The 144,179-nt window shown below is 49.5% G+C and overlaps 1 pseudogene; it reads left to right on the forward strand.

The window, feature by feature from the left end:
* The first annotated feature begins 4,569 nt into the window (after nt 1-4,569).
* On the forward strand, nt 4,570-75,908 carry LOC106586799 (conserved oligomeric Golgi complex subunit 3-like; annotated as a pseudogene).
* Nucleotides 75,909-144,179: the final 68,271 nt, after the last annotated feature.

The following is a 144,179-nucleotide window of genomic DNA, read 5'->3' on the forward strand; positions in this document are numbered from 1 at the left end:
GTGTCAGATCTAACATGTAGGCTATGTGACTGTCAGATCTAACATGTAGGCTATGTGACTGTCAGATCTAACATGTAGGCTATGTGACTGTGTCAGAACCAACATGTAGGCTATGTGACTGTCAGAACTAACATGTAGGCTATGTGACTGTGTCAGATCTAACATGTAGGCTATGTGACTGTGTCAGAACCAACATGTAGGCTATGTGACTGTCAGAACCAACATGTAGGCTATGTGACTGTCAGAACTAACATGTAGGCTATGTGACTGTCAGAACTAACATGTAGGCTATGTGACTGTGTCAGAACCAACATGTAGGCTATGTGACTGTGTCAGAACCAACATGTAGGCTATGTGACTGTGTCAGATCTAACATGTAGGCTATGTGACTGTCAGATCTAACATGTAGGCTATGTGACTGTGTCAGAGAACCAACATGTAGGCTATGTGACTGTCAGATCTAACATGTAGGCTATGTGACTGTGTCAGAACCAACACGTAGGCTATGTGACTGTGTCAGAACCAACATGTAGGCTATGTGACTGTCAGAACCAACATGTAGGCTATGTGACTGTCAGATCTAACATGTAGGCTATGTGACTGTCAGATCTAACATGTAGGCTATGTGACTGTCAGAACCAACATGTAGGCTATGTGACTGTCAGAACCAACATGTAGGCTATGTGACTGTCAGAACCAACATGTAGGCTATGTGACTGTGTCAGAACCAACATGTAGGCTATGTGACTGTCAGATCTAACATGTAGGCTATGTGACTGTCAGATCTAACATGTAGGCTATGTGACTGTGTCAGAGAACCAACATGTAGGCTATGTGACTGTGTCAGATCTAACATGTAGGCTATGTGACTGTCAGATCTAACATGTAGGCTATGTGACTGTCAGATCTAACATGTAGGCTATGTGACTGTGTCAGATCTAACATGTAGGCTATGTGACTGTCAGATCTAACATGTAGGCTATGTGACTGTCAGATCTAACATGTAGGCTATGTGACTGTGTCAGATCTAACATGTAGGCTATGTGACTGTCAGATCTAACATGTAGTCTATGTGACTGTCAGATCTAACATGTAGGCTATGTGACTGTGTCAGATCTAACATGTAGGCTATGTGACTGTCAGATCTAACATGTAGGCTATGTGACTGTCAGATCTAACATGTAGGCTATGTGACTGTCAGAACCAACATGTAGGCTATGTGACTGTCAGAACTAACATGTAGGCTATGTGACTGTGTCAGAACCAACATGTAGGCTATGTGACTGTCAGATCTAACATGTAGGCTATGTGACTGTCAGAACTAACATGTAGGCTATGTGACTGTCAGAACCAACATGTAGGCTATGTGACTGTCAGAACCAACATGTAGGCTATGTGACTGTGTCAGAACCAACATGTAGGCTATGTGACTGTCAGAACCAACATGTAGGCTATGTGACTGTGTCAGATCTAACATGTAGGCTATGTGACTGTGTCAGAACCAACATGTAGGCTATGTGACTGTCAGATCTAACATGTAGGCTATGTGACTGTGTCAGATCTAACATGTAGGCTATGTGACTGTCAGATCTAACATGTAGGCTATGTGACTGTGTCAGATCTAACATGTAGGCTATGTGACTGTCAGATCTAACATGTAGGCTATGTGACTGTCAGAACTAACATGTAGGCTATGTGACTGTCAGATCTAACATGTAGGCTATGTGACTGTGTCAGAGAACCAACATGTAGGCTATGTGACTGTCAGATCTAACATGTAGGCTATGTGACTGTGTCAGATCTAACATGTAGGCTATGTGACTGTCAGATCTAACATGTAGGCTATGTGACTGTCAGATCTAACATGTAGGCTATGTGACTGTCAGATCTAACATGTAGGCTATGTGACTGTCAGATCTAACATGTAGGCTATGTGACTGTCAGATCTAACATGTAGGCTATGTGACTGTGTCAGATCTAACATGTAGGCTATGTGACTGTGTCAGATCTAACATGTAGGCTATGTGACTGTGTCAGATCTAACATGTAGGCTGTGTCAGTACCAACACGTACTGACACTTTATTTAAGAGTCAACCACTGGGAACATTAATGCTGGTTAGTGCTAGTTTGACCACCAGAGGGCATCTTTGAGAAGCGTTTGATAGTCGGCCTGGGTGATATGGCCTAAAAGCAATATCGGTTTGGACGATTCACAATATATGTCTCGATTTCTTGTTTTTCTCTAAACAAATTAAAAAAGGCCAAGACATAATTCTTAACTTAATTTTCTTTATTAAAATAAAAAAAATATACAAGACCTCAAGGCCTACAGTGAGGGAAAAAAGTATTTGATCCCCTGCTGATTTTGTACGTTTGCCCACTGACAAAGAAATGATCAGTCTATAATTTTAATGGTAGGTTTATTTGAACAGTGAGAGACAGAATAACAACAAAAAAATCCAGAGAAACGCATGTAAAAAATGTTATAAAATGATTTGCATTTTAATGAGGGAAATAAGTATTTGACCCCTCTGCAAAACATGACTTAGTACTTGGTGGCAAAACTCTTTTTGGCAATCACAGAGGTTGGACGTTTCTTGTAGTTGGCCACCAGGTTTGCACACATCTCAGGAGGGATTTTGTCCCACTCCTCTTTGCAGATCTTCTCCAAGTCATTAAGGTTTCGAGGCTGACGTTTGGAAACTCGAACCTTCAGCTCCCTCCACAGATTTTCTATGGGATTAAGGTCTGGATACTGGCTAGGCCACTCCAGGACCTTAATGTGCTTCTTCTTGAGCCACTCCTTTGTTGCCTTGGCCGTGTGTTTTGGGTCATTGTCATGCTTGAATACCCATCCACGACCCATTTTCAATGCCCTGGCTGAGGGAAGGAGCTGCTTGGCGATGGTTTTGTAGCCCATTCCAGCCTTGAGTAGGTCTACAATCTGTCCCTGACATCCTTGGAGAGCTCTTTGGTCTTGGCCATGGTGGAGAGTTTGGAATCTGATTGATTGATTGCTTCTGTGGACAGGTGTCTTTTATACAGGTAACAAACTGAGATTAGGAGCACTCCCTTTAAGAGTGTGCTCCTAATCTCAGCTCGTTACCTGTATAAAAGACACCTGGGAGCCAGAAATCTTTCTGATTGAGAGGGGGTCAAATACTTATTTCCCTCATTAAAATGCAAATCAATTTATAATTTTTTTTACATGTGTTTTTCTGGATTTTTTGGTTGTTATTCTGTCTCTCACTGTTCAAATAAACCTACTATTAAAATTGTAGACTCATAATTTCTTTGTCAGTGGGCAAACGTACAAAATCAGCAGGGGATCAAATACTTTTTTCCCTCACTGTATTTGTGCAAAACAAATGAACAACACACACCCACACGTCTATTCTATTGTTGAGGAATGTTTGACCACAAGCTGTTTGAATATGTAATTTATATAATAATTTTGATTGAAAATGTATTAATTTAGTTAATTTGTTATAATTAGAACAGCCTGTGGTTATTTGTTATTGGATTGGCAGAATGACACAGCTACTAACACATTAGCCTACAGCTGGCCTGAAAATCACTTTTTTGAATCCATTTTAATTATCCAATGTCACGCTTCCTGCTGGCGAGGTGAAGCCTGAGCCCAAAGCACTGCTGGCGGGTCCAGTTATTCAAGCGCAATGCTTTTATCATGTTGCTCCCCATGTTGCTCCTGCTGTCAGTTGTCATGCACACCTGTCGGTCGTTACTCATCTTCCACCATGCCAGAGAGTCTCTGAGACCCTGGGCTATTACTTCACCCGTATGATCATCTTCCACCATGCCAGAGAGTCTTTGAGACCCTGGGCTATTACTTCACCAGTATGATCATCTTCCACCATGCCAGAGAGTCTCTGAGACCCTGGGCTATTACTTCACCTGTATGATCATCTTCCACCATGCCAGAGAGTCTTTGAGACCCTGGGCTATTACTTCACCTGTATGATCATCTTCTACCATGCCAGAGAGTCTTTGAGACCCTGGGCTATTACTTCACCAGTATGATCATCTTCCACCATGCCAGAGAGTCTCTGAGACCCTGGGCTATTACTTCACCCGTATGATCATCTTCCACGATGCCAGAGAGTCTCTGAGACCCTGGGCTATTACTTCACCAGTATGATCATCTTCCATGATGCCAGAGAGTCTTTGAGACCCTGGGCTATTACTTCACCAGTATGATCATCTTCCACCATGCCAGAGAGTCTTTGAGACCCTGGGCTATTACTTCACCAGTATGATCATCTTCCACCATGCCAGAGAGTCTTTGAGACCCTGGGCTATTACTTCACCAGTATGATCATCTTCCACCATGCCAGAGAGTCTCTGAGACCCTGGGCTATTACTTCACCCGTATGATCATCTTCCACCATGCCAGAGAGTCTCTGAGACCCTGGGCTATTACTTCACCCGTATGATCATCTTCCACCATGCCAGAGAGTCTCTGAGACCCTGGGCTATTACTTCACCCGTATGATCATCTTCCACCATGCCAGAGAGTCTTTGAGACCCTGGGCTATTACTTCACCAGTATGATCATCGGGGAAGTACGATGTCTGGAGGCAGACATTTAGCAATTTCCAATCTTCATTTATGTAGTGGGCTGTCAAACTTAGGTATGGCTCTAATGTTCTGCTCGACCATAGATCGGCTGTGGTGGAAAAATAAGAAACACTAGCCAGCTTCTCTGCCACTCTTTCGCGGGTAGCAGTGTATAATCACGGCAGGGCTTCTTCCATGAAATACTTGCAGCTTGGCAGCTGATATTTGTGGTCAACTGTACCTAGCAGCTTTTTAAAGCCTGGCGTTTCTACTGCAAAGATTGAAACCATATCTTTCGCTATGTAATAGGTGACTGCATCTGTTATCTCCTTCCACGTCAAACTGTTCTTGTCATAAGGGATTACGTTTGAAAAGGATGCGGCTATGGTAGTTTGTCTTTTAGCAGACGTTTTGGGAATCTGGCGACTGGAATCGGCATTGCATAGTCTCACGCATTACTCCGATTCCACCGCGTGTTTCAGTTGCAGGTGATGGAAGGGGTTGGTTGTACTGCTGCTTTTCGTAGCAATTGTCTTTCCACACATTTTGCACAGGACATTAGTTTGCTGAACATCAGACCTCTTAAACCCGAACCACTTCCATATTACTGAAAAAACATGATTCGACATTGGGCTGACAGAGAAGACCGTGAGATGCTGCCTTTTTAAAACGTTACAACATTATAACAGAACCTCGATTCTTGCGATACAGGCATTTTCCATACCGCACTAAAACATAAACTCGAATATATAAAAAAAAAAATTTATATCGCCCAGCCCTATTTGATAGCCTTCAATAGTGGCTGTACTAGAGAATTTAAAACCTTTTTTTGTAAGAACATAGTATATGGGACTGATTTTAAGAAATTTTGCTGAATTAATTTGATTAATATTAGGGTGTTTCTATTCCAAGAAAAACGAAAAACCCTCTGGGTTTCTGCTAGGATGGAACGGAAAATATGGTACTGTACAACGTGACGGTCGGGAGTAGAGTACTGGGCTATATAGCTAAAGATTCCCCGTGGCGTGCGGGAAACCGGGGTTCAATTCCCCGACGGGAAGGAAGGAGTAGGCTGTCCTTGTAAATAAGAATTTCTTCGTAACTGACATGCCTAGTTAAATAAAGGTTACACTAAAAGCATAACATTTCTACACCATAATTGTAGTCTAACCAATATTCAAACGGAGATTCAGTGAAAATAAAAATCTCATTGATTAATCAAGACCAGTCCCCATGCTTGTCTCAGAGCAGAGCGAAACGGTGCTAAAATAGTTGTAGGCTATTGCTTCAAATCCTATTGCTTCTAACTTCAATATGCTCTTTAAATAAATAAGACCTACACCACTTTTAACAGAACATTACTCAACACTAGTGAGACTCATGTCCCCTACGGTAGGCCTACTGTATATCGAAAAATATGACGTGACCCTCCGACAATAATTATATATAGAGGATTGGAGGATATTTCTGTAATTCAGTGATATTTATTCCCGTTGTAATTCGTTATGGATCCATAACTAAATAAACATCGACATTTTGAAAGAGTATTTTTATCATTATTTTATTAACGAAAGCATAAAGATGCCATTATTAGTTACATTATTTTAGTTTGAACGTGCAAACTAGCACTAAGAACAGAACAGCGGGAACGTTTCCATAGTCAGTGCCATTATTAGTGCAATGCCCCTTAAAGTGTTGCTCTGTGCTACCCAGTGTGGCGGGGTGGGGGTCCACCCTCCCTCCCTTCTCCTCCCTTCCCCAAGGGGTAGATCGGTCTTCTGTGCGCGGCTCTGCGGCCCATCCCGTGCACCCTGCCCTCGTGCCTTGAACCTTGCGCGGTTTCAGTGGATACAGCTGAATCCCCATTGTGCGCCACTCGGGAGCCATGACCAATATGACCAATATATACTGCTCAAAAAAATAAAGGGTACACTAAAATAACACATCCTAGATCTGAATGAATGAAATAATCTTATTAAATACTTTTTTCTTTACATAGTTGAATGTGCTGACAACAAAATCACACAAAAATAATCAATGGAAATCCAATTTATCAACCCATGGAGGTCTGGATTTGGAGTCACACTCAAAATTAAAGTGGAAAACCACACTACAGGCTGATCCAACTTTGATGTAATGTCCTTAAAACAAGTCAAAATGAGGCTCAGTAGTGTGTGTGGCCTCCACGTGCCTGTATGACATCCCTACAACGCCTGGGCATGCTCCTGATGAGGTGGCGGATGGTCTCCTGAGGGATCTCCTCCCAGACCTGGACTAAAGCATCCGCCAACTCCTGGACAGTCTGTGGTGCAACGTGGCGTTGGTGGATGGAGCGAGACATGATGTCCCAGATGTGCTCAATTGGATTCAGGTCTGGGGAACGGGCGGGCCAGTCCATAGCATCAATGCCTTCCTCTTCCAGGAACTGCTGACACACTCCAGCCACATGAGGTCTAGCATTGTCTTGCATTAGGAGGAACCCAGGGCCAACCGCACCAGCATATGGTCTCACAAGGGGTCTGAGGATCTCATCTCGGTACCTAATGGCAGTCAGGCTACCTCTGGCGAGCACATGGAGGGCTGTGCGGCCCCCCAAAGAAATGCCACCCCACACCATGACTGACCCACCGCCAAACCGGTCATGCTGGAGGATGTTGCAGGCAGCAGAACGTTCTCCATGGCGTCTCCAGACTGTCACGTCTGTCACATGTGCTCAGTGTGAACCTGCTTCATCTGTGAAGAGCACAGGGCGCCAGTGGCGAATTTGCCAATCTTGGTGTTCTCTGGCAAATGCCAAACATCCTGCACGGTGTTGGGATGTAAGCACAACCCCCACCTGTGGACGTCGGGCCCTCATACCACCCTCATGGAGTCTGTTTCTGACCATTTGAGCAGACACATGCACATTTGTGGCCTGCTGGAGGTCATTTTGCAGGGCTCTGTCAGTGCTCCTCCTGCTCCTCCTTGCACAAAGGCGGAGGTAGCGGTCCTGCTGCTGGGTTGTTGCCCTCCTACGGCCTCCTCCACGTCTCCTGATGTACTGGCCTGTCTCCTGGTAGCGCCTCCATGCTCTGGACACTACGCTGACAGACACAGCAAACCTTCTTGCCACAGCTCGCATTGATGTGCCATCCTGGATGAGCTGCACTACCTGAGCCACTTGTGTGGGTTGTAGACTCCGTCTCATGCTACCACTAGAGTGAAAGCACCGCCAGCATTCAAAAGTGACCAAAACATCAGCCAGGAAGCATAGGAACTGAGAAGTGGTCTGTGGTCCCCACCTGCAGAACCACTCCTTTATTGGGGGTGTCTTGCTAATTGCCTATAATTTCCACCTGTTGTCTATTCCATTTGCACAACAGCATGTGAAATGTATTGTCAATCAGTGTTGCTTCCTAAGTGGACAGTTTGATTTCACAGAAGTGTGATTGACTTGGAGTTACATTGTGTTGTTTAAGTGTTCCCTTTATTTTTTTGAGCAGTGTATATATTGTCCTGCTAATACCAGGGTTAATAATATATCTGTGAGAATATCCAATGGGCTTTTATATCATTACAAAAAAAATGAACTTGTGCACAATTATCAGTTTCTATTTAGGTTTATGTCACCCATTCATTGTCAGTTAGAGACACAGTAGGACCCAAAAGTATAATCAGTGCTCTAACTCCCCTTGCGCTGGTCTGGAGCAATGAAGTGGTGACGCAGGGTACCGTACTAAACTACAAATTACCTCTAAATCCCACAGCATAATCCCAAAACATTTAGTGGAGAAACCACTGTAGATGTAGGTTCTCTGACACAGTCACATGTTGGTTATGTGACTGTGTCAGAGGCACAAAAAGTACCAACAGAACAAAGTAGCATGGACCTGTTTCCATTTGTAATGGAATAAAACGTCAGACATGAAATGTCAGCCTGTTATCAAAATCCTCGTTCCCTGCCAACAGATAGTTTTCTCTTAAACAGTCAGAACTGGTGGCTCTGACTGAGAACATACAGCAGAAGCTTTCTTACTTCAACGAGTTGGAGAACATCAACACGGTCTTTTAAAAAATGTATTAAACCCTGTACCCATCCTCCTTGCTGTGGCATTTTAAATCCTTTAGCAAATGTCATTGGTTAATCTTTTTCCTGACTCGAGCCTTGCAAGAGTTCATTCTCGCCCTGTCTCTGCAGAAATTAAACCCGCCCACACTGTCTGTAAACAGTGAAGGATTAATACCAAAGCTTTCGAAATTGGATGACTGTATAGAGTATGTTTCTTCCCATGTAAGTTTATTTTCACCCCACAATGGAAAGTATGTATTCTACTGTAGAGCTGTGTCTTCATATTGGCTGATTTACAAACTTTTTTTTTCAGCCCAAACTTTTATGATTACCCAGTGTATCTGGCTAAGTTCCAACAATGTCTGTCTAAAACCATGCACTTCATGAAGACACTGTGAACGCTATGCAGAATCTCACCAGCCAGTTAACAAAAAGGGTAGGAAGAAGTCCTCGGACGCTTTTTTATTATCGATTTTGACTTGGTACTTGTACACAAGTCTTCTGTCTTGAGTTGTCTGTCTGATTTAAAATGTATTTTTCTTTCAGGATCCATTGGGTCTAACGAACGCAGACAATGTCTTCACACTGTGCTATGTCAAGTTCAGAGTGAGTATAATTATTTATTTATTCTGTTGGAAATAAACATCAAATTGCTAAGCCATCCTTTTGGTTGAAAAACTCTGTGTTGTGTTTGTAGAGATGAATAATAGTGATTGTTCTTTCAGATGCTGATTTAACAAATGGAGCAGAGGTCAGAGAGAATGAGTGAGTATTGGGTTCATGTACTGTATGATCATGGCTTATCAGGATCGCCTCACCTACTGTGGTGTGTTCTGTTATCTTTGTGTAATTCCTACACATGTTCTGTCATCTTTGTGTAATTCAAATCAACTTTTATTTGTAACGTGCGCCAAATACAACAGGTGTAGACATTCACAGTGAAATTCTTACTTACAAGCCCTTAACCAACAATGCAGTTTATAGAAAAATACCTTAAGAAATAAAGTAACAAATAATTAAAGTGCAGCAGTAAAATAACAATAGCTAGGCTATATACAGGGCTACTGGTACAGAGTCAATGTGCGGGGGCACCGGTTAGTTGAGGTAATTGAGGTAATATGTACATGAAGGTAGAGTTATTAAAGTGACTATGCATAGATAATAAACAGAGTAGCAGCAGCGTAAGGGGGGGGCAATGCAAATATTCTGGGTAGCCATTGCTTTGATGTTCAGGACTCTTATGGCTTGGGGTAGAAGCTGTTTAGAAGCCTTTTGGACTTAGACTTGGCGCTCTGGTACCGCTTCCCGTGCGGTAGCAGAGAGAACAGTCTATGACTAGGGTGGCTGGAGTCTTTGACAATTTTTAGGGCCTTCCTCTGACACCGCCTGGTATAGAGGTCCTATATGGCAGGAAGCTTGGCCCCGGTGATTTACTGGGCCGTACACACTACCCTCTGTAGTGCCTTGCGGTCGGAGGCCGAGCAGTTGCCATACCTAGCAGTGATGGAACCAGTCAGGATGCTCTCGATGGTGCAGCTGTAGAGCCATTTGAGGATTTGAGGACACATGCCAAATATTTTCAGTCTCCTGAGGGGGAATAGGCGTTGTCGTGACCTCTTCACGACTGTCTTGGTGTATTTGGACCATGATAGTTTGCTGGGGATGTGGACACCAAGGAACTTGAAGCTCTCAACCTGCTCCACTACAGCCCTGTCGATGAGAATGGGGGTGCGCTCTGCCCACCTTTTCCTGTAGTCCACAATCATTTCCTTTGTCTTGATCACATTGAGGGAGAAGTTGTTGTCTTGGCACCACACTTCCAGGTTCCTGACCTCCTCCCTATAGACTGTCTCATCGTTGTCTGTGACCAGGCCTACCACAATGTCATCAATGCACGTATTGATGAAGCCGGTGACTGATGTGGTATACTCCTCAATGACATTGGATGAGTCCTAGAACATATTCCAGTCTGTGCTAGCGGAAAAGTCCTGTAGCTTAGCAGCTGCATCATCTGACCACTTCCATATTGAGCGAGTCACTGGTACTTCCTGCTTTAGTTTTTGCTTGTAAGCAGGAGGAGAGCATTATGGTCAGATTTGCCAAATAGAGGGCGAGGGAGAGCTTTGTAAGCGTTTCTTTTTTTTCTCCTCTTGTTGCACATGTAACATGCTGGTAGAAATTAGGTAAAACAGATTTAAATTTCCCTGCATTAACGTCCCCGCCCACTAGGAGCGTCGCCTCTGGATGAGTATTTTCTTGTTTGCTTATGGCCTTATACAGCTTGTTGAGTACGGTCTTAGTGCCAGCATCGGTTTGTGGTGGTAAATAGACAGCTACGAAAAATATAGATAAACTCTTTTGGTAAATAGTGTGGTCTACAGCTTATCATGAGATACTCTACCTCAGGCGAACAAAACCTCGAGACTTGCTTAATATTTGATTTCACGCACCAGCTGTTATTAACAAATAGACACAGACCGCCACCCCTTGTTATCCATGTCGTCGTTCAGTCAGGACACGGAGAAACATAAGATATCACAGTTTAATGTCCCGTTGGTAGGATAGTCTTGACAGGAGTTCATCCAGTTTATTCTCCAATGATTGCACATTGGCCAATAGGACGGATGGTAGAGGCGGGTTACCCACTCGCCGACAAATTCTCACAAGGCACCCGGACCAGCGTCCCCTGTATCTGTGTCTTCTCTTCACGCGAATATCTGAGATTTGGGCCTGGTCGGGTATCTGGAGTAAATCCTTTGCGTCCGACTCGTTAAAGAAAAAAAATCTTTGTCCAGTTCAAGGTGAGTAACCGCTGTTCACATAGATGACAGAACATGTGTAGGTTCTACACATAGATACTGTAACAGAACATGTGTAGGAATGAGGAAATAATAGTAAATAATAATGGCGCCGGAGGGGATGGCTGCCTTTTTATGGGCTCTTAACCAACCGTGCGGAAGGAGATCGGGGTGCCTTGTAAGGATCCGGCGATGAGTGGCTAATCTGGATGTGGCAGGGCTTGCAAACTATTACAGACTACAAAGGGAAGCACAGCTGCGAGCTGCCCAGTGAGACAAGCCTACCAGATGAGCTAAATTACTTCTATGCTTGCTTCGAGGCAAGTAACACTGAAACATGCATGAGAGCACCAGCTGTTCCGGACGATTGTGTGATCACACTCTCTGTAGCTGATGTGAGTAAGACCTTTAAACAGGTCAACATTCACAAGGCCGCTGGGCCAGATGGATTACCAGGACATGTACTCCAAGATTGCACTGACCAACTGGCAAGTGTCTTCACTGGCATTTTCAACCTCCCCCTGTCTGAGTTTGTATTACCAACATCTTTCAAGCAGACCACCATAGGCCCTGTGCCCAAGAACACTAGGGTAACCTGCCTAAATGACTACCGACCGACCCGTAGCACTCACGTCTGTAGCCATGAAGTGCTTTGAAAGGCTGATCATGGCTCACAACACCATTATCCCAGAAACCCTAAACCCACTCCAATTCGCATAGCGCCCCAACAGATCCACAGATGATACAATCTCTATTGCACTCCACACTGCCCTTTCACGCCTGGACAAAAGGAACCCCTATGTGAGAATGCTACTCACTGACTACAGCTCAGTGTTCCAACACCATAGTGTCCTCAAAGCTCATCACTAAGCTGAGGACCCTGGGACTAAACACTGCCCTCTGCAACTGGATCCTGGACTTCCTGATGGGCCACCCCCAGGTGGTAAGGGTAGGTAACAGCACATCCGCCACACTGATCCACAAGACAGGGGGCCCTCAGGGATGCGTGCTCAGTCCCCTCCTGTACTCCCTGTTCACTCATGACTGCATGGCCAGGCACGACTCCAACACCATCATTAAGTTTGCCGACAACACAACAGTGGTAGGCCTGATCACCAACAACAACGAGACAGCCTACACGGAGGAAGTCAGAGACCTGGCCGTGTGGTGCCTGGACAGCAACCTCTCCCTCAACATGACCAAGGAGATGATTGTGGACTACAGGAAAAGGAGGACCAAGCACCCCCCCCCATTCTCAACGACGGGGCTGCAGTGGAGCTGGTTGAGAGTTTCAAGTTCCTTGGTGTCCACATCACCAACAAACTAACATGGTCCAAGCACACCAAGACAGTCGTGAAGAGGGCATGACAAAACCTATTCCCCCTCAGGAGACTGAAAAGATGTGTCACGGGTCTTCAGGTCCTCAAAAAGTTATACAGCTACACCATTGAGAGCATCCTGACTGGTTGCATCACCGCCTGGTATGGCAACTGCTCAGCCTCCAACCGCAAGGCGCTACAAGCTTCCTGCCATCTAGGACCTCAACCAGGCGGTGTCAGAGGAAGGCCCTAAAAATTGTCAAAGACTCCAGCCACCCTAGTCATAGACTGTTCTCTCTGCTACAGCACGGCAAGCGGTACCAGAGTGTCAAGTCTAGGTCCAAAAGGCTTCTGAACAGCTTTTTCCCCCAAGCCATAAGACTGCTGAACAGCTAATTAAATGGCTATTTGCATTTATGCTGCTGCTACTCAATGTCTGTCATCTATGCATAGTCACTTAACCCCTACCTACATGTACATATTACCTCAACTAACCTGTACCCCCGCACATTGACTCGGTACCGGTACCCCCTGTATATAGTCTCGTTGTTATTTTATTGTTGCTCTTATTTTTTATTGTAGTCTTATTTATTTTTTTTATTTTTTTCTTAACTGCATTGTTGGTTAAGGGCTCATAAGTAATCATTTCACTGTAAGGTCTACACCGTTTTAAACAACAAGGACCGCTGTGATCCTGCTAAGATCACAGTATTTTACTAAGATCCATTCACTTGTGATTGGTTTTATTTTATTTGTCAGATACAATTGCATAGATACTGTACAAAACACATTACTGAAATTATATTATCTGAGAAGCCTTCAACATGTTTTGCCAGCGCTGATGTTGTCTGTCTGTTTGTCCTGTGTTCTCTTCCCAGGTGCGTAGTGGCTGTGCCTTCATGTTTCACGTCTGTCAGGATGAGCACCAGCTCTACAACTGACTTCTTCTCCAAACCCACACCTATACTAGAGGAAGTACTGTCTCCATACCCACACCTATACTAGAGGAAGTACTGTCTCCATACCCACACCTATACTAGAAGAAGTACTGTCTCCATACCCACACCCATACTAGAGGAAGTACTGTCTCCAAACCCACACCTAGACTAGAGGAAATACTGTCTCCAAACCCACACCTATACTAGAGGAAGTACTGTCTCCAAACCCACACCTAGACTAGAGGATGTACTGTCTCCAAACCCACACCTATACTAGAGGATGTACTGTCTCCAAACCCACACCTAGACTAGAGGATGTACTGTCTCCAAACCCACACCTAGACTAGAGGATGTACTGTCTCCAAACCCACACCTATACTAGAGGAAGTACTGTCTCCAAACCCACACCTAGACTAGAGGAAGTACTGTCTCCAAACCCACACCTAGACTAGAGGAAGTACTGTCTCCAAACCCACACCTAGGCTAGAGGAAGTACTGTCTCCAAACCCACACCTAGACTAGAGGAAGTACTGTCTCCAAACCCACACCTATACTAGAGGAAGTACTGTCTCCAAACCCACACCTATACTAGAGGATGTACTGTCTCCAAACCCACACCTAGACTAGAGGAATTACTGTCTCCAAACCCACACCTAGACTAGAGGATTACTGTCTCCAAACCCACACCTAGACTAGATGAAGTACTGTCTCCATACCCACACCTATACTAGAGGATGTACTGTCTCCAAACCCACACCTATACTAGAGGAAGTACTGTCTCCAAACCCACACCTAGATTAGAGGAAGTACTGTCTCCAAACCCACACCTAGACTACAGGATATACTGTCTCCAAACCCACACCTATACTAGAGGAAGTACTGTCTCCAAACCCACACCTATACTAGAGGAAGTACTGTCTCCAAACCCACACCTAGACTAGAGGAAGTACTGTCTCCAAACCCACACCTATACTAGAGGAAGTACTGTCTCCATACCCACACCTATACTAGAGGATGTACTGTCTCCAAACCCACACCTATACTAGAGGAAGTACTGTCTCCAAACCCACACCTAGACTAGAGGAAGTACTCTCTCCAAACCCACACCTAGACTAGAAGAAGTACTGTCTCCAAACCCACACCTAGACTAGAGGAAGTACTGTCTCCAAACCCACACCTATACTAGAGGAAGTACTGTCTCCATACCCACACCTATACTAGAGGATGTACTGTCTCCAAACCCACACCTATACTAGAGGAAGTACTGTCTCCAAACCCACACCTATACTAGAGGATGTACTGTCTCCAAACCCACACCTAGACTAGAGGAATTACTGTCTCCAAACCCACACCTATACTAGAGGATGTACTGTCTCCAAACCCACACCTATACTAGAGGAAGTACTGTCTCCATACCCACACCTATACTAGAGGAAGTACTGTCTCCATACCCACACCTATACTAGAAGAAGTACTGTCTCCATACCCACACCCATACTGGAGGAAGTACTGTCTCCAAACCCACACCTAGACTAGAGGAAGTACTGTCTCCAAACCCACACCTATACTAGAGGATGTACTGTCTCCAAACCCACACCTATACTAGAGGAAGTACTGTCTCCATACCCACACCTATACTAGAGGAAGTACTGTCTCCATACCCACACCTATACTAGAAGAAGTACTGTCTCCATACCCACACCCATACTAGAGGAAGTACTGTCTCCAAACCCACACCTAGACTAGAGGAAGTACTGTCTCCAAACCCACACCTATACTAGAGGAAGTACTGTCTCCAAACCCACACCTAGACTAGAGGATGTACTGTCTCCAAACCCACACCTATACTAGAGGATGTACTGTCTCCAAACCCACACCTAGACTAGAGGAAGTACTGTCTCCAAACCCACACCTAGACTAGAGGAAGTACTGTCTCCAAACCCACACCTAGGCTAGAGGAAGTACTGTCTCCAAACCCACACCTAGACTAGATGAAGTACTGTCTCCATACCCACACCTATACTAGAGGATGTACTGTCTTCAAACCCACACCTATACTAGAGGAAGTACTGTCTCCAAACCCACACCTAGATTAGAGGAAGTACTGTCTCCAAACCCACACCTAGACTACAGGATATACTGTCTCCAAACCCACACCTATACTAGAGGAAGTACTGTCTCCAAACCCACAGCTATACTAGAGGAAGTACTGTCTCCAAACCCACACCTAGACTAGAGGAAGTACTGTCTCCAAACCCACACCTATACTAGAGGAAGTACTGTCTCCATACCCACACCTATACTAGAGGATGTACTTTCTCCAAACCCACACCTATACTAGAGGAAGTACTGTCTCCAAACCCACACCTAGACTAGAGGAAGTACTCTCTCCAAACCCACACCTAGACTAGAAGAAGTACTGTCTCCAAACCCACAACCTAGACTAGAGGAAGTACTGTCTCCAAACCCACACCTATACTAGAGGAAGTACTGTCTCCAAACCCACACCTATACTAGAGGATGTACTGTCTCCAAACCCACACCTATACTAGAGGAAGTACTGTCTCCAAACCCACACCTAGACTAGAGGAAGTACTGTCTCCAAACCCACACCTAGACTAGAGGAAGTACTGTCTCCAAACCCACACCTATACTAGAGGAAGTACTGTCTCCAAACCCACACCTAGACTAGAGGAAGTACTGTCTCCAAACCCACACCTAGACTAGAGGAAGTACTGTCTCCAAACCCACACCTAGACTAGAGGAAGTACTGTCTCCAAACCCACACCTATACTAGAGGAAGTACTGTCTCCAAACCCACACCTATACTAGAGGATGTACTGTCTCCAAACCCACACCTAGACTAGAGGAATTACTGTCTCCAAACCCACACCTATACTAGAGGATGTACTGTCTCCAAACCCACACCTATACTAGAGGAAGTACTGTCTCCATACCCACACCTATACTAGAAGAAGTACTGTCTCCATACCCACACCCATACTGGAGGAAGTACTGTCTCCAAACCCACACCTAGACTAGAGGAAGTACTGTCTCCAAACCCACACCTATACTAGAGGATGTACTGTCTCCAAACCCACACCTATACTAGAGGAAGTACTGTCTCCATACCCACACCTATACTAGAGGAAGTACTGTCTCCATACCCACACCTATACTAGAAGAAGTACTGTCTCCATACCCACACCCATACTAGAGGAAGTACTGTCTCCAAACCCACACCTAGACTAGAGGAAGTACTGTCTCCAAACCCACACCTATACTAGAGGAAGTACTGTCTCCAAACCCACACCTAGACTAGAGGATGTACAATCTCCAAACCCACACCTATACTAGAGGATGTACTGTCTCCAAACCCACACCTAGACTAGAGGAAGTACTGTCTCCAAACCCACACCTAGACTAGAGGAAGTACTGTCTCCAAACCCACACCTAGGCTAGAGGAAGTACTGTCTCCAAACCCACACCTAGACTAGAGGAAGTACTGTCTCCAAACCCACACCTATACTAGAGGAAGTACTGTCTCCAAACCCACACCTATACTAGAGGATGTACTGTCTCCAAACCCACACCTAGACTAGAGGAATTACTGTCTCCAAACCCACACCTAGACTAGAGGATTACTGTCTCCAAACCCACACCTAGACTAGAGGAAGTACTGTCTCCATACCCACACCTATACTAGAGGATGTACTGTCTCCAAACCCACACCTATACTAGAGGAAGTACTGTCTCCAAACCCACACCTAGATTAGAGGAAGTACTGTCTCCAAACCCACACCTAGACTACAGGATATACTGTCTCCAAACCCACACCTATACTAGAGGAAGTACTGTCTCCAAACCCACACCTATACTAGAGGAAGTACTGTCTCCAAACCCACACCTAGACTAGAGGAAGTACTGTCTCCAAACCCACACCTATACTAGAGGAAGTACTGTCTCCATACCCACACCTATACTAGAGGATGTACTGTCTCCAAACCCACACCTATACTAGAGGAAGTACTGTCTCCAAACCCACACCTAGACTAGAGGAAGTACTCTCTCCAAACCCACACCTAGACTAGAAGAAGTACTGTCTCCAAACCCACACCTAGACTAGAGGAAGTACTGTCTCCAAACCCACACCTATACTAGAGGAAGTACTGTCTCCATACCCACACCTATACTAGAGGATGTACTGTCTCCAAACCCACACCTATACTAGAGGATGTACTGTCTCCAAACCCACACCTATACTAGAGGAAGTACTGTCTCCAAACCCACACCTAGACTAGAGGAAGTACTGTCTCCAAACCCACACCTAGACTAGAGGAAGTACTGTCTCCAAACCCACACCTATACTAGAGGAAGTACTGTCTCCAAACCCACACCTAGACTAGAGGAAGTACTGTCTCCAAACCCACACCTAGACTAGAGGAAGTACTGTCTCCAAACCCACACCTAGACTAGAGGAAGTACTGTCTCCAAACCCACACCTATACTAGAGGAAGTACTGTCTCCAAACCCACACCTATACTAGAGGATGTACTGTCTCCAAACCCACACCTAGACTAGAGGAATTACTGTCTCCAAACCCACACCTATACTAGAGGATGTACTGTCTCCAAACCCACACCTATACTAGAGGAAGTACTGTCTCCATACCCACACCTATACTAGAGGAAGTACTGTCTCCATACCCACACCTATACTAGAAGAAGTACTGTCTCCATACCCACACCCATACTAGAGGAAGTACTGTCTCCAAACCCACACCTAGACTAGAGGAAGTACTGTCTCCAAACCCACACCTATACTAGAGGAAGTACTGTCTCCAAACCCACACCTAGACTAGAGGATGTACTGTCTCCAAACCCACACCTATACTAGAGGATGTACTGTCTCCAAACCCACACCTAGACTAGAGGATGTACTGTCTCCAAACCCACACCTAGACTAGAGGAAGTACTGTCTCCAAACCCACACCTATACTAGAGGAAGTACTGTCTCCATACCCACACCTATACTAGAGGAAGTACTGTCTCCATACCCACACCTATACTAGAAGAAGTACTGTCTCCATACCCACACCCATACTGGAGGAAGTACTGTCTCCATACCCACACCTATACTAGAAGAAGTACTGTCTCCATACCCACACCCATACTAGAGGAAGTACTGTCTCCAAACCCACACCTAGACTAGAGGAAGTACTGTCTCCAAACCCACACCTATACTAGAGGAAGTACTGTCTCCAAACCCACACCTAGACTAGAGGATGTACTGTCTCCAAACCCACACCTATACTAGAGGATGTACTGTCTCCAAACCCACACCTAGACTAGAGGAAGTACTGTCTCCAAACCCACACCTAGACTAGAGGAAGTACTGTCTCCAAACCCACACCTAGGCTAGAGGAAGTACTGTCTCCAAACCCACACCTAGACTAGATGAAGTACTGTCTCCATACCCACACCTATACTAGAGGATGTACTGTCTTCAAACCCACACCTATACTAGAGGAAGTACTGTCTCCAAACCCACACCTAGATTAGAGGAAGTACTGTCTCCAAACCCACACCTAGACTACAGGATATACTGTCTCCAAACCCACACCTATACTAGAGGAAGTACTGTCTCCAAACCCACACCTATACTAGAGGAAGTACTGTCTCCAAACCCACACCTATACTAGAGGAAGTACTGTCTCCATACCCACACCTATACTAGAGGATGTACTTTCTCCAAACCCACACCTATACTAGAGGAAGTACTGTCTCCAAACCCACACCTAGACTAGAGGAAGTACTCTCTCCAAACCCACACCTAGACTAGAAGAAGTACTGTCTCCAAACCCACACCTAGACTAGAGGAAGTACTGTCTCCAAACCCACACCTATACTAGAGGAAGTACTGTCTCCAAACCCACACCTATACTAGAGGGATGTACTGTCTCCAAACCCACACCTATACTAGAGGAAGTACTGTCTCCAAACCCACACCTAGACTAGAGGAAGTACTGTCTCCAAACCCACACCTAGACTAGAGGAAGTACTGTCTCCAAACCCACACCTATACTAGAGGAAGTACTGTCTCCAAACCCACACCTAGACTAGAGGAAGTACTGTCTCCAAACCCACACCTAGACTAGAGGAAGTACTGTCTCCAAACCCACACCTAGACTAGAGGAAGTACTGTCTCCAAACCCACACCTATACTAGAGGAAGTACTGTCTCCAAACCCACACCTATACTAGAGGATGTACTGTCTCCAAACCCACACCTAGACTAGAGGAATTACTGTCTCCAAACCCACACCTATACTAGAGGATGTACTGTCTCCAAACCCACACCTATACTAGAGGAAGTACTGTCTCCATACCCACACCTATACTAGAGGAAGTACTGTCTCCATACCCACACCTATACTAGAAGAAGTACTGTCTCCATACCCACACCCATACTGGAGGAAGTACTGTCTCCAAACCCACACCTAGACTAGAGGAAGTACTGTCTCCAAACCCACACCTATACTAGAGGATGTACTGTCTCCAAACCCACACCTATACTAGAGGAAGTACTGTCTCCATACCCACACCTATACTAGAGGAAGTACTGTCTCCATACCCACACCTATACTAGAAGAAGTACTGTCTCCATACCCACACCCATACTAGAGGAAGTACTGTCTCCAAACCCACACCTAGACTAGAGGAAGTACTGTCTCCAAACCCACACCTATACTAGAGGAAGTACTGTCTCCAAACCCACACCTAGACTAGAGGATGTACAATCTCCAAACCCACACCTATACTAGAGGATGTACTGTCTCCAAACCCACACCTAGACTAGAGGAAGTACTGTCTCCAAACCCACACCTAGACTAGAGGAAGTACTGTCTCCAAACCCACACCTAGGCTAGAGGAAGTACTGTCTCCAAACCCACACCTAGACTAGAGGAAGTACTGTCTCCAAACCCACACCTATACTAGAGGAAGTACTGTCTCCAAACCCACACCTATACTAGAGGATGTACTGTCTCCAAACCCACACCTAGACTAGAGGAATTACTGTCTCCAAACCCACACCTAGACTAGAGGATTACTGTCTCCAAACCCACACCTAGACTAGAGGAAGTACTGTCTCCATACCCACACCTATACTAGAGGATGTACTGTCTCCAAACCCACACCTATACTAGAGGAAGTACTGTCTCCAAACCCACACCTAGATTAGAGGAAGTACTGTCTCCAAACCCACACCTAGACTACAGGATATACTGTCTCCAAACCCACACCTATACTAGAGGAAGTACTGTCTCCAAACCCACACCTATACTAGAGGAAGTACTGTCTCCAAACCCACACCTAGACTAGAGGAAGTACTGTCTCCAAACCCACACCTATACTAGAGGAAGTACTGTCTCCAAACCCACACCTATACTAGAGGAAGTACTGTCTCCAAACCCACACCTAGACTAGAGGAAGTACTCTCTCCAAACCCACACCTAGACTAGAAGAAGTACTGTCTCCAAACCCACACCTAGACTAGAGGAAGTACTGTCTCCAAACCCACACCTATACTAGAGGAAGTACTGTCTCCATACCCACACCTATACTAGAGGATGTACTGTCTCCAAACCCACACCTATACTAGAGGAAGTACTGTCTCCAAACCCACACCTAGACTAGAGGAAGTACTGTCTCCAAACCCACACCTATACTAGAGGAAGTACTGTCTCCAAACCCACACCTAGACTAGAGGATGTACAATCTCCAAACCCACACCTATACTAGAGGATGTACTGTCTCCAAACCCACACCTAGACTAGAGGAAGTACTGTCTCCAAACCCACACCTAGACTAGAGGAAGTACTGTCTCCAAACCCACACCTAGGCTAGAGGAAGTACTGTCTCCAAACCCACACCTAGACTAGAGGAAGTACTGTCTCCAAACCCACACCTATACTAGAGGAAGTACTGTCTCCAAACCCACACCTATACTAGAGGATGTACTGTCTCCAAACCCACACCTAGACTAGAGGAATTACTGTCTCCAAACCCACACCTAGACTAGAGGATTACTGTCTCCAAACCCACACCTAGACTAGAGGAAGTACTGTCTCCATACCCACACCTATACTAGAGGATGTACTGTCTCCAAACCCACACCTATACTAGAGGAAGTACTGTCTCCAAACCCACACCTAGATTAGAGGAAGTACTGTCTCCAAACCCACACCTAGACTACAGGATATACTGTCTCCAAACCCACACCTATACTAGAGGAAGTACTGTCTCCAAACCCACACCTATACTAGAGGAAGTACTGTCTCCAAACCCACACCTAGACTAGAGGAAGTACTGTCTCCAAACCCACACCTATACTAGAGGAAGTACTGTCTCCATACCCACACCTATACTAGAGGATGTACTGTCTCCAAACCCACACCTATACTAGAGGAAGTACTGTCTCCAAACCCACACCTAGACTAGAGGAAGTACTCTCTCCAAACCCACACCTAGACTAGAAGAAGTACTGTCTCCAAACCCACACCTAGACTAGAGGAAGTACTGTCTCCAAACCCACACCTATACTAGAGGAAGTACTGTCTCCATACCCACACCTATACTAGAGGATGTACTGTCTCCAAACCCACACCTATACTAGAGGATGTACTGTCTCCAAACCCACACCTATACTAGAGGAAGTACTGTCTCCAAACCCACACCTAGACTAGAGGAAGTACTGTCTCCAAACCCACACCTAGACTAGAGGAAGTACTGTCTCCAAACCCACACCTATACTAGAGGAAGTACTGTCTCCAAACCCACACCTAGACTAGAGGAAGTACTGTCTCCAAACCCACACCTAGACTAGAGGAAGTACTGTCTCCAAACCCACACCTAGACTAGAGGAAGTACTGTCTCCAAACCCACACCTATACTAGAGGAAGTACTGTCTCCAAACCCACACCTATACTAGAGGATGTACTGTCTCCAAACCCACACCTATACTAGAGGAATTACTGTCTCCAAACCCACACCTATACTAGAGGATGTACTGTCTCCAAACCCACACCTATACTAGAGGAAGTACTGTCTCCATACCCACACCTATACTAGAGGAAGTACTGTCTCCATACCCACACCTATACTAGAAGAAGTACTGTCTCCATACCCACACCCATACTAGAGGAAGTACTGTCTCCAAACCCACACCTAGACTAGAGGAAGTACTGTCTCCAAACCCACACCTATACTAGAGGAAGTACTGTCTCCAAACCCACACCTAGACTAGAGGATGTACTGTCTCCAAACCCACACCTATACTAGAGGATGTACTGTCTCCAAACCCACACCTAGACTAGAGGATGTACTGTCTCCAAACCCACACCTAGACTAGAGGAAGTACTGTCTCCAAACCCACACCTATACTAGAGGAAGTACTGTCTCCAAACCCACACCTATACTAGAGGATGTACTGTCTCCAAACCCACACCTATACTAGAGGAAGTACTGTCTCCAAACCCACACCTAGACTAGAGGAAGTACTGTCTCCAAACCCACACCTATACTAGAGGAAGTACTGTCTCCAAACCCACACCTAGACTAGAGGATGTACAATCTCCAAACCCACACCTATACTAGAGGATGTACTGTCTCCAAACCCACACCTAGACTAGAGGAAGTACTGTCTCCAAACCCACACCTAGACTAGAGGAAGTACTGTCTCCAAACCCACACCTAGGCTAGAGGAAGTACTGTCTCCAAACCCACACCTAGACTAGAGGAAGTACTGTCTCCAAACCCACACCTATACTAGAGGAAGTACTGTCTCCAAACCCACACCTAGACTAGAGGAAGTACTGTCTCCAAACCCACACCTAGACTAGAGGAAGTACTGTCTCCAAACCCACACCTAGGCTAGAGGAAGTACTGTCTCCAAACCCACACCTAGACTAGAGGAAGTACTGTCTCCAAACCCACACCTATACTAGAGGAAGTACTGTCTCCAAACCCACACCTATACTAGAGGATGTACTGTCTCCAAACCCACACCTAGACTAGAGGAATTACTGTCTCCAAACCCACACCTAGACTAGAGGATTACTGTCTCCAAACCCACACCTAGACTAGAGGAAGTACTGTCTCCATACCCACACCTATACTAGAGGATGTACTGTCTCCAAACCCACACCTATACTAGAGGAAGTACTGTCTCCAAACCCACACCTAGATTAGAGGAAGTACTGTCTCCAAACCCACACCTAGACTACAGGATATACTGTCTCCAAACCCACACCTATACTAGAGGAAGTACTGTCTCCAAACCCACACCTATACTAGAGGAAGTACTGTCTCCAAACCCACACCTAGACTAGAGGAAGTACTGTCTCCAAACCCACACCTATACTAGAGGAAGTACTGTCTCCATACCCACACCTATACTAGAGGATGTACTGTCTCCAAACCCACACCTATACTAGAGGAAGTACTGTCTCCAAACCCACACCTAGACTAGAGGAAGTACTCTCTCCAAACCCACACCTAGACTAGAAGAAGTACTGTCTCCAAACCCACACCTAGACTAGAGGAAGTACTGTCTCCAAACCCACACCTATACTAGAGGAAGTACTGTCTCCATACCCACACCTATACTAGAGGATGTACTGTCTCCAAACCCACACCTATACTAGAGGAAGTACTGTCTCCAAACCCACACCTAGACTAGAGGAAGTACTGTCTCCAAACCCACACCTAGGCTAGAGGAAGTACTGTCTCCAAACCCACACCTAGACTAGATGAAGTACTGTCTCCATACCCACACCTATACTAGAGGATGTACTGTCTTCAAACCCACACCTATACTAGAGGAAGTACTGTCTCCAAACCCACACCTAGATTAGAGGAAGTACTGTCTCCAAACCCACACCTAGACTACAGGATATACTGTCTCCAAACCCACACCTATACTAGAGGAAGTACTGTCTCCAAACCCACACCTATACTAGAGGAAGTACTGTCTCCAAACCCACACCTATACTAGAGGAAGTACTGTCTCCATACCCACACCTATACTAGAGGATGTACTTTCTCCAAACCCACACCTATACTAGAGGAAGTACTGTCTCCAAACCCACACCTAGACTAGAGGAAGTACTCTCTCCAAACCCACACCTAGACTAGAAGAAGTACTGTCTCCAAACCCACACCTAGACTAGAGGAAGTACTGTCTCCAAACCCACACCTATACTAGAGGAAGTACTGTCTCCAAACCCACACCTATACTAGAGGATGTACTGTCTCCAAACCCACACCTATACTAGAGGAAGTACTGTCTCCAAACCCACACCTAGACTAGAGGAAGTACTGTCTCCAAACCCACACCTAGACTAGAGGAAGTACTGTCTCCAAACCCACACCTATACTAGAGGAAGTACTGTCTCCAAACCCACACCTAGACTAGAGGAAGTACTGTCTCCAAACCCACACCTAGACTAGAGGAAGTACTGTCTCCAAACCCACACCTAGACTAGAGGAAGTACTGTCTCCAAACCCACACCTATACTAGAGGAAGTACTGTCTCCAAACCCACACCTATACTAGAGGATGTACTGTCTCCAAACCCACACCTAGACTAGAGGAATTACTGTCTCCAAACCCACACCTATACTAGAGGATGTACTGTCTCCAAACCCACACCTATACTAGAGGAAGTACTGTCTCCATACCCACACCTATACTAGAGGAAGTACTGTCTCCATACCCACACCTATACTAGAGGAAGTACTGTCTCCATACCCACACCCATACTGGAGGAAGTACTGTCTCCAAACCCACACCTAGACTAGAGGAAGTACTGTCTCCAAACCCACACCTATACTAGAGGATGTACTGTCTCCAAACCCACACCTATACTAGAGGAAGTACTGTCTCCAAACCCACACCTATACTAGAGGAAGTACTGTCTCCATACCCACACCTATACTAGAGGAAGTACTGTCTCCATACCCACACCCATACTAGAGGAAGTACTGTCTCCAAACCCACACCTAGACTAGAGGAAGTACTGTCTCCAAACCCACACCTATACTAGAGGAAGTACTGTCTCCAAACCCACACCTAGACTAGAGGATGTACAATCTCCAAACCCACACCTATACTAGAGGATGTACTGTCTCCAAACCCACACCTAGACTAGAGGAAGTACTGTCTCCAAACCCACACCTAGACTAGAGGAAGTACTGTCTCCAAACCCACACCTAGGCTAGAGGAAGTACTGTCTCCAAACCCACACCTAGACTAGAGGAAGTACTGTCTCCAAACCCACACCTATACTAGAGGAAGTACTGTCTCCAAACCCACACCTATACTAGAGGATGTACTGTCTCCAAACCCACACCTAGACTAGAGGAATTACTGTCTCCAAACCCACACCTAGACTAGAGGATTACTGTCTCCAAACCCACACCTAGACTAGAGGAAGTACTGTCTCCATACCCACACCTATACTAGAGGATGTACTGTCTCCAAACCCACACCTATACTAGAGGAAGTACTGTCTCCAAACCCACACCTAGACTAGAGGAAGTACTGTCTCCAAACCCACACCTAGACTACAGGATATACTGTCTCCAAACCCACACCTATACTAGAGGAAGTACTGTCTCCAAACCCACACCTATACTAGAGGAAGTACTGTCTCCAAACCCACACCTAGACTAGAGGAAGTACTGTCTCCAAACCCACACCTATACTAGAGGAAGTACTGTCTCCAAACCCACACCTATACTAGAGGAAGTACTGTCTCCAAACCCACACCTAGACTAGAGGAAGTACTCTCTCCAAACCCACACCTAGACTAGAGGAAGTACTGTCTCCAAACCCACACCTAGACTAGAGGAAGTACTGTCTCCAAACCCACACCTATACTAGAGGAAGTACTGTCTCCATACCCACACCTATACTAGAGGATGTACTGTCTCCAAACCCACACCTATACTAGAGGAAGTACTGTCTCCAAACCCACACCTAGACTAGAGGAAGTACTGTCTCCAAACCCACACCTATACTAGAGGAAGTACTGTCTCCAAACCCACACCTAGACTAGAGGATGTACAATCTCCAAACCCACACCTATACTAGAGGATGTACTGTCTCCAAACCCACACCTAGACTAGAGGAAGTACTGTCTCCAAACCCACACCTAGACTAGAGGAAGTACTGTCTCCAAACCCACACCTAGGCTAGAGGAAGTACTGTCTCCAAACCCACACCTAGACTAGAGGAAGTACTGTCTCCAAACCCACACCTATACTAGAGGAAGTACTGTCTCCAAACCCACACCTATACTAGAGGATGTACTGTCTCCAAACCCACACCTAGACTAGAGGAATTACTGTCTCCAAACCCACACCTAGACTAGAGGATTACTGTCTCCAAACCCACACCTAGACTAGAGGAAGTACTGTCTCCATACCCACACCTATACTAGAGGATGTACTGTCTCCAAACCCACACCTATACTAGAGGAAGTACTGTCTCCAAACCCACACCTAGATTAGAGGAAGTACTGTCTCCAAACCCACACCTAGACTACAGGATATACTGTCTCCAAACCCACACCTATACTAGAGGAAGTACTGTCTCCAAACCCACACCTATACTAGAGGAAGTACTGTCTCCAAACCCACACCTAGACTAGAGGAAGTACTGTCTCCAAACCCACACCTATACTAGAGGAAGTACTGTCTCCATACCCACACCTATACTAGAGGATGTACTGTCTCCAAACCCACACCTATACTAGAGGAAGTACTGTCTCCAAACCCACACCTAGACTAGAGGAAGTACTCTCTCCAAACCCACACCTAGACTAGAAGAAGTACTGTCTCCAAACCCACACCTAGACTAGAGGAAGTACTGTCTCCAAACCCACACCTATACTAGAGGAAGTACTGTCTCCATACCCACACCTATACTAGAGGATGTACTGTCTCCAAACCCACACCTATACTAGAGGATGTACTGTCTCCAAACCCACACCTATACTAGAGGAAGTACTGTCTCCAAACCCACACCTAGACTAGAGGAAGTACTGTCTCCAAACCCACACCTAGACTAGAGGAAGTACTGTCTCCAAACCCACACCTATACTAGAGGAAGTACTGTCTCCAAACCCACACCTAGACTAGAGGAAGTACTGTCTCCAAACCCACACCTAGACTAGAGGAAGTACTGTCTCCAAACCCACACCTAGACTAGAGGAAGTACTGTCTCCAAACCCACACCTATACTAGAGGAAGTACTGTCTCCAAACCCACACCTATACTAGAGGATGTACTGTCTCCAAACCCACACCTATACTAGAGGAATTACTGTCTCCAAACCCACACCTATACTAGAGGATGTACTGTCTCCAAACCCACACCTATACTAGAGGAAGTACTGTCTCCATACCCACACCTATACTAGAGGAAGTACTGTCTCCATACCCACACCTATACTAGAAGAAGTACTGTCTCCATACCCACACCCATACTAGAGGAAGTACTGTCTCCAAACCCACACCTAGACTAGAGGAAGTACTGTCTCCAAACCCACACCTATACTAGAGGAAGTACTGTCTCCAAACCCACACCTAGACTAGAGGATGTACTGTCTCCAAACCCACACCTATACTAGAGGATGTACTGTCTCCAAACCCACACCTAGACTAGAGGATGTACTGTCTCCAAACCCACACCTAGACTAGAGGAAGTACTGTCTCCAAACCCACACCTATACTAGAGGAAGTACTGTCTCCAAACCCACACCTATACTAGAGGATGTACTGTCTCCAAACCCACACCTATACTAGAGGAAGTACTGTCTCCAAACCCACACCTAGACTAGAGGAAGTACTGTCTCCAAACCCACACCTATACTAGAGGAAGTACTGTCTCCAAACCCACACCTAGACTAGAGGATGTACAATCTCCAAACCCACACCTATACTAGAGGATGTACTGTCTCCAAACCCACACCTAGACTAGAGGAAGTACTGTCTCCAAACCCACACCTAGACTAGAGGAAGTACTGTCTCCAAACCCACACCTAGACTAGAGGAAGTACTGTCTCCAAACCCACACCTAGACTAGAGGAAGTACTGTCTCCAAACCCACACCTATACTAGAGGAAGTACTGTCTCCAAACCCACACCTAGACTAGAGGAAGTACTGTCTCCAAACCCACACCTAGACTAGAGGAAGTACTGTCTCCAAACCCACACCTAGGCTAGAGGAAGTACTGTCTCCAAACCCACACCTAGACTAGAGGAAGTACTGTCTCCAAACCCACACCTATACTAGAGGAAGTACTGTCTCCAAACCCACACCTATACTAGAGGATGTACTGTCTCCAAACCCACACCTAGACTAGAGGAATTACTGTCTCCAAACCCACACCTAGACTAGAGGATTACTGTCTCCAAACCCACACCTAGACTAGAGGAAGTACTGTCTCCATACCCACACCTATACTAGAGGATGTACTGTCTCCAAACCCACACCTATACTAGAGGAAGTACTGTCTCCAAACCCACACCTAGACTAGAGGAAGTACTGTCTCCAAACCCACACCTAGACTACAGGATATACTGTCTCCAAACCCACACCTATACTAGAGGAAGTACTGTCTCCAAACCCACACCTATACTAGAGGAAGTACTGTCTCCAAACCCACACCTAGACTAGAGGAAGTACTGTCTCCAAACCCACACCTATACTAGAGGAAGTACTGTCTCCATACCCACACCTATACTAGAGGATGTACTGTCTCCAAACCCACACCTATACTAGAGGAAGTACTGTCTCCAAACCCACACCTAGACTAGAGGAAGTACTCTCTCCAAACCCACACCTAGACTAGAAGAAGTACTGTCTCCAAACCCACACCTAGACTAGAGGAAGTACTGTCTCCAAACCCACACCTATACTAGAGGAAGTACTGTCTCCATACCCACACCTATACTAGAGGATGTACTGTCTCCAAACCCACACCTATACTAGAGGAAGTACTGTCTCCAAACCCACACCTAGACTAGAGGAAGTACTGTCTCCAAACCCACACCTATACTAGAGGAAGTACTGTCTCCAAACCCACACCTAGACTAGAGGATGTACAATCTCCAAACCCACACCTATACTAGAGGATGTACTGTCTCCAAACCCACACCTAGACTAGAGGAAGTACTGTCTCCAAACCCACACCTAGACTAGAGGAAGTACTGTCTCCAAACCCACACCTAGGCTAGAGGAAGTACTGTCTCCAAACCCACACCTAGACTAGAGGAAGTACTGTCTCCAAACCCACACCTATACTAGAGGAAGTACTGTCTCCAAACCCACACCTATACTAGAGGATGTACTGTCTCCAAACCCACACCTAGACTAGAGGAATTACTGTCTCCAAACCCACACCTAGACTAGAGGATTACTGTCTCCAAACCCACACCTAGACTAGAGGAAGTACTGTCTCCATACCCACACCTATACTAGAGGATGTACTGTCTCCAAACCCACACCTATACTAGAGGAAGTACTGTCTCCAAACCCACACCTAGAATAGAGGAAGTACTGTCTCCAAACCCACACCTAGACTACAGGATATACTGTCTCCAAACCCACACCTATACTAGAGGAAGTACTGTCTCCAAACCCACACCTAGACTAGAGGAAGTACTGTCTCCAAACCCACACCTAGACTAGAGGAAGTACTGTCTCCAAACCCACACCTATACTAGAGGAAGTACTGTCTCCATACCCACACCTATACTAGAGGATGTACTGTCTCCAAACCCACACCTATACTAGAGGAAGTACTGTCTCCAAACCCACACCTAGACTAGAGGAAGTACTCTCTCCAAACCCACACCTAGACTAGAAGAAGTACTGTCTCCAAACCCACACCTAGACTAGAGGAAGTACTGTCTCCAAACCCACACCTATACTAGAGGAAGTACTGTCTCCATACCCACACCTATACTAGAGGATGTACTGTCTCCAAACCCACACCTATACTAGAGGATGTACTGTCTCCAAACCCACACCTATACTAGAGGAAGTACTGTCTCCAAACCCACACCTAGACTAGAGGAAGTACTGTCTCCAAACCCACACCTAGACTAGAGGAAGTACTGTCTCCAAACCCACACCTATACTAGAGGAAGTACTGTCTCCAAACCCACACCTAGACTAGAGGAAGTACTGTCTCCAAACCCACACCTAGACTAGAGGAAGTACTGTCTCCAAACCCACACCTAGACTAGAGGAAGTACTGTCTCCAAACCCACACCTATACTAGAGGAAGTACTGTCTCCAAACCCACACCTATACTAGAGGATGTACTGTCTCCAAACCCACACCTATACTAGAGGAATTACTGTCTCCAAACCCACACCTATACTAGAGGATGTACTGTCTCCAAACCCACACCTATACTAGAGGAAGTACTGTCTCCATACCCACACCTATACTAGAGGAAGTACTGTCTCCATACCCACACCTATACTAGAAGAAGTACTGTCTCCATACCCACACCCATACTAGAGGAAGTACTGTCTCCAAACCCACACCTAGACTAGAGGAAGTACTGTCTCCAAACCCACACCTATACTAGAGGAAGTACTGTCTCCAAACCCACACCTAGACTAGAGGATGTACTGTCTCCAAACCCACACCTAGACTAGAGGATGTACTGTCTCCAAACCCACACCTAGACTAGAGGAAGTACTGTCTCCAAACCCACACCTAGACTAGAGGAAGTACTGTCTCCAAACCCACACCTATACTAGAGGAAGTACTGTCTCCAAACCCACACCTATACTAGAGGATGTACTGTCTCCAAACCCACACCTATACTAGAGGAAGTACTGTCTCCAAACCCACACCTAGACTAGAGGAAGTACTGTCTCCAAACCCACACCTATACTAGAGGAAGTACTGTCTCCAAACCCACACCTAGACTAGAGGATGTACAATCTCCAAACCCACACCTATACTAGAGGATGTACTGTCTCCAAACCCACACCTAGACTAGAGGAAGTACTGTCTCCAAACCCACACCTAGACTAGAGGAAGTACTGTCTCCAAACCCACACCTAGACTAGAGGAAGTACTGTCTCCAAACCCACACCTAGACTAGAGGAAGTACTGTCTCCAAACCCACACCTATACTAGAGGAAGTACTGTCTCCAAACCCACACCTATACTAGAGGAAGTACTGTCTCCAAACCCACACCTAGACTAGAGGAATTACTGTCTCCAAACCCACACCTAGACTAGAGGATTACTGTCTCCAAACCCACACCTAGACTAGAGGAAGTACTGTCTCCATACCCACACCTATACTAGAGGATGTACTGTCTCCAAACCCACACCTATACTAGAGGAAGTACTGTCTCCAAACCCACACCTAGACTAGAGGAAGTACTGTCTCCAAACCCACACCTAGACTACAGGATATACTGTCTCCAAACCCACACCTATACTAGAGGAAGTACTGTCTCCAAACCCACACCTATACTAGAGGAAGTACTGTCTCCAAACCCACACCTAGACTAGAGGAAGTACTGTCTCCAAACCCACACCTATACTAGAGGAAGTACTGTCTCCATACCCACACCTATACTAGAGGATGTACTGTCTCCAAACCCACACCTATACTAGAGGAAGTACTGTCTCCAAACCCACACCTAGACTAGAGGAAGTACTGTCTCCAAACCCACACCTAGACTAGAGGAAGTACTGTCTCCAAACCCACACCTAGACTAGAGGAAGTACTGTCTCCAAACCCACACCTATACTAGAGGAAGTACTGTCTCCATACCCACACCTATACTAGAGGATGTACTGTCTCCAAACCCACACCTATACTAGAGGATGTACTGTCTCCAAACCCACACCTATACTAGAGGAAGTACTGTCTCCAAACCCACACCTAGACTAGAGGAAGTACTGTCTCCAAACCCACACCTAGACTAGAGGAAGTACTGTCTCCAAACCCACACCTATACTAGAGGAAGTACTGTCTCCAAACCCACACCTAGACTAGAGGAAGTACTGTCTCCAAACCCACACCTAGACTAGAGGAAGTACTGTCTCCAAACCCACACCTAGACTAGAGGAAGTACTGTCTCCAAACCCACACCTATACTAGAGGAAGTACTGTCTCCAAACCCACACCTATACTAGAGGATGTACTGTCTCCAAACCCACACCTATACTAGAGGAATTACTGTCTCCAAACCCACACCTATACTAGAGGATGTACTGTCTCCAAACCCACACCTATACTAGAGGAAGTACTGTCTCCATACCCACACCTATACTAGAGGAAGTACTGTCTCCATACCCACACCTATACTAGAGGAAGTACTGTCTCCATACCCACACCCATACTAGAGGAAGTACTGTCTCCAAACCCACACCTAGACTAGAGGAAGTACTGTCTCCAAACCCACACCTATACTAGAGGAAGTACTGTCTCCAAACCCACACCTAGACTAGAGGATGTACTGTCTCCAAACCCACACCTATACTAGAGGATGTACTGTCTCCAAACCCACACCTAGACTAGAGGATGTACTGTCTCCAAACCCACACCTAGACTAGAGGAAGTACTGTCTCCAAACCCACACCTATACTAGAGGAAGTACTGTCTCCAAACCCACACCTATACTAGAGGATGTACTGTCTCCAAACCCACACCTAGACTAGAGGAATTACTGTCTCCAAACCCACACCTAGACTAGAGGATTACTGTCTCCAAACCCACACCTAGACTAGAGGAAGTACTGTCTCCAAACCCACACCTATACTAGAGGAAGTACTGTCTCCATACCCACACCTATACTATAGGATGTACTGTCTCCAAACCCACACCTATACTAGAGGAAGTACTGTCTCCAAACCCACACCTAGACTAGAGGAAGTACTGTCTCCAAACCCACACCTAGACTACAGGATATACTGTCTCCAAACCCACGCCTATACTAGAGGAAGTACTGTCTCCAAACCCACACCTATACTAGAGGAAGTACTGTCTCCAAACCCACACCTAGACTAGAAGAAGTACTGTCTCCAAACCCACACCTATACTAGAGGATGTACTGTCTCCATACCCACACCTATACTAGAGGATGTACTGTCTCCAAACCCACACCTATACTAGAGGAAGTACTGTCTCCAAACCCACACCTAGACTAGAGGAAGTACTCTCTCCAAACCCACACCTAGACTAGAGGATTACTGTCTCCAAACCCACACCTAGACTAGAGGAAGTACTGTCTCCAAACCCACACCTATACTAGAGGAAGTACTGTCTCCATACCCACACCTATACTATAGGATGTACTGTCTCCAAACCCACACCTATACTAGAGGAAGTACTGTCTCCAAACCCACACCTAGACTAGAGGAAGTACTGTCTCCAAACCCACACCTAGACTACAGGATATACTGTCTCCAAACCCACGCCTATACTATAGGAAGTACTGTCTCCAAACCCACACCTATACTAGAGGAAGTACTGTCTCCAAACCCACACCTAGACTAGAGGAAGTACTGTCTCCAAACCCACACCTATACTAGAGGATGTACTGTCTCCATACCCACACCTATACTAGAGACTGTACTGTCTCCAAACCCACACCTATACTAGAGGAAGTACTGTCTCCAAACCCACACCTAGACTAGAGGAAGTACTCTCTCCAAACCCACACCTAGACTAGAAGAAGTACTGTCTCCAAACCCACACCTAGACTAGAGGAAGTACTGTCTCCAAACCCACACCTATACTAGAGGAAGTACTGTCTCCATACCCACACCTATACTAGAGGATGTACTGTCTCCAATCCCACACCTATACTAGAGGATGTACTGTCTCCAAACCCACACCTATACTATAGGAAGTACTGTCTCCAAACCCACACCTAGACTAGAGGAAGTACTGTCTCCAAACCCACACCTAGACTAGAGGAAGTACTGTCTCCAAACCCACACCTATACTAGAGGAAGTACTGTCTCCAAACCCACACCTAGACTAGAGGAAGTACTGTCTCCAAACCCACACCTAGACTAGAGGAAGTACTGTCTCCAAACCCACACCTAGACTAGAGGAAGTACTGTCTCCAAACCCACACCTATACTAGAGGAAGTACTGTCTCCAAACCCACACCTATACTAGAGGATGTACTGTCTCCAAACCCACACCTAGACTAGAGGAATTACTGTCTCCAAACCCACACCTATACTAGAGGATGTACTGTCTCCAAACCCACACCTATACTAGAGGAAGTACTGTCTCCAAACCCACACCTAGACTAGAGGATGTACTGTCTCCATACCCACACCTAGACTAGAGGAAGTACTGTCTCCAAACCCACACCTATACTAGAGGAAGTACTGTCTCCAAACCCACACCTATACTAGAGGAAGTACTGTCTCCTAACCCACACCTAGACTAGAGGAAGTACTGTCTCCAAACCCACACCTATACTAGAGGAAGTACTGTCTCCAAACCCACACCTAGACTAGAGGATGTACTGTCTCCAAACCCACACCTATACTAGAGGATGTACTGTCTCCAAACCCACACCTAGACTAGAGGATGTACTATCTCCAAACCCACACCTATACTAGAGGATGTACTGTCTCCAAACCCACACCTAGACTAGAGGATGTACTGTCTCCAAACCCACACTTATACTAGACGAAGTACTGTCTCCAAACCCACACCTAGACTAGAGGAAGTACTGTCTCCAAACCCACACCTAGACTAGAGGCAGTACTGTCTCCAAACCCACACCTAGGTTAGAGGAAGTACTGTCTCCAAACCCACACCTAGACTAGAGGAAGTACTGTCTCCAAACCCACACCTATACTAGAGGAAGTACTGTCTCCAAACCCACACCTATACTAGAGGATGTACTGTCTCCAAACCCACACCTAGACTAGAGGAAGTACTGTCTCCAAACCCACACCTAGACTAGAGGATGTACTGTCTCCAAACCCACACCTAAACTAGAGGAAGTACTGTCTCCAAACCCACACCTATACTAGAGGAAGTACTGTCTCCATACCCACACCTATACTAGAGGATGTACTGTCTCCAAACCCACACCTATACTAGAGGAAGTACTGTCTCCAAACCCACACCTAGACTAGAGGAAGTACTGTCTCCAAACCCACACCTAGACTAGAGGATATACTGTCTCCAAACCCACACCTATACTAGACGAAGTACTGTCTCCAAACCCACACCTATACTAGAGGAAGTACTGTCTCCAAACCCACACCTAGACTAGAGGAAGTACTGTCTCCAAACCCACACCTATACTAGAGGAAGTACTGTCTCCATACCCACACCTATACTAGAGGATGTACTGTCTCCAAACCCACACCTATACTAGAGGAAGTACTGTCTCCAAACCCACACCTAGACTAGAGGAAGTACTGTCTCCAAACCCACACCTAGACTAGAAGAAGTACTGTCTCCAAACCCACACCTAGACTAGAGGAAGTACTGTCTCCAAACCCACACCTATACTAGAGGAAGTACTGTCTCCATACCCACACCTATACTAGAGGATGTACTGTCTCCAAACCCACACCTATACTAGAGGAAGTACTGTCTCCAAACCCACACCTAGACTAGAGGAAGTACTGTCTCCAAACCCACACCTATACTAGAGGATGTACTGTCTCCAAACCCACACCTAGACTAGAGGAAGTACTGTCTCCAAACCCACACCTATACTAGAGGAAGTACTGTCTCCAAACCCACACCTATACTAGAGGATGTACTGTCTCCAAACCCACACCTAGACTAGAGGAATTACTGTCTCCAAACCCACACCTAGACTAGAGGATGTACTGTCTCCAAACCCACACCTAAACTAGAGGAAGTACTGTCTCCAAACCCACACCTATACTAGAGGAAGTACTGTCTCCATACCCACACCTATACTAGAGGATGTACTGTCTCCAAACCCACACCTATACTAGAGGAAGTACTGTCTCCAAACCCACACCTAGACTAGAGGAAGTACTGTCTCCAAACCCACACCTAGACTAGAGGATGTACTGTCTCCAAACCCACACCTATACTAGACGAAGTACTGTCTCCAAACCCACACCTAGACTAGAGGAAGTACTGTCTCCAAACCCACACCTAGACTAGAGGAAGTACTGTCTCCAAACCCACACCTATACTAGAGGAAGTACTGTCTCCATACCCACACCTATACTAGAGGATGTACTGTCTCCAAACCCACACCTAGACTAGAGGAAGTACTGTCTCCAAACCCACACCTAGACTAGAGGAAGTACTGTCTCCAAACCCACACCTAGACTAGAAGAAGTACTGTCTCCAAACCCACACCTAGACTAGAGGAAGTACTGTCTCCAAACCCACACCTATACTAGAGGAAGTACTGTCTCCATACCCACACCTATACTAGAGGATGTACTGTCTCCAAACCCACACCTATACTAGAGGAAGTACTGTCTCCAAACCCACACCTAGACTAGAGGAAGTACTGTCTCCAAACCCACACCTATACTAGAGGATGTACTGTCTCCAAACCCACACCTAGACTAGAGGAAGTACTGTCTCCAAACCCACACCTAGACTAGAGGATATACTGTCTCCAAACCCACACCTATACTAGAGGAAGTACTGTCTCCAACCCCACACCTAGACTAGAGGATGTACTGTCTCCATACCCACACCTATACTAGAGGATGTACTGTCTCCAAACCCACACCTAGACTAGAGGATGTACTGTCTCCAAACCCACACCTAAACTAGAGGAAGTACTGTCTCCAAACCCACACCTATACTAGAGGAAGTACTGTCTCCATACCCACACCTATACTAGAGGATGTACTGTCTCCAAACCCACACCTATACTAGAGGAAGTACTGTCTCCAAACCCACACCTAGACTAGAGGAAGTACTGTCTCCAAACCCACACCTAGACTAGAGGATATACTGTCTCCAAACCCACACCTATACTAGACGAAGTACTGTCTCCAAACCCACACCTATACTAGAGGAAGTACTGTCTCCAAACCCACACCTAGACTAGAGGAAGTACTGTCTCCAAACCCACACCTATACTAGAGGAAGTACTGTCTCCATACCCACACCTATACTAGAGGATGTACTGTCTCCAAACCCACACCTATACTAGAGGAAGTACTGTCTCCAAACCCACACCTAGACTAGAGGAAGTACTGTCTCCAAACCCACACCTAGACTAGAGGAAGTACTGTCTCCAAACCCACACCTAGACTAGAGGAAGTACTTTCTCCAAACCCACACCTATACTAGAGGAAGTACTGTCTCCATACCCACACCTATACTAGAGGATGTACTGTCTCCAAACCCACACCTATACTAGAGGAAGTACTGTCTCCAAACCCACACCTAGACTAGAGGAAGTACTGTCTCCAAACCCACACCTATACTAGAGGATGTACTGTCTCCAAACCCACACCTAGACTAGAGGAAGTACTGTCTCCAAACCCACACCTAGACTAGAGGATATACTGTCTCCAAACCCACACCTATACTAGAGGAAGTACTGTCTCCAACCCCACACCTAGACTAGAGGATGTACTGTCTCCATACCCACACCTATACTAGAGGATGTACTGTCTCCAAACCCACACCTAGACTAGAGGAAGTACTGTCTCCAACCCCACACCTAGACTAGAGGATGTACTTTCTCCAAACCCACACCTATACTAGAGGAAGTACTGTCTCCAAACCCACACCTATACTAGAGGAAGTACTGTCTCCAAACCCACACCTAGACTAGAGGAAGTACTGTCTCCAAACCCACACCTAGACTAGAGGAAGTACTGTCTCCAAACCCACACCTAGACTAGAGTAAGTACTGTCTCCAAACCCACACCTAGACTAGAGTATGTACTGTCTCCATACCCACACCTATACTAGAGGAAGTACTGTCTCCAAACCCACACCTAGACTCGAGGATGTACTGTCTCCAAACCCACACCTAGACTAGAGGATGTACTGTCTCCAAACCCACACCTATACTAGAGGAAGTACTGTCTCCAAACCCACACCTAGACTAGAGGAAGTACTGTCTCCAAACCCACACCTAGACTAGAGGAAGTACTGTCTCCAAACCCACACCTAGACTAGAGGATGTACTGTCTCCAAACCCACACCTATACTAGAGGAAGTACTGTCTCCAAACCCACACCTAGACTAGAGGAAGTACTGTCTCCAAACCCACACCTAGACTAGAGGAAGTACTGTCTCCAAACCCACACCTAGACTAGAGGAAGTACTGTCTCCAAACCCACACCTATACTAGAGGAAGTACTGTCTCCAAACCCACACCTATACTAGAGGATGTACTGTCTCCAAACCCACACCTAGACTAGAGGAATTACTGTCTCCAAACTCACACCTATACTAGAGGATGTACTGTCTCCAAACCCACACCTATACTAGAGGAAGTACTGTCTCCAAACCCACACCTAGACTAGAGGATGTACTGTCTCCAAACCCACACCTATACTAGAGGAAGTACTGTCTCCATACCCACACCTATACTAGAGGATGTACTGTCTCCAAACCCACACCTATACTAGAGGAAGTACTGTCTCCAAACCCACACCTAGACTAGAGGAAGTACTGTCTCCAAACCCACACCTAGACTAGAGGATATACTCTCTCCAAACCCACACCTATACTAGAGGAAGTACTGTCTCCAAACCCACACCTAGACTAGAGGAAGTACTGTCTCCAAACCCACACCTAGACTAGAGGAAGTACTGTCTCCAAACCCACACCTAGACTAGAGGAAGTACTGTCTCCAAACCCACACCTATACTAGAGGAAGTACTGTCTCCATACCCACACCTATACTAGAGGATGTACTGTCTCCAAACCCACACCTATACTAGAGGAAGTACTGTCTCCAAACCCACACCAAGACTAGAGGAAGTACTGTCTCCAAACCCACACCTATACTAGAGGAAGTACTGTCTCCATACCCACACCTATACTAGAGGATGTACTGTCTCCAAACCCACACCTAGACTAGAGGAAGTACTGTCTCCAAACCCACACCTAGACTAGAGGATATACTGTCTCCAAACCCACACCTATACTAGAGGAAGTACTGTCTCCAAACCCACACCTAGACTAGAGGATGTACTGTCTCCATACCCACACCTAGACTAGAGGAAGTACTGTCTCCAAACCCACACCTATACTAGAGGAAATACTGTCTCCAAACCCACACCTATACTAGAGGAAGTACTGTCTCCTAACCCACACCTAGACTAGAGGAAGTACTGTCTCCATACACACACCTAGACTAGAGGAAGTACTGTCTCCAAACCCACACCTAGACTAGAGGATGTACTGTCTCCATACCCACACCTATACTAGAGGAAGTACTGTCTCCAAACCCACACCTATACTAGAGGAAGTACTGTCTCCAAACCCACACCTAGACTAGAGGAAGTACTGTCTCCAAACCCACACCTAGACTAGAGGAAGTACTGTCTCCAAACCCACACCTAGACTAGAGGAAGTACTGTCTCCAAACCCACACCTATACTAGAGGAAGTACTGTCTCCATACCCACACCTATACTAGAGGATGTACTGTCTCCAAACCCACACCTATACTAGAGAAAGAACTGTCTCCAAACCCACACCTAGACTAGAGGATATACTGTCTCCAAACCCACACCTATACTAGAGGAAGTACTGTCTCCAAACCCACACCTAGACTAGAGGAAGTACTGTCTCCAAGCCCACACCTAGACAAGAGGAAGTACTGTCTCCAAACCCACACCTAGACTAGAGGAAGTACTGTCTCCAAACCCACACCTAGACTAGAGGAAGTACTGTCTCCAAACCCACACCTAGACTAGAGGATGTACTGTCTCCAAACCCACACCTAGACTAGAGGAAGTACTGTCTCCAAACCCACACCTAGACTAGAGGAAGTACTGTCTCCAAACCCACACCTAGACTAGAGGATGTACTGTCTCCAAACCCACACCTATACTAGAGGAAGTACTGTCTCCAAACCCACACCTAGACTAGAGGAAGTACTGTCTCCAAACCCACACCTAGACTAGAGGAAGTACTGTCTCCAAACCCACACCTAGACTAGAGGAAGTACTGTCTCCAAACCCACACCTATACTAGAGGAAGTACTGTCTCCAAACCCACACCTATACTAGAGGATGTACTGTCTCCAAACCCACACCTAGACTAGAGGAATTACTGTCTCCAATCTCACACCTATACTAGAGGATGTACTGTCTCCAAACCCACACCTATACTAGAGGAAGTACTGTCTCCAAACCCACACCTAGACTAGAGGATGTACTGTCTCCAAACCCACACCTATACTAGAGGAAGTACTGTCTCCATACCCACACCTATACTAGAGGATGTACTGTCTCCAAACCCACACCTATACTAGAGGAAGTACTGTCTCCAAACCCACAGCTAGACTAGAGGAAGTACTGTCTCCAAACCCACACCTAGACTAGAGGATATACTCTCTCCAAACCCACACCTATACTAGAGGAAGTACTGTCTCCAAACCCACACCTAGACTAGAGGAAGTACTGTCTCCAAACCCACACCTAGACTAGAGGAAGTACTGTCTCCAAACCCACACCTAGACTAGAGGAAGTACTGTCTCCAAACCCACACCTATACTAGAGGAAGTACTGTCTCCATACCCACACCTATACTAGAGGATGTACTGTCTCCAAACCCACACCTATACTAGAGGAAGTACTGTCTCCAAACCCACACCTAGACTAGAGGAAGTACTGTCTCCAAACCCACACCTATACTAGAGGAAATACTGTCTCCAAACCCACACCTATACTAGAGGAAGTACTGTCTCCTAACCCACACCTAGACTAGAGGAAGTACTGTCTCCATACACACACCTAGACTAGAGGAAGTACTGTCTCCAAACCCACACCTAGACTAGAGGATGTACTGTCTCCATACCCACACCTATACTAGAGGAAGTACTGTCTCCAAACCCACACCTATACTAGAGGAAGTACTGTCTCCAAACCCACACCTAGACTAGAGGAAGTACTGTCTCCAAACCCACACCTAGACTAGAGGAAGTACTGTCTCCAAACCCACACCTAGACTAGAGGAAGTACTGTCTCCAAACCCACACCTATACTAGAGGAAGTACTGTCTCCATACCCACACCTATACTAGAGGATGTACTGTCTCCAAACCCACACCTATACTAGAGGAAGTACTGTCTCCAAACCCACACCTAGACTAGAGGATGTACTGTCTCCAAACCCACACCTATACTAGAGGAAGTACTGTCTCCATACCCACACCTATACTAGAGGATGTACTGTCTCCAAACCCACACCTATACTAGAGGAAGTACTGTCTCCAAACCCACACCTAGACTAGAGGAAGTACTGTCTCCAAACCCACACCTAGACTAGAGGATATACTCTCTCCAAACCCACACCTATACTAGAGGAAGTACTGTCTCCAAACCCACACCTAGACTAGAGGAAGTACTGTCTCCAAACCCACACCTAGACTAGAGGAAGTACTGTCTCCAAACCCACACCTAGACTAGAGGAAGTACTGTCTCCAAACCCACACCTATACTAGAGGAAGTACTGTCTCCATACCCACACCTATACTAGAGGATGTACTGTCTCCAAACCCACACCTATACTAGAGGAAGTACTGTCTCCAAACCCACACCTAGACTAGAGGAAGTACTGTCTCCAAACCACACCTATACTAGAGGAAGTACTGTCTCCATACCCACACCTATACTAGAGGATGTACTGTCTCCAAACCCACACCTAGACTAGAGGAAGTACTGTCTCCAAACCCACACCTAGACTAGAGGATATACTGTCTCCAAACCCACACCTATACTAGAGGAAGTACTGTCTCCAAACCCACACCTAGACTAGAGGATGTACTGTCTCCATACCCACACCTAGACTAGAGGAAGTACTGTCTCCAAACCCACACCTATACTAGAGGAAATACTGTCTCCAAACCCACACCTATACTAGAGGAAGTACTGTCTCCTAACCCACACCTAGACTAGAGGAAGTACTGTCTCCATACACACACCTAGACTAGAGGAAGTACTGTCTCCAAACCCACACCTAGACTAGAGGATGTACTGTCTCCATACCCACACCTATACTAGAGGAAGTACTGTCTCCAAACCCACACCTATACTAGAGGAAGTACTGTCTCCAAACCCACACCTAGACTAGAGGAAGTACTGTCTCCAAACCCACACCTAGACTAGAGGAAGTACTGTCTCCAAACCCACACCTAGACTAGAGGAAGTACTGTCTCCAAACCCACACCTATACTAGAGGAAGTACTGTCTCCATACCCACACCTATACTAGAGGATGTACTGTCTCCAAACCCACACCTATACTAGAGAAAGAACTGTCTCCAAACCCACACCTAGACTAGAGGATATACTGTCTCCAAACCCACACCTATACTAGAGGAAGTACTGTCTCCAAACCCACACCTAGACTAGAGGAAGTACTGTCTCCAAGCCCACACCTAGACAAGAGGAAGTACTGTCTCCAAACCCACACCTAGACTAGAGGAAGTACTGTCTCCAAACCCACACCCAGACTAGAGGAAGTACTGTCTCCAAACCCACACCTAGACTAGAGGATGTACTGTCTCCAAACCCACACCTAGACTAGAGGAAGTACTGTCTCCAAACCCACACCTAGACTGGAGGAAGTACTGTCTCCAAACCCACACCTAGACTAGAGAATGTACTGTCTCCATACCCACACCTATACTAGAGGAAGTACTGTCTCCAAACCCACACCTAGACAAGAGGATGTACTGTCTCCAAACCTACACCTAGACTAGAGGATGTACTGTCTCCAAACCCACACCTAGACTAGAGGATGTACTGTCTCCAAACCCACACCTAGACTAGAGGAAGTACTGTCTCCAAACTCACACCTAGACTAGAGGAAGTACTGTCTCCAAACCCACACCTAGACTAGAGGATGTACTGTCTCCAAACCCACACCTATACTAGAGGAAGTACTGTCTCCAAACCCACACCTAGACTAGAGGAAGTACTGTCTCCAAACCCACACCTAGACTAGAGGAAGTACTGTCTCCAAACCCACACCTAGACTAGAGGAAGTACTGTCTCCAAACCCACACCTATACTAGAGGAAGTACTGTCTCCAAACCCACACCTATACTAGAGGATGTACTGTCTCCAAACCCACACCTAGACTAGAGGAATTACTGTCTCCAAACTCACACCTATACTAGAGGATGTACTGTCTCCAAACCCACACCTATACTAGAGGAAGTACTGTCTCCAAACCCACACCTAGACTAGAGGATGTACTGTCTCCAAACCCACACCTATACTAGAGGAAGTACTGTCTCCATACCCACACCTATACTAGAGGATGTACTGTCTCCAAACCCACACCTATACTAGAGGAAGTACTGTCTCCAAACCCACACCTAGACTAGAGGAAGTACTGTCTCCAAACCCACACCTAGACTAGAGGATATACTCTCTCCAAACCCACACCATTACTAGAGGAAGTACTGTCTCCAAACCCACACCTAGACTAGAGGAAGTACTGTCTCCAAACCCACACCTAGACTAGAGGAAGTACTGTCTCCAAACCCATACCTAGACTAGAGGAAGTACTGTCTCCAAACCCACACCTATACTAGAGGAAGTACTGTCTCCATACCCACACCTATACTAGAGGATGTACTGTCTCCAAACCCACACCTATACTAGAGGAAGTACTGTCTCCAAACCCACACCTAGACTAGAGGAAGTACTGTCTCCAAACCCACACCTATACTAGAGGAAGTACTGTCTCCATACCCACACCTATACTAGAGGATGTACTGTCTCCAAACCCACACCTAGACTAGAGGAAGTACTGTCTCCAAACCCACACCTAGACTAGAGGATATACTGTCTCCAAACCCACACCTATACTAGAGGAAGTACTGTCTCCAAACCCACACCTAGACTAGAGGATGTACTGTCTCCATACCCACACCTAGACTAGAGGAAGTACTGTCTCCAAACCCACACCTATACTAGAGGAAATACTGTCTCCAAACCCACACCTATACTAGAGGAATTACTGTCTCCTAACCCACACCTAGACTAGAGGAAGTACTGTCTCCATACACACACCTAGACTAGAGGAAGTACTGTCTCCAAACCCACACCTAGACTAGAGGATGTACTGTCTCCATACCCACACCTATACTAGAGGAAGTACTGTCTCCAAACCCACACCTATACTAGAGGAAGTACTGTCTCCAAACCCACACCTAGACTAGAGGAAGTACTGTCTCCAAACCCACACCTAGACTAGAGGAAGTACTGTCTCCAAACCCACACCTAGACTAGAGGAAGTACTGTCTCCAAACCCACACCTATACTAGAGGAAGTACTGTCTCCATACCCACACCTATACTAGAGGATGTACTGTCTCCAAACCCACACCTATACTAGAGAAAGAACTGTCTCCAAACCCACACCTAGACTAGAGGATATACTGTCTCCAAACCCACACCTATACTAGAGGAAGTACTGTCTCCAAACCCACACCTAGACTAGAGGAAGTACTGTCTCCAAGCCCACACCTAGACAAGAGGAAGTACTGTCTCCAAACCCACACCTAGACTAGAGGAAGTACTGTCTCCAAACCCACACCTAGACTAGAGGAAGTACTGTCTCCAAACCCACACCTAGACTAGAGGATGTACTGTCTCCAAACCCACACCTAGACTAGAGGAAGTACTGTCTCCAAACCCACACCTAGACTAGAGGAAGTACTGTCTCCAAACCCACACCTAGACTAGAGGATGTACTGTCTCCATACCCACACCTATACTAGAGGAAGTACTGTCTCCAAACCCACACCTAGACAAGAGGATGTACTGTCTCCAAACCTACACCTAGACTAGAGGATGTACTGTCTCCAAACCCACACCTAGACTAGAGGATGTACTGTCTCCAAACCCACACCTAGACTAGAGGAAGTACTGTCTCCAAACTCACACCTAGACTAGAGGAAGTACTGTCTCCAAACCCACACCTAGACTAGAGGATGTACTGTCTCCAAACCCACACCTATACTAGAGGAAGTACTGTCTCCATACCCACACCTATACTAGAGGATGTACTGTCTCCAAACCCACACCTATACTAGAGGAAGTACTGTCTCCAAACCCACACCTAGACTAGAGGAAGTACTGTCTCCAAACCCACACCTAGACTAGAGGAAGTACTGTCTCCAAACCCACACCTATACTAGAGGAAGTACTGTCTCCATACCCACACCTATACTAGAGGATGTACTGTCTCCAAACCCACACCTATACTAGAGGAAGTACTGTCTCCAAACCCACACCTAGACTAGAGGAAGTACTGTCTCCAAACCCACACCTATACTAGAGGAAGTACTGTCTCCATACCCACACCTATACTAGAGGATGTACTGTCTCCAAACCCACACCTAGACTAGAGGAAGTACTGTCTCCAAACCCACACCTAGACTAGAGGATATACTGTCTCCAAACCCACACCTATACTAGAGGAAGTACTGTCTCCAAACCCACACCTAGACTAGAGGATGTACTGTCTCCATACCCACACCTAGACTAGAGGAAGTACTGTCTCCAAACCCACACCTATACTAGAGGAAATACTGTCTCCAAACCCACACCTATACTAGAGGAATTACTGTCTCCTAACCCACACCTACACTAGAGGAAGTACTGTCTCCATACACACACCTAGACTAGAGGAAGTACTGTCTCCAAACCCACACCTAGACTAGAGGATGTACTGTCTCCATACCCACACCTATACTAGAGGAAGTACTGTCTCCAAACCCACACCTATACTAGAGGAAGTACTGTCTCCAAACCCACACCTAGACTAGAGGAAGTACTGTCTCCAAACCCACACCTAGACTAGAGGAAGTACTGTCTCCAAACCCACACCTAGACTAGAGGAAGTACTGTCTCCAAACCCACACCTATACTAGAGGAAGTACTGTCTCCATACCCACACCTATACTAGAGGATGTACTGTCTCCAAACCCACACCTATACTAGAGAAAGAACTGTCTCCAAACCCACACCTAGACTAGAGGATATACTGTCTCCAAACCCACACCTATACTAGAGGAAGTACTGTCTCCAAACCCACACCTAGACTAGAGGAAGTACTGTCTCCAAGCCCACACCTAGACAAGAGGAAGTACTGTCTCCAAACCCACACCTAGACTAGAGGAAGTGCTGTCTCCAAACCCACACCTAGACTAGAGGAAGTACTGTCTCCAAACCCACACCTAGACTAGAGGATGTACTGTCTCCAAACCCACACCTAGACTAGAGGAAGTACTGTCTCCAAACCCACACCTAGACTAGAGGAAGTACTGTCTCCAAACCCACACCTAGACTAGAGGATGTACTGTCTCCATACCCACACCTATACTAGAGGAAGTACTGTCTCCAAACCCACACCTAGACAAGAGGATGTACTGTCTCCAAACCTACACCTAGACTAGAGGATGTACTGTCTCCAAACCCACACCTAGACTAGAGGATGTACTGTCTCCAAACCCACACCTAGACTAGAGGAAGTACTGTCTCCAAACTCACACCTAGACTAGAGGAAGTACTGTCTCCAAACCCACACCTATACTAGAGGAAGTACTGTCTCCATACCCACACCTATACTAGAGGATGTACTGTCTCCAAACCCACACCTATACTAGAGGAAGTACTGTCTCCAAACCCACACCTAGACTAGAGGAAGTACTGTCTCCAAACCCACACCTATACTAGAGGAAGTACTGTCTCCATACCCACACCTATACTAGAGGATGTACTGTCTCCAAACCCACACCTATACTAGAGGAAGTACTGTCTCCAAACCCACACCTAGACTAGAGGATATACTGTCTCCAAACCCACACCTATACTAGAGGAAGTACTGTCTCCAAACCCACACCTAGACTAGAGGATGTACTGTCTCCATACCCACACCTAGACTAGAGGAAGTACTGTCTCCAAACCCACACCTATACTAGAGGAAATACTGTCTCCAAACCCACACCTATACTAGAGGAAGTACTGTCTCCTAACCCACACCTAGACTAGAGGAAGTACTGTCTCCATACACACACCTAGACTAGAGGAAGTACTGTCTCCAAACCCACACCTAGACTAGAGGATGTACTGTCTCCATACCCACACCTATACTAGAGGAAGTACTGTCTCCAAACCTACACCTATACTAGAGGAAGTACTGTCTCCAAACCCACACCTAGACTAGAGGAAGTACTGTCTCCAAACCCACACCTAGACTAGAGGAAGTACTGTCTCCAAACCCACACCTAGACTAGAGGAAGTACTGTCTCCAAACCCACACCTATACTAGAGGAAGTACTGTCTCCATACCCACACCTATACTAGAGGATGTACTGTCTCCAAACCCACACCTATACTAGAGAAAGAACTGTCTCCAAACCCACACCTAGACTAGAGGATATACTGTCTCCAAACCCACACCTATACTAGAGGAAGTACTGTCTCCAAACCCACACCTAGACTAGAGGAAGTACTGTCTCCAAGCCCACACCTAGACAAGAGGAAGTACTGTCTCCAAACCCACACCTAGACTAGAGGAAGTACTGTCTCCAAACCCACACCTAGACTAGAGGAAGTACTGTCTCCAAACCCACACCTAGACTAGAGGATGTACTGTCTCCAAACCCACACCTAGACTAGAGGAAGTACTGTCTCCAAACCCACACCTAGACTAGAGGAAGTACTGTCTCCAAACCCACACCTAGACTAGAGGATGTACTGTCTCCATACCCACACCTATACTAGAGGAAGTACTGTCTCCAAACCCACACCTAGACAAGAGGATGTACTGTCTCCAAACCTACACCTAGACTAGAGGATGTACTGTCTCCAAACCCACACCTAGACTAGAGGATGTACTGTCTCCAAACCCACACCTAGACTAGAGGAAGTACTGTCTCCAAACTCACACCTAGACTAGAGGAAGTACTGTCTCCAAACCCACACCTAGACTAGAGGAAGTACTGTCTCCAAACCCACACCTATACTAGAGGAAGTACTGTCTCCAAACCCACACCTATACTAGAGGATGTACTGTCTCCAAACCCACACCTAGACTAGAGGAATTACTGTCTCCAAACTCACACCTATACTAGAGGATGTACTGTCTCCAAACCCACACCTATACTAGAGGAAGTACTGTCTCCAAACCCACACCTAGACTAGAGGATGTACTGTCTCCAAACCCACACCTATACTAGAGGAAGTACTGTCTCCATACCCACACCTATACTAGAGGATGTACTGTCTCCAAACCCACACCTATACTAGAGGAAGTACTGTCTCCAAACCCACACCTAGACTAGAGGAAGTACTGTCTCCAAACCCACACCTAGACTAGAGGATATACTCTCTCCAAACCCACACCTAGACTAGAGGAAGTACTGTCTCCAAACCCACACCTAGACTAGAGGATATACTGTCTCCAAACCCACACCTATACTAGAGGAAGTACTGTCTCCAAACCCACACCTAGACTAGAGGATGTACTGTCTCCATACCCACACCTAGACTAGAGGAAGTACTGTCTCCAAACCCACACCTATACTAGAGGAAATACTGTCTCCAAACCCACACCTATACTAGAGGAAGTACTGTCTCCTAACCCACACCTAGACTAGAGGAAGTACTGTCTCCATACACACACCTAGACTAGAGGAAGTACTGTCTCCAAACCCACACCTATACTAGAGGATGTACTGTCTCCATACCCACACCTATACTAGAGGAAGTACTGTCTCCAAACCCACACCTATACTAGAGGAAGTACTGTCTCCAAACCCACACCTAGACTAGAGGAAGTACTGTCTCCAAACCCACACCTAGACTAGAGGAAGTACTGTCTCCAAACCCACACCTAGACTAGAGGAAGTACTGTCTCCAAACCCACACCTATACTAGAGGAAGTACTGTCTCCATACCCACACCTATACTAGAGGATGTACTGTCTCCAAACCCACAGCTATACTAGAGAAAGAACTGTCTCCAAACCCACACCTAGACTAGAGGATATACTGTCTCCAAATCCACACCTATACTAGAGGAAGTACTGTCTCCAAACCCACACCTAGACTAGAGGAAGTACTGTCTCCAAGCCCACACCTAGACAAGAGGAAGTACTGTCTCCAAACCCACACCTAGACTAGAGGAAGTACTTTTTCCAAACCCACACCTAGACTAGAGGAAGTACTGTCTCCAAACCCACACCTAGACTAGAGGATGTACTGTCTCCTCACCCACACCTAGACTAGAGGAAGTACTGTCTCCAAACCCACACCTAGACTAGAGGAAGTACTGTCTCCAAACCCACACCTAGACTAGAGGATGTACTGTCTCCATACCCACACCTATACTAGAGGAAGTACTGTCTCCAAACCCACACCTATACTAGAGGAAGTACTGTCTCCAAACCCACACCTAGACTAGAGGAAGTACTGTCTCCAAACCCACACCTAGACTAGAGGAAGTACTGTCTCCATACCCACACCTATACTAGAGGATGTACTGTCTCCAAACCCACACCTATACTAGAGAAAGAACTGTCTCCAAACCCACACCTAGACTAGAGGATATACTGTCTCCAAACCCACACCTATACTAGAGGAAGTACTGTCTCCAAACCCACACCTAGACTAGAGGAAGTACTGTCTCCAAGCCCACACCTAGACAAGAGGAAGTACTGTCTCCAAACCCACACCTAGACTAGAGGAAGTACTGTCTCCAAACCCACACCTAGACTAGAGGAAGTACTGTCTCCAAACCCACACCTAGACTAGAGGATGTACTGTCTCCATACCCACACCTATACTAGAGGAAGTACTGTCTCCAAACCCACACCTATACTAGAGGAAGTACTGTCTCCAAACCCACACCTATACTAGAGGATGTACTGTCTCCAAACCCACACCTAGACTAGAGGAATTACTGTCTCCAAACCCACACCTAGACAAGAGGATGTACTGTCTCCAAACCTACACCTAGACTAGAGGATGTACTGTCTCCAAACCCACACCTAGACTAGAGGAAGTACTGTCTCCAAACTCACACCTAGACTAGAGGAAGTACTGTCTCCAAACCCACACCTAGACTAGAGGAAGTACTGTCTCCAAACCCACACCTAGACAAGAGGATGTACTGTCTCCAAACCCACACCTTGACCTTTTTTTTTTGTAGCACCATCCCTTAATGCTAATGCTCACTGAAGCTCAGAGCTCTGTACAGTTTATGTTTGTCTTGACGTAAAGGCTCACGTGAATGGATATTTCCTTGTTAGTATTCTCCTTCTTTTTCTTTAATTTATTTTCTTTCTTTTCTGTCTGTCTTGTCTTTTTACACCTGATGGCTTTACTGTTGAATGAACTGGCAGCTGTAACATTCTACACAGTGAGATAAAACATGTATCTAAACTGATCAGATTCCTGCTAATGTTTCTCTCTTGTAGAAGAAATGGATTTTCAACATACTGTCATTTCCCAGAGGACAACTCAAATGTGACCTTTTAAATTGCAGTGAGTGAACTCACTACGGAGCCTTTTGCTCACTGGTGGGAAAGTGAAGGAGTTTACCCCTCCCCCTTCCCTCCAGTGAACTGCTGTGTCTGTCGCTGTATGACTTCCTGCGACCGCTCATCATCCGCGGTATCCACCTGGAGACCCTGTCAGAACTCTGTGGCATCCTAAATAATGAGATGCTACAAGACCACGTCCACAAAAACGGTACTGTCACTCGCAATACAAAGGACCTCTGGTTACTCTTACCATCAAGCTATAGTATGTTACATATTTACCACAAGGTATTTTCAGAGAGCAGTGTAATTAGGCCTACACGTCAACAGATAAAACATTCCTAGGACATGATGTTTATTTCTAAAAGCGAGGGTGTGTAACCAGGCTGAGGAGAAGTGTATAACATCATGGTGTGTGTGTAGCTGGTCAGCTGGGGGTGTTTGAGGCTGTGGTGAAACATGCTGGAGGATGTCCAGGAGAGGCTGATCTACAGGACGCACATCTACATCCAGACTGACGCCCCGGGGACCTGGCCTATCCTGAGATGATGGAGGTGGGTTTGACTGACTGCTGTCTTCAGTCAGTAGGAGTGTAGTTGCCCCTATATACTAATCTAAGGTCTGTTTCCCCTTGTAATGGGAATATTTAACATTTAATTCATTATATATATTTTTTACCTTAACTTAACTAGGCAAGTCAGTTAAGAACCAATTCTTATTTACAATGACGGCCTACACCGGCCAAACCCGGACGACACTGGGCCAATTGTGCGCCGCCCTATGGGACTCCCAATCATGGCCGTTTGTGATACAGCCTGGAATCGAACCACGGTGTCTGTAGTGACGCCTCAAGCCCTGAGATGCAGTTCCTTAGACCGCTGTGCCACTCGGGAGCCCAGTTAAGAGTGATTAACACAGTGTTCCCTTTCTGTAATATTTCCAGTGTTCTGGTGATTGTGATTGACACTGATTTATTATTGATTCTGTGAAACACTGATTTTGTAGCAGCTGACAGTCACTGCCCTTTGTTTTGACTTCTACAAGGTCTTGGCCTGGAGTTTTACAGTACAGCTGTTTACAGTACACTTGGTGCTGTCTGAGTAGAATAGAAAGAGCCTGTCTCCAAGAGGCCTGTTAGATATTGTCCGGACCTCTGGCAATCTCTATGGGCCAACTCTTTTCTCTATATACATCAATGATGTCGCTCTTGCTGCTGGTGAGTCTCTGATCCACCTCTACGCAGATGACACCATTCTGTATACCTCTGGACCTTCTTTGGACACTGTTAACTAACCTCCAGATGAGCTTCAATGCCATACAACTCTCCTTCCGTGGCCTCCAACTGCTCCTAAATACAAGTAAAACTAAATGCATGCTCTTCAACCAATCGCTGCCTGCACCTGCCCACCTGTCCAGCATCACTACTCTGGACGGTTCTGACTTAGAATATGTGGACAACTACAAATACCTAGGTGTCTGGTTAGACTGTAAACTCTCCTTCCAGACTCACATCAAACATCTCCAATCCAAAGTTAAATATAGAATTGGCTTCCTATTTCGCAAAACAAAGCATCCTTCACTCATGCTGCCAAACATACCCTCGTAAAACTGACCATCCTACCGATCCTCGACTTCGGCGATGTCATTTACAAAATAGCCTCCAATACCCTACTCAACAAACTGGATGCAGTCTATCACAGTGCCATCCGTTTTGTCACCAAAGCCCCATATACTACCCACCACTGCGACCTGTATGCTCTTGTTGGCTGGCCTTCGCTTCATAATCGTCGCCAAACCCACTGGCTCCAGGTCATCTACAAGACCCTGCTAGGTAAAGTCCCCCCTTATCTCCGCTCACTGGTCACCATAGCAGCACCCACCTGTAGCACACGCTCCAGCAGGTATATCTCTCTGGTCACCCCCAAAGCCAATTCCTCCTTTGGCCGTCTCTCCTTCCAGTTCTCTGCTGCCAATGACTGGAACGAACTCCAAAAATCTCTGAAACTGGAAACACTTATCTCCCTCACTAGCTTTAAGCACCAGCTGTCAGAGCAGCTCTCAGATCACTGCACCTGTACATAGCCCATCTATAATTTAGTCCAAACAACTACCCCTTCCCCTGCTGTATTTATTTATTTATTTTGCTCCTTTGCACCCCATTATTTATTTCTACTTTGCACTTTCTTCTACTACAAATCTACCATTCCAGTGTTTTACTTGCTATATTGTATTTACTTTGCCACCATGGCCTTTTTTGCCTTTACCTCCCTTATCTCACCTCATTTGCTCACATTGTATATAGACTTATTTTTCTACTGTATTATTGACTGTATATTTGTTTTACTCCATGTGTAACTCTGTGTTGTTGTATGTGTCGAACTGCTTTGCTTTATCTTGGCCAGGTCGCAATTGTAAATGAGAACTTGTTCTCAACTAGCCTACCTGGTTAAATAAAGGTGAAATAAAAAAAAATGTTTTCTGTGCTGGAGGCGTCTCCCTGTTCAACTTGTAATAAACTATGGCCGGGCATGAGTAATCAAACAGACGTCAAAGCTCGATCTTTAACCAGAGATTAAAAAAATTAATTGAATACTGTAAAACTATTTGGTGTCTGCCCGAACGGGCAAGTGACATTTTGTCTTAAAGACGTTTCAAGATACGCATAATTTGATAATAATTAATTAAATATTTTATCATTTCGCACTGGCAATTGGAAAAATATTCTGTTCTATTGTTATTCTGTTTTTATAATACATGTTTTGTTTACTTAAAAAAAAAAGTGTACCTTGACTGTGATAAGGGCTTGTGAAATAAGAGCGTCTTGTCTGTTAAATGACCAAAAACGAGGCTATTTCATTGCACAGCCATAGGCTTCCACAAGCAATCACCACTGCTGAGGTTACTTTTTCAAGGTTGTGTTCCACCATATAATATAACTAGTTGATATTACTGTTTCAATAAATAAATCATAAATTGCACTTGCTATTTTATTGACAAATTATTTATATACTGTGTATACATGCATACATATAGTACCAGTTAAAAGTTTGGACACAGCTACTCATTCCAGGGTTTTTCTTTATTTTTACTATTTTCTACATTGTAGAATAATCGTGAAGACGTCAAAACTATGAAATAACACACATGGAATCATGTAGTAACCAAAAAAGTGTTAAACAAATTTGCCTTGATGACAGCTAAAGAAAAACCCTAGAGTAGGTGGGTGTACAAACTTTTGACTGGTACTGTGTGTGTGTGTGTGTGTGTGTGTGTGTGTGTGTGTGTGTGTGTGTGTGTGTGTGTGTGTGTGTGTGCGTACATATATACATTACATATATACATACACATATACATCCCGGAGTCGCCTCTTCACTGTTGACGTTGAGACTGGTGTTTTGCGGGTAATATTTAATGAAGCTGCCAGGACTTGTGAGGAGTCTGTTTCTTAAACTAGCCTGTTGGGGATAGGGGGCAGTATTTGCACGGCCGGATAAAAACGTACCCGATTTAATCTGGTTACTACTCCTGCCCAGTAACTAGAATATGCATATAATTATTGGCTTTGGATAGAAAACACCCTAAAGTTTCTAAAACTGTTTGAATGATGTCTGTGAGTATAACAGAACTCATATGGAAGGCAAAAACCTGAGAAGATTCCTTACAGGAAGTGGCCTGTCTGACAAGTTCTTGTTCTTCTTGGCTCTGTTTATTGACAACTGAGGATCTTTGCTGTAACGTGACACTTCCTACGGCTCCCATAGGCTCTCAGAACCCGGGAAAAAGCTGAATGATGTAATTCCAGCCTCTGGCTGAAAAACATTAGCACGTTTGGATAGTGGCCAGTCAGAGTACCATCAGACTGAGGCTCGTGCACGAGGGGATCCCATGTTTTTATTTTCTCTCTCTTTGTACGTAAACACGCTTTCCCGGTCGGAATATTATCGCTTTTTTACGAGAAAAATGGCATAAACATTTATTTTAAACAGCGGTTGACATGCTTCGAAGTACGGTAATGGAATATTTTTAATTTTTTTGTCACGAAATGCGTCGTGCGTGTCACCCTTCTTTACCATTCGGATAGTGTCTTGAACGCACGAACAAAACAGAGGATATTTGAACATAACTGTGGATTATTTTGAACCAAACCAACATTTGTTATTGAAGTAGAAGTCCTGGGAGTGCATTCTGACGAAGAACAGCAAAGGTAATAACATTTTTCTTATAGTAAATCTGACTTTGGTCAGGGCTAAACTTGGTGGGTGTCTAAATAGCTAGCCCTGTGATGCCGGGCTATCTACTCAGAATATTGCAAAATGTGCTTTCACCGAAAAGCTATTTTAAAATCGGACATAGCGAGTGCATAGTGGAGTTCTGTATCTATAATTCTTAAAATAATTGTTATGTTTTTTGTGAACGTTTATCGTGAGTAATTTTGTAAATTCAGTAAATTTAGTAAATTTGCGGGGGGTATGCTAGTTCTGAACGTCACATGCTAATGTAAAAAGCTGGTTTTTGATAGAAATATGAACTTGATTGAACAAAACATGCATGTATTGTATAACATAATGTCCTAGGGTTGTCATCTGATGAAGATCATCAAAGGTTAGTGCTGCATTTAGCTGTGGTTTGGGTTTATGTGACATTATATGCTAGCTTGAAAAATGGGTGTCTGATTATTTCTGGCTGGGTACTCTGCTGACATAATCTAATGTTTTGCTTTCGTTGTAAAGCCTTTTTGAAATCGGACAGTGTGGTTAGATTAACGAGTCTTGTCTTTAAAATGGTGTAAAATAGTCATATGTTTGAGAAATTGAAGTAATAGCATTTCTAAGGTATTTGAATAACGCGCCACGGGATTCAACTGGCTGTTGAGTAGGTGGGACGATTTCGTCCCGCCGACCCTAGAGAGGCTAGACACTAATGTACTTGTCCTCTTGCTCAGTTGTGCACCGGGGCCTCCCACTCCTCTTTCTGTTCTAGTTAGAGTCAGTTTGCACTGTTCTGTGAAGGGAGTAGTACACAGCGTTGTATGAGATCTTCAGTTTCTTGGCAATTTCTTGCATAGAATAGCCTTCATTTCTCAGAACAAGAATAGACTGACGAGTTTCAGAAGAAAGTTATTTGTTTCTGGACATTTTGAGCCTGTAATCGAACCCACAAATGCTGATGCTCCAGATACTCAACTAGTCTAAAGAAGGACTTTTTTATTGATTCTTTATTCTGCACAACAGTTTTCAGCTGTGCTAACATAATTGCAAAAGGGTTTTCTGATGATCAATTAGCCTTTTAAAATGATCAACTTGGATTAGCTAACACAAAATGGCACTGGAACACAGGAGTGATGGTTGCTGATAATGGGCCTCTGTACGCCTATGTAGATATTACATAAAAAAATCAGCTGTTTCCAGCTACAATAGTCATTTACAACATTTAACAATGTCCACACTGTATTTCTGATTAATCAGTTATTTTAATGGACAAAAATGTGATTTTCTTTCAAAAACAAGGACATTTCTAAGTAACCCCAAACTTTTGAACGGTAGTGTATATGGCAATTAGGATTTGTTATCTGTAATGGTTATGATAAATTAAGCATCTTTTGCAATCTTTTGGCATATAGATAAATACGCACACACTCAAAAAAAAAGTATAATTAGAGGTCTCGAACAGTCAAAATGTCAAATGCCATCGCTATAATAACCATATGACAAATGCCCCTCCCTATAATAAACCATATGACAAATGCCCCTCCCTATAATAAACCATATGACAAATGCCCCTCCCTATAATAAACCATATTACAAATGCCCCTCCCTATAATAAACCATATGACAAATGCCCCTCCCTATAATAAACCATATGACAAATGCCCCTCCCTATAATAAACCATATGACAAATGCCCCTCCCTATAATAAACCATATGACAAAAGCCCCTCCCTATAATAAACCATATTACAAATGCCCCTCCCTATAATAAACCATATGACAAATGCCCCTCCCTATAATAAACCATATTACAAATGCCCCTCCCTATAATAAACCATATGATAAATGCCCCTCCCTATAATAAACCATATGACAAATGCCCCTCCCTATAATAAACTATATGACAAATGCCCCTCCCTATAATAAACCATATGACAAAAGCCCCTCCCTATAATAACCATATGACAAATGCCCCTCCCTATAATAAACCATATGACAAATGCCCCTCCCTATAATAAACCATATTACAAATGCCCCTCCCTATAATAAACCATATGACAAATGCCCCTCCCTATAATAAACCATATTACAAATGCCCCTCCCTATAATAAACCATATGACAAATGCCCCTCCCTATAATAAACCATATGACAAATGCCCCTCCCTATAATAAACCATATTACAAATGCCCCTCCCTATAATAAACCATATGACAAATGCCCCTCCCTATAATAAACCATATGACAAATGCCCCTCCCTATAATAAACCATATGACAAATGCCCCTCTCTATAATAAACCATATGACAAATGCCCCTCCCTATAATAAACCGTGTTAATTTATGGTTGACTATCTGCGACTGCACCTCTATTGTTCACCCCCCCCCCCCCAATGGTTAAGATTTGGGGAAGGTGTGCTGATCCTAGATCTGTGCCTATGGGCAACTTCTACCTGCAACGGTCTTCAATACAAAACAAAGACGCATGTTTAATCAATCTCTCTTACAGAGAATCGCCCAGAGCCTGAAGGAAGAGCAAACAAAGCTAATGGCCCAGGTGTCCTCATTCTCTGACGTAGCAGCTTGAATACCCAGAGGGCAGGAGAGACGGTAACGCAAGCCACTGTTTACAAATGACAGTGGAAAGGCATTTCTTCTCTTTATAAGTTATGAATGGTCTTACTGTTGTACTTTCTCTCTCTCTCTGGTCCTTGCGTACAGGTAGTATAGACTCATCCCGCTTTCAGCCGTATGTCTCTCCCGCTGACCTGCATGGCATGTGTTACCCTACAGTCAGACGGACGCTGGTCTGCTTATCCAAGCTCTACAGGTGTATAGATCTGAGTACATGGCTTATTTGGCATGTTTACTCTTCCAAATATGAGATAATAATATGATAGGCATCTGAATAAGACAAAAGATACAGGCATATGAATGAATCAGGAGCCTAGTCCATTGCATGATGAGAGTATTTGACCTGTCCTCCTGCTTTCCCTACACCTGCCATCCACCATGTTGTCCCTGTGTTGATGCTGTCCACCATGTTGATGCATGGGATTTGTTGTCCCTCCAGAGAGCAGTCTTCCAGGGCTTATCTCAAGAGGCCTTATCTGCCTGCATCCAGTCCCTGCTCAAAGCCTCTTCATGTCATCCTCAAGAACAAGGTTGGTGCAGATGTATTTTAGGCACAAGGACAATGCGATGCACGTAATGCGTTACGGTATACATTCAGTGGCCAGTTTATTAGGTACACCAAAAATGGTTCTACAGACAGTGAGTCACGTGGCCATGGCTTGCTATATAAAGCAGGCAGACGGGCATTCAGTTACTGTTCGATTGAACGTTTGAATGGGCAAAACGAGTGACCTAAGCGACTTTGAGCGTGGTATGATCGTCGGTGCCAGGCGCGCCAGTTCCAGTATCTCAGAAAAGGCCTCCTACAGAGAACGGTGCGACAAACAAAAAAAACATGTGGTCAGTGGCAGTCCTGTGGGCAAAAACTGCTCGTTGATGAGAGAGATCGAAGGAGAATGGCAAGAATCGTGCAAGCTAACAGACGGGCCACAAACAGACAAATAACAGAGCAGTACAACAGTGGCATGCAGAACGACACCTCAGCAAAAAACAAGAAGCGGCTCCATTGAACACATGATCACCAACACTGGACAACTGAGAAGTGGAAAAACATTGCCTGGTCCGTCGAAATACCGGTTCCAATTGCGTCATGTTGATGGCAGAGTCAGGATTTGGTGTAAGCAGTATGAGTCCATGGCCCCATCCTGCCTGCGGTGGTGTGATGGTGTAGGGAGTGTTTTCCTGGCACATGTTAGGTCCCTTGATGCCAATTGAGCAATGTTTCCACACCCCCAAAGAATTCAGACTGTTCTGGAGGCAAAGGGCGGTCTGACCCGGTACTAGATAGTTATACCTAATAAACTGGCCACTGTGTGTACATTTCTGATTGTAAAGGGTGTCATTCCAAAACAACTGTAGCCCTTCACCTGTTCACCTTTTTTCTTCTTTAATGGGTCAATACTGGTTTTCTTTTTGGGGAAAAGGTTAACATTTGAAATATTCTGATGTTAAAGTTACTGGTATGGTTTCATCTTGTACAGACACAAGTAGACGGTCAGCTGTTTCCGATAAAACACCTGTTTATCATGAGGGAACAGATGGCCCCATTCCACACAGACTTTGCCATCAAGGAGATCTCTCTGGACCTGAAGAGAACCAGAGGTGAGATGGTGAGGAGGGAGAGAAGAGGTTCCTTAAAACCTGTCATCACATTAGCATAATCAGTCGGGGATGACTGTTGTGTCCAAATGCACATGGCTATTATTATAACATTATAACTTGAGTTACTGTATAGCCTTCTCTAGCTGTCGGTAGAATTGCTCCTGTTCTGGTACTTCCAAGGTCGGATTTAATTTGTAACACTAGAGAGCACTCTAATCCTTCTTCAGCAAGATCCATCTTTTCTTTTCCTGTTTTAAATCAGATGCTGCCTTCAAAATGATGAACCCCAAATCTGTACCTAGTTTCTTCAGACTCAACAGCCACAATGCCATCCTAGAATTTCTCTTAGAGGTAAAGTTTTTTTTAGATTTAGTTTAAATACATCATACACATATAGGACCAGGAGTTAATATGTCAGGAAAACCTCATGGCCCTATATGTCATTTGAGAGGTCCCTCATCTACAATTCCACTTACTAGTAACTAACTAACCTCTCTCTCTGGACCTAATCTACAGTACTATGTACTAGTAACTAACTAACCTCTCTCTGGACCTAATCTACAGCACTATGTACTAGTAACTAACTAAGCTCTCTCTGGACCTCATCTACAGTATTATGTACTAGTAACTAACTAACCTCTCTCTGGACCTCATCTACAGTACTATGTACTAGTAACTAACTAACCTCTCTCTGGACCTCATCTACAGTACTATGTACTAGTAACTAACTAACCACTCTCTGGACCTCATCTATAGTACTATGTACTAGTAACTAACTAACCTCTCTCTGGACCTAATCTACAGTACTATGTACTAGTAACTAACTAACCTCTCTCTGGACTCATCTACAGTACTATGTACTAGTAACTAACTAACCTCTCTCTGAACCTCATCTACAGTACTATGTACTAGTAACTAACTATCCTCTCTCTGTTGGACCTCATCTACAGTACTATGTACTAGTAACTAACTAACCTCTCTCTGTTGGACCTCATCTACAGTACCATGTACTAGGAACTAACTAACCTCTCTCTGGACCTCATCTACAGTACTATGTACTAGTAACTAACTAACCTCTCTCTGGACCTCATCTAGAGTACTATGTACTAGTAACTAACTAACCTCTCACTGTTGGTTCTCATCTACAGTACTATGTACTAGTAACTAACTAACCTCTCTCTGGACCTCATCTACAGTACTATGTACTAGTAACTAACTAACCTCGCTCTGTTGGACCTCATCTACAGTACTATGTACTAGTAACTAACTAACCTCTCTCTGTTGGACCTAATCTACAGTACTATGTACTAGTAACTAACTAACCTCTCTCTGGACCTAATCTACAGTACTATGTACTAGTATCTAACTAACCTCTCTCTGGACCTAATCTACAGTGCTATGTACTAGTAACTAACTAACCTCTCTCTGGACCTAATATACAGTACTAGTAACTAACTAACTAACCTCTCTCTGGACCTCATCTACAGTACTATGTACTAGTAACTAACTAACCTCTCTCTGGACCTAATCTACAGTACTATGTACTATTAACTAACTAACCTCGCTCTGTTGGACCTCATCTACAGTACTATGTACTAGTAACTAACTAATCTCTCTCTGGACTCATCTACAGTACTATGTACTAGTAACTAACTAACCTCTCTCTGGACCTAATCTACAGTACTATGTACTAGTAACTAACTAACCTCTCTCTGGACCTCATCTACAGTACTATGTACTAGTAACTAACTAACCTCTCTCTGGACCTAATATACAGTACTATGTACTAGTAACTAACTAACCTCTCTCTGGACTCATCTACAGTACTATGTACTAGTAACTAACTAACCTCTCTCTGGACTCATCTACAGTACAATGTACTAGTAACTAACTAACCTCTCTCTGTTGGACCTAATCTACAGTACTATGTACTAGGAACTTACTAACCTCTCTCTGGACCTCATCTACAGTACTATTTACTAGTAACTAACTAACCTCTCTCTGGACCTCATCTATAGTACTATGTACTAGTAACTAACTAACCTCTCTCTGGACCTCATCTACAGTACTATGTACTAGTAACTAACTAACCTCTCTCTGGACCTCATCTACAGTACTATGTACTAGTAACTAACTAACCTCTCTCTGGACCTCATCTACAGTACTATGTACTAGTAACTAACTAACCTCTCTCTGGACCTCATCTACAGTACTATGTACTAGTAACTAACTAACCTCTCACTGTTGGTTCTCATCTACAGTACTATGTACTAGTAACTAACTAACCTCTCTCTGGACCTAATCTACAGTACTATGTACTAGTAACTAACTAACCTCTCTCTGGACCTAATCTACAGTACTATGTACTAGTAACTAACTATCCTCTCTCTGGACCTAATCTACAGTACTATGTACTAGTAACTAACTAACCTCTCTCTGGACCTAATATACAGTACTAGTAACTAACTAACTAACTAACCTCTCTCTGGACCTCATCTACAGTACTATGTACTAGTAACTAACTAACCTCTCTCTGGACCTAATCTACAGTACTATGTACTATTAACTAACTAACCTCGCTCTGTTGGACCTAATCTACAGTACTATGTACTAGTAACTAACTAACCTCTCTCTGTTGGACCTCATCTACAGTACTATGTACTAGTAACTAACTAACCTCTCTCTGGACCTCATCTACAGTACTATGTACTAGTAACTAACTAACCTCTCTCTGGACCTAATATACAGTACTATGTACTAGTAACTAACTAACCTCTCTCTGGACTCATCTACAGTACTATGTACTAGTAACTAACTAACCTCTCTCTGGACTCATCTACAGTACTATGTACTAGTAGCTAACTAACCTCTCTCTGTTGGACCTAATCTACAGTACCATGTACTAGTAACTAACTAACCTCTCTCTGTTGGACCTAATCTACAGTACTATGTACTAGTAACTAACTAACCTCTCTCTGGACCTCATCTACAGTACTATGTACTAGTAACTAACTAACCTCTCTCTGGACCTCATCTACAGTACTATGTACTAGTAACTAACTATCATCTCTCTGGACCTCATCTACAGTACTATGTACTAGTAACTAACTAACCTCTCTCTGGACCTCATCTACAGTACCATGTACTAGTAACTAACTAACCTCTCTCTGGACCTCATCTACAGTACTATGTACTAGTAACTAACTAACCTCTCTCTGGACCTCATCTACAGTACTATGTACTAGTAACTAACTAACCTCTCTCTGGACCTAATCTACAGTACTATGTACTAGTAACTAACTAACCTCTCTCTGGACCTCATCTACAGTACTAGTAACTAACTAACCTCTCTCTGGACCTCATCTACAGTACTATGTACTAGTAACTAATTAACCTCTCTCTCTGGACCTAATCTACAGTACTATGTACTAGTAACTAACTAACCTCTCTCTCTGGACCTAATCTACAGTACTATGTACTAGTAACTAACTAACCTCTCTCTGGACCTCATCTACAGTACTATGTACTAGTAACTAACTAACCTCTCTCTGGACCTAATCTACAGTACCATGTACTAGGAACTAGAGGTTGACCATTATGATTGTTCAATGCCAATACCGATTATTGGAGGGCTAAAAAAAGCTGATTCCGATTAAACAGCTGATTTCTCTCTCTCTCTCTCTCTCTCTCTCTCTCTCTCTCTCTCTCTCTCTATATATATATATATATATATATATATATATATATATATATATATATAATAATGTAATAATGACAATTACAACAACACTGAATGAACACTTTTAATTTAACATATAATAATACATAAATAAAAATCTATTTGGTCTCAAATAAATAATGAAACATGTTCAGTTTGGTTTAAATAATGCATAAACACAGTGTTGGAGAAGAAAGTAAAAGTGCATTATGTGCCATGTAAAAAAGCTAACGTTTAAGTTCCTTGCTCAGAACATGAGAACATATGAAAGCTGGTGGTTCCTTTTAACATGAGTCTTCTATATTCCCAGTTGTAGTTATTATAGGAATTATTAGGACTATTTCTCTCTATACCATTTGTATTTCATATACCTTTAACTATTGGATGTTCTTATAGGCACTATAGTATTTCCAGCCTAATCTCGGGAGTTGATAGGCTTGAAGTCATGAACAGCGCTGTGCTTCAAGCATTGCTAAGATCTGCTGGCAAATGCAGGAAAGTGCTGTTTGAATGAATGCTTACGAGCCTGCTGTTGCCTACCACTGCTCAGTCAGACTGCTCTATCAAATATCAAATCATAGACTTAATTATAATATAATAACACACAGAAATACAAGCCTTAGGTCATTAATATGGTCAAATCCGGAAACTATAATTTCGAAAACAAAATGTTTATTTTTTCAGTGAAATACGGAACCGTTCCGTATTTTATCTAACGGGTGGCATCCCTAAGTCTAAATATTGCTGTTACATTGCACAAACTTCAATGTTATGTCATATTATGTAAAATTCTGGCAAATTAATTCCGGTCTTTGTTAGGAAGAAATGGTCTTTACATAGTTCGCAACGAGCCAGAGGACCCAAACTGCTGCATATACCCTGACTCTGCTTGCACAGAACGCAAGAGAAGTGACACAATTTCCCTAGTTAATATTGTCTGCTGGCTAAATATGCCGGTTTAAAAAATATACTTGTGTATTGATTTTAAGAAAGGCATTGATGTTTATGGTTAGGTACATTGGTGCAACAACAGTGCTTTTTTTGTGAATGCGCTTTTGTTAAATCATCACCCGTTTGGTGAAGTAGGCTGTGATTCGATGATAAATTAACAGGCACCACATTGATTATTTGCAATGCAGGACAAGCTAGTTAAACTAGTAAGATAATCAACCATGTGTAGTTTGATTGTTTTTCATAAGATAAGTTGCTAGATAAGTTTAATGCTAGCTAGCAACTTATCTTGGCTCCTTGCTGCACTCGCGTAACAGGTGGTCAGCCTGCCATGCGGTCTCCTTGTGGAGTGCAATGTAATCGGCCATAATCGTCGGCCAAAAATGGCGATTACCGATGTGTTATGAAAACTTGAAATCGGCCCCAATTAATCGGCCATGCCGATTTAATAGGACGCCCTCTACTAGTAACTAACCTATGTCTCTCTGTCTCTGTTGGACCTTAGGCATCACCTGAGATAAAAGAACACTACATCGACTGGAAGAAGGAAGTAGACCGCCACTTGAAGTTCAGCTGTGAGCAGTTCATCCAGCAACAGACTCACCTCTCTGTGGGGAATCTGGAGGAGTTTCTCACCAAGGTAACGTGTAAGTCAGACCGAGGAGTGGACAGGCAGACGTAGCCTGGGGCTCTGACTGCACAACATGATGCTTCCACCCCCGTGCTTCACGGTTGGGATGGTGTTCTTCGGCTTGCCAAGCATCCCCCTTTTTCCTCCAAACATAACGATGGTCATTATGGCCAAACAGTTCTATTTTTGTTTCATCAGACCAGAGGACATTTCTCCAAAAAGTACAATCTTTGTCCCCATGTGCAGTGCAAACCGTAGTCTGGCTTTTTATGGCAGTTTTGGAGCAGTGGCTTCTTCCTTGCTGAGCGGCCTTTCAGGTTATGTCGATATAGGACACGTTTTACTGTGGATATAAATACTTTTGTACCTGTTTCCTCCAGCATCTTCACAAGGTCCTTTGCTGTTCTGGGATTGATTTGCACTTTTCGCACCAAGGTACGTTCATCTCTAGGAGACAGAACGCGTCTCCTTCCTGAGCGGTATGACGGCTGCGTGGTTCCATGGTGTTTATACTTGCATACTATTGTTTGTACAGATGAATGTGGTACCTTCAGGCGTTGAACCAGACTTACAAAAAAAAATTCTGAGGTCTTTCTGATTTCTTTTGATTTTCCCATGATGTCAAGCAAAGAGCACTGAGTTTGAAGGTAGGCCTTGAAATACATTCACAGGTACACCTCCAATTGACTCAAATGATGTCAATTAGCCTATCAGAAGCTTCTAAAGCCATGACATCATTTTCTGGATTTTTCCAAGCTGTTTAAAGGCACAGTCAACTTAGTGTATGTAAACTGACCCACTGGAATTGTGATACAGTGAATTATAAGTGAAATAATCTGTCTGTAAACAATTGTTACAGACAGTTGGACTCTACAAGGTGTCGAAAACGTTCCACAGGGATGCTGGCCCATATTGATTCCAATGCTTCCCACAGTTGTGTCAAGTTGGCTGGATGTCCTTTAGGTGGTGGACCATTCTTGATACACACACAAAACTGTTAAGCTTCAAACCCAGCAGTGTTGCAGTTTTCGACACAAACCGGTGCCCCTGGCACCTACTACAGTACCATACCCCGTTCAAAGGCACTTCAATTCTTTGTTTTGTCCGTTCACCCTCTGAATGGCACACATATACAATACATGTCTCAATTGTCTCACGGCTTAAAAATCCTTCTTTTAACCTGTCTCCTCCCCTTCATCTACACTGATTTGAAGTGGATTTAACAAGTGACATTAATAAGGGATCATTAATAAGCTTTCACCTGGATTCACCTGGTCAGTCTATGTCATGGAAAGAGCAGTTGTGCTCCCGAGTGGCGCAGCGGTCTAAGGCAGTGCAGCTCAGTGCGAGAGGCGTCTCCCTGGTTCGAATCCAGGCTGTATCACATCCGGCCGTGATTGGGAGTCCCATAGGGCGGCGCACAATTGGCCCAGCTTCGTCCAGGTGTGGCCGGGGTAGGCCGTCATTGTAAATAAGAATTTGTTGTTACCTGACCTGCCTAGTTAAATGAAGGTTACTTTTTTTTACAAATAATAATTGTACACTCAGTGTATATCGATGCCGCCCTCATCTCTGATGGGCACGAAATATCAAGTGCGCCTTTTGGCTATTTAGTGTGGTCTCAATCAAATGATTTATAGGCTATGAAGCGCGTGATTGGAGAAGCACAGAGCAAAGTCACATTTCTAAGATGGATGGTGTTTTTTTACCTTTATTTAACCAGGCAAGTCAGTTAAGAACAAATTCTTATTTTCAATAACAGCCTAGGAACAGTGGGTTAACTGCCTTGTCAGCTCGAGGATTCAAACTTGTAACCTTTCACTTACAAGTCCAACTCTCTAACCACTAGGCTACGCTGCCTAGTGTCAATAAAAGATATTCCAACCCTGATCCCCGCCTGCTCTGCTCTTGCTGATCAAACACGTTGTGTGCTGCCTAACCAATGGCTGTGCTGTGTAGGCCTACTGTACGTTGGCAGTTCAGGAGTCAAAGAAAAAATCCATTAGGTCTATTCCCCCAAATTCTATGTCTTCTGTGCGGACTAGCCTATAGCCTATGTTCTGTTCAGTTTGAGAAGGAGGGGCGCAAAGATGAGAAGGAGGACTGGAGGTCAACTTTGATAGCTTGCTATGATTTGATTTTAATACAAACAATATGTTTCTTTCCCATGATGTATTTATCAGAGTTATTGACCTCACAATAAGGCAGAGTCTAGTAATTTACTTGAAGCAGCAGCCGGGGCACAATCAATCAGAAATGGACAGTTCCTGGTGCTGAAAGTGGGCAAATTCGAGTAGACATTCATTTGAACCGTCTTCGTTTTAATTAGACTTTACTAACACAAAAGGGGCTTTGTGTTGGAGCCAATTTCTGTTTGACTGATGAAATTAGGCTATAGACTGATATATCCATAGATTCCTCCTCCCACCATGCACTCTTTAAATAGCCTTCCTCCGTGTCAGTGAAGGGCTGTTATGTTAAAACCAGGACTCCAATTGAGGGAGTATGAGAGGGTATGCCTTAGGCCTTCATTTTATTAAAGAAAATGTCAAAGAGCGCAGGTCTACCCTTTTGTTAGCGTAAGATTTTGAAGAAAATAAAACCGATTTGAATGATATCAAGTAATTTATAACAGCACTTTGATCGGTGATGCTTTATGCTACAAACCAGCTATATCCACTGTGATTATTATTTCCCCCTGTTGGTCATCTGTGAACGTTTGAACATCTTGAAGAACAATCTGGCCTTAATGGCCGTGTACTCTTATAATCTCCACCCGGCACAGCCAGAAGAGGACTGGCCACCCCTCAGAGCCTGCTTCCTCTCTAGGTTTCGTCCTAGGTTCCTGCCTTTCTAGGGAGTTTTTCCTAGCCACCATGCTTCGACATCTGCATTGCTTGCTGTTTGAGGTTTTAGGATAGTTTTCTGTATTGCACTTTGTGACAACTGCTGATGCAAATAGGGCTTTATAAATACATTTGATTTGTTAGCTTACGGATACGATTATATAAAGTGATCTATAATAGTGTTTCGGTCTGTGATGCTTTATGCTAGAAACAAGCTGTAAAATACCTGGGAAAGACGTGACTGATGCATTATGGGAATATCATTGTTTTAGTTTCTTTGACATTAAGAGGCTGAGCTACAACCTTCTATAGCCAAGGTAGACCAAAAAAATGTCCTTTGCGTGGAAATCTAATTCTGTCACTGTCAATTGGTATAAATTATTCACTTTCTGTACAATAGAAGATGTTTAAAGCCAAACAGCTTTTAGGAAACCTTGTGACCTTCTCTCGTTGGGTTAAGCCACGGAAGAGTAGCCAGCAGTTAAAGCTTACATTTGTCTGTGTCAGTAGGCCTTCTGTGTCTGGGGAGGGAAGGTAGACCTAACTTTTGAAAGTACCATGCTCCGATTCCTAATAAATTATTTGCAAACAAGATGCACTGATTTGGCATTGGAGATAAGATGACAACATAGGCCTATCTCTCTGTCCATTCTTAGCCTGGAATTTGTGTGGTATTATTAAAAAAGATTCTACTAATGTGAAAAATTACAAAGAATTGCATGACATTTTTATAAAAGGCACATTTTTTTTCAGACCTGCAAATATGATGATAGATTCATGCTTTTACTATAAAGATCTTTCCACCCCTACTCTTGTCCACAGGGGTCTGCGAACCCACAACCTTCTGGCCCGCAGCCATGTGCTCTATAAAAAATCCTGTGTTGCCATATATTGCTTACAGGATGAAGAACAGTTTCTAAAACTGTATATCTCAGGCTCTGTTCTGTCCAAGAAGTGAGTGTAAACGGTAGATGTTCTCTGCTATCCACTTTTGTTTTAATGATTATTTTGGGTATAGGGGAAGGGTCACTGGTTAGCTAGCTTGCAGGAAGTATTTAGTGTTGTGTGCATTGCATTTGTGCACTTAGCTAGCTACCATTGCATATGAAGTGTGACTGGCTCATCTGTGGATGTACGGAGAAAATGCCCTCATTTATTTAATTTTTTTGCCTCTCACACGGGAGGGTTCGTACTCTCTGATTGGCTCAAAGTCAAGTTGTTGGCCAATGATGAGCATTGCGATTCTACAAGTAGAATCGGTAGGTTCGTCGCTACCGGGTTGGTACGCAGCAGGTACCACTTTTTGTTCTAGCAAGAGAAGGAACGGCCTCACGCTGTGATGAGTACCAGTCTATCAGCAGTGAGATTCTCTGTGTGTTTCATGCTTTAGACTGTTAAAAGATTAGTAGGACTATGTTAATTAATCACTTCTTGATCTGTCCTCTTGAAAGAAAGTGCCTTCATAAAGTATTCACACAACTTGAATTTAAAATTGATTACATTTAGATTTTGTGTCACTGGCCTACACACAATACCCCGTAATGTCAAAGTGGAATTATGTTTTTAGAAGTTAATAAAAAATGAAAAGCTGAAATGTGCTTAACAAGTCAGATCATTTGCATGGACTAACTCTGTTTGAAATAATAGTGTAATAGTGTTGAACATGATTGTTGAATGACTACCCCACACATACAATTGCCTGTTAGGTCCCTCATTCAAGCAGTGAATTTCAAGCACATATTCAATGACAAAGACCAGGGATGTTTTCCAATGCCTCGCAAAGAAGGGCAACTATTGGTAGATTAAATAAATATATATATATCCCTTTGAGCATAGTGAAATTATTATTTACAGTGCATTTGGAAAGTATTCAGACCCCTTGACTTTTTCCACATTTTGTTACGTTACAGCCTTATTCTAAAATAGATGAAATTGTTATTTTCCCTCATCAATCTACACACAATACCCCATAATGACAAAGCAAAAACAGGTTTTTAGAATGTTTTGCTAATTTATAAAAATATATCACATTTACATAAGTATTCAGACCCTTTACTCAGTACTTTGGTGAAGCTTTACAGCATCAAGTCTTCTTGGGTATGACGCTACAAGCTTGGCACTTGTATTTGGGGAGTGTCTCCTATTCTTCTCTGCAGATTCTCTCAAGCTCTGTCAGGTATTTGTTTCAGGTCTCTCCAGAGATGTTCGATTGGGTTCAAGTCCGGACTCTGGCTGGGCCACTCAAGGACATTCAGAGACTTGTCCCGAAACCACTCCTGCGTTGTCTTAGATGTGTACTTAGGGTCGTTGTCCTGTTGGAAGGTGAACCTTCGCCCCAGTCTGAGATCCTGAGCGCTCTGGAGCAGGTTTTCATCAAGGATCTCTCTGTACTTTGCTCCATTCATCTTGCCTCGATCCTGACTAGTCTCCCAGTCCCTGCCGCTGAAAAACATCCCCACAGCATGATGCTGCCACCACCATGCTTCACCGTAGGGATGGTGCCAGGTTTCCTCCAGACGTGACGCTTGGCATTCAAGCTAAAGAGTTCAATCTTGGTTTCATCAGACCAGATAATCTTGTTTCTCATGGTCTGAGAGTCTTTAGGTGCCTTTTGGCAAACTCGAAGCGGGCTGTCATATGCCTTTTACTGAGGAGCGGCTTCCATCTGGCCACTCTACCATACAGGCCTGATTGGTGGAGTGCTGCAGAGATGGTTGTCCTTCTGGAAGGCTCTCCCATCTCCAGAGGAACTCTGGAGTGTTGTCAGTGACCATCAAGTTTTTGATAACCTCCCTGACCAAGGCCCTTCTCCCCTGATTGCTCAGTTTGGCCGGGCAGTCAGCTCTAGGAAGAGTCTTGGTGGTTCCAAACTTCTTCCATTTAAGAATGATGGAGGCCACTGTGTTCTTGGGGACCTTCAATGCTGCAGAAATGTTTTGGTACCCTTCCCCAGATCTGTGCCTCGACACAATCCTGTCTTGGAGCTCAATGGACAATTCCTTCAATGTCATGGCTTGGTTTTTGCTCTGACATGCACCGTCAACTGTGGGACCTTATATAGACTGGTGTGTGCCTTTCCAAATCATGTCATCAATTGAATTTACCACAGGTGGACTCCAATGAAGTTGTAGAAACATCTCAAGGATGATCAATGGAAACAGGATGCACCTGCGCTCAATTTTGAGTCTCATAGCAATTGGTCTGAATATTTATGTAAATAAGGTATTTCTGTTTTAAAAAATGTATACATTTGCTAAAATTTCTAAACCTGTTCTCACTTTGTCATTATGGGGTATTGTGTGTAGATTGAGGATTGTTTTTATTTAATCAATTTTAGAATAAGGCTGTAACGTAATAAAATTTGGCAATAGTCAAGGGGTCTGAATACTTTCCTAATGCACTGTACACTTTGGATGGTGTATCAATACACCCAGTCACTACAAAGATACAGGCATCCTCTTAACTCAGTTGCCGGAGAGGAAGGAAACTGCTTGGGGATTTCAGCATGAGGCCAGTGGTGACTTTAAAACACTTAGAGTTAAAGCTGCAATATGTCACATTTTGGGCGACCAAACCAAATCCACATAGAAATGTAGATTGCCATTCCGTTGAAAGCAAGTCTAAGAAGCAGTAGATCTGTTCTATGTGCGCAATTTCTATGCTTCCCGGCCTTAAGTTTAGTTTTTGCGTCTTTTACTTTCAGTTTTGTACACCAGCTGAAAAAAATAAATTGGGTTATGGATTTCTGCATAGTGCATCTTTTTAAATGGCTGTGAATAGAGAAACCTGAGGTTAGATCAACTACATTGTAAACTCTGCAAAAAAAGAAATGTCCTCTCACGTGTAAATATTTGTATGAACATAAGATTCAACAACTGAGACAAACTGAACAAGTTCCACAGACATGTGACTAACAGAAATGGAATAATGTGTCCCTGAACAAAGGTGGGTTCAAAATCAAAAGTCAGTATCTGGTGTGGCCACCAGCTGCATTAAGTACTGCAGTGCATCTCCTCCTCATGGACTGCACCAGATTTGCCAGTTCTTGCAGTGAGATGTTACCCCACTCTTCCACCAAGGCAACTGCAAGTTCCCAGACATTTTTGGGGGGGAATGGCCCTAGCCCTCACCCTCCGATCCAAGAGACGTGCTCAATGGGATTGAGATCCGGGCTCTTCACTGGCCACGGCAGAAAACTGACATTCCTGTCTTGCAGGAAATCACGCACAGAACGAGCAGTATGGCTGGCGGTATTGTCATGCTGGAGGGTCATATCAGGATGAGCCTGCAGGAAGGGTATCACATGAGGGAGGAGGATATCTTCCCTGTAACACACAGCTTTGAGATTGCCAGCAATGACAACAAGGTCAGTCCGATGATGCTGTGACACACCGCCCCAGACCATGACGGACCCTCCACCTCCAAATCGATCCCGCTCCAGAGTACAGGCCTCGGTGTAACGCTCATTCCTTAGAAGAAAAACGTGAATCCGACCCACGAATCTGACTCACCGATGGTGAGACAAAACCGCGACTCGTCAGTGAAGGGCACTTTTTGCCAGTCCTGTCTGGTCCAGCGACGGTGGGTTTGTGCCCATAGGCGACGTTGTTGCCGGTGATGTCTGGTGAGGACCTGCCTTACAACAGGCCTACAAGCCATCAGTCCAGCCTCTCTCAGCCTATTGCGGACAGTCTGAGCACTGATGGATGGATTGTGCGTTCCTGGTGTAACTCAGGCAGTTGTTGTTGCCATCCTGTACCTGTCCTGCAGGTGTGATGTTCGGATGTACCGATCCTGTGCAGGTGTTGGTACACGTGGTCTGCCACTGCGAGGACGATCAGCTGTCCGTCCTGTCTCCCTGTAGCTCTGTGTTAGGCGTCTCACAGTACGGACAGTGCAATTTATTGCCCTGGCCACACCTCATGCCTCCTTGCAGCATGCATAAGGCACGTTCATGCAGATGAGCAGGGACCCTGGGCATCTTTCTTTTGGTGTTTTTCAGAGTCAGTGGAAAGGCCTCTTTAGTGTCCTAAGTTTTCATAACTGTGACCTTAATTGCCTACCGTCTGTAAGATGTTAGTGTCTTAACGACCGTTCCACAGGTGCATGTTCATTAATTGTTTGTTTCATTGAACAAGCATGGGAAACAGTGTTTAAAGTCTTTACAATGAAGATCTGTGAAGTTATTTGGATTTTTACAAATTATATTTGAAAGAGGGTCCTGTAAAAGGGACATTTTCTTTTTTTGCTGAGTTTAGTTACTCCACAATAATAACCTAAATGACTGAGTAAAAAGAAGGAAGCCTTTACATAATAAAAATATTCCAAAACATGCAGGCACTAAAGTAAAACTGCAACAAATTGAATAGAGCTAAACAAAGGCAAAATCCTAGAGGAAGACCTGGTTCAGTGTGCTTTCTAACAGAAACTGGGAGACAAATCCACCTTTCAGCAGGACAATAACCTAAAACGCAATAACCTAAATTGTCTTGTAACTCTATAGCAAGACTTGAAAATGGCTGTCTAGCAATGATCAACTTGACAGAGCTTTGAGAATTTTTAGAAGAATAATGGGCTAATATTGTACAATCCAGGTTTGCATGGCTCTTAGAGACTTAACCAGAAAGACTCACATCTGTAATTCTAACATTTATTAACTCAGGTGGTTGAATACTTATTTAATCAAAAGATATGTTTTATTTTCCTTTAATACATTTTTTGTTGTTGAATGTTTTCTTCCACTTTGACATTCAAGTATTTTGTGTAGCTTGTTGACATACATGACAATTAAATACATTTTAATTCCACTTTGTGAAGCAACAAAATGTGGAAAAAGTAAAGTCAAGGGATGTATGTACTTTCTGAAGGCACCGTAGCTGTACTGTATGTTAACAGTAGGCTGCTAATGCTGTCATAAGGCAGTTCACCAATGAAAACAAGGCATGTTGAATGATTGGTAGCCTAGTAGTCAGACCTAACTTGATGGATGTGATGAGGGATGGTGATCTGATACAAGCTCATATAGGCCTAGTTCAGTTGTTTCATATTCCAAATAGCCTACAGTAAACTAGACTATTATAAAACTAAGACAGTTTACATTTTAACTAGACTATCCACATAAAGACACCTATTAGTTACAATAATCATTACCCCCCCCCTAAACTTCACCTAGATAAATGTAAAAGTGTCATTGAGACAATCTTAATTTTATTAACGATCAAACACCTGACTTCTGTGTTGGCTACTTTGTTTGATATAATTTAAGACTCTGCAGTAGGTTTCAGGAAACAGCAGTTATAGGTTTTTAAAATCAAATAGTTAAATTCTCAGGGGGAAGTTGGCTGACCCCCTCCAGACTTCCCCCCTACCCAACCTTAGGCCTGCATCAGAACCACCTTCTTAGAAAATCCTAAGGAGAGCCCTGATTGTACATTTAAACATATTTCTAGTTAGCTAATGAAGAGCAGCCAATTACCAAATACTCCTAACAGTCTATAGCCTACCATTCCTACCCAGGCAGCCTTCTGCCAGCATCCTTATTAGGTAACAAAAGGTGCATTTCCCTATGATTTGAGCAGTGTGGGGGGCCTGGGGTTCCACAGCCGCACTGAAGTGGTACTCAAAAATTCTTCAAGGTTGGCAGGTGTGAGATTACTCATGTTGTCCTTGAGTGAGGGTGATGGACTTGTGTTGTTTCAGGTGTCTGCTCTGAAAACCATGGTGATCCAAGGAGGTCCCACCCACAACCTCTCTCAACAACCTTGGGCAACAGCCAGGTAAGAATCAGTACCATCATATTTCAGTGGAACCTCTAAATCATGTGGTGGAAGGAAGGCATGGAACTGGAAAATGACTTTCTGTGCCTCCCCTTTTAGCCAAGATCAACGACATAGGGATGTCAACCTACCGGGTGATGAAGAGCAAGCTGCCAAGTACATTACAAAGCATGTCCTTGTACCTGGCCAACGGAGACACAGAGTTTATCCTCTTCAAGCCTATTCGGGTGGGTGTCTGTTAGACGCTGGAGGAATTGAAACTCTCATTCTCCTTTTTCCAACCCTGTACTAGCCTGGTCCCAAATCTGTTTGCGCTTTCCTTCCTGACAAAAATGACAATACAGCACAAACAGATCTGGAGCCAGGCTAACCCTGTTCGGGATCTCATGAGGGTTTTGGTACACACCTACAAAACATATAGATGTTTTCAGCAGGTGCTGAGGCTGAGCAATGCACAGTTACCATTTTCAGCCTCTATCCTGCTTGTTAAAGAGAAATCATTCTTCAGTAATTATTGTGGCTCTTTGTGTACGGCTAAGTGCTAATCTAAGTGCTAATCTAAGTGAATCTAAGTGCACAACAACGGCGTTGACATGGCAACTAGGATACAAAGGGGACCGGCGAGGGTGTACTTTTTCTCCAGCAGCTGTCTGACTAACCTGCTGTTTTCTCCAACAGAACAACATCCAGCAGGTGTTTCAGAGGCTGCACACTGTGATTCAGGAGGAATACAGCAGAGAGGACCTTCAGATCATCGCTTGCCCTTCTATGGAACAGGCAAGTCTTGTACTGGCTACACTACAAAATCAGAACCAAGGGCATGGTATTACAAGGTTCATCACTCTCACACTGGAGGTGGCTGTTGGATCTCAAGGTCTTTTTACAAGTGTATTTAATAAACTTTGTTTTATTCAGGTTATCCAATTGGGATCACAATATATTTTTAACTGTGTGTAGTGGCGTCTGGAGTGACATTGAGTCATGCTGGATGTTGTTAGCTCTGTGTTTCTGTTCTCTCTCTCTCCAGATTAACCTGCTGTTGTCTGTGAGTAAGTGGCCTGAAGGGCTGGTCAGTAGAAGATGACGAGCTCTGTCTGACCTGACCAGACAGTAGTGTTACTCCAGCCCTGACCTGACCAGACAGTAGTGTTACCCCAGCCCTGACCTGACCAGACAGTAGTGTTACTCCAGCCCTGACCTGACCAGACAGTAGTGTTACTCCAGCCCTGACCTGACCAGACAGTAGTGTTACTCCAGCCCTGACCTGACCTGACAGCAGTGTTACTCCAGCCCTGACCTGACCAGACAGTAGTGTTACTCCAGCCCTGACCTGACCAGACAGTAGTGTTACTCCAGCCCTGACCTGACCAGACAGTAGTGTTACTCCAGCCCAGACCTGACCTGACCAGACAGTAGTGTTACTCCAGCCCTGACATGACCTGACCTGACAGCAGTGTTACTCCAGCCCTGACCTGACCAGACAGTAGTGTTACTCCAGCCCTGACCTGACCTGACCAGACAGTAGTGTTACTCCAGCCCTGACCTGACACCTGACCAGACAGTAGTGTTACTCCAGCCCTGACCTGACCAGACAGTAGTGTTACTCCAGCCCTGACCTGACCTGACAGTAGTGTTACTCCAGCCCTGACGTGACCAGACAGTAGTGTTACTCCAGCCCTGACCTGACCAGACAGTAGTGTTACTCCAGCCCTGACCTGACCTGACCTGACCAGACAGTAGTGTTACTCCAGCCCTGACCTGACCAGACAGTAGTGTTACTCCAGCACTGACGTGACCAGACAGTAGTGTTACTCCAGCCCTGACCTGACCTGACCAGACAGTAGTGTTACTCCAGCCCTGACCTGACCTGACAGCAGTGTTACTCCAGCCCTGACCTGACCTGACAGTAGTGTTACTCGTGCCCTGACCAGACCAGACAGTTGTGTTACTCCAGCCCTGACCTGACCTGACCAGACAGTAGTGTTACTCCAGCCCTGACCTGACCTGACCAGACAGTAGTGTTACACAAGCCCTGACCTGACCTGACCAGACAGTAGTGGTACTCCAGCCCTGACCTGACCTGACCAGACAGTAGTGTTACTCCAGCCCTGACCTGAGCAGACAGCAGTGTTACTCCAGCCCTAACCTGACCAGACCAGACAGTAGTGTTACTCCAGCCCTGACCTGACCAGACAGCAGTGTTACTCCAGCCCTGACCTGACCAGACAGCAGTGTTACTCCAGCCCTGACCTGACCAGACAGTAGTGTTACTCCAGCCCTGACCTGACCTGACCAGACAGCAGTTACTCCAGCCCTGACCTGACCTGACCAGACAGCAGTGTTACTCCAGCCCTGACCTGACCAGACAGTAGTGTTACTCCAGCCCTGACCTGACCTGAAAGCAGTATTACTCCAGCCCTGACCTGACCTGAAAGCAGTATTACTCCAGCCCTGACCTGACCAGACAGTAGTGTTACTCCAGCCCTGACCTGACCTGACCTGACCAGACAGTGGTGTTACTCCAGCCCTGACCTGACCTGACCAGACAGTAGTGTTACTCCAGCCCTGACCTGACCTGACCAGACAGCAGTGTTACTCCAGCCCTGACCTGACCAGACAGTAGTGTTACTCCAAACCTGACCTGACCTGACCAGACAGTAGTGTTACTCCAGCCCTGACCTGACCAGACAGTAGTTTTACTCCAGCTCTGACCTGACCTGACAGTAGTGTTACTCCAGCCCTGACCTGACAAGACAGCAGTGTTACTCCAGCCCTGACCTGACAGCAGTGTTACTCCAGCCCTGACCTGACCAGACAGTAGTGTTACTCCAGCCCTGACCTGACCAGACAGCAGTGTTACTCTAGCCCTGATCTGACCTGACAGTAGTGTTACTCCAGCCCTGACCTGGCCAGACAGCAGTGTTACTCCAGCCCTGACCTGACCTGACCTGACAGTAGTGTTTCTCCAGCCCTGACCTGACCAGACAGTAGTGTTACTCCAGCCCTAACCTGACCAGACAGTAGTGTTATTCCAGCCCTGACCTGACCTGACCAGACAGCAGTGTTACTCCAGCCCTGACCTGACCAGACAGTAGTGTTACTCCAGCCCTGACCTGACCTGACAGTAGTGTTACTCCAGCCCTGACCTGACCTGACCAGACAGTAGTGTTACTCCAGCCCTGACCTGACCAGACAGTAGTGTTACTCCAGCCCTGACCTGACCTGACCAGACAGTAGTGTTATTCCAGCCCTGACCTGACCAGACAGTAGTGTTATTCCAGCCCTGACCTGACCAGACAGCAGTGTTACTCCAGCCCTGACCTGACACGACCAGACAGTAGTGTTACTCCAGCCCTGACCTGACACCTGACCAGACAGTAGTGTTACTCCAGCCCTGACCTGACCAGACAGCAGTGTTACTCCAGCCCAGACCAGACAGCAGTGTTACTCCAGCCCTGACCTGACCTGAAAGCAGTATTACTCCAGCCCTGACCTGACCTGAAAGCAGTATTACTCCAGCCCTGACCTGACCTGACCAGACAGCAGTGTTACTCCAGCCCTGACCTGACCTGACCAGACAGCAGTGTTACTCCAGCCCTGACCTGACCTGACAGTAGTGTTACTCCAGGCCTGACCTGACCTGACCAGACAGTGGTGTTACTCCAGCCCTGACCTGACCTGACCAGACAGTAGTGTTACTCCAGCCCTGACCTGACCTGACCAGACAGCAGTGTTACTCCAGCCCTGACCTGACCAGACAGTAGTGTTACTCCAAACCTGACCTGACCTGACCAGACAGTAGTGTTACTCCAGCCCTGACCTGACCAGACAGTAGTTTTACTCCAGCTCTGACCTGACCTGACAGTAGTGTTACTCCAGCCCTGACCTGACAAGACAGCAGTGTTACTCCAGCCCTGACCTGACAGCAGTGTTACTCCAGCCCTGACCTGACCAGACAGTAGTGTTACTCCAGCCCTGACCTGACCAGACAGCAGTGTTACTCTAGCCCTGACCTGACCTGACAGTAGTGTTACTCCAGCCCTGACCTGGCCAGACAGCAGTGTTACTCCAGCCCTGACCTGACCTGACCTGACAGTAGTGTTTCTCCAGCCCTGACCTGACCAGACAGTAGTGTTACTCCAGCCCTAACCTGACCAGACAGTAGTGTTATTCCAGCCCTGACCTGACCTGACCAGACAGCAGTGTTACTCCAGCCCTGACCTGACCAGACAGTAGTGTTACTCCAGCCCTGACCTGACCTGACAGTAGTGTTACTCCAGCCCTGACCTGACCTGACAGTAGTGTTACTCCAGCCCTGACCTGACCTGACCAGACAGTAGTGTTACTCCAGCCCTGACCTGACCAGACAGTAGTGTTACTCCAGCCCTGACCTGACCAGACAGTAGTGTTACTCCAGCCCTGACCTGACCTGACCAGACAGTAGTGTTATTCCAGCCCTGACCTGACCAGACAGTAGTGTTACTACAGCCCTGACCTGACACGACCAGACAGTAGTGTTACTCCAGCCCTGACCTGACACCTGACCAGACAGTAGTGTTACTCCAGCCCTGACCTGACCAGACAGCAGTGTTACTCCAGCCCAGACCAGACAGCAGTGTTACTCCAGCCCTGACCTGACCTGAAAGCAGTATTACTCCAGCCCTGACCTGACCTGAAAGCAGTATTACTCCAGCCCTGACCTGACCTGACCAGACAGTAGTGTTACTCCAGGCCTGACCTGACCTGACCAGACAGTGGTGTTACTCCAGCCCTGACCTGACCTGACCAGACAGTAGTGTTACTCCAGCCCTGACCTGACCTGACCAGACAGCAGTGTTACTCCAGCCCTGACCAGACAGTAGTGTTACTCCAAACCTGACCTGACCTGACCAGACAGTAGTGTTACTCCAGCCCTGACCTGACCAGACAGTAGTTTTACTCCAGCTCTGACCTGACCTGACAGTAGTGTTACTCCAGCCCTGACCTGACAAGACAGCAGTGTTACTCCAGCCCTGACCTGACCAGACAGTGTTACTCCAGCCCTGACCTGACCAGACAGTAGTGTTACTCCAGCCCTGACCTGACCAGACAGCAGTGTTACTCTAGCCCTGACCTGACCTGACAGTAGTGTTACTCCAGCCCTGACCTGGCCAGACAGCAGTGTTACTCCAGCCCTGACCTGACCTGACCTGACAGTAGTGTTTCTCCAGCCCTGACCTGACCAGACTGTAGTGTTACTCCAGCCCTAACCTGACCAGACAGTAGTGTTACTCCAGCCCTAACCTGACCTGACCAGACAGTAGTGTTACTCCAGCCCTGACCTGACCTGACCAGACAGCAGTGTTACTCCAGCCCTGACCTGACCAGACAGTAGTGTTACTCCAGCCCTGACCTGACCTGACCTGACAGTAGTGTTTCTCCAGCCCTGACCTGACCAGACAGTAGTGTTACTCCAGCCCTGACCTGACCAGACAGCAGTGTTACTCCAGCCCGGACCTGACCAGACAGTAGTGTTACTCCAGCCCTGACCTGACCTGACCAGACAGTAGTGTTACTCCAGCCCTGACCTGACCAGACAGTAGTGTTACTCCAGCCCTGACCTGACATGACCAGACAGTAGTGTTACTCCAGCCCTGACCAGACAGTAGTGTTACTCCAGCCCTGACCTGACATGACCAGACAGTAGTGTTACTCCAGCCCTGACCTGACACCTGACCAGACAGTAGTGTTACTCCAGCCCTGACCTGACCAGACAGTAGTGTTACTCCAGCCCTGACCTGACCAGACCAGACAGCATTGTTACTCCAGCCCTGACCTGACCAGACAGTAGTGTTACTCCAGCCCTGACCTTACCAGACAGTAGTGTTACTCCAGCCCTGACCTGACCTGGCCAGACAGTAGTGTTACTCCAGCCCTGACCTGACCTGGCCAGACAGTAGTGTTACTCCAGCCCTGACCTGACCACACAGTAGTATTAAAACAGCCCTGACCTGACCTGACAGTAGTGTTACTCCAGCCCTGACCTGGCCAGACAGTAGTGTTTCTCCATCCCTGACCTGACCAGACAGTAGTGTTACTCCAGCCCTGACCTGACCTGACCTGACCAGACAGCAGTTACTCCAGCCCTGACCTGACCAGACAGTAGTGTTACTCCAGCCCTGACCTGACCTGACCTGACCAGACAGCAGTGTCACTCCAGCCCAGACCAGACAGTAGTGTTACTCCAGCCCTGACCTGACCTGAAAGCAGTATTACTCCAGCCCTGACCTGACCTGAAAGCAGTATTACTCCAGCCCTGACCTGACCTGACCAGACAGTAGTGTTACTCCAGCCCTGACCTGACCTGACCAGACAGCAGTGTTACTCCAGCCCTGACCTGACCAGACAGTAGTGTTACTCCAGCCCTGACCTGACCTGACAGTAGTGTTACTCCAGCCCTGACCTGACCTGACCAGACAGTAGTGTTACTCCAGCCCTGACCTGACCAGACAGTAGTGTTACTCCAGCCCTGACATGACCAGACAGTAGTGTTACTCCAGCCCTGACCTGACACCTGACCAGACAGTAGTGTTACTCCAGCCCTGACCTGACCAGACAGTAGTGTTACTCCAGCCCTGACCTGACACCTGACCAGACAGTAGTGTTACTCCAGCCCTGACCTGACCAGACAGTAGTGTTACTCCAGCCCTGACCTGACCAGACCAGACAGCAGTGTTACTCCAGCCCTGACCTGACCAGACAGTAGTGTTACTCCAGCCCTGACCTGACCAGACAGTAGTGTTACTCCAGCCCTGACCTGACCTGGCCAGACAGTAGTGTTACTCCAGCCCTGACCTGACCACACAGTAGTATTACTCCAGCCCTGACCTGACCTGACAGTAGTGTTACTCCAGCCCTGACGTGACCAGACAGCAGTGTTACTCCATCCCTGACCTGACCAGACAGTAGTGTTACTCCAGCCCTGACCTGACCAGACAGTAGTGTTACTCCAGCCCTGACCTGACCTGACCTGACCAGACAGCAGTTACTCCAGCCCTGACCTGACCTGACCAGACAGCAGTGTTACTCCAGCCCAGACCAGACAGTAGTGTTACTCCAGCCCTGACCTGACCTGAAAGCAGTATTACTCCAGCCCTGACCTGACCTGAAAGCAGTATTACTCCAGCCCTGACCTGACCTGACGAGACAGTAGTGTTACTCCAGCCCTGACCTGACCTGACGAGACAGTAGTGTTACTCCAGCCCTGACCTGACCTGACCAGACAGTAGTGTTACTCCAGCCCTGACCTGACCTGACCAGACAGCAGTGTTACTCCAGCCCTGACCTGACCAGACAGTAGTGTTACTCCAAACCTGACCTGACCTGACCAGACAGTAGTGTTACTCCAGCTCTGACCTGACCTGACAGTAGTGTTACTCCAGCCCTGACCTGACCAGACAAGACAGCAGTGTTACTCCAGCCCTGACCTGACAGCAGTGTTACTCCAGCCCTGACCTGACCAGACAGTAGTGTTACTCCAGCCCTGACCTGACCAGACAGCAGTGTTACTCTAGCCCTGACCTGACCTGACAGTAGTGTTACTCCAGCCCTGACCTGACCAGACAGCAGTGTTACTCCAGCCCTGACCTGACCTGACAGTAGTGTTACTCCAGCCCTGACCTGACCTGACAGCAGTGTTACTCTAGCCCTGACCTGACCTGACAGTAGTGTTACTCCAGCCCTGACCTGACCAGACAGCAGTGTTACTCCAGCCCTGACCTGACCTGACAGTAGTGTTACTCCAGCCCTGACCTGACCTGACCAGACAGTAGTGTTACACCAGCCCTGACCTGACCAGACAGTAGTGGTACTCCAGCCCTGACCTGACCAGACAGTAGTGGTACTCCAGCCCTGACCTGACCTGACCAGACAGTAGTGTTACTCCAGCCCTGACCTGACCAGACAGTAGTGTTACTCCAGCTCTGACCTGACCAGACAGTAGTGTTACTCCAGCTCTGACCTGACCAGACAGTAGTGTTACTCCAGCCCTGACCTGACCAGACAAGACAGCAGTGTTACTCCAGCCCTGACCTGACAGCAGTGTTACTCCAGCCCTGACCTGACCAGACAGCAGTGTTTCTCTAGCCCTGACCTGACCTGACAGTAGTGTTACTCCAGCCCTGACCTGACCAGACAGCAGTGTTACTCCAGCCCTGACCTGACCAGACAGTAGTGTTACTCCAGCTCTGACCTGACCTGACAGTAGTGTTACTCCAGCCCTGACAAGACAGCAGTGTTACTCCAGCCCTGAACTGACAGCAGTGTTACTCCAGTCCTGACCTGACCAGACAGTAGTGTTACTCTAGCCCTGACCTGACCTGACAGTAGTGTTACTCCAGCCCTGACCTGACCAGACAGCAGTGTTACTCCAGCCCTGACCTGACCTGACAGCAGTGTTACTCCAGCCCTGACCTGACCAGACAGTAGTGTTACTCCAGCCCTGACCTGACCTGACCAGACAGCAGTGTTACTCCAGCCCTGACCTGACCAGACAGTAGTGTTACTCCAGCCCTGACCTGACCTGACAGTAGTGTTACTCCAGCCCTGACCTGACCTGACCAGACAGTAGTGTTACTCCAGCCCTGACCTGACCAGACAGCAGTGTTACTCCAGCCCTGACCTGACCAGACAGTAGTGTTACTCCAGCCCTGACCTGACCTGACCAGACAGTAGTGTTACTCCAGCCCTGACCTGACCAGACAGTAGTGTTACTCCAGCCCTGACCTGACACCTGACCAGACAGTAGTGTTATTCCAGCCCTGACCTGACCAGACAGTAGTGTTACTCCAGCCCTGACCTGACCAGACCAGACAGCAGTGTTACTCCAGCCCTGACCTGACCAGACAGTAGTGTTACTCCAGCCCTGACCTGACCAGACAGTAGTGTTACTCCAGCCCTGACCTGACCTGGCCAGACAGTAGTGTTACTCCAGCCCTGACCTGACCAGACAGTAGTATTACTCCAGCCCTGACCTGACCTGACAGTAGTGTTACTCCAGCCCTGACGTGACCAGACAGTAGTGTTACTCCAGCCCTGACCTGACCAGACAGTAGTGTTACTCCAGCCCTGACCTGACCTGACAGTAGTGTTACTCCAGCCCTGACCTGACCAGACAGTAGTGTTACTCCAGCCCTGACCTGACCTGGCCAGACAGTAGTGTTACTCCAGCCCTGACCTGACCAGACAGTAGTATTACTCCAGCCCTGACCTGACCTGACAGTAGTGTTACTCCAGCCCTGACGTGACCAGACAGTAGTGTTACTCCAGCCCTGACCTGACCAGACAGTAGTGTTACTCCAGCCCTGACCTGACCTGACCAGACAGCAGTGTTACTCCAGCCCTGACCTGACCAGACAGTAGTGTTACTCCAGCCCTGACCTGACCTGACAGTAGTGTTACTCCAGCCCTGACCTGACCTGACCAGACAGTAGTGTTACTCCAGCCCTGACCTGACCAGACAGTAGTGTTACTCCAGCCCTGACATGACCAGACAGTAGTGTTACTCCAGCCCTGACCTGACACCTGACCAGACAGTAGTGTTACTCCAGCCCTGACCTGACCAGACAGTAGTGTTACTCCAGCCCTGACCTGACACCTGACCAGACAGTAGTGTTACTCCAGCCCTGACCTGACCAGACAGTAGTGTTACTCCAGCCCTGACCTGACCAGACCAGACAGCAGTGTTACTCCAGCCCTGACCTGACCAGACAGTAGTGTAACTCCAGCCCTGACCTGACCAGACAGTAGTGTTACTCCAGCCCTGACCTGACCTGGCCAGACAGTAGTGTTACTCCAGCCCTGACCTGACCACACAGTAGTATTACTCCAGCCCTGACCTGACCTGACAGTAGTGTTACTCCAGCCCTGACGTGACCAGACAGCAGTGTTACTCCATCCCTGACCTGACCAGACAGTAGTGTTACTCCAGCCCTGACCTGACCAGACAGTAGTGTTACTCCAGCCCTGACCTGACCTGACCTGACCAGACAGCAGTTACTCCAGCCCTGACCTGACCTGACCAGACAGCAGTGTTACTCCAGCCCAGACCAGACAGTAGTGTTACTCCAGCCCTGACCTGACCTGAAAGCAGTATTACTCCAGCCCTGACCTGACCTGAAAGCAGTATTACTCCAGCCCTGAGCTGACCTGACGAGACAGTAGTGTTACTCCAGCCCTGACCTGACCTGACGAGACAGTAGTGTTACTCCAGCCCTGACCTGACCTGACCAGACAGTAGTGTTACTCCAGCCCTGACCTGACCTGACCAGACAGCAGTGTTACTCCAGCCCTGACCTGACCAGACAGTAGTGTTACTCCAAACCTGACCTGACCTGACCAGACAGTAGTGTTACTCCAGCTCTGACCTGACCTGACAGTAGTGTTACTCCAGCCCTGACCTGACCAGACAAGACAGCAGTGTTACTCCAGCCCTGACCTGACAGCAGTGTTACTCCAGCCCTGACCTGACCAGACAGTAGTGTTACTCCAGCCCTGACCTGACCAGACAGCAGTGTTACTCTAGCCCTGACCTGACCTGACAGTAGTGTTACTCCAGCCCTGACCTGACCAGACAGCAGTGTTACTCCAGCCCTGACCTGACCTGACAGTAGTGTTACTCCAGCCCTGACCTGACCTGACAGCAGTGTTACTCTAGCCCTGACCTGACCTGACAGTAGTGTTACTCCAGCCCTGACCTGACCAGACAGCAGTGTTACTCCAGCCCTGACCTGACCTGACAGTAGTGTTACTCCAGCCCTGACCTGACCTGACCAGACAGTAGTGTTACACCAGCCCTGACCTGACCAGACAGTAGTGGTACTCCAGCCCTGACCTGACCAGACAGTAGTGGTACTCCAGCCCTGACCTGACCTGACCAGACAGTAGTGTTACTCCAGCCCTGACCTGACCAGACAGTAGTGTTACTCCAGCTCTGACCTGACCAGACAGTAGTGTTACTCCAGCTCTGACCTGACCAGACAGTAGTGTTACTCCAGCCCTGACCTGACCAGACAAGACAGCAGTGTTACTCCAGCCCTGACCTGACAGCAGTGTTACTCCAGCCCTGACCTGACCAGACAGCAGTGTTTCTCTAGCCCTGACCTGACCTGACAGTAGTGTTACTCCAGCCCTGACCTGACCAGACAGCAGTGTTACTCCAGCCCTGACCTGACCAGACAGTAGTGTTACTCCAGCTCTGACCTGACCTGACAGTAGTGTTACTCCAGCCCTGACAAGACAGCAGTGTTACTCCAGCCCTGAACTGACAGCAGTGTTACTCCAGTCCTGACCTGACCAGACAGTAGTGTTACTCTAGCCCTGACCTGACCTGACAGTAGTGTTACTCCAGCCCTGACCTGACCAGACAGCAGTGTTACTCCAGCCCTGACCTGACCTGACAGCAGTGTTACTCCAGCCCTGACCTGACCAGACAGTAGTGTTACTCCAGCCCTGACCTGACCTGACCAGACAGCAGTGTTACTCCAGCCCTGACCTGACCAGACAGTAGTGTTACTCCAGCCCTGACCTGACCTGACAGTAGTGTTACTCCAGCCCTGACCTGACCTGACCAGACAGTAGTGTTACTCCAGCCCTGACCTGACCAGACAGCAGTGTTACTCCAGCCCTGACCTGACCAGACAGTAGTGTTACTCCAGCCCTGACCTGACCTGACCAGACAGTAGTGTTACTCCAGCCCTGACCTGACCAGACAGTAGTGTTACTCCAGCCCTGACCTGACACCTGACCAGACAGTAGTGTTATTCCAGCCCTGACCTGACCAGACAGTAGTGTTACTCCAGCCCTGACCTGACCAGACCAGACAGCAGTGTTACTCCAGCCCTGACCTGACCAGACAGTAGTGTTACTCCAGCCCTGACCTGACCAGACAGTAGTGTTACTCCAGCCCTGACCTGACCTGGCCAGACAGTAGTGTTACTCCAGCCCTGACCTGACCAGACAGTAGTATTACTCCAGCCCTGACCTGACCTGACAGTAGTGTTACTCCAGCCCTGACGTGACCAGACAGTAGTGTTACTCCAGCCCTGACCTGACCAGACAGTAGTGTTACTCCAGCCCTGACCTGACCTGACAGTAGTGTTACTCCAGCCCTGACCTGACCAGACAGTAGTGTTACTCCAGCCCTGACCTGACCTGGCCAGACAGTAGTGTTACTCCAGCCCTGACCTGACCAGACAGTAGTATTACTCCAGCCCTGACCTGACCTGACAGTAGTGTTACTCCAGCCCTGACGTGACCAGACAGTAGTGTTACTCCAGCCCTGACCTGACCAGACAGTAGTGTTACTCCAGCCCTGACCTGACCTGACAGTAGTGTTACTCCAGCCCTGACCTGACCAGACAGTAGTGTTACTCCAGCCCTGACCTGACCTGACACTAGTGTTACTCCAGCCCTGACCTGACGTGACCAGACAGTAGTGTTACTCCAGCCCTGACCTGACCTGACCAGACAGTAGTGTTACTCCAGCCCTGACCTGACCTGGCCAGACAGCAGTGTTACTCCAGCCCTGACCTGACCAGACAGTAGTGTTACTCCAGCCCTGACCTGACCTGACACTAGTGTTACTCCAGCCCTGACCTGACGTGACCAGACAGTAGTGTTACTCCAGCCCTGACCTGACCTGACCAGACAGTAGTGTTACTCCAGCCCTGACCTGACCTGGCCAGACAGCAGTGTTACTCCAGCCCTGACCTGACCAGACAGTAGTTTTACTCCAGCCCTGACCTGACCAGACAGTAGTGTTACTCCAGCCCTGACCTGACCTGACCTGACAGCAGTGTTACTCCAGCCCTGACCTGACCAGACCAGACAGTAGTGTTACTCCAGCCATGACCTGACCTGACAGTAGTGTTACTCCAGCCCTGACCTGACCTGACCAGACAGTAGTGTTACTCCAGCCCTGACCTGACCTGACAGTAGTGTTACTCCAGCCCTGACCTCACCTGACCAGACAGTAGTGTTACTCCAGCCCTGACCTGACCAGACAGCAGTGTTACTCCAGCCCTGACCTGACCAGACAGTAGTGTTACTCCAGCCCTGACCTGACCTGACCAGACAGTAGTGTTACTCCAGCCCTGACCAGACAGTAGTGTTTCTCCAGCCCTGACCTGACATGACCAGACAGTAGTGTTACTCCAGCCCTGACCTGACACCTGCCCAGACAGTAGTGTTACTCCAGCCCTGACCTGACCAGTCCAGACAGCAGTGTTACTCCAGCCCTGACCTGACCAGACAGTAGTGTTACTCCAGCACTGACCTGACCAGACAGTAGTGTTACTCCAGCCCTGACCTGACCTGGCCAGACAGTAGTGTTACTCCAGCCCTGACCTGACCAGACAGTAGTATTACTCCAGCCCTGACCTGACCTGACAGTAGTGTTACTCCAGCCCTGACGTGACCAGACAGTAGTGTTACTCCAGCCCTGACCTGACCAGACAGTAGTGTTACTCCAGCCCTGACCTGACCTGACAGTAGTGTTACTCCAGCCCTGACCTGACCAGACAGTAGTGTTACTCCAGCCCTGACCTGACCTGACACTAGTGTTACTCCAGCCCTGACCTGACGTGACCAGACAGTAGTGTTACTCCAGCCCTGACCTGACCTGACAGTAGTGTTACTCCAGCCCTGACCTGACCAGACCAGACAGCATTGTTACTCCAGCCCTGACCTGACCAGACAGTAGTGTTACTCCAGCCCTGACCTTACCAGACAGTAGTGTTACTCCAGCCCTGACCTGACCTGGCCAGACAGTAGTGTTACTCCAGCCCTGACCTGACCTGGCCAGACAGTAGTGTTACTCCAGCCCTGACCTGACCACACAGTAGTATTAAAACAGCCCTGACCTGACCTGACAGTAGTGTTACTCCAGCCCTGACCTGGCCAGACAGTAGTGTTTCTCCATCCCTGACCTGACCAGACAGTAGTGTTACTCCAGCCCTGACCTGACCAGACAGTAGTGTTACTCCAGCCCTGACCTGACCTGACCTGACCAGACAGCAGTTACTCCAGCCCTGACCTGACCTGACCAGACAGCAGTGTCACTCCAGCCCAGACCAGACAGTAGTGTTACTCCAGCCCTGACCTGACCTGAAAGCAGTATTACTCCAGCCCTGACCTGACCTGAAAGCAGTATTACTCCAGCCCTGACCTGACCTGACCAGACAGTAGTGTTACTCCAGCCCTGACCTGACCTGACCAGACAGCAGTGTTACTCCAGCCCTGACCTGACCAGACAGTAGTGTTACTCCAGCCCTGACCTGACCTGACAGTAGTGTTACTCCAGCCCTGACCTGACCTGACCAGACAGTAGTGTTACTCCAGCCCTGACCTGACCAGACAGTAGTGTTACTCCAGCCCTGACATGACCAGACAGTAGTGTTACTCCAGCCCTGACCTGACACCTGACCAGACAGTAGTGTTACTCCAGCCCTGACCTGACCAGACAGTAGTGTTACTCCAGCCCTGACCTGACACCTGACCAGACAGTAGTGTTACTCCAGCCCTGACCTGACCAGACAGTAGTGTTACTCCAGCCCTGACCTGACCAGACCAGACAGCAGTGTTACTCCAGCCCTGACCTGACCAGACAGTAGTGTTACTCCAGCCCTGACCTGACCAGACAGTAGTGTTACTCCAGCCCTGACCTGACCTGGCCAGACAGTAGTGTTACTCCAGCCCTGACCTGACCACACAGTAGTATTACTCCAGCCCTGACCTGACCTGACAGTAGTGTTACTCCAGCCCTGACGTGACCAGACAGCAGTGTTACTCCATCCCTGACCTGACCAGACAGTAGTGTTACTCCAGCCCTGACCTGACCAGACAGTAGTGTTACTCCAGCCCTGACCTGACCTGACCTGACCAGACAGCAGTTACTCCAGCCCTGACCTGACCTGACCAGACAGCAGTGTTACTCCAGCCCAGACCAGACAGTAGTGTTACTCCAGCCCTGACCTGACCTGAAAGCAGTATTACTCCAGCCCTGACCTGACCTGAAAGCAGTATTACTCCAGCCCTGACCTGACCTGACGAGACAGTAGTGTTACTCCAGCCCTGACCTGACCTGACGAGACAGTAGTGTTACTCCAGCCCTGACCTGACCTGACCAGACAGTAGTGTTACTCCAGCCCTGACCTGACCTGACCAGACAGCAGTGTTACTCCAGCCCTGACCTGACCAGACAGTAGTGTTACTCCAAACCTGACCTGACCTGACCAGACAGTAGTGTTACTCCAGCTCTGACCTGACCTGACAGTAGTGTTACTCCAGCCCTGACCTGACCAGACAAGACAGCAGTGTTACTCCAGCCCTGACCTGACAGCAGTGTTACTCCAGCCCTGACCTGACCAGACAGTAGTGTTACTCCAGCCCTGACCTGACCAGACAGCAGTGTTACTCTAGCCCTGACCTGACCTGACAGTAGTGTTACTCCAGCCCTGACCTGACCAGACAGCAGTGTTACTCCAGCCCTGACCTGACCTGACAGTAGTGTTACTCCAGCCCTGACCTGACCTGACAGCAGTGTTACTCTAGCCCTGACCTGACCTGACAGTAGTGTTACTCCAGCCCTGACCTGACCAGACAGCAGTGTTACTCCAGCCCTGACCTGACCTGACAGTAGTGTTACTCCAGCCCTGACCTGACCTGACCAGACAGTAGTGTTACACCAGCCCTGACCTGACCAGACAGTAGTGGTACTCCAGCCCTGACCTGACCAGACAGTAGTGGTACTCCAGCCCTGACCTGACCTGACCAGACAGTAGTGTTACTCCAGCCCTGACCTGACCAGACAGTAGTGTTACTCCAGCTCTGACCTGACCAGACAGTAGTGTTACTCCAGCTCTGACCTGACCAGACAGTAGTGTTACTCCAGCCCTGACCTGACCAGACAAGACAGCAGTGTTACTCCAGCCCTGACCTGACAGCAGTGTTACTCCAGCCCTGACCTGACCAGACAGCAGTGTTTCTCTAGCCCTGACCTGACCTGACAGTAGTGTTACTCCAGCCCTGACCTGACCAGACAGCAGTGTTACTCCAGCCCTGACCTGACCAGACAGTAGTGTTACTCCAGCTCTGACCTGACCTGACAGTAGTGTTACTCCAGCCCTGACAAGACAGCAGTGTTACTCCAGCCCTGAACTGACAGCAGTGTTACTCCAGTCCTGACCTGACCAGACAGTAGTGTTACTCTAGCCCTGACCTGACCTGACAGTAGTGTTACTCCAGCCCTGACCTGACCAGACAGCAGTGTTACTCCAGCCCTGACCTGACCTGACAGCAGTGTTACTCCAGCCCTGACCTGACCAGACAGTAGTGTTACTCCAGCCCTGACCTGACCTGACCAGACAGCAGTGTTACTCCAGCCCTGACCTGACCAGACAGTAGTGTTACTCCAGCCCTGACCTGACCTGACAGTAGTGTTACTCCAGCCCTGACCTGACCTGACCAGACAGTAGTGTTACTCCAGCCCTGACCTGACCAGACAGCAGTGTTACTCCAGCCCTGACCTGACCAGACAGTAGTGTTACTCCAGCCCTGACCTGACCTGACCAGACAGTAGTGTTACTCCAGCCCTGACCTGACCAGACAGTAGTGTTACTCCAGCCCTGACCTGACACCTGACCAGACAGTAGTGTTATTCCAGCCCTGACCTGACCAGACAGTAGTGTTACTCCAGCCCTGACCTGACCAGACCAGACAGCAGTGTTACTCCAGCCCTGACCTGACCAGACAGTAGTGTTACTCCAGCCCTGACCTGACCAGACAGTAGTGTTACTCCAGCCCTGACCTGACCTGGCCAGACAGTAGTGTTACTCCAGCCCTGACCTGACCAGACAGTAGTATTACTCCAGCCCTGACCTGACCTGACAGTAGTGTTACTCCAGCCCTGACGTGACCAGACAGTAGTGTTACTCCAGCCCTGACCTGACCAGACAGTAGTGTTACTCCAGCCCTGACCTGACCTGACAGTAGTGTTACTCCAGCCCTGACCTGACCAGACAGTAGTGTTACTCCAGCCCTGACCTGACCTGGCCAGACAGTAGTGTTACTCCAGCCCTGACCTGACCAGACAGTAGTATTACTCCAGCCCTGACCTGACCTGACAGTAGTGTTACTCCAGCCCTGACGTGACCAGACAGTAGTGTTACTCCAGCCCTGACCTGACCAGACAGTAGTGTTACTCCAGCCCTGACCTGACCAGACAGTAGTGTTACTCCAGCCCTGACCTGACCTGACACTAGTGTTACTCCAGCCCTGACCTGACGTGACCAGACAGTAGTGTTACTCCAGCCCTGACCTGACCTGACCAGACAGTAGTGTTACTCCAGCCCTGACCTGACCTGGCCAGACAGCAGTGTTACTCCAGCCCTGACCTGACCAGACAGTAGTGTTACTCCAGCCCTGACCTGACCTGACACTAGTGTTACTCCAGCCCTGACCTGACGTGACCAGACAGTAGTGTTACTCCAGCCCTGACCTGACCTGACCAGACAGTAGTGTTACTCCAGCCCTGACCTGACCTGGCCAGACAGCAGTGTTACTCCAGCCCTGACCTGACCAGACAGTAGTTTTACTCCAGCCCTGACCTGACCAGACAGTAGTGTTACTCCAGCCCTGACCTGACCTGACCTGACAGCAGTGTTACTCCAGCCCTGACCTGACCAGACCAGACAGTAGTGTTACTCTAGCCATGACCTGACCTGACAGTAGTGTTACTCCAGCCCTGACCTGACCTGACCAGACAGTAGTGTTACTCCAGCCCTGACCTGACCTGACAGTAGTGTTACTCCAGCCCTGACCTCACCTGACCAGACAGTAGTGTTACTCCAGCCCTGACCTGACCAGACAGCAGTGTTACTCCAGCCCTGACCTGACCAGACAGTAGTGTTACTCCAGCCCTGACCTGACCTGACCAGACAGTAGTGTTACTCCAGCCCTGACCAGACAGTAGTGTTTCTCCAGCCCTGACCTGACATGACCAGACAGTAGTGTTACTCCAGCCCTGACCTGACACCTGCCCAGACAGTAGTGTTACTCCAGCCCTGACCTGACCAGTCCAGACAGCAGTGTTACTCCAGCCCTGACCTGACCAGACAGTAGTGTTACTCCAGCACTGACCTGACCAGACAGTAGTGTTACTCCAGCCCTGACCTGACCTGGCCAGACAGTAGTGTTACTCCAGCCCTGACCTGACCAGACAGTAGTATTACTCCAGCCCTGACCTGACCTGACAGTAGTGTTACTCCAGCCCTGACGTGACCAGACAGTAGTGTTACTCCAGCCCTGACCTGACCAGACAGTAGTGTTACTCCAGCCCTGACCTGACCTGACAGTAGTGTTACTCCAGCCCTGACCTGACCAGACAGTAGTGTTACTCCAGCCCTGACCTGACCTGACACTAGTGTTACTCCAGCCCTGACCTGACGTGACCAGACAGTAGTGTTACTCCAGCCCTGACCTGACCTGACCAGACAGTAGTGTTACTCCAGCCCTGACCTGACCTGGCCAGACAGCAGTGTTACTCCAGCCCTGACCTGACCAGACAGTAGTTTTACTCCAGCCCTGACCTGACCAGACAGTAGTGTTACTCCAGCCCTGACCTGACCTGACCTGACAGCAGTGTTACTCCAGCCCTGACCTGACCAGACCAGACAGTAGTGTTACTCCAGCCCTGACCTGACCTGACAGTAGTGTTACTCCAGCCCTGACCTGACCTGACCAGACAGTAGTGTTACTCCAGCCCTGACCTGACCTGACAGTAGTGTTACTCCAGCCCTGACCTCACCTGACCAGACAGTAGTGTTACTCCAGCCCTGACCTGACCAGACAGCAGTGTTACTCCAGCCCTGACCTGACCAGACAGTAGTGTTACTCCAGCCCTGACCTGACCTGACCAGACAGTAGTGTTACTCCAGCCCTGACCAGACAGTAGTGTTTCTCCAGCCCTGACCTGACATGACCAGACAGTAGTGTTACTCCAGCCCTGACCTGACACCTGACCAGACAGTAGTGTTACTCCAGCCCTGACCTGACCAGACAGTAGTGTTACTCCAGCCCTGACCTGACACCTGACCAGACAGTAGTGTTACTCCAGCCCTGACCTGACCAGACAGTAGTGTTACTCCAGCCCTGACCTGACCAGACCAGACAGCAGTGTTACTCCAGCCCTGACCTGACCAGACAGTAGTGTTACTCCAGCCCTGACCTGACCAGACAGTAGTGTTACTCCAGCCCTGACCTGACCAGACAGTAGTGTTACTCCAGCCCTGACCTGACCTGGCCAGACAGTAGTTACTCCAGCCCTGACCTGACCAGACAGTAGTATTACTCCAGCCCTGACCTGACCTGACAGTAGTGTTACTCCAGCCCTGACGTGACCAGACAGTAGTGTTACTCCAGCCCTGACCTGACCAGACAGTAGTGTTACTCCAGCCCTGACCTGACCTGACAGTAGTGTTACTCCAGCCCTGACCTGACCAGACAGTAGTGTTACTCCAGCCCAGACCTGACCTGACAGTAGTGTTACTCCAGCCCTGACCTGACCTGACCAGACAGTAGTGTTACTCCAGCCCTGACCTGACCTGACAGTAGTGTTACTCCAGCCCTGACCTCACCTGACCAGACAGTAGTGTTACTCCAGCCCTGACCTGACCAGACAGCAGTGTTACTCCAGCCCTGACCTGACCAGACAGTAGTGTTACTCCAGCCCTGACCTGACCTGACCAGACAGTAGTGTTACTCCAGCCCTGACCAGACAGTAGTGTTTCTCCAGCCCTGACCTGACATGACCAGACAGTAGTGTTACTCCAGCCCTGACCTGACACCTGCCCAGACAGTAGTGTTACTCCAGCCCTGACCTGACCAGTCCAGACAGCAGTGTTACTCCAGCCCTGACCTGACCAGACAGTAGTGTTACTCCAGCACTGACCTGACCAGACAGTAGTGTTACTCCAGCCCTGACCTGACCTGGCCAGACAGTAGTGTTACTCCAGCCCTGACCTGACCAGACAGTAGTATTACTCCAGCCCTGACCTGACCTGACAGTAGTGTTACTCCAGCCCTGACGTGACCAGACAGTAGTGTTACTCCAGCCCTGACCTGACCAGACAGTAGTGTTACTCCAGCCCTGACCTGACCTGACAGTAGTGTTACTCCAGCCCTGACCTGACCAGACAGTAGTGTTACTCCAGCCCTGACCTGACCTGACACTAGTGTTACTCCAGCCCTGACCTGACGTGACCAGACAGTAGTGTTACTCCAGCCCTGACCTGACCTGACCAGACAGTAGTGTTACTCCAGCCCTGACCTGACCTGGCCAGACAGCAGTGTTACTCCAGCCCTGACCTGACCAGACAGTAGTTTTACTCCAGCCCTGACCTGACCAGACAGTAGTGTTACTCCAGCCCTGACCTGACCTGACCTGACAGCAGTGTTACTCCAGCCCTGACCTGACCAGACCAGACAGTAGTGTTACTCCAGCCCTGACCTGACCTGACAGTAGTGTTACTCCAGCCCTGACCTGACCTGACCAGACAGTAGTGTTACTCCAGCCCTGACCTGACCTGACAGTAGTGTTACTCCAGCCCTGACCTCACCTGACCAGACAGTAGTGTTACTCCAGCCCTGACCTGACCAGACAGCAGTGTTACTCCAGCCCTGACCTGACCAGACAGTAGTGTTACTCCAGCCCTGACCTGACCTGACCAGACAGTAGTGTTACTCCAGCCCTGACCAGACAGTAGTGTTTCTCCAGCCCTGACCTGACATGACCAGACAGTAGTGTTACTCCAGCCCTGACCTGACACCTGACCAGACAGTAGTGTTACTCCAGCCCTGACCTGACCAGACAGTAGTGTTACTCCAGCCCTGACCTGACACCTGACCAGACAGTAGTGTTACTCCAGCCCTGACCTGACCAGACAGTAGTGTTACTCCAGCCCTGACCTGACCAGACCAGACAGCAGTGTTACTCCAGCCCTGACCTGACCAGACAGTAGTGTTACTCCAGCCCTGACCTGACCAGACAGTAGTGTTACTCCAGCCCTGACCTGACCAGACAGTAGTGTTACTCCAGCCCTGACCTGACCTGGCCAGACAGTAGTTACTCCAGCCCTGACCTGACCAGACAGTAGTATTACTCCAGCCCTGACCTGACCTGACAGTAGTGTTACTCCAGCCCTGACGTGACCAGACAGTAGTGTTACTCCAGCCCTGACCTGACCAGACAGTAGTGTTACTCCAGCCCTGACCTGACCTGACAGTAGTGTTACTCCAGCCCTGACCTGACCAGACAGTAGTGTTACTCCAGCCCTGACCTGACCTGACACTAGTGTTACTCCAGCCCTGACCTGACGTGACCAGACAGTAGTGTTACTCCAGCCCTGACCTGACCTGACCAGACAGTAGTGTTACTCCAGCCCTGACCTGACCTGGCCAGACAGCAGTGTTACTCCAGCCCTGACCTGACCAGACAGTAGTTTTACTCCAGCCCTGACCTGACCAGACAGTAGTGTTACTCCAGCCCTGACCTGACCTGACCTGACAGCAGTGTTACTCCAGCCCTGACCTGACCAGACCAGACAGTAGTGTTACTCCAGCCCTGACCTGACCAGACAGTAGTGTTACTCCAGCCCTGACCTGACCAGACAGTAGTGTTACTCCAGCCCTAACCTGACCAGACAGTAGTGTTACTCCATCCCTGACCTGACCAGACAGTAGTCTTACTCCAGCCCTGACCTGACCAGACAGCAGTGTTACTCCAGCTCTGACCTGACCAGACAGTAGTGTTACTCCAGCCCTGACCTGACCAGACAGTAGTGCCACTGCAGCCCTGACCTGACCAGACAGTAGTGTTACTCCAGCCCTTACCTGACCTGACAGTAGTGTTACTCCAGCCCTGACCTGATCAGACAGTAGTGTTACTCCAGCCCTGACCTGACCTGACAGTAGTGTTACTCCAGCCCTGACCTGACCTTACAGCAGTGTTACTCCTGCCCTGACCTGACCAAACAGCAGTGTTACTCTAACCCTGACATGACCTGACCTGACCAGACAGTAGTGTTACTCCAGCCCTGACCTGCCAGACAGTAGTGTTACTCCAGCCCTGACCTGACCAGACAGTAGTGTTACTCCAGCCCTGACCTGACCAGACAGCAGTGTTACTCCAGCCCTGACCTGACCAGACAGTAGTGTTACTCCAGCCCTGACCTGACCTGACCAGACAGCAGTGTTACTCCAGCCCTGACCTGACCAGACAGCAGTGTTACTCCAGCCCTGACCTGACCAGACAGTAGTGTTACTCCAGCCCTGACCTGACCAGACAGTAGTATTACTCCAGCCCTGACCTGACCTGACCAGACAGCAGTGTTACTCCAGCCCTGACCTGACCTGACCAGACAGCAGTGTTACTCCAGCCCTGACCTGACCTGACCAGACAGAAGTGTTACTCCAGCCTTGACCTGACCAGACAGTAGTGTTACTCCAGCCCTGACCTGACATGACCAGACAGTAGTGTTACTCCAGCCATGACCTGACACCTGACCAGACAGTAGTGTTACTCCAGCCCTGACCTGACCAGACAGTAGTGTTACTCCAGCCCTGACCTGACATGACCAGACAGTAGTGTTACTCCAGCCCTGACCTGACCAGACAGTAGTGTTACTCCAGCCCTGACCTGACACCTGACCAGACAGTGGTGTTACTCCAGCCCTGACCTGACCAGACCAGACAGCAGTGTTACTCCTGCCCTGACCTGACCAGACAGTAGTGTTACTCCAGCCCTGACCTGACCAGACAGTAGTGTTACTCCAGCCCTGACCTGACCTGACCAGACAGTAGTGTTACTCCAGCCCTTTCCTGACCAGACAGTAGTATTACTCCAGCCCTGACCTGACCTGACAGTAATGTTACTCCAGCCCTGACGTGACCAGACAGTAGTGTTACTCCAGCCCTGACCTGATCAGACAGTAGTGTTACTCCAGCCCTGACCTGACCTGACAGTAGTGTTACTCCAGCCCTGACCTGACCAGACAGTAGTGTTACTCCAGCCCTGACCTGACCTGACACTAGTGTTACTCCAGCACTGACCTGACGTGACCAGACAGTAGTGTTACTCCAGCCCTGACCTGACCTGACCAGACAGTAGTGTTACTCCAGCCCTGACCTGACCTGGCCAGACAGCAGTGTTACTCCAGCCCTGACCTGACCAGACAGTAGTTTTACTCCAGCCCTGACCTGACCAGACAGTAGTGTTACTCCAGCCCTGACCTGACCTGACCTGACAGCAGTGTTACTCCAGCCCTGACCTGACCAGACCAGACAGTAGTGTTACTCCAGCCCTGACCTGACCAGACAGTAGTGTTACTCCAGCCCTGACCTGACCAGACAGTAGTGTTACTCCAGCCCTGACCTGACCAGACAGTAGTGTTACTCCAGCCCTAACCTGACCAGACAGTAGTGTTACTCCATCCCTGACATGACCAGACAGTAGTCTTACTCCAGCCCTGACCTGACCAGACAGCAGTGTTACTCCAGCTCTGCCCTGACCAGACAGTAGTGTTACTCCAGCCCTGACCTGACCAGACAGTAGTGCCACTGCAGCCCTGACCTGACCAGTCAGTAGTGTTACTCCAGCCCTGACCTGACCTGACAGTAGTGTTACTCCAGCCCTGACCTGATCAGACAGTAGTGTTACTCCAGCCCTGACCTGACCTTACAGCAGTGTTACTCCAGCCCTGACCTGACCAGACAGCAGTGTTACTCCAGCCCTGACCTGACCTGACCTGACCAGACAGTAGTGTTACTCCAGCCCTGACCTGACCAGACAGTAGTGTTACTCCAGCCCTGACCTGACCTGGCCAGACAGTAGTGTTACTCCAGCCCTTTCCTGACCAGACAGTAGTATTACTCCAGCCCTGACCTGACCTGACAGTAATGTTACTCCAGCCCTGACGTGACCAGACAGTAGTGTTACTCCAGCCCTGACCTGATCAGACAGTAGTGTTACTCCAGCCCTGACCTGACCTGACAGTAGTGTTACTCCAGCCCTGACCTGACCAGACAGTAGTGTTACTCCAGCCCTGACCTGACCTGACACTAGTGTTACTCCAGCACTGACCTGACGTGACCAGACAGTAGTGTTACTCCAGCCCTGACCTGACCTGACCAGACAGTAGTGTTACTCCAGCCCTGACCTGACCTGGCCAGACAGCAGTGTTACTCCAGCCCTGACCTGACCAGACAGTAGTTTTACTCCAGCCCTGACCTGACCAGACAGTAGTGTTACTCCAGCCCTGACCTGACCTGACCTGACAGCAGTGTTACTCCAGCCCTGACCTGACCAGACCAGACAGTAGTGTTACTCCAGCCCTGACCTGACCAGACAGTAGTGTTACTCCAGCCCTGACCTGACCAGACAGTAGTGTTACTCCAGCCCTGACCTGACCAGACAGTAGTGTTACTCCAGCCCTAACCTGACCAGACAGTAGTGTTACTCCATCCCTGACATGACCAGACAGTAGTCTTACTCCAGCCCTGATCTGACCAGACAGCAGTGTTAGTCCAGCTCTGCCCTGACCAGACAGTAGTGTTACTCCAGCCCTGACCTGACCAGACAGTAGTGCCACTGCAGCCCTGACCTGACCAGTCAGTAGTGTTACTCCAGCCCTGACCTGACCTGACAGTAGTGTTACTCCAGCCCTGACCTGATCAGACAGTAGTGTTACTCCAGCCCTGACCTGACCTTACAGCAGTGTTACTCCAGCCCTGACCTGACCAGACAGCAGTGTTACTCCAGCCCTGACCTGACCTGACCTGACCAGACAGTAGTGTTACTCCAGCCCTGACCAGACCAGACAGTAGTGTTACTCCAGCCCTGACCTGACCAGACAGTAGTGTTACTCCAGCCCTGACCTGACCTGACAGTAGTGTTACTCCAGCCCTGACCTGACCAGACAGCAGTGTTACTCCAGCCCTGACCTGACCAGACAGTAGTCTTACTCCAGCCCTGACCTGACCAGACAGCAGTGTTACTCCAGCTCTGACCTGACCAGACAGTAGTGTTACTCCAGCCCTGACCTGACCAGACAGTAGTGCCACTGCAGCCCTGACCTGACCAGACAGTAGTGTTACTCCAGCCCTGACCTGACCAGACAGTAGTGTTACTCCAGCCCTGACCTGATCAGACAGTAGTGTTACTCCAGCCCTGACCTGACCTGACAGTAGTGTTACTCCAGCCCTGACCTGACCTGACAGTAGTGTTACTCCAGCCCTAACCAGACCAGACAGCAGTGTTACTCCAGCCCTGACCTGACCTGACCAGACAGTAGTGTTACTCCAGCCCTGACCTGACCAGACGGTAGTGTTACTCCAGCCCTGACCTGACCTGACAGTAGTGTTACTCCAGCCCTGACCTGATCAGACAGTAGTGTTACTCCAGCCCTGACCTGACCTTACAGCAGTGTTACTCCAGCCCTGACCTGACCAGACAGCAGTGTTACTCCAGCCCTGACCTGACCTGACCTGACCAGACAGTAGTGTTACTCCAGCCCTGACCAGACCAGACAGTAGTGTTACTCCAGCCCTGACCTGACCAGACAGTAGTGTTACTCCAGCCCTGACCTGACCTGACAGTAGTGTTACTCCAGCCCTGACCTGACCAGACAGCAGTGTTACTCCAGCCCTGACCTGACCAGACAGTAGTCTTACTCCAGCCCTGACCTGACCAGACAGCAGTGTTACTCCAGCTCTGACCTGACCAGACAGTAGTGTTACTCCAGCCCTGACCTGACCAGACAGTAGTGCCACTGCAGCCCTGACCTGACCAGACAGCAGTGTTACTCCAGCTCTGACCTGACCAGACAGTAGTGTTACTCCAGCCCTGACCTGACCAGACAGTAGTGCCACTGCAGCCCTGACCTGACCAGACAGTAGTGTTACTCCAGCCCTGACCTGACCAGACAGTAGTGTTACTCCAGCCCTGACCTGATCAGACAGTAGTGTTACTCCAGCCCTGACCTGACCTGACAGTAGTGTTACTCCAGCCCTGACCTGACCTGACAGTAGTGTTACTCCAGCCCTAACCAGACCAGACAGCAGTGTTACTCCAGCCCTGACCTGACCTGACCAGACAGTAGTGTTACTCCAGCCCTGACCTGACCAGACGGTAGTGTTACTCCAGCCCTGACCTGACCTGACAGTAGTGTTACTCCAGCCCTGACCTGATCAGACAGCAGTGTTACTCCAGCCCTGACCTGACCTGACAGTAGTGTTACTCCAGCCCTGACCAGACCTGACAGCAGTGTTACTCCAGCCCTGACCTGACCAGACAGCAGTGTTACTCCAGCCCTGACCTGACCTGACCTGACCAGACAGTAGTGTTACTCCAGCCCTGACCTGACCAGACGGTAGTGTTACTCCAGCCCTGACCTGACCTAACAGTAGTGTTACTCCAGCCCTGACCTGACCAGACAGCAGTGTTACTCCAGCCCTGACCTGACCAGACAGTAGTGTTACTCCAGCCCTGACCTGACCTGACCAGACAGCAGTGTTACTCCAGCCCTGACCTGACCAGACAGTAGTGTTACTCCAGCCCTGACCTGACCAGACAGTAGTGTTACTCCAGCCCTGACCTGACCAGACATTAGTGTTACTCCAGCCCTGACCTGACCTGACAGTAGAGTTACTCCAGCCCTGACCTGACCTGACAGCAGTGCTACTCCAGCCCTGACCTGACCAGACAGCAGTGTTACTCCAGCCCTGACCTGACCAGACAGCAGTGTTACTCCAGCCCTGACCTGACCTGACCTGACCAGACAGTAGTGTTACTCCAGCCCTGACCTGACCAGACAGCAGTGTTACTCCAGCCCTGACCTGACCAGACAGTAGTGTTACTCCAGCCCTGACCTGACCTGAAAGCAGTAGTGTTACTCCAGCCCTGACCTGAGCAGACAGTAGTGTTACTCCAGCCCTGACCTGACCTGACCAGACAGTAGTGTTACTCCAGCCCTGACCTGACCTGACCAGACAGTAGTGTTACTCCAGCCCTGACCTGACCAGACAGTAGTGTTACTCCAGCCCTGACCTGACCTGGCCAGACGGTAGTGTTACTCCTGCCCTGACCTGACCAGACAGTCGTGTTACTCCAGCCCTGACCTGACCTGACAGTAGTGTTACTCCAGCCCTGACCTGACCAGACAGTAGTGTTACTCCAGCCCTGACCTGACCAGACAGTAGTGTTACTCCAGCCCTGACCTGACCTGACAGTAGAGTTACTCCAGCCCTGAACTGACGAGACCAGACAGTAGTGTTACTCCAGCCCTGACCTGACCTGACCAGACAGTAGTTTTACTCCAGCCCTGACCTGACCTGACCAGACAGTAGTATTACTCCAGCCCTGACCTGACAGTAGTGTTACTCCAGCCCTGACCTGACCTGACAGTAGTTTTACTCCAGCCCTGACCTGACCTGACCAGACAGTAGTGTTACTCCAGCCCTGACCTGACCAGACAGTAGTGTTACTCCAGCCCTGACCTGACCAGACAGTAGTGTTACTCCAGCCCTGACCTGACCTGACCAGACAGTAGTGTTACTCCAGCCCTGACCTGACCAGACAGTAGTGTTACTCCAGCCCTGACCTGACCTGACCAGACAGTAGTGTTACTCCAGCCCTGACCTGACCAGACAGTAGTGTTACTCCAGCCCTGACCTGACCTGACAGTAGTGTTACTCCAGCCCTGACCAGACCTGACAGCAGTGTTACTCCAGCCCTGACCTGACCAGACAGCAGTGTTACTCCAGCCCTGACCTGACCTGACCTGACCAGACAGTAGTTTTACTCCAGCCCTGACCTGACCAAACGGTAGTGTTACTCCAGCCCTGACCTGACCTGACGGTAGTGTTACTCCAGCCCTGACCTGACCAGACAGCAGTGTTACTCCAGCCCTGACCTGACCAGACAGCAGTGTTACTCCAGCCCTGACCTGACCTGACCAGACAGCAGTGTTACTCCAGCCCTGACCTGACCAGACAGTAGTGTTACTCCAGCCCTGACCTGACCAGACAGTAGTGTTACTCCAGCCCTGACCTGACCTGACAGTAGAGTTACTCCAGCCCTGACCTGACCTGACAGCAGTGCTACTCCAGCCCTGACCTGACCAGACAGCAGTGTTACTCCAGCCCTGACCTGACCAGACAGCAGTGTTACTCCAGCCCTGACCTGACCTGACCAGACAGTAGTGTTACTCCAGCCCTGACCTGACCAGACAGCAGTGTTACTCCAGCCCTGACCTGACCTGACCTGACCAGACAGTAGTATTACTCCAGCCCTGACCTGACCTGAAAGCAGTAGTGTTACTCCAGCCCTGACCTGACCAGACAGTAGTGCCACTGCAGCCCTGACCTGACCAGACAGTAGTGTTACTCCAGCCCTGACCTGACCTGACAGTAGTGTTACTCCAGCCCTGACCTGACCAGACAGTAGTGTTACTCCAGCCCTGACCTGACCTGACAGTAGTGTTACTCCAGCCCTGACCAGACCTGACAGCAGTGTTACTCCAGCCCTGACCTGACCAGACAGTAGTGTTACTCCAGCCCTGACCTGACCTGACACTAGTGTTACTCCATCACTGACCTGACGTGACCAGACAGTAGTGTTACTCCAGCCCTGACCTGACCTGACCAGACAGTAGTGTTACTCCAGCCCTGACCTGACCTGGCCAGACAGCAGTGTTACTCCAGCCCTGACCTGACCAGACAGTAGTTTTACTCCAGCCCTGACCTGACCAGACAGTAGTGTTACTCCAGCCCTGACCTGACCTGACCTGACAGCAGTGTTACTCCAGCCCTGACCTGACCAGACCAGACAGTAGTGTTACTCCAGCCCTGACCTGACCAGACAGTAGTGTTACTCCAGCCCTGACCTGACCAGACAGTAGTGTTACTCCAGCCCTAACCTGACCAGACAGTAGTGTTACTCCATCCCTGACATGACCAGACAGTAGTCTTACTCCAGCCCTGACCTGACCAGACAGCAGTGTTACTCCAGCCCTGCCCTGACCAGACAGTAGTGTTACTCCAGCCCTGACCTGACCAGACAGTAGTGCCACTGCAGCCCTGACCTGACCAGACAGTAGTGTTACTCCAGCCCTGACCTGACCTGACAGTAGTGTTACTCCAGCCCTGACCTGATCAGACAGTAGTGTTACTCCAGCCCTGACCTGACCTTACAGCAGTGTTACTCCAGCCCTGACCTGACCAGACAGCAGTGTTACTCCAGCCCTGACCTGACCTGACCTGACCAGACAGTAGTGTTACTCCAGCCCTGACCAGACCAGACAGTAGTGTTACTCCAGCCCTGACCTGACCAGACAGTAGTGTTACTCCAGCCCTGACCTGACCTGACAGTAGTGTTACTCCAGCCCTGACCTGACCAGACAGCAGTGTTACTCCAGCCCTGACCTGACCAGACAGTAGTCTTACTCCAGCCCTGACCTGACCAGACAGCAGTGTTACTCCAGCTCTGACCTGACCAGACAGTAGTGTTACTCCAGCCCTGACCTGACCAGACAGTAGTGCCACTGCAGCCCTGACCTGACCAGACAGTAGTGTTACTCCAGCCCTGACCTGACCAGACAGTAGTGTTACTCCAGCCCTGACCTGATCAGACAGTAGTGTTACTCCAGCCCTGACCTGACCTGACAGTAGTGTTACTCCAGCCCTGACCTGACCTGACAGCAGTGTTACTCCAGCCCTGACCTGACCAGACAGCAGTGTTACTCCAGCCCTGACCTGACCTGACCTGACCAGACAGTAGTGTTACTCCAGCCCTGACCTGACCAGACGGTAGTGTTACTCCAGCCCTGACCTGACCTGACAGTAGTGTTACTCCAGCCCTGACCTGACCAGACAGCAGTGTTACTCCAGCCCTGACCTGACCAGACAGCAGTGTTACTCCAGCCCTGACCTGACCAGACAGTAGTGTTACTCCAGCCCTGACCTGACCAGACAGTAGTATTACTCCAGCCCTGACCTGACCTGACCAGACAGCAGTGTTACTCCAGCCCTGACCAGACAGCAGTGTTACTCTAGCCCTGACCTGACCTGACCAGACAGAAGTGTTACTCCAGCCCTGACCTGACCAAACAGTAGTGTTACTCCAGCCCTGACCTGACCTGACCAGACAGCAGTGTTACTCCAGCCCTGACCTGACCATACAGTAGTGTTACTCCAGCCCTGACCTGACACCTGACCAGACAGTAGTGTTACTCCAGCCCTGACCTGACCAGACAGTAGTGTTACTCCAGCCCTGACCTGACCAGACCAGACAGTAGTGTTACTCCAGCCCTGACCTGACTAGACAGTAGTGTTACTCCAGCCCTGACCTGACCTGGCCAGACAGTAGTGTTACTCCAGCCCTGACCTGACCAGACAGTAGTATTACTCCAGCCCTGACCTGACCTGACAGTAGTGTTACTCCAGCCCTGACGTGACCAGACAGTAGTGTTACTCCAGTCCTGACCTGACCAGACAGTAGTGTTACTCCAGCCCTGACCTGACCTGACAGTAGTGTTACTCCAGCCCTGACCTGACCAGACAGTAGTGTTACTCCAGCACCGACCTGACCTGACACTAGTGTTACTCCAGCCCTGACCTGACGTGACCAGACAGTAGTGTTACTCCAGCCCTGACCTGACCTGACCAGACAGTAGTGTTACTCCAGCCCTGACCTGACCTGGCCAGACAGCAGTGTTACTCCAGCCCTGACCTGACCAGACAGTAGTTTTACTCCAGCCCCGAGGTGACCAGACAGTAGTGTTACTCCAGCCCTGACCTGACCTGACCTGACAGCAGTGTTACTCCCTCCCTGACCTGACCAGACAGTAGTGTTACTCCCTCCCTGACCTGACCAGACAGTAGTGTTACTCCAGCCCTAACCTGACCAGACAGTAGTGTTACTCCATCCCTGACCTGACCAGACAGTAGTCTTCCTCCAGTCCTGACCTGACCAGACAGTAGTGTTACTCCAGCTCTGACCTGACCAGACAGTAGTGTTACTCCAGCCCTGACCTGACCAGACAGTAGTGCCACTGCACCCCTGACCTGACCAGACAGTAGTGTTACTCCAGCCCTGACCTGACCTGACAGTAGTGTTACTCCAGCCCTGACCTGATCAGACAGTAGTGTTACTCCAGCCCTGACCTGACCTGACAGTAGTGTTACTCCAGCCCTAACCAGACCAGACAGTAGTGTTACTCCAGCCCTGACCTGACCTGACCTGACCAGACAGTAGTGTTACTCCAGCCCTGACCTGACCAGACGGTAGTGTTACTCCAGCCCTGACCTGACCTGACAGTAGTGTTCATCCAGCCCTGACCTGACCAGACAGCAGTGTTACTCCAGCCCTGACCTGACCAGACAGTAGTGTTACTCCAGCCCTGACCTGACCTGACCAGACAGCAGTGTTACTCCAGCCCTGACCTGACCAGACATTAGTGTTACTCCAGCCCTGACCTGACCAGACAGTAGTGTTACTCCAGCCCTGACCTGACCAGACAGTAGTGTTACTCCAGCCCTGACCTGACCTGACAGTAGAGTTACTCCAGCCCTGACCTGACCTGACAGCAGTGCTACTCCAGCCCTGACCTGACCAGACAGCAGTGTTACTCCAGCCCTGACCTGACCTGACCTGACCAGACAGTAGTGTTACTCCAGCCCTGACCTGACCAGACATTAGTGTTACTCCAGCCCTGACCTGACCAGACAGTAGTGTTACTCCAGCCCTGACCTGACCAGACAGTAGTGCCACTGCACCCCTGACCTGACCAGACAGTAGTGTTACTCCAGCCCTGACCTGACCTGACAGTAGTGTTACTCCAGCCCTGACCTGATCAGACAGTAGTGTTACTCCAGCCCTGACCTGACCTGACAGTAGTGTTACTCCAGCCCTAACCAGACCAGACAGTAGTGTTACTCCAGCCCTGACCTGACCTGACCTGACCAGACAGTAGTGTTACTCCAGCCCTGACCTGACCAGACGGTAGTGTTACTCCAGCCCTGACCTGACCTGACAGTAGTGTTCATCCAGCCCTGACCTGACCAGACAGCAGTGTTACTCCAGCCCTGACCTGACCAGACAGTAGTGTTACTCCAGCCCTGACCTGACCTGACCAGACAGCAGTGTTACTCCAGCCCTGACCTGACCAGACATTAGTGTTACTCCAGCCCTGACCTGACCAGACAGTAGTGTTACTCCAGCCCTGACCTGACCAGACAGTAGTGTTACTCCAGCCCTGACCTGACCTGACAGTAGAGTTACTCCAGCCCTGACCTGACCTGACAGCAGTGCTACTCCAGCCCTGACCTGACCAGACAGCAGTGTTACTCCAGCCCTGACCTGACCTGACCTGACCAGACAGTAGTGTTACTCCAGCCCTGACCTGACCAGACAGCAGTGTTACTCCAGCCCTGACCTGACCTGACCTGACCAGACAGTAGTTTTACTCCATCCCTGACCTGACCTGAAAGCAGTAGTGTTACTCCAGCCCTGACCTGAGCAGACAGTAGTGTTACTCCAGCCCTGACCTGACCTGACCAGACAGTAGTGTTACTCCAGCCCTGACTTGACCTGACCAGACAGTAGTGTTACTCCAGCCCTGACCTGACCAGACCAGACAGCAGTGTTTCTCCAGCCCTGACCTGACCAGACAGTAGTGTTACTCCAGCCCTGACCTGACCAGGCAGTAGTGTTACTCCAGCCCTGACCTGACCTGGCCAGACGGTAGTGTTACTCCTGCCCTGACCTGACCAGACAGTCGTGTTACTCCAGCCTTGACCTGACCAGACAGTAGTGTTACTCCAGCCCTGACCTGACCAGACAGTAGTGTTACTCCAGCCCTGACCTGACCTGACAGTAGAGTTACTCCAGCCCTGACCTGACGTGACCAGACAGTAGTGTTACTCCAGCCCTGACCTGACCTGACCAGACAGTAGTTTTACTCCAGCCCTGACCTAACCTGACCAGACAGTAGTGTTACTCCAGCCCTGACCTGACCTGACAGTAGTGTTACTCCAGCCCTGACCTGACCTGACCTGACAGTAGTTTTACTCCAGCCCCAACCTGACCTGACCAGACAGTAGTGTTACTCCAGCCCTGACCTGACCAGACAGTAGTGTTACTCCAGCCCTGACCTGACCTGACCAGACAGTAGTGTTACTCCAGCCCTGACCTGACCAGACAGTAGTGTTACTCCAGCCCTGACCTGACCTGACCAGACAGTAGTGTTACTCCAGCCCTGACCTGACCAGACAGTAGTGTTACTCCAGCCCTGAACTGACTAGACAGCAGTGTTATTCCAGCCCTGACCTGACCAGACCAGACAGTAGTGTTACTCCAGCCCTGACCTGACCAGAGAGTAGTGTTACTCCAGCCCTGACCTGACCAGACAGTAGTGTTACTGCTTCCCTGACCTGACCAGACAGTAGTGTTACTCCAGCCCTGACCTGACCTGACGGTAGTGTTACTCCAGCCCTGACCTGACCTGACAGCAGTGCTACTCCAGCCCTGACCTGACCAGACAGCAGTGTTACTCCAGCCCTGACCTGACCTGACCAGAGAGTAGTGTTACTCCAGCCCTGACCTGACCAGACAGTAGTGTTACTCCAGCCCTGACCTGACCTGACAGTAGTGTTACTCCAGCCCTGACCTGACCAGACAGCAGTGTTACTCCAGCCCTGACCTGACCAGACACCAGTGTTACTCCAGCCCTGACCTGACATGACCAGACAGTAGTGTTACTCCAGCCCTGACCTGACCTGAAAGCAGTAGTGTTACTCCAGCCCTGACCTGACCAGACAGTAGTGTTACTCCAGCCCTGACCTGAGCAGACAGTTGTGTTACTCCAGCCCTGACCTGACATGACCAGACAGAAGTGTTACTCCAGCCCTGACCTGACCAGACAGTAGTGTTACTCCAGCCCTGACCTGACATGACCAGACAGTAGTGTTACTCCAGCCCTGACCTGACACCTGACCAGACAGTAGTGTTTCTCCAGCCCTGACCTGACCAGACAGTAGTGTTACTCCAGCCCTGACCTGACACCTGACCAGACAGCAGTGTTACTCCAGCCCTGACCTGACCAGACAGTAGTGTTACTCCAGCCCTGACCTGACCAGACCAGACAGCAGTGTTACTCCAGCCCTGACCTGACCAGACCAGACAGCAGTGTTACTCCAGCCCTGACCTGACCAGACAGTAGTGTTACTCCAGCCCTGACCTGACCAGACAGTAGTGTTACTCCAGCCCTGACCTGACCTGGCCAGACAGTAGTGTTACTCCAGCCCTGACCTGACCAGACAGTAGTGTTACTCCAGCCCTGACCTGACCTGACAGTAGTGTTACTCCAGCCCTGACCTGACCAGACAGTAGTGTTACTCCAGCCCTGACCTGACCAGACAGTAGTGTTACTCCAGCCCTGACCTGACCTGACAGTAGTGTTACTCCAGCCCTGACCTGACCAGACAGTAGTGTTACTCCAGCCCTGACCTGACCTGACACTAGTGTTACTCCAGCCCTGACCTGACCAGACAGTAGTGTTACTCCAGCCCTGACCTGACCAGACAGTAGTGCCACTGCAGCCCTGACCTGACCAGACAGTAGTGTTACTCCAGCCCTGACCTGACCTGACAGTAGTGTTACTCCAGCCCTGACCTGATCAGACAGTAGTGTTACTCCAGCCCTGACCTGACCTTACAGCAGTGTTACTCCAGCCCTGACCTGACCAGACAGCAGTGTTACTCCAGCCCTGACCTGACCTGACCTGACCAGACAGTAGTGTTACTCCAGCCCTGACCAGACCAGACAGTAGTGTTACTCCAGCCCTGACCAGACCAGACAGTAGTGTTAATCCAGCCCTGACCTGACCTGACAGTAGTGTTACTCCAGCCCTGACCTGACCAGACAGCAGTGTTACTCCAGCCCTGACCTGACCAGACAGTAGTCTTACTCCAGCCCTGACCTGACCAGACAGCAGTGTTACTCCAGCTCTGACATGACCAGACAGTAGTGTTACTCCAGCCCTGACCTGACCTGACAGTAGTGTTACTCCAGCCCTGACCTGATCAGACAGTAGTGTTACTCCAGCCCTGACCTGACCTGACAGTAGTGTTACTCCAGCCCTGACCTGACCTGACAGCAGTGTTACTCCAGCCCTGACCTGACCAGACAGCAGTGTTACTCCAGCCCTGACCTGACCTGACCTGACCAGACGGTAGTGTTACTCCAGCCCTGACCTGACCAGACGGTAGTGTTACTCCAGCCCTGACCTGACCTGACAGTAGTGTTACTCCAGCCCTGACCTGACCAGACAGCAGTGTTACTCCAGCCCTGACCTGACCAGACAGCAGTGTTACTCCAGCCCTGACCTGACCAGACAGTAGTGTTACTCCAGCCCTGACCTGACCAGACAGTAGTATTACTCCAGCCCTGACCTGACCTGACCAGACAGCAGTGTTACTCCAGCCCTGACCTGACCAGACAGCAGTGTTACTCCAGCCCTGACCTGACCTGACCAGACAGAAGTGTTACTCCAGCCCTGACCTGACCAGACAGTAGTGTTACTCCAGCCCTGACCTGACCAGACCAGACAGCAGTGTTACTCCAGCCCTGACCTGACCAGACAGTAGTGTTACTCCAGCCCTGACCTGACTAGACAGTAGTGTTACTCCAGCCCTGACCTGACCAGACCAGACAGTAGTGTTACTCCAGCCCTGACCTGACCAGACAGTAGTGTTACTCCAACCCTGACCTGACCAGACAGTAGTGTTACTCCAGCCCTGACCTGACCAGACAGTAGTGTTACTCCAGCCCTAACCTGACCAGACAGTAGTGTTACTCCATCCCTGACCTGACCAGACAGTAGTCTTCCTCCAGCCCTGACCTGACCAGACAGCAGTGTTACTCCAGCTCTGACCTGACCAGACAGTAGTGTTACTCCAGCCCTGACCTGACCAGACAGTAGTGCCACTGCAGCCCTGACCTGACCAGACAGTAGTGTTACTCCAGCCCTGACCTGACCTGACAGTAGTGTTACTCCAGCCCTGACCTGATCAGACAGTAGTGTTACTCCAGCCCTGACCTGACCTGACAGTAGTGTTACTCCTGCCCTGACCAGACCTGACAGCAGTGTTACTCCAGCCCTGACCTGACCAGACAGCAGTGTTACTCCAGCCCTGACCTGACCTGACCTGACCAGACAGTAGTGTTACTCCAGCCCTGACCTGACCAGACGGTAGTGTTACTCCAGCCCTGACCTGACCTGACAGTAGTGTTACTCCAGCCCTGACCTGACCAGACAGCAGTGTTACTCCAGCCCTGACCTGACCAGACAGTAGTGTTACTCCAGCCCTGACCTGACCTGACCAGACAGCAGTGTTACTCCAGCCCTGACCTGACCAGACAGTAGTGTTACTCCAGCCCTGACCTGACCAGACAGTAGTGTTACTCCAGCCCTGACCTGACCAGACAGTAGTGTTACTCCAGCCCTGACCTGACCTGACAGTAGAGTTACTCCAGCCCTGACCTGACCTGACAGCAGTGCTACTCCAGCCCTGACCTGACCAGACAGCAGTGTTACTCCAGCCCTGACCTGACCAGACTGCAGTGTTACTCCAGCCCTGACCTGACCTGACCAGACAGTAGTGTTACTCCAGCCCTGACCTGACCAGACAGCAGTGTTACTCCAGCCCTGACCTGACCTGACCAGACAGTAGTATTACTCCAGCCCTGACCTGACCTGAAAGCAGTAGTGTTACTCCAGCCCTGACCTGACCAGACAGTAGTGCCACTGCAGCCCTGACCTGACCAGACAGTAGTGTTACTCCAGCCCTGACCTGACCTGACAGTAGTGTTACTCCAGCCCTGACCTGATCAGACAGCAGTGTTACTCCAGCCCTGACCTGACCTGACAGTAGTGTTACTCCAGCCCTGACCAGACCTGACAGCAGTGTTACTCCAGCCCTGACCTGACCAGACAGCAGTGTTACTCCAGCCCTGACCTGACCTGACCAGACAGTAGTGTTACTCCAGCCCTGACCTGACCAGACGGTAGTGTTACTCCAGCCCTGACCTGACCTAACAGTAGTGTTACTCCAGCCCTGACCTGACCAGACAGCAGTGTTACTCCAGCCCTGACCTGACCAGACAGTAGTGTTACTCCAGCCCTGACCTGACCTGACCAGACAGCAGTGTTACTCCAGCCCTGACCTGACCAGACAGTAGTGTTACTCCAGCCCTGACCTGACCAGACAGTAGTGTTACTCCAGCCCTGACCTGACCAGACAGTAGTGTTACTCCAGCCCTGACCTGACCTGACAGTAGAGTTACTCCAGCCCTGACCTGACCTGACAGCAGTGCTACTCCAGCCCTGACCTGACCAGACAGCAGTGTTACTCCAGCCCTGACCTGACCAGACAGCAGTGTTACTCCAGCCCTGACCTGACCTGACCTGACCAGACAGTAGTGTTACTCCAGCCCTGACCTGACCAGACAGCAGTGTTACTCCAGCCCTGACCTGACCTGACCTGACCAGACATTAGTATTACTCCAGCCCTGACCTGACCTGAAAGCAGTAGTGTTACTCCAGCCCTGACCTGAGCAGACAGTAGTGTTACTCCAGCCCTGACCTGACCTGACCAGACAGTAGTGTTACTCCAGCCCTGACCTGACCTGACCAGACAGTAGTGTTACTCCAGCCCTGACCTGACCAGACAGTAGTGTTACTCCAGCCCTGACCTGACCTGGCCAGACGGTAGTGTTACTCCTGCCCTGACCTGACCAGACAGTCGTGTTACTCCAGCCCTGACCTGACCTGACAGTAGTGTTACTCCAGCCCTGACCTGACCAGACAGTAGTGTTACTCCAGCCCTGACCTGACCAGACAGTAGTGTTACTCCAGCCCTGACCTGACCTGACAGTAGAGTTACTCCAGCCCTGACCTGACGAGACCAGACAGTAGTGTTACTCCAGCCCTGACCTGACCTGACCAGACAGTAGTTTTACTCCAGCCCTGACCTGACCTGACCAGACAGTAGTATTACTCCAGCCCTGACCTGACAGTAGTGTTACTCCAGCCCTGACCTGACCTGACAGTAGTTTTACTCCAGCCCTGACCTGACCTGACCAGACAGTAGTGTTACTCCAGCCCTGACCTGACCAGACAGTAGTGTTACTCCAGCCCTGACCTGACCAGACAGTAGTGTTACTCCAGCCCTGACCTGACCTGACCAGACAGTAGTGTTACTCCAGCCCTGACCTGACCAGACAGTAGTGTTACTCCAGCCCTGACCTGACCTGACCAGACAGTAGTGTTACTCCAGCCCTGACCTGACCAGACGGTAGTGTTACTCCAGCCCTGACCTGACCTGACAGTAGTGTTACTCCAGCCCTGACCAGACCTGACAGCAGTGTTACTCCAGCCCTGACCTGACCAGACAGCAGTGTTACTCCAGCCCTGACCTGACCTGACCTGACCAGACAGTAGTTTTACTCCAGCCCTGACCTGACCAAACGGTAGTGTTACTCCAGCCCTGACCTGACCTGACAGTAGTGTTACTCCAGCCCTGACCTGACCAGACAGCAGTGTTACTCCAGCCCTGACCTGACCAGACAGTAGTGTTACTCCAGCCCTGACCTGACCTGACCAGACAGCAGTGTTACTCCAGCCCTGACCTGACCAGACAGCAGTGTTACTCCAGCCCTGACCTGACCTGACCAGACAGTAGTGTTACTCCAGCCCTGACCTGACCAGACAGCAGTGTTACTCCAGCCCTGACCTGACCTGACCTGACCAGACAGTAGTATTACTCCAGCCCTGACCTGACCTGAAAGCAGTAGTGTTACTCCAGCCCTGACTTGACCAGACAGTAGTGCCACTGCAGCCCTGACCTGACCAGACAGTAGTGTTACTCCAGCCCTGACCTGACCTGACAGTAGTGTTACTCCAGCCCTGACCTGATCAGACAGTAGTGTTACTCCAGCCCTGACCTGACCTGACAGTAGTGTTACTCCAGCCCTGACCAGACCTGACAGCAGTGTTACTCCAGCCCTGACCTGACCAGACAGCAGTGTTACTCCAGCCCTGACCTGACCTGACCAGACAGTAGTGTTACTCCAGCCCTGACCTGACCAGACGCTAGTGTTACTCCAGCCCTGACCTGACCTGACAGTAGTGTTACTCCAGCCCTGACCTGACCAGACAGCAGTGTTACTCCAGCCCTGACCTGACCAGACAGTAGTGTTACTCCAGCCCTGACCTGACCTGACCAGACAGCAGTGTTACTCCAGCCCTGACCTGACCAGACAGTAGTGTTACTCCAGCCCTGACCTGACCAGACAGTAGTGTTACTCCAGCCCTGACCTGACCAGACAGTAGTGTTACTCCAGCCCTGACCTGACCTGACAGTAGAGTTACTCCAGCCCTGACCTGACCTGACAGCAGTGCTACTCCAGCCCTGACCTGACCAGACAGCAGTGTTACTCCAGCCCTGACCTGACCAGACAGCAGTGTTACTCCAGCCCTGACCTGACCTGACCTGACCAGACAGTAGTGTTACTCCAGCCCTGACCTGACCTGACCAGACAGTAGTTTTACTCCAGCCCTGACCTGACCTGACCAGACAGTAGTATTACTCCAGCCCTGACCTGACCTGACAGTAGTGTTACTCCAGCCCTGACCTGACCTGACAGTAGTTTTACTCCAGCCCTGACCTGACCTGACCAGACAGTAGTGTTACTCCAGCCCTGACCTGACCAGACGCTAGTGTTACTCCAGCCCTGACCTGACCTGACAGTAGTTTTACTCCAGCCCTGACCTGACCTGACCAGACAGTAGTATTACTCCAGCCCTGACCTGACCTGACAGCAGTGTTACTCCAGCCCTGACCTGACCAGACAGTAGTGTTACTCCAGCCCTGACCTGACCAGACAGTAGTGTTACTCCAGCCCTGACCTGACCAGACAGTAGTGTTACTCCAGCCCTGACCTGACCTGACAGTAGAGTTACTCCAGCCCTGACCTGACCTGACAGCAGTGCTACTCCAGCCCTGACCTGACCAGACAGCAGTGTTACTCCAGCCCTGACCTGACCAGACAGCAGTGTTACTCCAGCCCTGACCTGACCTGACCTGACCAGACAGTAGTGTTACTCCAGCCCTGACCTGACCAGACAGCAGTGTTACTCCAGCCCTGACCTGACCTGACCAGACAGTAGTATTACTCCAGCCCTGACCTGACCTGAAAGCAGTAGTGTTACTCCAGCCCTGACCTGAGCAGACAGTAGTGTTACTCCAGCCCTGACCTGACCTGACCAGACACTAGTGTTACTCCAGCCCTGACCTGACCTGACCAGACAGTAGTGTTACTCCAGCCCTGACCTGACCAGACAGTAGTGTTACTCCAGCCCTGACCTGACCAGGCAGTAGTGTTACTCCAGCCCTGACCTGACCTGGCCAGACGGTAGTGTTACTCCTGCCCTGACCTGACCAGACAGTCGTGTTACTCCAGCCCTGACCTGACCTGACAGTAGTGTTACTCCAGCCCTGACCTGACCAGACAGTAGTGTTACTCCAGCCCTGACCTGACCAGACAGTAGTGTTACTCCAGCCCTGACCTGACCTGACAGTAGAGTTACTCCAGCCCTGACCTGACGTGACCAGACAGTAGTGTTACTCCAGCCCTGACCTGACCTGACCAGACAGTAGTTTTACTCCAGCCCTGACCTGACCTGACCAGACAGTAGTATTACTCCAGCCCTGACCTGACCTGACAGTAGTGTTACTCCAGCCCTGACCTGACCTGACAGTAGTTTTACTCCAGCCCTGACCTGACCTGACCAGACAGTAGTGTTACTCCAGTCCTGACCTGACCAGACAGTAGTGTTACTCCAGCCCTGACCTGACCTGACCAGACAGTAGTGTTACTCCAGCCCTGACCTGACCAGACAGTAGTGTTACTCCAGCCCTGACCTGACCTGACCAGACAGTAGTGTTACTCCAGCCCTGACCTGACCAGACAGTAGTGTTACTCCAGCCCTGAACTGACTAGACAGCAGTGTTATTCCAGCCCTGACCTGACCTGACCAGACAGTAGTGTTACTCCAGCCCTGACCTGACCTGACCAGACAGTAGTGTTACTCCAGCCCTGACCTGACCAGAGAGTAGTGTTACTCCAGCCCTGACCTGACCAGACAGTAGTGTTACTGCAGCCCTGACCTGACCAGACAGTAGTGTTACTCCAGCCCTGACCTGACCTGACCTGACGGTAGTGTTACTCCAGCCCTGACCTGACCTGACAGCAGTGCTACTCCAGCCCTGACCTGACCAGACAGCAGTGTTACTCCAGCCCTGACCTGACCAGACAGCAGTGTTACTCCAGCCCTGACCTGACCTGACCAGAGAGTAGTGTTACTCCAGCCCTGACCTGACCAGACAGTAGTGTTACTCCAGCCCTGACCTGACCTGACAGTAGTGTTACTCCAGCCCTGACCTGACCAGACAGCAGTGTTACTCCAGCCCTGACCTGACCAGACAGCAGTGTTACTCCAGCCCTGACCTGACATGACCAGACAGTAGTGTTACTCCAGCCCTGACCTGACCTGAAAGCAGTAGTGTTACTCCAGCCCTGACCTGACCAGACAGTAGTGTTACTCCAGCCCTGACCTGAGCAGACAGTTGTGTTACACCAGCCCTGACCTGACATGACCAGACAGTAGTGTTACTCCAGCCCTGACCTGACCAGACAGCAGTGTTACTCCAGCCCTGACCTGACCTGACCAGACAGAAGTGTTACTCCAGCCCTGACCTGACCAGACAGTAGTGTTACTCCAGCCCTGACCTGACCTGACCAGACAGCAGTGTTACTCCAGCCCTGACCTGACATGACCAGACAGTAGTGTTACTCCAGCCCTGACCTGACACCTGACCAGACAGTAGTGTTTCTCCAGGCCTGACCTGACCAGACAGTAGTGTTACTCCAGCCCTGACCTGACCTGACCAGACAGTAGTGTTACTCCAGCCCTGACCTGACCAGACAGTAGTGTTACTCCAGCCCTGACCTGACCTGACCAGACAGTAGTGTTACTCCAGCCCTGACCTGACCAGACAGTAGTGTTACTCCAGCCCTGACCTGACCTGACAGTAGTGTTACTCCAGCCCTGACCAGACCTGACAGCAGTGTTACTCCAGCCCTGACCTGACCAGACAGCAGTGTTACTCCAGCCCTGACCTGACCTGACCTGACCAGACAGTAGTTTTACTCCAGCCCTGACCTGACCAAACGGTAGTGTTACTCCAGCCCTGACCTGACCTGACAGTAGTGTTACTCCAGCCCTGACCTGACCAGACAGCAGTGTTACTCCAGCCGTGACCTGACCAGACAGTAGTGTTACTCCAGCCCTGACCTGACCTGACCAGACAGCAGTGTTACTCCAGCCCTGACCTGACCAGACAGTAGTGTTACTCCAGCCCTGACCTGACCAGACAGTAGTGTTACTCCAGCCCTGACCTGACCTGACAGTAGAGTTACTCCAGCCCTGACCTGACCTGACAGCAGTGCTACTCCAGCCCTGACCTGACCAGACAGCAGTGTTACTCCAGCCCTGACCTGACCAGACAGCAGTGTTACTCCAGCCCTGACCTGACCTGACCAGACAGTAGTGTTACTCCAGCCCTGACCTGACCAGACAGCAGTGTTACTCCAGCCCTGACCTGACCTGACCTGACCAGACAGTAGTATTACTCCAGCCCTGACCTGACCTGAAAGCAGTAGTGTTACTCCAGCCCTGACCTGACCAGACAGTAGTGCCACTGCAGCCCTGACCTGACCAGACAGTAGTGTTACTCCAGCCCTGACCTGACCTGACAGTAGTGTTACTCCAGCCCTGACCTGATCAGACAGTAGTGTTACTCCAGCCCTGACCTGACCTGACAGTAGTGTTACTCCAGCCCTGACCAGACCTGACAGCAGTGTTACTCCAGCCCTGACCTGACCAGACAGCAGTGTTACTCCAGCCCTGACCTGACCTGACCAGACAGTAGTGTTACTCCAGCCCTGACCTGACCAGACGCTAGTGTTACTCCAGCCCTGACCTGACCTGACAGTAGTGTTACTCCAGCCCTGACCTGACCAGACAGCAGTGTTACTCCAGCCCTGACCTGACCAGACAGTAGTGTTACTCCAGCCCTGACCTGACCTGACCAGACAGCAGTGTTACTCCAGCCCTGACCTGACCAGACAGTAGTGTTACTCCAGCCCTGACCTGACCAGACAGTAGTGTTACTCCAGCCCTGACCTGACCAGACAGTAGTGTTACTCCAGCCCTGACCTGACCTGACAGTAGAGTTACTCCAGCCCTGACCTGACCTGACAGCAGTGCTACTCCAGCCCTGACCTGACCAGACAGCAGTGTTACTCCAGCCCTGACCTGACCAGACAGCAGTGTTACTCCAGCCCTGACCTGACCTGACCAGACAGTAGTATTACTCCAGCCCTGACCTGACCTGACAGTAGTGTTACTCCAGCCCTGACCTGACCTGACAGTAGTTTTACTCCAGCCCTGACCTGACCTGACCAGACAGTAGTGTTACTCCAGCCATGACCTGACCAGACGGTAGTGTTACTCCAGCCCTGACCTGACCTGACAGTAGTGTTACTCCAGCCCTGACCTGACCAGACAGCAGTGTTACTCCAGCCCTGACCTGACCAGACAGTAGTGTTACTCCAGCCCTGACCTGACCTGACCAGACAGCAGTGTTACTCCAGCCCTGACCTGACCAGACAGTAGTGTTACTCCAGCCCTGACCTGACCAGACAGTAGTGTTACTCCAGCCCTGACCTGACCAGACAGTAGTGTTACTCCAGCCCTGACCTGACCTGACAGTAGAGTTACTCCAGCCCTGACCTGACCTGACAGCAGTGCTACTCCAGCCCTGACCTGACCAGACAGCAGTGTTACTCCAGCCCTGACCTGACCTGACCTGACCAGACAGTAGTGTTACTCCAGCCCTGACCTGACCAGACAGCAGTGTTACTCCAGCCCTGACCTGACCTGACCTGACCAGACAGTAGTATTACTCCAGCCCTGACCTGACCTGAAAGCAGTAGTGTTACTCCAGCCCTGACCTGAGCAGACAGTAGTGTTACTCCAGCCCTGACCTGACCTGACCAGACAGTAGTGTTACTCCAGCCCTGACCTGACCTGACCAGACAGTAGTGTTACTCCAGCCCTGACCTGACCTGACCAGACAGTAGTGTTACTCCAGCCCTGACCTGACCAGACAGTAGTGTTACTCCAGCCCTGACCTGACCAGACAGTAGTGTTACTCCAGCCCTGACCTGACCAGGTAGTAGTGTTACTCCAGCCCTGACCTGACCTGGCCAGACAGTAGTGTTACTCCAGCCCTGACCTGACCAGACGGTAGTGTTACTCCTGCCCTGACCTGACCTGACAGTAGTGTTACTCCAGCCCTGACCTGACCAGACAGTAGTGTTACTCCAGCCCTGACCTGACCAGACAGTAGTGTTACTCCAGCTCTGACCTGACCTGACAGTAGAGTTACTCCAGCCCTGACCTGACGTGACCAGACAGTAGTGTTACTCCAGCCCTGACCTGACCTGACCAGACAGTAGTTTTACTCCAGCCCTGACCTGACCTGACCAGACAGTAGTATTACTCCAGCCCTGACCTGACCTGACAGTAGTGTTACTCCAGCCCTGACCTGACCTGACAGTAGTTTTACTCCAGCCCTGACCTGACCTGACCAGACAGTAGTGTTACTCCAGCCCTGACCTGACCAGACAGTAGTGTTACTCCAGCCCTGACCTGACCTGACCAGACAGTAGTGTTACTCCAGCCCTGACCTGACCAGACAGTAGTGTTACTCCAGCCCTGACCTGACCTTACCAGACAGTAGTGTTACTCCAGCCCTGACCTGACCAGACAGTAGTGTTACTCCAGCCCTGAACTGACTAGACAGCAGTGTTATTCCAGCCCTGACCTGACCAGACCAGACAGTAGTGTTACTCCAGCCCTGACCTGACCAGAGAGTAGTGTTACTCCAGCCCTGACCTGACCAGACAGTAGTGTTACTGCAGCCCTGACCTGACCAGACAGTAGTGTTACTCCAGCCCTGACCTGACCTGACCTGACGGTAGTGTTACTCCAGCCCTGACCTGACCTGACAGCAGTGCTACTCCAGCCCTGACCTGACCAGACAGCAGTGTTACTCCAGCCCTGACCTGACCAGACAGCAGTGTTACTCCAGCCCTGACCTGACCTGACCAGAGAGTAGTGTTACTCCAGCCCTGACCTGACCAGACAGTAGTGTTACTCCAGCCCTGACCTGACCTGACAGTAGTGTTACTCCAGCCCTGACCTGACCTGACCAGACAGTAGTTTTACTCCAGCCCTGACCTGACCTGACCAGACAGTAGTATTACTCCAGCCCTGACCTGACCTGACAGTAGTGTTACTCCAGCCCTGACCTGACCTGACAGTAGTTTTACTCCAGCCCTGACCTGACCAGACAGTAGTGTTACTCCAGCCCTGACCTGACCAGACGGTAGTGTTACTCCAGCCCTGACCTGACCTGACAGTAGTGTTACTCCAGCCCTGACCTGACCAGACAGCAGTGTTACTCCAGCCCTGACCTGACCAGACAGTAGTGTTACTCCAGCCCTGACCTGACCTGACCAGACAGCAGTGTTACTCCAGCCCTGACCTGACCAGACAGTAGTGTTACTCCAGCCCTGACCTGACCAGACAGTAGTGTTACTCCAGCCCTGACCTGACCAGACAGTAGTGTTACTCCAGCCCTGACCTGACCTGACAGTAGAGTTACTCCAGCCCTGACCTGACCTGACAGCAGTGCTACTCCAGCCCTGACCTGACCAGACAGCAGTGTTACTCCAGCCCTGACCTGACCAGACAGCAGTGTTACTCCAGCCCTGACCTGACCTGACCTGACCAGACAGTAGTGTTACTCCAGCCCTGACCTGACCAGACAGCAGTGTTACTCCAGCCCTGACATGACCTGACCTGACCAGACAGTAGTATTACTCCAGCCCTGACCTGACCTGAAAGCAGTAGTGTTACTCCAGCCCTGACCTGAGCAGACAGTAGTGTTACTCCAGCCCTGACCTGACCTGACCAGACAGTAGTGTTACTCCAGCCCTGACCTGACCTGACCAGACAGTAGTGTTACTCCAGCCCTGACCTGACCAGACAGTAGTGTTACTCCAGCCCTGACCTGACCAGGCAGTAGTGTTACTCCAGCCCTGACCTGACCTGGCCAGACGGTAGTGTTACTCCTGCCCTGACCTGACCAGACAGTCGTGTTACTCCAGCCCTGACCTGACCTGACAGTAGTGTTACTCCAGCCCTGACCTGACCAGACAGTAGTGTTACTCCAGCCCTGACCTGACCAGACAGTAGTGTTACTCCAGCCCTGACCTGACCTGACAGTAGAATTACTCCAGCCCTGACCTGACGTGACCAGACAGTAGTGTTACTCCAGCCCTGACCTGACCTGACCAGACAGTAGTTTTACTCCAGCCCTGACCTGACCTGACCAGACAGTAGTATTACTCCAGCCCTGACCTGACCTGACAGTAGTGTTACTCCAGCCCTGACCTGACCTGACAGTAGTTTTACTCCAGCCCTGACCTGACCTGACCAGACAGTAGTGTTACTCCAGCCCTGACCTGACCAGACAGTAGTGTTACTCCAGCCCTGACCTGACCTGACCAGACAGTAGTGTTACTCCAGCCCTGACCTGACCAGACAGTAGTGTTACTCCAGCCCTGACCTGACCTTACCAGACAGTAGTGTTACTCCAGCCCTGACCTGACCAGACAGTAGTGTTACTCCAGCCCTGAACTGACTAGACAGCAGTGTTATTCCAGCCCTGACCTGACCAGACCAGACAGTAGTGTTACTCCAGCCCTGACCTGACCAGAGAGTAGTGTTACTCCAGCCCTGACCTGACCAGACAGTAGTGTTACTGCAGCCCTGACCTGACCAGACAGTAGTGTTACTCCAGCCCTGACCTGACCTGACCTGACGGTAGTGTTACTCCAGCCCTGACCTGACCTGACAGCAGTGCTACTCCAGCCCTGACCTGACCAGACAGCAGTGTTACTCCAGCCCTGACCTGACCAGACAGCAGTGTTACTCCAGCCCTGACCTGACCTGACCAGAGAGTAGTGTTACTCCAGCCCTGACCTGACCAGACAGTAGTGTTACTCCAGCCCTGACCTGACCTGACAGTAGTGTTACTCCAGCCCTGACCTGACCAGACAGCAGTGTTACTCCAGCCCTGACCTGACCAGACAGCAGTGTTACTCCAGCCCTGACCTGACATGACCAGACAGTAGTGTTACTCCAGCCCTGACCTGACCAGACAGCAGTGTTACTCCAGCCCTGACCTGACCAGACAGAAGTGTTACTCCAGCCCTGACCTGACCAGACAGTAGTGTTACTCCAGCCCTGACCTGACCTGACCAGACAGCAGTGTTACTCCAGCCCTGACCTGACATGACCAGACAGTAGTGTTACTCCAGCCCTGACCTGACACCTGACCAGACAGTAGTGTTTCTCCAGGCCTGACCTGACCAGACAGTAGTGTTACTCCAGCCCTGACCTGACAGCTGACCAGACAGTAGTGTTACTCCAGCCCTGACCTGACCAGACAGTAGTGTTCATCCAGCCCTGACCTGACCTGGCCAGACAGTAGTGTTACTCCAGCCCTGACCTGACCTGACAGTAGTGTTACTCCAGCCCTGACCTGACCTGACAGTAGTTTTACTCCAGCCCTGACCTGACCTGACCAGACAGTAGTGTTACTCCAGCCCTGACCTGACCAGACAGTAGTGTTACTCCAGCCCTGACCTGACCTGACCAGACAGTAGTGTTACTCCAGCCCTGACCTGACCAGACAGTAGTGTTACTCCAGCCCTGACCTGACCTGACCAGACAGTAGTGTTACTCCAGCCCTGACCTGACCAGACAGTAGTGTTACTCCAGCCCTGAACTGACTAGACAGCAGTGTTATTCCAGCCCTGACCTGACCAGACCAGACAGTAGTGTTACTCCAGCCCTGACCTGACCAGAGAGTAGTGTTACTCCAGCCCTGACCTGACCAGACAGTAGTGTTACTCCAGCCCTGACCTGACCAGACAGTAGTGTTACTCCAGCCCTAACCTGACCTGACCTGACGGTAGTGTTACTCCAGCCCTGACCTGACCTGACAGCAGTGCTACTCCAGCCCTGACCTGACCAGACAGCAGTGTTACTCCAGCCCTGACCTGACCAGACAGCAGTGTTACTCCAGCCCTGACCTGACCTGACCAGAGAGTAGTGTTACTCCAGCCCTGACCTGACCAGACAGTAGTGTTACTCCAGCCCTGACCTGACCTGACAGTAGTGTTACTCCAGCCCTGACCTGACCAGACAGCAGTGTTACTCCAGCCCTGACCTGACCAGACAGCAGTGTTACTCCAGCCCTGACCTGACATGACCAGACAGTAGTGTTACTCCAGCCCTGACCTGACCTGAAAGCAGTAGTGTTACTCCAGCCCTGACCTGACCAGACAGTAGTGTTACTCCAGCCCTGACCTGAGCAGACAGTTGTGTTACACCAGCCCTGACCTGACATGACCAGACAGTAGTGTTACTCCAGCCCTGACCTGACCAGACAGCAGTGTTACTCCAGCCCTGACCTGACCTGACCAGACAGAAGTGTTACTCCAGCCCTGACCTGACCAGACAGTAGTGTTACTCCAGCCCTGACCTGACCTGACCAGACAGCAGTGTTACTCCAGCCCTGACCTGACATGACCAGACAGTAGTGTTACTCCAGCCCTGACCTGACACCTGACCAGACAGTAGTGTTTCTCCAGGCCTGACCTGACCAGACAGTAGTGTTACTCCAGCCCTGACCTGACAGCTGACCAGACAGTAGTGTTACTCCAGCCCTGACCTGACCAGACAGTAGTGTTACTCCAGCCCTGACCTGACCTGGCCAGACAGTAGTGTTACTCCAGCCCTGACCTGACCAGACAGTAGTATTACTCCAGCCCTGACCTGACCTGACAGTAGTGTTATTCCAGCCCTGACGTGACCAGACAGTAGTGTTACTCCAGTCCTGACCTGACCAGACAGTAGTGTTACTCCAGCCCTGACCTGACCTGACAGTAGTGTTACTCCAGCCCTGACCTGACGTGACCACACAGTAGTGTTACTCCAGCCCTGACCTGACCAGACAGTAGTGTTACTCCAGCGCTGACCTGACCAGGCAGTAGTGTTACTCCAGCCCTGACCTGACCTGGCCAGACGGTAGTGTTACTCCTGCCCTGACCTGACCAGACAGTCGTGTTACTCCAGCCCTGACCTGACCTGACAGTAGTGTTACTCCAGCCCTGACCTGACCAGACAGTAGTGTTACTCCAGCCCTGACCTGACCAGACAGTAGTGTTACTCCAGCCCTGACCTGACCTGACAGTAGAGTTACTCCAGCCCTGACCTGACGTGACCAGACAGTAGTGTTACTCCAGCCCTGACCTGACCTGACCAGACAGTAGTTTTACTCCAGCCCTGACCTGACCTGACCAGACAGTAGTATTACTCCAGCCCTGACCTGACCTGACAGTAGTGTTACTCCAGCCCTGACCTGACCTGACAGTAGTTTTACTCCAGCCCTGACCTGACCTGACCAGACAGTAGTGTTACTCCAGCCCTGACCTGACCAGACAGTAGTGTTACTCCAGCCCTGACCTGACCTGACCAGACAGTAGTGTTACTCCAGCCCTGACCTGACCAGACAGTAGTGTTACTCCAGCCCTGACCTGACCTGACCAGACAGTAGTGTTACTCCAGCCCTGACCTGACCAGAGAGTAGTGTTACTCCAGCCCTGACCTGACCAGACAGTAGTATTACTCCAGCCCTGACCTGACCTGACAGTAGTGTTACTCCAGCCCTGACCTGACCTGACAGTAGTTTTACTCCAGCCCTGACCTGACCTGACCAGACAGTAGTGTTACTCCAGCCCTGACCTGACCAGACAGTAGTGTTACTCCAGCCCTGACCTGACCTGACCTGACAGTAGTGTTACTCCAGCCCTGACGTGACCAGACAGTAGTGTTACTCCAGCCCTGACCTGACCTGACAGTAGTTTTACTCCAGCCCTGACCTGACCTGACCAGACAGTAGTGTTACTCCAGCCCTGACCTGACCAGACAGTAGTGTTACTCCAGCCCTGACCTGACCTGACCAGACAGTAGTGTTACTCCAGCCCTGACCTGACCAGACAGTAGTGTTACTCCAGCCCTGACCTGACCTGACCAGACAGTAGTGTTACTCCAGCCCTGACCTGACCAGAGAGTAGTGTTACTCCAGCCCTGACCTGACCAGACAGTAGTGTTACTGCAGCCCTGACCTGACCAGACAGTAGTGTTACTCCAGCCCTGACCTGACCTGACGGTAGTGTTACTCCAGCCCTGACCTGACCTGACAGCAGTGCTACTCCAGCCCTGACCTGACCAGACAGCAGTGTTACTCCAGCCCTGACCTGACCAGACAGCAGTGTTACTCCAGCCCTGACCTGACCTGACCAGAGAGTAGTGTTACTCCAGCCCTGACCTGACCAGACAGTAGTGTTACTCCAGCCCTGACCTGACCTGACAGTAGTGTTACTCCAGCCCTGACCTGACCAGACAGCAGTGTTACTCCAGCCCTGACCTGACCAGACAGCAGTGTTACTCCAGCCCTGACCTGACCAGACAGTAGTTTTACTCCAGCCCTGACCTGACCTGGCCAGACAGTAGTGTTACTCCAGCCCTGACCTGACCAGACAGTAGTATTACTCCAGCCCTGACCTGACCAGACAGTAGTGTTACTCCAGCCCTGACGTGACCAGACAGTAGTGTTACTCCAGTCCTGACCTGACCAGACAGTAGTGTTACTCCAGCCCTGACCTGACCTGACAGTAGTGTTACTCCAGCCCTGACCTGACCAGACAGTAGTGTTACTCCAGCCCTGACCTGACCTGACACTAGTGTTACTCCAGCCCTGACCTGACGTGACCAGACAGTAGTGTTACTCCAGCCCTGACCTGACCTGACCAGACAGTAGTGTTACTCCAGCCCTGACCTGACCTGGCCAGACAGCAGTGTTACTCCAGCCCTGACCTGACCAGACAGTAGTTTTACTCCAGCCCTGAGGTGACCAGACAGTAGTGTTACTCCAGCCCTGACCTGACCTGACCTGACAGCAGTGTTACTCCAGCCCTGACCTGACCAGACCAGACAGTAGTGTTACTCCAGCCTTGACCTGACCAGACAGTAGTGTTACTCCAGCCCTGACCTGACCAGACAGTAGTGTTACTCCAGCCCTGACCTGACCAGACAGTAGTGTTACTCCAGCCCTGACCTGACCTGACAGTAGTGTTACTCCAGCCCTGACCTGATCAGACAGTAGTGTTACTCCAGCCCTGACCTGACCTTACAGCAGTGTTACTCCAGCCCTGACCTGACCAGACAGCAGTGTTACTCCAGCCCTGACCTGACCTGACCTGACCAGACAGTAGTGTTACTCCAGCCCTGACCAGACCACACAGTAGTGTTACTCCAGCCCTGACCTGACCTGACAGTAGTGTTACTCCAGCCCTGACCTGACCAGACAGCAGTGTTACTCCAGCCCTGACCTGACCAGACAGTAGTCTTACTCCAGCCCTGACCTGACCAGACAGCAGTGTTACTCCAGCTCTGACCTGACCAGACAGTAGTGTTACTCCAGCCCTGACCTGACCAGACAGTAGTGCCACTGCAGCCCTGACCTGACCAGACAGTAGTGTTACTCCAGCCCTGACCTGACCTGAGAGTAGTGTTACTCCAGCCCTGACCTGATCAGACAGTAGTGTTACTCCAGCCCTGACCTGACCTGACAGTAGTGTTACTCCAGCCCTGACCTGACCTGACAGCAGTGTTACTCCAGCCCTGACCTGACCAGACAGCAGTGTTACTCCAGCCCTGACCTGACCTGACCTGACCAGACAGTAGTGTTACTCCAGCCCTGACCTGACCAGACGGTAGTGTTACTCCAGCCCTGACCTGACCTGACAGTAGTGTTACTCCAGCCCTGACCTGACCAGACTGCAGTGTTACTCCAGCCCTGACCTGACCAGACAGCAGTGTTACTCCAGCCCTGACCTGACCAGACAGTAGTGTTACTCCAGCCCTGACCTGACCAGACAGTAGTATTACTCCAGCCCTGACCTGACCTGACCAGACAGCAGTGTTACTCCAGCCCTGACCTGACCAGACAGCAGTGTTACTCCAGCCCTGACCTGACCTGACCAGACAGAAGTGTTACTCCAGCCCTGACCTGACCAGACAGTAGTGTTACTCCAGCCCTGACCTGACCTGACCAGACAGCAGTGTTACTCCAGCCCTGACCTGACATGACCAGACAGTAGTGTTACTCCAGCCCTGACCTGACACCTGACCAGACAGTAGTGTTACTCCAGCCCTGACCTGACCAGACAGTAGTGTTACTCCAGCCCTGACCTGACACCTGACCAGACAGTAGTGTTACTCCAGCCCTGACCTGACCAGAGAGTAGTGTTACTCCAGCCCTGACCTGACAAGACCAGACAGCAGTGTTACTCCAGCCCTGACCTGACCAGACAGTAGTGTTACTCCAGCCCTGACCTGACTAGACAGTAGTGTTACTCCAGCCCTGACCTGACCTGGCCAGACAGTAGTGTTACTCCAGCCCTGACCTGACCAGACAGTAGTATTACTCCAGCCCTGACCTGACCTGACAGTAGTGTTACTCAAGCCCTGACGTGACCAGACAGTAGTGTTACTCCAGTCCTGACCTGACCAGACAGTAGTGTTACTCCAGCCCTGACCTGACCAGACAGTAGTGTTACTCCAGCCCTGACCTGACACCTGACCAGACAGTAGTGTTACTCCAGCCCTGACCTGACCAGACAGTAGTGTTACTCCAGCCCTGACCTGACCTGACACTAGTGTTACTCCAGCCCTGACCTGACGTGACCAGACAGTAGTGTTACTTCAGCCCTGACCTGACCAGACAGTAGTGTTACTCCAGCCCTGACCTGACCTGGCCAGACAGCAGTGTTACTCCAGCCCTGACCTGACCAGACAGTAGTGTTACTCCAGCCCTGACCTGACCAGACAGTAGTGTTACTCCAGCCCTGACCTGACCAGACAGTAGTGTTACTCCAGCCCTGACCTGACCTGACAGCAGTGCTACTCCAGCCCTGACCTGACCAGACAGCAGTGTTACTCCAGCCCTGACCTGACCAGACAGCAGTGTCACTCCAGCCCTGACCTGACCTGACCTGACCAGACAGTAGTGTTACTCCAGCCCTGACCTGAGCAGACAGTAGTGTTACTCCAGCCCTGACCTGACCTGACCAGACAGTAGTGTTACTCCAGCCCTGACCTGACCTGAAAGCAGTAGTGTTACTCCAGCCCTGACCTGAGCAGACAGTAGTGTTACTCCAGCCCTGACCTGACCTGACCAGACAGTAGTGTTACTCCAGCCCTGACCTGACCTGACCTGACCAGACAGTAGTGTTACTCCAGCCCTGACCTGACCAGACAGTAGTGTTACTCCAGCCCTGACCTGACCAGGCAGTAGTGTTACTCCAGCCCTGACCTGACCTGACAGTAGTGTTACTCCTGCCCTGACCTGACCAGACAGTCGTGTTACTCCAGCCTTTACCTGACCTGACAGTAGTGTTACTCCAGCCCTGACCTGACCAGACAGTAGTGTTACTCCAGCCCTGACCTGACCAGACAGTAGTGTTACTCCAGCCCTGACCTGACCTGACCAGACAGTAGTGTTACTCCAGCCCTGACCTGACCAGACAGTAGTGTTACTCCAGCCCTGACCTGACCTGACCAGACAGTAGTGTTACTCCAGCCCTGACCTGACCAGAGAGTAGTGTTACTCCAGCCCTGACCTGACCAGACAGTAGTATTACTCCAGCCCTGACCTGACCTGACAGTAGTGTTACTCCAGCCCTGACCTGACCTGACAGTAGTTTTACTCCAGCCCTGACCTGACCTGACCAGACAGTAGTGTTACTCCAGCCCTGACCTGACCAGACAGTAGTGTTACTCCAGCCCTGACCTGACCTGACCTGACAGTAGTGTTACTCCAGCCCTGACGTGACCAGACAGTAGTGTTACTCCAGCCCTGACCTGACCTGACAGTAGTTTTACTCCAGCCCTGACCTGACCTGACCAGACAGTAGTGTTACTCCAGCCCTGACCTGACCAGACAGTAGTGTTACTCCAGCCCTGACCTGACCTGACCAGACAGTAGTGTTACTCCAGCCCTGACCTGACCAGACAGTAGTGTTACTCCAGCCCTGACCTGACCTGACCAGACAGTAGTGTTACTCCAGCCCTGACCTGACCAGAGAGTAGTGTTACTCCAGCCCTGACCTGACCAGACAGTAGTGTTACTGCAGCCCTGACCTGACCAGACAGTAGTGTTACTCCAGCCCTGACCTGACCTGACGGTAGTGTTACTCCAGCCCTGACCTGACCTGACAGCAGTGCTACTCCAGCCCTGACCTGACCAGACAGCAGTGTTACTCCAGCCCTGACCTGACCAGACAGCAGTGTTACTCCAGCCCTGACCTGACCTGACCAGAGAGTAGTGTTACTCCAGCCCTGACCTGACCAGACAGTAGTGTTACTCCAGCCCTGACCTGACCTGACAGTAGTGTTACTCCAGCCCTGACCTGACCAGACAGCAGTGTTACTCCAGCCCTGACCTGACCAGACAGCAGTGTTACTCCAGCCCTGACCTGACCAGACAGTAGTTTTACTCCAGCCCTGACCTGACCTGGCCAGACAGTAGTGTTACTCCAGCCCTGACCTGACCAGACAGTAGTATTACTCCAGCCCTGACCTGACCAGACAGTAGTGTTACTCCAGCCCTGACGTGACCAGACAGTAGTGTTACTCCAGTCCTGACCTGACCAGACAGTAGTGTTACTCCAGCCCTGACCTGACCTGACAGTAGTGTTACTCCAGCCCTGACCTGACCAGACAGTAGTGTTACTCCAGCCCTGACCTGACCTGACACTAGTGTTACTCCAGCCCTGACCTGACGTGACCAGACAGTAGTGTTACTCCAGCCCTGACCTGACCTGACCAGACAGTAGTGTTACTCCAGCCCTGACCTGACCTGGCCAGACAGCAGTGTTACTCCAGCCCTGACCTGACCAGACAGTAGTTTTACTCCAGCCCTGAGGTGACCAGACAGTAGTGTTACTCCAGCCCTGACCTGACCTGACCTGACAGCAGTGTTACTCCAGCCCTGACCTGACCAGACCAGACAGTAGTGTTACTCCAGCCTTGACCTGACCAGACAGTAGTGTTACTCCAGCCCTGACCTGACCAGACAGTAGTGTTACTCCAGCCCTGACCTGACCAGACAGTAGTGTTACTCCAGCCCTGACCTGACCTGACAGTAGTGTTACTCCAGCCCTGACCTGATCAGACAGTAGTGTTACTCCAGCCCTGACCTGACCTTACAGCAGTGTTACTCCAGCCCTGACCTGACCAGACAGCAGTGTTACTCCAGCCCTGACCTGACCTGACCTGACCAGACAGTAGTGTTACTCCAGCCCTGACCAGACCACACAGTAGTGTTACTCCAGCCCTGACCTGACCTGACAGTAGTGTTACTCCAGCCCTGACCTGACCAGACAGCAGTGTTACTCCAGCCCTGACCTGACCAGACAGTAGTCTTACTCCACCCCTGACCTGACCAGACAGCAGTGTTACTCCAGCTCTGACCTGACCAGACAGTAGTGTTACTCCAGCCCTGACCTGACCAGACAGTAGTGCCACTGCAGCCCTGACCTGACCAGACAGTAGTGTTACTCCAGCCCTGACCTGACCTGAGAGTAGTGTTACTCCAGCCCTGACCTGATCAGACAGTAGTGTTACTCCAGCCCTGACCTGACCTGACAGTAGTGTTACTCCAGCCCTGACCTGACCTGACAGCAGTGTTACTCCAGCCCTGACCTGACCAGACAGCAGTGTTACTCCAGCCCTGACCTGACCTGACCTGACCAGACAGTAGTGTTACTCCAGCCCTGACCTGACCAGACGGTAGTGTTACTCCAGCCCTGACCTGACCTGACAGTAGTGTTACTCCAGCCCTGACCTGACCAGACTGCAGTGTTACTCCAGCCCTGACCTGACCAGACAGCAGTGTTACTCCAGCCCTGACCTGACCAGACAGTAGTGTTACTCCAGCCCTGACCTGACCAGACAGTAGTATTACTCCAGCCCTGACCTGACCTGACCAGACAGCAGTGTTACTCCAGCCCTGACCTGACCAGACAGCAGTGTTACTCCAGCCCTGACCTGACCTGACCAGACAGAAGTGTTACTCCAGCCCTGACCTGACCAGACAGTAGTGTTACTCCAGCCCTGACCTGACCTGACCAGACAGCAGTGTTACTCCAGCCCTGACCTGACATGACCAGACAGTAGTGTTACTCCAGCCCTGACCTGACACCTGACCAGACAGTAGTGTTACTCCAGCCCTGACCTGACCAGACAGTAGTGTTACTCCAGCCCTGACCTGACACCTGACCAGACAGTAGTGTTACTCCAGCCCTGACCTGACCAGAGAGTAGTGTTACTCCAGCCCTGACCTGACAAGACCAGACAGCAGTGTTACTCCAGCCCTGACCTGACCAGACAGTAGTGTTACTCCAGCCCTGACCTGACTAGACAGTAGTGTTACTCCAGCCCTGACCTGACCTGGCCAGACAGTAGTGTTACTCCAGCCCTGACCTGACCAGACAGTAGTATTACTCCAGCCCTGACCTGACCTGACAGTAGTGTTACTCAAGCCCTGACGTGACCAGACAGTAGTGTTACTCCAGTCCTGACCTGACCAGACAGTAGTGTTACTCCAGCCCTGACCTGACCAGACAGTAGTGTTACTCCAGCCCTGACCTGACACCTGACCAGACAGTAGTGTTACTCCAGCCCTGACCTGACCAGACAGTAGTGTTACTCCAGCCCTGACCTGACCTGACACTAGTGTTACTCCAGCCCTGACCTGACGTGACCAGACAGTAGTGTTACTTCAGCCCTGACCTGACCTGACCAGACAGTAGTGTTACTCCAGCCCTGACCTGACCTGGCCAGACAGCAGTGTTACTCCAGCCCTGACCTGACCAGACAGTAGTGTTACTCCAGCCCTGACCTGACCAGACAGTAGTGTTACTCCAGCCCTGACCTGACCAGACAGTAGTGTTACTCCAGCCCTGACCTGACCTGACAGCAGTGCTACTCCAGCCCTGACCTGACCAGACAGCAGTGTTACTCCAGCCCTGACCTGACCAGACAGCAGTGTCACTCCAGCCCTGACCTGACACCTGACCAGACAGTAGTGTTACTCCAGCCCTGACCTGACCAGACAGTAGTGTTACTCCAGCCCTGACCTGACACCTGACCAGACAGTAGTGTTACTCCAGCCCTGACCTGACCAGAGAGTAGTGTTACTCCAGCCCTGACCTGACAAGACCAGACAGCAGTGTTACTCCAGCCCTGACCTGACCAGACAGTAGTGTTACTCCAGCCCTGACCTGACTAGACAGTAGTGTTACTCCAGCCCTGACCTGACCTGGCCAGACAGTAGTGTTACTCCAGCCCTGACCTGACCAGACAGTAGTATTACTCCAGCCCTGACCTGACCTGACAGTAGTGTTACTCAAGCCCTGACGTGACCAGACAGTAGTGTTACTCCAGTCCTGACCTGACCAGACAGTAGTGTTACTCCAGCCCTGACCTGACCAGACAGTAGTGTTACTCCAGCCCTGACCTGACACCTGACCAGACAGTAGTGTTACTCCAGCCCTGACCTGACCAGACAGTAGTGTTACTCCAGCCCTGACCTGACCTGACACTAGTGTTACTCCAGCCCTGACCTGACGTGACCAGACAGTAGTGTTACTTCAGCCCTGACCTGACCTGACCAGACAGTAGTGTTACTCCAGCCCTGACCTGACCTGGCCAGACAGCAGTGTTACTCCAGCCCTGACCTGACCAGACAGTAGTGTTACTCCAGCCCTGACCTGACCAGACAGTAGTGTTACTCCAGCCCTGACCTGACCAGACAGTAGTGTTACTCCAGCCCTGACCTGACCTGACAGCAGTGCTACTCCAGCCCTGACCTGACCAGACAGCAGTGTTACTCCAGCCCTGACCTGACCAGACAGCAGTGTCACTCCAGCCCTGACCTGACCTGACCTGACCAGACAGTAGTGTTACTCCAGCCCTGACCTGAGCAGACAGTAGTGTTACTCCAGCCCTGACCTGACCTGACCAGACAGTAGTGTTACTCCAGCCCTGACCTGACCTGAAAGCAGTAGTGTTACTCCAGCCCTGACCTGAGCAGACAGTAGTGTTACTCCAGCCCTGACCTGACCTGACCAGACAGTAGTGTTACTCCAGCCCTGACCTGACCTGACCTGACCAGACAGTAGTGTTACTCCAGCCCTGACCTGACCAGACAGTAGTGTTACTCCAGCCCTGACCTGACCAGGCAGTAGTGTTACTCCAGCCCTGACCTGACCTGACAGTAGTGTTACTCCTGCCCTGACCTGACCAGACAGTCGTGTTACTCCAGCCTTTACCTGACCTGACAGTAGTGTTACTCCAGCCCTGACCTGACCAGACAGTAGTGTTACTCCAGCCCTGACCTGACCAGACAGTAGTGTTACTCCAGCCCTGACCTGACCTGACAGTAGAGTTACTCCAGCCCTGACCTGACGTGACCAGACAGTAGTGTTACTCCAGCCCTGACCTGACCTGACCAGACAGTAGTTTTACTCCAGCCCTGACCTGACCTGACCAGACAGTAGTATTACTCCAGCCCTGACCTGACCTGACAGTAGTGTTACTCCAGCCCTGAACTGACCTGACAGTAGTTTTACTCCAGCCCTGACCTGACCTGACCAGACAGTAGTGTTACTCCAGCCCTGACCTGACCAGACAGTAGTGTTACTCCAGCCCTGACCTGACCTGACCAGACAGTGGTGTTACTCCAGCCCTGACCTGACCAGACATTAGTGTTACTCCAGCCCTGACCTGACCTGACCAGACAGTAGTGTTACTCCAGCCCTGACCTGACCAGACAGTAGTGTTACTCCAGCCCTGAACTGACTAGACAGCAGTGTTATTCCAGCCCTGACCAGACCAGACCAGACAGTAGTGTTACTCCAGCCCTGACCTGACCAGAGAGTAGTGTTACTCCAGCCCTGACCTGACCAGACAGTAGTGTTACTGCAGCCCTGACCTGACCAGACAATAGTGTTACTCCAGCCCTGACCTGACCTGACCTGACGGTAGTGTTACTCCAGCCCTGACCTGACCTGACAGCAGTGCTACTCCAGCCCTGACCTGACCAGACAGCAGTGTTACTCCAGCCCTGACCTGACCAGACAGCAGTGTTACTCCAGCCCTGACCTGACCTGACCAGAGAGTAGTGTTACTCCAGCCCTGACCTGACCAGACAGTAGTGTTACTCCAGCCCTGACCTGACCTGACAGTAGTGTTACTCCAGCCCTGACCTGACCAGACAGCAGTGTTACTCCAGCCCTGACCTGACCAGACAGCAGTGTTACTCCAGCCCTGACCTGACATGACCAGACAGTAGTGTTACTCCAGCCCTGACCTGACCTAAAAGCAGTAGTGTTACTCCAGCCCTGACCAGACAGTAGTGTTACTCCAGCCCTGACCTGAGCAGACAGTTGTGTTACTCCATCCCTGACCTGACCAGACAGTAGTGTTACTGCAGCCCTGACCTGACCAGACAATAGTGTTACTCCAGCCCTGACCTGACCTGACCTGACGGTAGTGTTACTCCAGCCCTGACCTGACCTGACAGCAGTGCTACTCCAGCCCTGACCTGACCAGACAGCAGTGTTACTCCAGCCCTGACCTGACCAGACAGCAGTGTTACTCCAGCCCTGACCTGACCTGACCAGAGAGTAGTGTTACTCCAGCCCTGACCTGACCAGACAGTAGTGTTACTCCAGCCCTGACCTGACCTGACAGTAGTGTTACTCCAGCCCTGACCTGACCAGACAGCAGTGTTACTCCAGCCCTGACCTGACCAGACAGCAGTGTTACTCCAGCCCTGACCTGACATGACCAGACAGTAGTGTTACTCCAGCCCTGACCTGACCTAAAAGCAGTAGTGTTACTCCAGCCCTGACCAGACAGTAGTGTTACTCCAGCCCTGACCTGAGCAGACAGTTGTGTTACTCCAGCCCTGACCTGACATGACCAGACAGTAGTGTTACTCCAGCCCCGACCTGACCAGACAGCAGTGTTACTCCAGCCCTGACCTGACCTGACCAGACAGAAGTGTTACTCCAGCCCTGACCTGACCAGACAGTAGTGTTACTCCAGCCCTGACCTGACCTGACCAGACAGCAGTGTTACTCCAGCCCTGACCTGACATGACCAGACAGTAGTGTTACTCCAGCCCTGACCTGACACCTGACCAGACAGTAGTGTTTCTCCAGGCCTGACCTGACCAGACAGTAGTGTTACTCCAGCCCTGACCTGACACCTGACCAGACAGTAGTGTTACTCCAGCCCTGACCTGACCAGACAGTAGTGTTACTCCAGCCCTGACCTGACCAGACCAGACAGCAGTGTTACTCCAGCCCTGACCTGACCAGACAGTAGTGTTACTCCAGCCCTGACCTGACCAGACAGTAGTGTTACTCCAGCCCTGACCTGACCTGGCCAGACAGTAGTGTTACTCCAGCCCTGACCTGACCAGACAGTAGTATTACTCCAGCCCTGACCTGACCTGACAGTAGTGTTACTCCAGCCCTGACGTGACCAGACAGTAGTGTTACTCCAGCCCTGACCTGACCAGACAGTAGTGTTACTCCAGCCCTGACCTGACCTGACAGTAGTGTTACTCCAGCCCTGACCTGATCAGACAGTAGTGTTACTCCAGCCCTGACCTGACCTTACAGCAGTGTTACTCCAGCCCTGACCTGAGCAGACAGCAGTGTTACTCCAGCCCTGACCTGACCTGACCTGACCTGACCAGACAGTAGTGTTACTCCAGCCCTGACCAGACCACACAGTAGTGTTACTCCAGCCCTGACCTGACCTGACAGTAGTGTTACTCCAGCCCTGACCTGACCAGACAGCAGTGTTACTCCAGCCCTGACCTGACCAGACAGTAGTCTTACTCCAGCCCTGACCTGACCAGACAGCAGTGTTACTCCAGCTCTGACCTGACCTGACCAGACAGTAGTGTTACTCCAGCCCTGACCTGACCTGAAAGCAGTAGTGTTACTCCAGCCCTGACCTGAGCAGACAGTAGTGTTACTCCAGCCCTGACCTGACCTGACCAGCCAGTAGTGTTACTCCAGCCCTGACCTGACCTGACCAGACAGTAGTGTTACTCCAGCCCTGACCTGACCAGACAGTAGTGTTACTCCAGCCCTGACCTGACCAGGCAGTAGTGTTACTCCAGCCCTGACCTGACCTGACAGTAGTGTTACTCCTGCCCTGACCTGACCAGACAGTCGTGTTACTCCAGCCCTGACCTGACCTGACAGTAGTGTTACTCCAGCCCTGACCTGACCAGACAGTAGTGTTACTCCAGCCCTGACCTGACCAGACAGTAGTGTTACTCCAGCCCTGACCTGACCTGACAGTAGAGTTACTCCAGCCCTGACCTGACGTGACCAGACAGTAGTGTTACTCCAGCCCTGACCTGACCTGACCAGACAGTAGTTTTACTCCAGCCCTGACCTGACCTGACCAGACAGTAGTATTACTCCAGCCCTGACCTGACCTGACAGTAGTGTTACTCCAGCCCTGACCTGACAGTAGTTTTACTCCAGCCCTGACCTGACCTGACCAGACAGTAGTGTTACTCCAGCCCTGACCTGACCAGACAGTAGTGTTACTCCAGCCCTGACCTGACCTGACCAGACAGTGGTGTTACTCCAGCCCTGACCTGACCAGACATTAGTGTTACTCCATCCCTGACCTGACCTGACCAGACAGTAGTGTTACTCCAGCCCTGACCTGACCAGACAGTAGTGTTACTCCAGCCCTGAACTGACTAGACAGCAGTGTTATTCCAGCCCTGACCTGACCAGACCAGACAGTAGTGTTACTCCAGCCCTGACCTGACCAGAGAGTAGTGTTACTCCAGCCCTGACCTGACCAGACAGTAGTGTTACTGCATCCCTGACCTGACCAGACAGTAGTGTTACTCCAGCCCTGACCTGACCTGACCTGACGGTAGTGTTACTCCAGCCCTGACCTGACCTGACAGCAGTGCTACTCCAGCCCTGACCTGGCCAGACAGCAGTGTTACTCCAGCCCTGACCTGACCATACAGCAGTGTTACTCCAGCCCTGACCTGACCTGACCAGAGAGTAGTGTTACTCCAGCCCTGACCTGACCAGACAGTAGTGTTACTCCAGCCCTGACCTGACCTGACAGTAGTGTTACTCCAGCCCTGACCTGACCAGACAGCAGTGTTACTCCAGCCCTGACCTGACCTGACAGCAGTGTTACTCCAGCCCTGACCTGACATGACCAGACAGTAGTGTTACTCCAGCCCTGACCTGACCTGAAAGCAGTAGTGTTACTCCAGCCCTGACCAGACAGTAGTGTTACTCCAGCCCTGACCTGACCAGAGAGTAGTGTTACTCCAGCCCCGACCTGACCAGACAGCAGTGTTACTCCAGCCCTGACCTGACCTGACCAGACAGAAGTGTTACTCCAGCCCTGACCTGACCAGACAGTAGTGTTACTCCAGCCCTGACCTGACCTGACCAGACAGCAGTGTTACTCCAGCCCTGACCTGACATGACCAGACAGTAGTGTTACTCCAGCCCTGACCTGACACCTGACCAGACAGTAGTGTTTCTCCAGGCCTGACCTGACCAGACAGTAGTGTTACTCCAGCCCTGACCTGACACCTGACCAGACAGTAGTGTTACTCCAGCCCTGACCTGACCAGACAGTAGTGTTACTCCAGCCCTGACCTGACCAGACCAGACAGCAGTGTTACTCCAGCCCTGACCTGACCAGACAGTAGTGTTACTCCAGCCCTGACCTGACCAGACAGTAGTGTTACTCCAGCCCTGACCTGACCTGGCCAGACAGTAGTGTTACTCCAGCCCTGACCTGACCAGACAGTAGTATTACTCCAGCCCTGACCTGACCTGACAGTAGTGTTACTCCAGCCCTGACGTGACCAGACAGTAGTGTTACTCCAGCCCTGACCTGACCAGACAGTAGTGTTACTCCAGCCCTGACCTGACCTGACAGTAGTGTTACTCCAGCCCTGACCTGATCAGACAGTAGTGTTACTCCAGCCCTGACCTGACCTTACAGCAGTGTTACTCCAGCCCTGACCTGACCAGACAGCAGTGTTACTCCAGCCCTGACCTGACCTGACCTGACCAGACAGTAGTGTTACTCCAGCCCTGACCAGACCACACAGTAGTGTTACTCCAGCCCTGACCTGACCTGACAGTAGTGTTACTCCAGCCCTGACCTGACCAGACAGCAGTGTTACTCCAGCCCTGACCTGACCAGACAGTAGTCTTACTCCAGCCCTGACCTGACCAGACAGCAGTGTTACTCCAGCTCTGACCTGACCAGACAGTAGTGTTACTCCAGCCCTGACCTGACCAGACAGTAGTGCCACTGCAGCCCTGACCTGACCAGACAGTAGTGTTACTCCAGCCCTGACCTGACCTGACAGCAGTGTTACTCCAGCCCTGACCTGACCAGACAGCATTGTTACTCCAGCCCTGACCTGACCTGACCTGACCAGACAGTAGTGTTACTCCAGCCCTGACCTGACCAGACGGTAGTGTTACTCCAGCCCTGACCTGACCTGACAGTAGTGTTACTCCAGCCCTGACCTGACCAGACAGCAGTGTTACTCCAGCCCTGACCTGACCAGACAGCAGTGTTACTCCAGCCCTGACCTGACCAGACAGTAGTGTTACTCCAGCCCTGACCTGACCAGACAGTAGTATTACTCCAGCCCTGACCTGACCTGACCAGACAGCAGTGTTACTCCAGCCCTGACCTGACCAGACAGCAGTGTTACTCCAGCCCTGACCTGACCTGACCAGACAGAAGTGTTACTCCAGCCCTGACCTGACCAGACAGTAGTGTTACTCCAGCCCTGACCTGACCTGACCAGACAGCAGTGTTACTCCAGCCCTGACCTGACATGACCAGACAGTAGTGTTACTCCAGCCCTGACCTGACACCTGACCAGACAGTAGTGTTACTCCAGCCCTGACCTGACCAGACAGTAGTGTTACTCCAGCCCTGACCTGACACCTGACCAGACAGTAGTGTTACTCCAGCCCTGACCTGACCAGACAGTAGTGTTACTCCAGCCCTGACCTGACCAGACCAGACAGCAGTGTTACTCCAGCCCTGACCTGACCAGACAGTAGTGTTACTCCAGCCCTGACCTGACTAGACAGTAGTGTTACTCCAGCCCTGACCTGACCTGGCCAGACAGTAGTGTTACTCCAGCCCTGACCTGACCAGACAGTAGTATTACTCCAGCCCTGACCTGACCTGACAGTAGTGTTACTCCAGCCCTGACGTGACCAGACAGTAGTGTTACTCCAGTCCTGACCTGACCAGACAGTAGTGTTACTCCAGCCCTGACCTGACATGACAGTAGTGTTACTCCAGCCCTGACCTGACCAGACAGTAGTGTTACTCCAGCCCTGACCTGACACCTGACCAGACAGTAGTGTTACTCCAGCCCTGACCTGACCAGACAGTAGTGTTACTCCAGCCCTGACCTGACCTGACACTAGTGTTACTCCAGCCCTGACCTGACGTGACCAGACAGTAGTGTTACTCCAGCCCTGACCTGACCTGACCAGACAGTAGTGTTACTCCAGCCCTGACCTGACCTGACCAGACAGTAGTGTTACTCCAGCCCTGACCTGACCAGACAGTAGTGTTACTCCAGCCCTGACCTGACCAGGCAGTAGTGTTACTCCAGCCCTGACCTGACCTGACAGTAGTGTTACTCCTGCCCTGACCTGACCAGACAGTCGTGTTACTCCAGCCCTGACCTGACCTGACAGTAGTGTTACTCCAGCCCTGACCTGACCAGACAGTAGTGTTACTCCAGCCCTGACCTGACCAGACAGTAGTGTTACTCCAGCCCTGACCTGACCTGACAGTAGAGTTACTCCAGCCCTGACCTGACCTGAAAGCAGTAGTGTTACTCCAGCCCTGACCTGACCAGACAGTAGTTTTACTCCAGCCCTGACCTGACCTGACCAGACAGTAGTATTACTCCAGCCCTGACCTGACCTGACAGTAGTGTTACTCCAGCCCTGACCTGACCTGACAGTAGTTTTACTCCAGCCCTGACCTGACCTGACCAGACAGTAGTGTTACTCCAGCCCTGACCTGACCAGACAGTAGTGTTACTCCAGCCCTGACCTGACCTGACCAGACAGTGGTGTTACTCCAGCCCTGACCTGACCAGACAGTAGTGTTACTCCAGCCCTGACCTGACCTGACCAGACAGTAGTGTTACTCCAGCCCTGACCTGACCAGACAGTAGTGTTACTCCAGCCCTGAACTGACTAGACAGCAGTGTTATTCCAGCCCTGACCTGACCAGACAGTAGTGTTACTCCAGCCCTGACCTGACCAGACAGTAGTGTTACTGCAGCCCTGACCTGACCAGACAGTAGTGTTACTCCAGCCCTGACCTGACCTGACCTGACGGTAGTGTTACTCCAGCCCTGACCTGACCTGACAGCAGTGCTACTCCAGCCCTGACCTGACCAGACAGCAGTGTTACTCCAGCCCTGACCTGACCTGACCAGAGAGTAGTGTTACTCCAGCCCTGACCTGACCAGACAGTAGTGTTACTCCAGCCCTGACCTGACCTGACAGTAGTGTTACTCCAGCCCTGACCTGACCAGACAGCAGTGTTACTCCAGCCCTGACCTGACCAGACAGCAGTGTTACTCCAGCCCTGACCTGACATGACCAGACAGTAGTGTTACTCCAGCCCTGACCTGACCTGAAAGCAGTAGTGTTACTCCAGCCCTGACCTGACCAGACAGTAGTGTTACTCCAGCCCTGACCTGAGCAGACAGTTGTGTTACTCCAGCCCTGACCTGACATGACCAGACAGTAGTGTTACTCCAGCCCCGACCTGACCAGACAGCAGTGTTACTCCAGCCCTGACCTGACCTGACCAGACAGAAGTGTTACTCCAGCCCTGACCTGACCAGACAGTAGTGTTACTCCAGCCCTGACCTGACCTGACCAGACAGCAGTGTTACTCCAGCCCTGACCTGACATGACCAGACAGTAGTGTTACTCCAGCCCTGACCTGACACCTGACCAGACAGTAGTGTTTCTCCAGGCCTGACCTGACCAGACAGTAGTGTTACTCCAGCCCTGACCTGACATGACCAGACAGTAGTGTTACTCCAGCCCCGACCTGACCAGACAGCAGTGTTACTCCAGCCCTGACCTGACCTGACCAGACAGTAGTGTTACTCCAGCCCTGACCTGACCAGACAGTAGTGTTACTCCAGCCCTGACCTGACCAGACCAGACAGCAGTGTTACTCCAGCCCTGACCTGACCAGACAGTAGTGTTACTCCAGCCCTGACCTGACCAGACAGTAGTGTTACTCCAGCCCTGACCTGACCTGGCCAGACAGTAGTGTTACTCCAGCCCTGACCTGACCAGACAGTAGTGTTACTCCAGCCCTGACCTGACCTGACAGTAGTGTTACTCCAGCCCTGACCTGACCAGACAGTAGTGTTACTCCAGCCCTGACCTGACCAGACAGTAGTGTTACTCCAGCCCTGACCTGACCTGACAGTAGTGTTACTCCAGCCCTGACCTGACCAGACAGTAGTGTTACTCCAGCCCTGACCTGGCCTGACACTAGTGTTACTCCAGCCCTGACCTGACGTGACCAGACAGTAGTGTTACTCCAGCCCTGACCTGACCTGACCAGACAGTAGTGTTACTCCAGCCCTGACCTGACCTGGCCAGACAGCAGTGTTACTCCAGCCCTGACCTGACCAGACAGTAGTTTTACTCCAGCCCTGAGGTGACCAGACAGTAGTGTTACTCCAGCCCTGACCTGACCTGACCTGACAGCAGTGTTACTCCAGCCCTGACCTGACCAGACCAGACAGTAGTGTTACTCCAGCCCTGACCTGACCAGACAGTAGTGTTACTCCAGCCCTGACCTGACCAGACAGTAGTGTTACTCCAGCCCTGACCTGACCAGACAGTAGTGTTACTCCAGCCCTAACCTGACCAGACAGTAGTGTTACTCCATCCCTGACCTGACCAGACAGTAGTCTTCCTCCAGCCCTGACCTGACCAGACAGCAGTGTTACTCCAGCCCTGACCTGACCAGACAGTAGTGTTACTCCAGCCCTGACCTGACCAGACAGTAGTGCCACTGCAGCCCTGACCTGACCAGACAGTAGTGTTACTCCAGCCCTGACCTGACCTGACAGTAGTGTTACTCCAGCCCTGACCTGACCAGACAGTAGTGTTACTCCAGCCCTGACCTGACCTGACAGTAGTGTTACTCCAGCCCTGACCTGACCTGACAGCAGTGTTACTCCAGCCCTGACCTGACCAGACAGCAGTGTTACTCCAGCCCTGACCTGACCTGACCTGAACAGACAGTAGTGTTACTCCAGCCCTGACCTGACCAGACGGTAGTGTTACTCCAGCCCTGACCTGACCTGACAGTAGTGTTACTCCAGCCCTGACCTGACCAGACAGCAGTGTTACTCCAGCCCTGACCTGACCAGACAGTAGTGTTACTCCAGCCCTGACCTGACCAGACAGTAGTGTTACTCCAGCCCTGACCTGACCTGACAGTAGAGTTACTCCAGCCCTGACCTGACCAGACAGTAGTGTTACTGCAGCCCTGACCCGACCAGACAGTAGTGTTACTCCAGCCCTGACCTGACCTGACAGTAGTGTTACTCCAGCCCTGACCTGACCTGACAGCAGTGCTACTCCAGCCCTGACCTGACCAGACAGCAGTGTTACTCCAGCCCTGACCTGACCTGACAGTAGTGTTACTCCAGCCCTGACCTGACCAGACAGCAGTGTTACTCCAGCCCTGACCTGACCAGACAGCAGTGTTACTCCAGCCCTGACCTGACCTGACCAGACAGTAGTGTTACTCCAGCCCTGACCTGACCAGACAGCAGTGTTACTCCAGCGCTGACCTGACCTGACCTGACCAGACAGTAGTGTTACTCCAGCCCTGACCTGACCTGAAAGCAGTAGTGTTACTCCAGCCCTGACCTGACCAGACAGTAGTGTTACTCCAGCCCTGACCTGACCAGACAGTAGTGTTACTCCAGCCCTGACCTGACCTGACACTAGTGTTACTCCAGCCCTGACCTGACGTGACCAGACAGTAGTGTTACTCCAGCCCTGACCTGACCTGACCAGACAGTAGTGTTACTCCAGCCCTGACTTGACCTGGCCAGACAGCAGTGTTACTCCAGCCCTGACCTGACCAGACAGAGGTTTACTCCAGCCCTGAGGTGACCAGACAGTAGTGTTACTCCAGCCCTGACCTGACCTGACCTGACAGCAGTGTTACTCCAGCCCTGACCTGACCAGACCAGACAGTAGTGTTACTCCAGCCCTGACCTGACCAGACAGTAGTGTTACTCCATCCCTGACCTGACTAGACAGTAGTCTTCCTCCAGCCCTGACCTGACCAGACAGCAGTGTTACTCCAGCTCTGACCTGACCAGACAGTAGTGTTACTCCAGCCCTGACCTGACCAGACAGTAGTGCCACTGCAGCCCTGACCTGACCAGACAGTAGTGTTACTCCAGCCCTGACCTGACCTGACAGTAGTGTTACTCCAGCCCTGACCTGATCAGACAGTAGTGTTACTCCAGCCCTGACCTGACCTGACAGTAGTGTTACTCCAGCCCTGACCAGACCTGACAGCAGTGTTACTCCAGCCCTGACCTGACCAGACAGTAGTGTTACTCCATCCCTGACCTGACCTGACCTGACCACATCAGTAGTGTTACTCCAGCCCTGACCTGACCAGACGGTAGTGTTACTCCAGCCCTGACCTGACCTGACAGTAGTGTTACTCCAGCCCTGACC

Source organism: Salmo salar, chromosome ssa25, assembly GCF_905237065.1.
Source record: "Salmo salar chromosome ssa25, Ssal_v3.1, whole genome shotgun sequence".
Taxonomy (NCBI): Eukaryota; Metazoa; Chordata; class Actinopteri; order Salmoniformes; family Salmonidae; genus Salmo; species Salmo salar.